Source organism: Anticarsia gemmatalis, chromosome 11, assembly GCF_050436995.1.
Source record: "Anticarsia gemmatalis isolate Benzon Research Colony breed Stoneville strain chromosome 11, ilAntGemm2 primary, whole genome shotgun sequence".
NCBI lineage: Eukaryota > Metazoa > Arthropoda > Insecta > Lepidoptera > Erebidae > Anticarsia > Anticarsia gemmatalis.
In genome coordinates, this window is record NC_134755.1 from 7,927,357 (window position 1) to 8,070,108 (window position 142,752).

General features: G+C 34.2%; 2 protein-coding genes across 7 annotated transcripts; one reads left to right on the forward strand and one right to left on the reverse strand.

The window, feature by feature from the left end:
• Window positions 1-6,626: 6,626 nt before the first annotated feature.
• On the forward strand, window positions 6,627-95,081 carry Abd-B (Homeobox protein abdominal B). Of its 6 annotated transcripts, none has more exons than XM_076119977.1 (7): window positions 6,627-6,763; window positions 32,171-32,214; window positions 59,792-59,856; window positions 78,742-78,832; window positions 83,426-83,472; window positions 87,674-88,282; window positions 92,551-95,081. In XM_076119977.1, the coding sequence occupies exons 4-7, from the start codon at window positions 78,822-78,824 to the stop codon at window positions 92,943-92,945; spliced, it is 1,062 nt and encodes a 353-aa protein (XP_075976092.1). In that variant the 5' UTR covers window positions 6,627-6,763; window positions 32,171-32,214; window positions 59,792-59,856; window positions 78,742-78,821; the 3' UTR covers window positions 92,946-95,081. The 6 variants fall into 6 exon arrangements, with proteins under 6 accessions (XP_075976092.1, XP_075976094.1, XP_075976093.1 ...); XM_076119979.1 differs by lacking the exon at window positions 6,627-6,763 and adding an exon at window positions 7,045-7,103; XM_076119978.1 differs by lacking the exons at window positions 6,627-6,763; window positions 32,171-32,214 and adding an exon at window positions 43,764-44,075.
• LOC142976815 (uncharacterized) lies at window positions 23,107-25,977 on the reverse strand. The gene is made up of 5 exons (XM_076120383.1): window positions 25,885-25,977; window positions 25,454-25,573; window positions 24,820-25,042; window positions 24,198-24,344; window positions 23,107-23,294 (listed from the first exon to the last, which is right to left on the reverse strand). Exons 1-5 carry the CDS (start codon window positions 25,975-25,977, stop codon window positions 23,107-23,109), a joined length of 771 nt encoding a protein of 256 aa, XP_075976498.1.
• Window positions 95,082-142,752: the final 47,671 nt, after the last annotated feature.

The following is a 142,752-nucleotide window of genomic DNA, read 5'->3' on the forward strand; positions in this document are numbered from 1 at the left end:
ATTTGATGTTTTAAATAAATAAACAAAATGCTGATGTGCTTTATTACTTTGGTGGTCTGACGTCACAGCTGATAGTATCTGTATAGTTTTATTCCCAGATCTAATAAAATTTTCCTACATTCGTAGAAGAATCTTCTTTCTACTGAGTAAAATAAATGATCGTAACTTTAAAATAGCTAGGTATACTAACGTGGGATTACAACACCTGTTTTAATTTACTTATTTTTTGATATCGGTAACAAATTTACTTTAATCAATCTACTATTATTAGTAAGTATATTATTGTCTCATGCTAGGTGAGGTCGGCTCAACATGTTTTTTTATATCACTCTGTATGTACTGCTCCTAGTCTATGTCTACTGTTTCAGCCGTCAATTCTGTCTTCACTCCTTTTTAGTTCATCTCCTCTATCAAACTAACTATTAATCTCCTTTTCGGCCTTATTCTATTCACACGTCTACTTTTGTACATTCATACTAATTATCACTCGCCTTTTTCAGTGTGTTTTTTAATCTTCATGTGTTTAAAAATCTAGTTACTATTGAATACAAATTACTAAACTATTATAGCATTAATTTTAACACGATAAGCACAAAAAAGAAGATTAAATTCAAAGCATGTGACAGAAAAGCAAGATATTATCATAAGATATAGGTATTGTTGTAGAGTTGGTAGCCAACCGGTATTAAACTTTACGACGGGGATGCGAGACGTAATAAAACTCGAGATAAATCCAATCGGGGACCCAAGAAAAACAATCCACTTCGCTCCGAAATTACTTCACATAGGGAACAACGTTCTGCATCACGTTTAATATTAAAAAACTTTTGTTATTCTCTTTGTTCTGTTTTATTAAAATTCTACGCTGTCATTTGTTTTTTGTTGTTCGCTGTTTTGTGAAGCGTTATTCTGAAACGTGATAGATATGTTTTATTGTATTATTTAAAGCTGAAAATATCACAATAGTAAATAAATGGCACATAGTCCTCCCACAACGTCACTTGAACCAAAAGACTGAATCCAGAGAAGTAGTGATAAGTATTAATTTAAATCAAAATTCGTATGGTACCGTAATGAGATCTTCAAAACAGCAGCAAGTTATTTATGCAAATTAAAACTAATTGAAAAACATATAGCATACAAATCTGAACATATTCTAAAGAGAATATCTCTGAATCAGACAGATATTTGTTGCTGTTGCTACCAAAAATGATTTAAACGGGCTTTATAGCACTTACCAATTAGGCAGTAAGTAAAGTTGCATTAGTAATGCAAGTTGTACACGATCGTCTTAACAGCTAACTTCACCCTGTAGGTACTGTAAATTAAACAGCAAAGTTTGGTCAGACTTACTCTTACGCATCTTCCTGGTTATTGCAGTATATATCTATCTCTTTCTACATCATATAAATCAGCTGTGAGGTGCGACGTCTGCTCGGCAATTAGCGGCGCACTTTGCAAACAGCCGCTCGATCCTTACTTAGATAGGTACATGTACTGACTACAGAAAAACATTAATATGATGCGGTATTGCGTGATTTATTTCCAAAGGTGACACTTATATGACACGTTATATTTTCTTATGATTATGGAAACAAGTTTCATGTCCACAAAACTGTAAATGACATAATATAAAAATTTATTAGGTACAATAGATACTTCTTTACATAAACAAAGAGTAGGAATGACTTTGATTAATCCAGATTTTACAAAAATTACAGATCATGAGAACACCTTGAATTAAAGCTCCTTTGCCTTCTTTAAAGGAAGTAAGAAGATGTCAAAGTTTTCAATAAAATATCGGGTTAAAATCAATTTCATTTCAATATGTTCATTATAGAGTATCAAATAATGAGCAAATATATCTACTTTCCGATCCAAACGAGACAAATCGTCACGCATCAACAAGATTTCCCATTACAGTCTATATGAATTATGTAAAGTTAAAATCTATTGATCTAAATGAAATACGACTGCACCTCGTCAGCGAAACGTTAGAAAATAAGATATATGATCCACGCAACGTACGATGCTACCTACGAGATGATTTATTACACCGCCCGTAATGATAGGTTTTAGACATGTACCTGTTTGTTTCAGAATATCTTGAAAGTATTAACTTTCACGATGCAATTATCTAATATTACTAGGACTACGATATACTATTATTTAACTTAATTTGTTAGAATTTTCGGTTAGTCGTTGGCCTCTTGGTAGCAATTAATATTATAATATAAATCCCTTAGTTAATAAATGCATGATGCCTAATGAGAGAGACTTTCCGTGTAACAGAGATTTGATAGTATTTTATTAAGTTTCTGATTTCCAAAAAATTATACAACAAGCCAGTTAGTTTTTCAGCCATTAAAACCGGAAAAATCCAGCACATAAGATGCAGAAAAAAATACATAAGTAGGTTCTAACATCAGTTTTCCCAACCGTATTTTTAAAGCAACATTTCCATACAATGTCTGCATAAAAAAAACTCAATTAAAATTAGAAATGATAGGGGTTTGTAGTATTCTATCGGTATTATGTAGAGGTAAGTTACTTTGTGTCGGGCCGAGTCAATACACGTAGGAATGTGGCACGCGCTCGCCTCACTGACGACCCGCACGCATGCCTACAAATACACCTCGCGTTTAAATACATCTGATGTTTAAATATTGCAAGGCTGCCAAGACATGCATCTAACGAAGCTATGATTGTAACATCAAATTGCGTAATAATAATTACAATTTTGAGTTTGGTTGGTGAATAATCTGAGGGCTGATCTGATATTATTGTCATGGTAGAACCGTTCATCGATATGAGTTCGACACGCGCAAAATAGATAAGAAAATTGTTTTTGAACTCTTAGAAATAAGTTCTAGCTCACAACTGTAGGGAAATAATATTTTTGATGTTCTTGATAAAAAGAATTGGCCCTCAGAACTTTTGTAAAGACGCTTCTGACAAAAATGATGTATGAACGCTATAGATTGTGTAGAAAGCTGTAATTTCGATAGAAACAGTGCCAATTTTGCAGTGGGTGCCTTATCACCGTGAAAATGATCGTGCCCATGACAAATATTAATATCTATTAATAGGTAAGTACATACCTACATAAAGCTGAATATCTACCCATGTTGTATTACATTGTTTTAAAATAAATTTTCAAACCTTTTAGCAATTAGTTTCCTGTTAATGGGTGGGATCTTAGCTCTCACACTTATAACAGTTTTCAACGAATAAGGAGAAGAACTCAGTTAAGTCCAGCCTGACCGTATTTTAGTTATATACTACTTTTGGTGTAATATGATATCTGATATTGTATCAAAAGTTATTTTATAATAAGTATCCACTTTGTTATTTTCAGAAATGATACAAGACCTAGTTTACTGAATGAAACAGGCCCTTAGCTGTTTCACGGCATACACCTAAGTTAGTGTTGGAAAACGTGACCGATATAGTATGACAGCAACTGTCAAAATTCCACCTAAAAAGCGTTGAAAGTACATAGAATTAAATATTTAATACTCAGCTTTTTATCAAGTATTTCTCTCATCGTTGTTTTAAAACTATCTTAAACGAAAACTAAGAAAAAAAGCCTCGAACTAAATTTACAAGAAACGGTAAGTTTCCTTTCCAAGCGCCCTTTGGTCATAAAACAGGTAGAATTGTTCAGTTACGATTATTTCCACACATTAATTAGATGGTATTCACACAGCTATAGTGAGTCATACAAACTTTATTATTATTAGTGCTTGAGCATATAATTATGCTTTAATTATAAACATTTACATCTGTGTATGTTTATTCATTTAGTTTTTTGCGTATTGTATTATATTATTTTACTGGGGGTATTTAACGTTGAATATTTTTTGTTATAAGTATTCTTAAGCTGAACGTTTCAGTTAGGATCAGCATATTGGATTCGTAAATTGTATTTAGTGAATTGTTTGTAGAGTATACGTATTTACCTAAGTTTTTTTGAAAAACAATGTGTGTGTGTGATAATATTCAATTACCCATATGCTTGTTGTACTTATAGTATTGTGCTGTTCTTTTAAGTTCAGTAATATGTAGAAAGTAGGTTACTATCTGAGTATACATATAGCAAGATGTAGAGCCTTTGCCTACATAATATGGAAGTGAAGGATACATCGGTAACTGACACAAAACTGAGACTATTAAAGGCTTATTCTTGAAGTCCTACTTTTGATATCAAGCAGCTGTAGACTCTACTTCTACTCGACCTACAAAAGTTTCTCTACCTATGCCCACCTAAGTATACATCCATTTGTTACTGGATTTTCCTTCCTATTTACGTAGTCTTTTGATGTGGGTAAATACCGTATTATAATTACCTAATTAATATATTTTTTGTGTCCAAAACAGTTAAAATATTTGCATGTTTCCTTAGGCATGAAATCAAGATTAGTTTCAAATATATTTTACCGAAAGAATTCCCACAGCACATTATAATTCCAAGTTAATATATTCATATAGGCAATTAAAAGAAATAAAACCAACAGCCAGTTATTAAAGGGCGAAAATGTGTGGCTTCGTGTACCCGGGGGTTTATTAGCGGCACTTTATAAAACAAACAGTATTGCTCGCTTACTACAAAGCCCGTAGTGGCACGTATTATGGACCACTAAAGCGATTTTGTTACCTTGCAACACATCTATAAAATAATTAACCGAACGGTGGCTCCATCATTAAGCCATTATAACAAAAGTTCACAATTAAAAGCGAGTAAACACCATCTAAGAAGACTCGCCGCCTCGCGATAACAATCTCATTTTAATTTGAACCTCAATTACACATCATAAAATTACGTACGATGTTCCCAAAATCTCAGTCATAGTTCCGTTTTCGTTGTATAGAAACAATTGAATTTATTTCACAACATAATTCTGATACTAATTTGCAGTAACCTACAATGGTGTTTAAGTATATATTGTCGCTATATTACGATTTCTCCTGAGTCGGCGTGGAACACGCACGCAAAATGATGTATTCGGTGAACACAAGAGCCGACATTCCGGGTCTCGATTGGACTTTGTCGGTACATTTTCTATGCCTGTACTAGGTCGTCAGCTCCGCGAGGAAGGGGCATGTCTCAGCATAATTTAACATTAGCGCGTTCTTATTTTAATATGGCCTGTTGCCGTTCTTAAAACAACCGGTATGAAATATTGTTGTATAGTTGAACGACACAGTTAAATGCGTTTTATGTAGATTATTGTAAATTACCAGATTCGTTATGAAATGATACAAAAAAGTTGTTTGGGAAAAACCTTTTTAATATTTACTCAACGTCCTGAGTATAAATCTGTCATAACTAGGTACACTACCTATCAATTACAATCACAGACTGAAAGCATATTAATATGAATATCAGTATAACTGCACCCGCGCTTTTGCTATTTAAATTGCCTTTATAACAGCGTAAAAGGGCATCAAGCAGTATCGTACGAAGCTTGTTGATTGTAAAGTCACAGTAACCCACATCCATTACGTGTCGTCATAACAACATTCATAACCATAGTACCTCGGAACTGTCAATGTAATGCGTCTATATCGTAAAGTTTGATGGTACCATTACCCGCCTACCGGATAGGTACAGTTTTGTCTTTTAAAATGTTAATGCGTTCGATAGGATGTAGCTTCTGGTATTTAAAGACTAATTAGTAGTTTACTAGATTGATAGCTGGGTATTTGCGAGTTAGAATATACCTACATATGTGGGTCAGATTTGTTCAGTTACAGGTTTGTTTAATTAATCGGAAACTGAGAAAGCTTGTTTACGGCATCATGGGTTAAGTATCTCTACGGAATTGCATACAAAATGTATGGCATTCGAAAGAGTTCGGTCCACAGCGTCGCGTAATGAGATACTTAATTAAAAAGAAACTTAAGATTCAAAATCGGCATAATATAAACGAGATCTTTGATTGACTGTACTTGCTGGTCGGTACACCCTTATTTTTTTATCACACATAAAATTAATTTGAATAATTAAGAGTGCGTTAAGTGTACAGCCTTATTTATATAACGGCATCGCGAATGCAAGTTAATTGCGATGTTACTAAGAGAAGCGGAACTGATTTTATTACTTTAATTTGACTGAATAACAGACTGCAACAATATTTATTTGATCAATTAAATTGGTAGCCATATATAATGGATGCAAATAAATTAATAAGATCGGCAATCATTCATGAAGATAACATTCTGACAGATTTTATTCGATGTCAATTGATTTATTTAAATGGGTGCTCTCATTGTTATTAAATAGACAATGGCTGATATACCTACTTATTTACCTACCTAACAAAACTCGCTTTGCTTAATTTAATTTTAACAACACAATTCCTAAAACTAAATTTTGAGTGGACTTTTAAAAACAGGTTGATTTTAAAAGTGTCATCAAAAAAATCCCTCCGAGAAATCAAAATCAAGTGTAGAGTGAACAGCATGGGGGACGGGGGTCGATAATTTTCCCGGGCTCCGATTACCTAATGTAAGTGGATAACTCAGAGGCAAGACAAGGGATGTATCGGCGCGCGCTTCCCAGCCGCTCGCGGCAGAATGGCGGCAAGCCCCGCCCGCCCAGAGCACACTACGTCGCTCACCGTCGACGCGAAAGGCCGCGTCTACAACCGCGTACGCGCGTAACCATAAATAGTGCACATAATTAATTTACAACACCAGTAAAAGTGATGATACAAGTTTATTGACTATAAATCTGTGCAGTGCTGTGATCGTGTCACAGGTAAGTGATAATTGTTCAGTCGTTGCCGCGCTGTTTGTCGCGCAAACACACCGCCGCGCGACAAAACAAACCGTCGGAAACCCTTTGGGTGTCGGGTTCTTGTTGGTCTGTCACAATTCGACACTTTTCGTTGAATGTTCGGACCGTTAAGAATTTCTGGTTATGAGTAAACGTTTCTTTGTTTTAGTGTGTGTTTAACCTTCGTGGATAGACTAAGACTAGGTAGTCGGCGGTGTTACGTAGTCACTGTGAAGCGTCGTACTGAATTAGCGTTCATGGATCTGCTACTGATGTGTGCGAGTGTGTGTCTATTGTGCGGAGCTACAACGATTTCACTAAAGTAATTCGGATTTCAGATAATTATTTCATTAGTTCATTTTCTGATTGAATTCTCTTTTAACTCATTCGGAAATCGTGCTTGATTTTTAAGCTTGATCTTAGTTTAATAGTCATAAATGTATGTGAAACTTTTAATAGAATTGGCAATATCATTTTACATTTAACTAAGGATTTTTTGCATCTACTTGGCTAGGATTACATTTTTTTAAGACGTGATTGGATAAAATAATTTTCCTTTATGAATACGTGTGAGCTATACCACTTACCTAAGGTCAAACTTTTGCTTTCAAGGTACAAATACTGACGTACCGAAGTAATAAGACTTTTACAAAAATACGGAATTGATATTATTTTCTTTATCGCTTTAATCTTTCTAACAGATCTATTACAACCAAAACATTACTTGATAAAAATATGTCAACAAACTAATATTATTTAGGTAACTACTTATGATAGTTAAAACACTATTTACGGATAGTTTTCTCTGCAAGAAAAACTCTTATCGAAATAAAATGTTCTCTAGAAATGTTCCTAATAAATTAGATTTAGTTGGATGATATTAAGTATCTAATGATATTGTTGAATAATAATGCTAACATATTTGAATATGAAAATATTATTTTTATATATGTACTTACATTTTTTTAATCCTCTTTAAAACAGAGTACTTATACCAATCATTTTGGTTAACCTTCTTATTTTGTTAAATCTCTTTTTAAGGATAACTCAACACTGTAGGTACTTCCTAATAAACCAAATGAATATGTTTGGGCAACTCACACACGTTTATCTGCGGCAAACTAAGCAGAGTTAGGTACATTATTGAAACAAAAGGTAGATAGATATTCTTGAAAATCACTCCTTATTTTGCTTGCTGCTTTACTCCTCATTAAATGCTGCAGTAGTAGTGAGTATCGCAAGGTACTCTACATTATCTCTGCTTGGTGTTTTTAAAAACTGATTTACTTTGTGTCACCTGTAACTTGTCTATTATTATTCGATCAAATTAGCTTAGTAGATGTAAAATAATGGTTCTATATAAACCAAACGTTATTTAGGTTACATAAACATTTAGGTAATACTTACGTACAGTTCCCGACGCCTCGACGCTAACACCTAATCTATAAGTTTAACTACTTACTTACACCAAGATTCTTTGGTCCCTGCCTACACCTACAGGAAAAAGGCGTGATAATATGCATGTATTAAACCATGGTATTAGCATCCCTAAAAAAATCTAATTTTGCATATGAAATAATAAACACCTAAATAAATGTCTAACTCTATTTTTCTCTTATCTCTTTATCATAATTGTTAATTCTATCAGAGCCAATCATAAAGAGCATCCACATAAATATTATTCCAATTAGATAACTATCAAAACTTTAGTTGATATTCAAAATGTAGCTAAATTAATTATCAATGAGCTTAAGGCCTTTACATCACTCACAGATAAACAGCTATACCAGTTACAGTTTTATAAAGTAGAGAAGCCTGGCTTACTTAAAACATCCTACTCATAATTTGTTTCAAGTTTCAAGCATAAACGACTTAAAAGATTTGGATGATATACTGTGAGTGGAAAGGTTTCCCGGGATAAAAAAAGTGAATAGATACATACCTGTAACCGTCAACTTCACTAGCTACAAAATGCTTTATCACCGGGACTGTTATCTGCTTGAATGTAGCCGCGTACAACCACTAATAACGTAGTTTCTTCATACCTTACCTTAAGAAACATTTATTTTAATGCTGTCCAAAAAGTTTGTAATTAATATATATCTGGGTACACTTAAGTACCTACATACAAATATTGGTGAATATGGTCATAAGTTAAACTATAACGACCAAACACCGATGCACTATTAGCATTAACTGTTCTAAAGTTCTAGATCAGGTCGTAACGTCTATGATTTTATTGTAAGACAGACCAATAAGCAAAAAGTAGGTAACTTATAACATTAGATTGTTTGAAACTAACCTAAGTTAGAGCAACACAACTTCTTAATAAATAACTTTCCATGACAAAACAAACAAAGACATATTAGGACATTGTACAAATAACTTTCATTTTTGTTGCTTACGGCTTAAGTTTTACTATTCAATACGATTATGATTATTAAATAAATACAATCATCATAAAATTTAAATTAAGTATTAGTAAATACATTTATATTTTATTGCGGCCAGTTATATTTGTCTATACAAACAAGTTTATCGGATTGATTACATAAATATATCATGGAGCAAACGTTACCTAAACGGGTTATTTGGGCACTGTGATGTAAATAACTTACAACCAGCCATCAAGAACGATTCGCTAAATGAATGACACTAGCCGTAAACTCATAATAGCCTCACGTCGATTCACCCACGTGCCTCGCATACAATGCATCCAACAAACCACTTCCTCGACCTTATTTTTACAATCATAAGAGTCATATTTCCTTAAAAGCTTAGATTTTTTCAACAGACATATAGTTTATTACAGTTTATGCTGTTAGACATAAAACTAGACACCCAAGTAGTGGATTAGAACGAGAAATCCGTACAGTTGCGCAACATTGAAGCCAGTAAAGCAATTTTGATGCCCGTAAAGTCATTTTGAAGGCGGAGGTCAATAAGCGTCGTACGAGTAGCTTTTACGATTTGTTATTATTGTTACAGTTTTACATTTGAATGTTCCACGCTTCATAAATATAAAGGGTATCTTTTTAATTCATTGGTCCGTTTGATGAATGTATGGCGTTGTTAATTATAAACGATGCGTTTATTAAACTGTCTGATTTACAACGTTACGATATAAAACTATTAGAATGAAATAGCTTTTTAATGTAAAGATAAATATGCAAGTTAGTGAGTGAGTATTATCTTTTGTTTTTTATCGATAAATGGACTGTCTGACTGATAATGTAGATAAATCAGAGTTGTTCATAGATATAGGGCACACAGGCAAAACGTGTCTAGCCTCTTAGATAAGTAGATTCTCTATCAACATTATTAATCCCCGGTTTCCGAGGTACATTTAGCGGTAGTATATCTATTCAATAGCGTTTAAACTCATATAAAAAGCGCTATTTAATAGATAAACTACCGCTAAATGTAAGTACTCAGAAACCGGGGTTAAGTCATTGTCGTAGGACAAAGATGAATCTGCACAATATCTTCTTTATAGAAAAGCTGTCTATAGGCTTCCAAAGGGTTTTCTGAAAAATGTTCTTGTTCTTATTTTTAAATAATTATCTCAAGAACTAACGTAAATGAGTCACGTTATCTTTCATGTACTGTTATCGATACATTATTTGTTATAGATCACTGAAACTGATCGTGTACCGATTTCGTTGTATTTTCATATCGTGTATGTCATACAACAATGTTTTTTGTAGTTTTATCACCATTACGAGGCATAAACCTTTGTACAACCAAACAACTCGACCGTTAGTAATTTGCCGTAGTAGAAAGTGAACAGAACGTAGACACAGTATAGACAGCACTCCGTAGAATTGATCTAGCAATCGTGCGACCGAAGCGCAGTAGCCATCGCCGTCGCGTGCCGATCCTTTTTCCAAGCGGATTTAGAAATCGTTTACTATGATCTAGCATCATTGCTCAAGTTAATACAAAGACTCTTGTCTCGGACTCACTCCACCCGCAAGCAATATGGATGTGAATGAAGGATGTTGTACCTATTTACCAACTGGCTTTGCATGTGTGTGTGTGTGATTTTTGTCCGAAATCTTAAATTATATTTTCTTTAAATTTTTTTCTTTTAACTTCCATATTTTCACCGCATTTATAACTCGTTTTGCGCATTTGTAGGTAAGTATTAGATATCTGTACAAATTTAGTTTACGAAAAAATTGTTCGACGACACCTAGGTAGAGAAATCGGATCTAGTGATCAATATTCATATTATACCTAGAGATATTGGTATTAGGTAAGTTGTACCTACATTATCTCTTTCATAAGATTCGAAAACACCATTTTATGGTATGTATTATTTAATCAAGAGACGTAATAAACTTCACAAAGGTAATTACAAACGGGTAGTGAGTGTAAATTTGAGTTGGTACGATGTTATTTGATGAAAAAACGCTTTTTAAACCGTTGGAACGGTGGATTCTAATCAATATCCAATCAGTGCTGGCTAGTAAAGTTAACTAAGCGAGAAATTAACTGCGTCTGGAGAACTGTCTACTTATAGCGTATATATGTACCTATGTATGTGTGTTGTTACTTGTACCTAGGTGTAGTCTTTCATGTTTATTATTGTTTAATTTCTTTGATGTAGGTGTATGAGAAATGCAGTAGAAAGTCTGAATTTATTTTGAGGTCAGGGACAATCTTCGTTTATTACCTAGATTAAAAAAAAACTGAACTGCAAAGGCTTTTTTCATTTGTATTGATATCTTCTTATGGTTCTCCGGAGTTCGGTCACGTACTCGACAGGAAGGTACCTACTTGGCTACATCGAACTATCATATAATTATGGTCTCTGCAAGTTCGCGACTGTTTCAAATCTTCTTCACCCTCTATAGGAACCTACTTTCTTTCTATAAGTACCTACTTAGGTACTTAAGTAGTAAGTTCTTTCTTCAGCTTAGTTGTGGTTTTTTGTGTGATATTTTTGTATCGGTGTATCTTAGTGACGCCGCTAGGTTGGTTCTGCCTATGTACCTATTTTTTATTTGCACCTAAGTAAGTAGGTAATCGTGATTTGCTTATTCAAATATTTTTATTAGGTAGTTATCTAATTGGGTTGCAAGGCTTTTCTTATATATACTTAAATATCTAATTATCTACATAGTTATAATTAAGAACACGTGACATTTCTTAGCCAAATACTCAGTATTACTCAGAGTGATATTCACAAACCGGTACTTGCCCTTAATGAGCCCTACCGAAGTAGATACAACTTAGTATTAAATTTACCTACAAGACGCAAAAGGAACACCTCATTTACCTACACGAATACGAATACGGATAAATAAATCACTGAGTAATCATTTAAATCCGCTCAACCGGCAACCACACTCCCACAAAAATATGGAAGACCACCAAAAACGGCGGGAACTATCGTATCAATTTAACCGAACAAATTCAAGAACCAACCAAATCGAACAAATGACTCAAAGGTGTGGTGTATCAAATTTAGACGGATTATCTTTTAAGCTCCACCCCTAAAGGAAATGTGACAGTAGCCAAAGATGGCAGTGTGTAGAGGCGGCGCGTTTCGGACGGTCCTTGGGGGGCGGGGCTTAAAGTCGGCCGGCCCTTTGCAAATGGCGCCGAATTCAACCAATTACGTTTGCCGGTGGATCTTCCATTTTTAATATTTTGGCGGTTGCCCGGCAACTGAGTCACCGGTGGGGGAATATTTTGCAACTTATTTTATTGTGTTACTTTTTGTTATGGTCGCCTTTTTATCAAGGTTTACCTGATAATGTGAACAGAATACCTACTAAAATTAATTAACGTTGGTGGTCTTACTTTACAAAAGTTTTAATTCAATTTTGACTGTTTTTTACTTTTATGTGGACAGGTAACTAAGTAAATAGGTACTTACTTAATGTTGGTAACTACATATAAAATTTTTAAAACTTAGGTCATTGTTTTAGTACTTACCTGTGCTACCTAGGTAGATATCAAAATCAGGTAAGTAAACCTCAGTTATTTACCTACCTGTAGCAATCAACGAAACGATAGCTCACAGTAATGTTATAATTAGGTATTATAATTATCTTGTAACTACATATTTTAACAAAAAAAACCTTACCATATAAGTACTTAGGTGTAACAAAATTTGCAAGACTGCATATTTTTTTAAGTGACATCTATTTTTTAAAGCTACATATCATTTTCTACAGAAGAGCACGACTTTTGAACTTCCAAAACACAGTGGGTATCGAATATGAAAGCTAAGGTACCTGCCACACAACGTAGTTCAAATACAAAGGGAGAGATGTCGCTAGTAGACCTTTCTCTTCTCCCTGGTAGAAAAGTACTTAATGTCAACCGTGACCAATAGATGGCGCTTAAACAAATTTGGATCGTTTTGGTCGGAATGTGAGGGTTTTTTTCTCGTGGAGCTATGCCTGTTTTTATATGGGGATTAATTTGAATAAAAATTTTGCCGTGGTGCTTGTGAATTTTAAATTATATACGAGCTTGTAAGGTCTTGCCCACTAACTTATTAAAGTATTCTACAGTATCTTAGTAGATATCTAGATTATTTAGGTATCTTATATACGGTCGACCAGTTTTAGTTTAACAAATACAATAAATACACGTGGAAATGGTAAATTAAATAGATTAGTACTTACCTAGTGGCAAAATAAGAACGTACTAGGCAGCCCATTCCTATGTATTTTTGTAATAAGTACTTACTAACTTATTTTTTTTGATATTTACTTATTAGAACTACCCGGGAACAAACTTGACCGAAAAAGAGCATTAGGTAGTTAAAAGAGTGGTTGCGATAGATGACCCTTACGCCGCGATTGTCCCGTTCTCAGGCTAACCAGATATACTTTAGCAAACATTTTTGCTTCAGAACCATGTACCTAGTACCTAAGTACCTACCTACCTACTGCTTTACTGAAATTAAGAAAACTTTGTATTACGACACTTTTTGATTGAAATTTTGCATTTGATATCGTTTTATGGAATGTTGGTGGACTTTCTCAGTTATCCATGTTGGTGCCTTAAAGTAGGTACCTACCTACATAACTACCTAACTATTTAGTCATTCGCAGTTTAAGAAATCCCCCTCGCAGGTACTCTAATAAAACTTAGTCACATTAGGTACTTACCTGACTCGATGACTCAGTGGACTGTAATTGCTAAGTTTATGGTAACTTAGTTTTGAACTCGTGAATGTAGGTTGTGAATGTAGGAAACCTTAGTCAGATTCCTTACCTATTGTATGCCGCGTTACAACTTGATGATGTTACAGTCATAGGTAAAAATGTATTCTCACTGGTACCCTCAGTGTCATTACTGTTTTCGTAAATAAAATCTTACCGTGAAACCACAGTAGTAGTACAACAATTCATTATCCTTTGTAACTTAAATTGAAAACACATAGGTATATAATATTTTTAAGTAGGTACTGTACTGTATTTTCTAACTTAGTTACTCGTGTAATAGGTACTTAATTTCTTTATATTTTTTTTTGTTATTATTTCACTTGGTTTCTTTCTGAGAGGTTATCAAAAACAATGCTTACAACAATCACCTAGATTTAAGTTAAATAATAATAATACTTACCTAACCATCTACCTACTTTATAAGAATTCAATTTCAGTCAGACGCACAAAACTCAGTTATTGTAGGTACTTCCTGTCACTCTTTTCATATTTATTTATTTTATTTTTTCTATCATTGTTTAATCTAAGTAAAGAATTCTGCATATTTTGTTTAAGTGGAATAAGAGACATTAAGCTAAAGATACTAGGTAGGTACCTTATTTCTATAGTTATCTATTTTGAACTGTCCAGAGATTTTACTCTGACTTCACTACATGAATTAAAAGCCCATTAGATAGGTACTATTCTACCGCTAAGTTCTTTTTCTAAAGACGAGCCTTATTTCTCTTGTCAGCTAAAAAAACCAAAAAGAACTGTGATTCTAATTAAATTCATAATATCGCTGCTCTAAATTAAATCTTCAAGCCGTAGAGATATAATACTTACTCTACAACCTAAATAGATCGCTATTAAAACCAAAACCGTAACTTATCTGAGCTCAGCTTTGTTTGATTCAACAAAAAGACTCACTAAAGCATGCTATAGATATACACAAACACACAAACGCAAAGCAAATAGGTATCTATTTGGACTCCTACCTATCTACTAAAACAAACAAAAGACACATTCAAGATTCGTCATTAATTTACTAGAACTCTATTTCGTAGTCATAAGGACTATTTTGCTTTGTTTTTGCCAGTTTTGCAGAATTTTGTAGAGGGTGAGTTGGGGTGGTAACCCCGTATTGATCGGCCGCCATGTTTGTTCGCACAAGCGCATTGCTCCTTTATATTTTATCACGATGTTGACACAGATGGCGTTGTTAAAATAATGCAACCTACATTGGGTAGGTATATACCGGTATTATGTAGAGGAAAATTTGAGTAGGTACTGATTTTAGGATCGAAATTTAATATGTCTACGCTTTTTAGTCTATTTGTAGGTGTAAAAATCGAGTTAGACATGTGCTCGAGTAGATAATACCTAAAAGACAATAGGTACCTACCTGTGAAGAAATACTTAGGTACTATTAAGTACCTAATTATGCAAATTTTAGGAATTCTTGCATGAAAATATCAAAATCCAAGTATTATCAAAACTTTCTAGCTTACCTTAAATTCTTTAATTAAATGGAGACTGATAGATGTGCATAGGTAGAATTATATTCTCCTTATTTGCTTGTTAAGTATCTTAATGTGTTTTAAAACGTTGATATGCTCAATATTGGTATTATTTTTCATTAACGCATGTTAGCATTCTACTGCAGAATTCTAAACTAAGTTCTATTTGTCGTAGGTAAGTTAGTATTAATTCCCATTAGATACCTGTAGATATCTATTGAAACGTTCTCTTATTTATGAAAACGAAATGTATCTAATAATTTAACTGTTTTAATTTTTTTATAAAGCGATATCTATTCTGCTATATTTTCATTGATAGATATTCCATTGAAAGTATGACAATGTGAAGGTATATTTGATTATCTTTGGTCGAGACTGTAGGTACCTAAACTAACCTACAGGTATATTATTTTGTCATTTAATTTAAATTCTTGCCTTGTTTGAATATTTGTTGATATCACAAAGTAGCGACGATATAAAATATCGTTGAGCGGCTCCGACGGAAAAGTGCCGTCGGCAGTTTTTCATCAACACCTATGTACAAGGTTCTCATTATTCTTCTTCATAAAATTTCTTTAGGTACCTATAATAAGATAAAAATATTTTATATACTTTAAGTTACTATTATTTATGTTAATCTGGTCTTAAGAACATAGAGAAAATCTTAATTAGATCTTTTCACGAAAGTTAATTTTTCCCGATTTTGTACGATCGAAAAGACAATTTGTTGTACTTACCAGTTATTTAGGAACACAACTATTCAATAAATACATATCTATTTAGATATTACACCAATTGACATTGTGGCAAATCTTAAAGTTTTTTGTTTATAGTCAACGATTCCTATTGCCTAATTTACTTAGGTATCTAAACATTTAACCGTCTTATACCTCCTTTAAAAGCTAACGTTTTTTACAGCAAGGGAAAATTTTACTATAGCTGGGTAATACTCTTTTTTTACCTATTAAATAACTAAGTAGTTTAAGACACATAGTCATCTGGTTTCTAACTAACCGAGCTTGTACCTAGGCACTTTGGTAACTAAAAATTTAATAGAGATACTTAGGTATAATATAGGTACTTCTAAATGCATACATATTATGCAGTCAATATTTACATCAGACCAGATAGGTACCTACTCCAGCTCATTACTCAAACTAAAACTGACTTGCCTCTCAAAGATATCTAGTCAACCATAGGACAATGTCGTGAAATTCCTTCGAGTCAAATGTTTTCTTATATCAAAAGGGTCGGGTTTATGTCGGTTATGAATACGAAGGGCGGCCTCCTCAGGGCCTGTCCCCGCTTTGTTATGCATAATATTACCTTCTTGGACCCTACACTAAATTCTAACAATGTGTCCACACGGACTTTGAATTTTATGTTGAGATAGTTTGTATAAATATTGGGAATGCTGATTATGGGATTCGTAAATAGGTGATCTGAACTTTCGTATTACCTATATCAAGAATAAAACAAAGTATAAAATATTAGAAAACGTATTTCTGCAATAAAACTTCTAATAACTTCGATAACTTTATTAGAACATTTCAGATTTTTACTCAAATACGATTTCTGAACTAGGTTTGTACCTGTCTTGCCAATTTAAACTTTCTGCACAGGATATTTGGTTTTTTTTCAGATACAATCTTATTTTATGCAGTGAGACAGCCGAAACAGTCGTTAGGTGGCGTCTGTGGCATCAACAAACAAAATAGAAATAAGAACAGAGCGGTTCGACGTCCCCACTGTAAAAATATCTCCCATTTACATATACACGACGCTCCTGATTGTGCACTGGCTATGCATTTCACTTATACATAGGTATCTTGTATAGTGTCTACCCACTGTTACCTGTACATACTTAGGTACTGGATAAGGTCCCCCCTTCTCCTTAATTATTTTAAATCTATGGATGTACTTGTAGCTGAAAATCAATCAAACCTAGCTTTATTTAAATGTGATGGAGTGACCGTGTGAGTTTGTACACTTGAATACGAAATATTAAAGGAAACTCAATAACGAAATCGACAGCTTGCTGTAAATTAAATAGTTTCGCAAGTAACCCAAGTAAGTATTTTTAAAGGAAAAAATTGCAATCTATTCCGATCATTACGCTTCATTTAATTAAATTGCGAATCGAGATACTCATCTTCACATTTCACACGAACAAACCCAACATATTCCGTACACAGCACGGTACATTGCGACACTCTGAATATAGGTTGCTTAATACCTAAGAGAATTCAAAGACGCTATCGTTGTTCCTGTCACGTGCTTGACGTAATAAAAGCTGTAGACTCGGCCCACGAGAGAAACGGCCTATCTCAGGGAAGCGAGCTTCTTTTATACATTTATGTACTTTTCTTTTTACGCCTCCGTCGGGGACCGTGACGTGAGGGAGATATTTTCTTTTGAAATTTCCAAATGTTTCACGTAGGTAGGTATGTTGTGTCTTTTTAGATATTTAACACGTAAAATGTAATTTATTGTGATGCCTTTTATTGTTTTGTTTTGACAGTTTATTTTTGTACTTTTTTGCTTTTGTTTTGTTAATGTATTTAGCTACCCAAGAGCACTTTGAGTGTACAGAAGTCTACAGAGAAAACTTTTTCAGGAAGGCGAAAATATTATTGGTAGGAACAGTTTTCCCGAAAAGCAAATTACTAAGCTGCTAAGAATAATACAGAAAAATATTTTATTTTCGAATTGCATTGCATTGCAAGTATTTTACGTGCAATTATTCGTACCTGACGTTGCTAAAATATAACTACAAAAGCAAAAGGAATATAAAACTAATCTATGTATATACCCACTTCAGGTAAACACCAGTATATACTCAACTAACCCTTTTACCGCGACGTTGTGGGTCGATGGAACCAACTGATAATTAAAACCTCGACGCGGCTGACATTTATGCTGATGCTCCATATCGCGTCTAATGAGAAGCGGTCCCTTTGTCCTTAATTAACATTTCCGAGATTCTGGCCAGTTATAGACGACTAATATATGAGCTTGGGAGCTTCGTGTGAACTACTTATTTAGGGCGAAGGGATATGCTAGAAGCAAAATAATGTCCGTTGACATGACAAGTGAAGCTAGGCGATTTTGCTTGACTTACTTAAGTATATAGACGACATCCCGCGATCATCATGTCACGCAAGACGAGCAAGGTCCGGCAACGTTGTACCAGTAACTCGATTTTCTACTACTATCGACTACTGACAACCGGCTAGCTATCGAAAAATTTTACATGAAAATCTGTTTAGCGCCTCTTCTGAGCTCCGTGAGAATTTTTTTGGCAGTACATTTTAATTGTCAAATTCTCGATACTCGACAGTATAGACTATACATAATTACGCTACAAATCACTCTATGTCTCTGGTGACGCATGTGGCATGATATTTGTGTCGCAGTGTATCAAAGACTTTAGCTATTGTTCGATATGGCAATGATAATAAGTTTTACGGAAAGGTTTGTGATGTTGAATGATACAACAGTTTATAGATTTTTATATATTTAAATATAAAAACAATTACACTAAAAATATTTTACACCAAACAAAGATTACAAGAATTTAGTAACAATAAAACAGTCTAGTTTTAGTTTTATACAGAATCTGTAACGTCCTAACTCAAACTTTATAAAGAGAAATAGATCACCGTGCTAAGTTTGTATTCTTAATGCCAGTTTCAATAATACATTATTCTATCTTCAGTAGTCAATTGGCTTGAATTTGTTTCAAAATAACAACCGTCGCCAATAACGAAGCTTTAAATTCCTATCTGTAGATAGGCTATTGAAACCGGCCGTTGATGTTACAACACGATTCATAACAGTTATTAGAAAAGAAAAAAAAACTAACGGAAAACAATGCCTTAGATTAATATTATTCTTCAGACTAGAAAGCTAAATTCCTATAATGTCGTATCTCGAAATGTTGAATGAAGAAATCTCAAATTATTTTTTCTTCCGTCAACCTACCACTTCAATGCAATTATTACCTCAGCTCTTAATTCACCAAACATTCATAAGTTTCTAGAATATTTTAAAAGCTTATGCTATGGATCACTATTTTACAAGCTGTGTTAACAAAAAACAGGCATTTAACAACGCGTGTGAAAACAACGCTACAAAAATTGAACATCACAGAAATTAATCTCTTTCTGCCTGAAGGCCTTATTAACCTGCTTCTGCACTGAATTGGTTCACGACTCTGACGAAATAGATCCAAACTGCAAACAATACAAGTATAAAAAATTTATAATTTAATTAAAAAATCCTTCTATAACAAAGAACAAACACTACGTAAGTACGTATAATGTTAGGTCGAGGAAAAAGTCTTTTCGCATTATAGATTGTATGAACTTGTAATAAAATATTTTCTCTACACAAATAAGCAAGATATTTGGGTAATACCTCACAAGCTCACTGAAAGAAACCTAATGAACCGTGTACTTATTTGTGATTCTTGAAGCCAAAAAGATTTTATTATAAGTTCATACATACTATTATGCGAAAAGACCTTTTCTCCGACCTAATATTTAATAAAAAACCTTCTATAATAAAGAACACACACTACGTAAGTACGTATAATATTGTATACTTACAGCCAGCTAAAATTATATGAATGATTCCGTCTGCAGGATTGTCACATTCACCCAATGCAACGTATACAATATTTGTAACTCCAAAAGTTAACATAGCAAGCGCGTGAAGACAACCAACTATCATAAATATGTCTGCTATTAAAGCGGGTACTAGGCTCTGAAACAAAGTATTAAGAAATGTAATTTATTGTTAGGAGAATTAAAACTCTTACATACATATACATAATCACGCCTTTTTCCCATAGTGGTGGGCGAAGAGCGAAGACCAAAGAACGCCACTTGGTACGATTGTTACCAAAATTCTCTAAAAACTCTTATACCTATCTCTGATATAATTTTGATATACAGGTGACCGCAGACATTTAGCATAGACGATTGGCACACGTTAAAACACTATTTGAGGAGATTAAGTAGAGTCCAGACTTTTTTAGATATCTGTATGGATAGCTCTACTGGGGAACTCAAATAGCGCATTTCTCGGGGAGACTCAGTTTCGCCGCGTACGCAACCAGAGAAGTAAGACAGTTTGCTAGTGTGGATGCAGCATGACTGGTTTAGTTATGTCATGTCTTACTGTATATTTACGAAAACTCAACATAAGGCAGATTGGTACACTCAGTACTCATTTAGGTAGATTCTTATTGCGATTATCATCACCGAAACATGCTTTACGATGCGCTGTTTCTATTCCGCACTCGAATTTAAGAAGTTGGCGAAAGAAGAGGCAGCTTCGTAGCGTCTTTGCTATGTCCTTAGCAGTAGCTCGAACCAAATTGTCCTACTGCACAATGGTAAACAAAGCAAATATATAAATGTATAGGTTGGTACGTACGCAGATGATTGCTATCAAGAAAATGATGCTCGCCAAGATGACAAGTCCGTTCAACCCCGTCATCACATACTTCATAACTTCTAGGACTTCACTTATCTCCGACCCTGAGGAGTACTGCTCATCGCAAGACGGTGCAAAACATATTCTGAGACTGTCTCCTGCTGCTATGAACTGTAAGGAAATATGGTTTAACAATACAATCTTTTGTCAAAGAATGCACTTCTTAGAGATTTGGGTCCACCTTCCATGATTTTATATTTGATTAATTATAGGATTTGGACCTCGACGCCAAAGTAACTTTAATTTAGAGCACTAATATACCAATACAATAAAGTAGGTACCAGGTACCTCGATGAAGGTGGGACCAAAGTAAGCAATCTCGTTTTAATAAGTACATCTACTAACAAAATTATGGTGTTAAGTATAAAAACTTAACTAAATTTTATGTTATACTAGATTTGTCCTGTGAAGTAGTTTCTCTCGTGCCCTGCCAATTATCTGTTTGGCTTTGATCAAATATCAGTCTAGTACCCAACATTTATTTGGTGCTACAGTAACAGACTAGTTTGAGTCATTATACTATGGGTCATTAAACTATATTAAACGTAAACGCGAATTTATGTGCGAATATCTATTCCATCTTACCCATGTCCAAAGGGCGATTAAAATACATCCAAGTTTGAAATTTTCTATACAACAGCAACAATCTGTAGCTCTTGGTATACAACCCAGCACCATTTTAACAAAACTATATATTACAATATATTAAAAAACTGAATATGTGTAGATGTGTATTGAATTACAAATAATTTTTAAGTATTTTCATATTATTTAAAAAATTACAAACAAATAATTTAACTTGACGAAAATGACATTTTAGATTCTTTTTCAAATGCTTTTTTATTCTGACTTTTCTATGAGCTCGACAATGGTATTTTGTGCAATAAACCAAAATAATTACATATGTCTATGGGCAGCATTGTTTTTGAAGAAGTTTTCAGTTATTAATAAGAAAATGAATTACCTATGAATTACAACTATGATTAAATAAAATAGTGAAAAATAAATTAGATTCAGCGTTAAGCTTAGGGTTGAAGATTTTGCAATGATTCAATAACTGTTTAAATATTCATGCAGAGTTTTATCACAAAATTTTCGTTTTCCCGATTATATTATGAACAAGAATGATTACGAATAGTCATTTGTGCTGTTTGGCAAGCAAAGGAGATAGATGCTTAGGCCATTACACTGCTCGTATAAAATTAGCATGTGGAGATTTACACACATAATTTTTCTAATAATCATGAGAAGTTTTTCCGTATAAATGTACGCTAACAGTACCAAAATAGCACTTTCGTATATACAAATAATACCTACCTATTTGCACGTTTAAATAAAAATGTACTATCCTGCACTTTGGTATTATTTTACATCATTGAAATAGGTCAAGCAAAGAGGTAGTATAGCTCTTCTTTTTCTACATCCAGTCGCTACAGCACTACTTACACTTAAGTTAATAACTTTTATAATTTTCAGTAACTTTCAATATTATTATATTTTTAAAAATAATTTCAATTATGGTAGACAGAATTATATTTTCAAGAAATGGACAACAGTGACAGCAAGTCACTGCAAAATGAAATCGATGGAAAGTCTTGTTCAAAGAGGATGTATATTATGTCTGGTAGAGGTAGGATAATAGATAAAAAGCTGGTGCAAGAATCAATCTTGTTGTGTGTAGGTAACTACTCTGAAACCAACCTATTCTTTGCAACTAAATAATAATGTTTTTATCTTGATTCCTTGTTATTTGAACTTTTATCTTCTTAATATAAATAGAAGTCAATGTTATATCTATGAATTTATATATGTTGCGTCCCCTAATTGTTATTAAAAAAGAACATGATAAAAATAAATATTTTATTAAAAGTATATAATAAGTAAACATACAAAAAGTAAACAGACTTATCGTATCCAGCACTATAAAGGTTCATTGGGCATTCTTGTTATTAATGATTTATAAATTGGTACAGCATCCATTGTTAGCTTAACATACACATGTGTTGTGTGTTCGTACATTACACAGTTAATGGACGCGCTGCTGCTTGTGAGGGGTCAGATCCACGTGTACTTCTGTAGGAATTAACTACTATTAAAAAGTAGGTCCATACTGAAAACCAAAAGAAATTATTTATTAATAAAAATAGTACCCAAATATCCATGGGATGTATTGGTAGAGAATTTTCCCGAGTCCAATCAAAGCTCCTGCGATACATAGGTAATGCAACATTGATAGATTGTGTCTAGGTTTTATATCGGCAATTGTTTCTTGTATTATGAATGAGCGGATTACTAATATAAAGTATATCCACATCAACCATACTGGAAATTAAGCAAATAGATAATTTCTTAAGAAGACAAAGAAGAAGTATTTATTTTATGAATGAAGCTGGGGATATAGAAGCTGGACATGCAGAAGTATAAAAATATCAAGTATGTACTGTTAGTATTGACGGTTTAGGATTTATCTTTTGCAATATTGTTAATATTTTTATATCAGTCCATTTTTGTGTCAACTTATTGCAAAAATACGTCTAAAATAATAAGTTTAGGTGCGGCCTGAGGAACTTAATGAATATACTTTCCACAATAATTTATGCTCAAGATATACGCACTATGCGTATATCTTTTTATGCATGTATTTATAATACGCCTTACATGGTTAAGGCTACCACCGGTCAAGCAGAGTGAGTATTTCTGTTTCTGAAGTAGGTACGTACTTTGCCGTGAGTTACAGTTAGATTTCAGTAGAAGTACCAACTACTTCATGACGGTTTATTACGTACCTGCACGTGGCTTTTAGCCAGGAACATGTACATAGTGCAGGCAACTTAGTGTCTTAACAGCGACTCTAACAGCTAGGGACTTTGCGCATAGGTGTTTATTCACTTTAATTTATGACAGACATCTTTAGCCATTTTTTTTAAAAGACAACTCCCTCACTTTGAACTGCTCTTGTGTCGCGGGACTTTTACAAACATACAAACAACGGACACAAAGTACAACCAGACCCGAAATGTGGGAATCGAACCCACGACCTCCCGACGCAATGATAGCGGCGTGGCGGCCTAAACCACTGGGCCACGGAGGCAAACTGTCTTTAAATCATACTATCTTGGACATTCATCAATTTATTTTTGAAGTATCAGAGTGATTTTCCATAATTTAAAATTGACTATTCAGTATTAAAGAGTGTATTAAGAAGGAAGATTGATTTCAACTTACAAAGCACGTCTAATATTGAGAACAAAAACTCGTAGACAGGAAAGGATCCCCCTATGTATAGACACGAGGCCACAAACAACATGCCGTATACAAACGACAGCAGTATCGCTATCGCACACGACCACATGAATTTTGTCGCTACTTTCACTTGATGCTGCGCTGAAATTGGCTGAAAATAAAAATATTTTGTTAGTTATGCGCCATATACGCGTATGTCATTTTCTATTCTAAAAATTAAATAATACGTTTCTTACTATTTGAATGATAAGTATCGTGATTTCCTACAGTCGGTACTGTCAAATATTGAGAGATTGACACTTAAAATAAGCTCAAAAATTAGTTCCTGCGGCACCTGCTAGAGGCGCTGACTACATTTTCGTACAAAATTTGTCAATAGGTTTCTAATAGTCGGTAGAGGTGCAAAATTGCGCTACAGACTATCATCTAACTTCTTGCAAGTTATAGTTATAATCAAAGATAATATTTTGCTTTCTTTTACCTATCTATTTTATAGTGAAAGTAAATTCATCGGAGCAGTGATCTCGAATTATCGAAGATTTTAAAATATTTTCCGTAACAGTCTTGATTCTGGCAAGATGAGGGGGAGATAATATACAAATACGGTAATTTACCTTAAAAAGCCTGACCAGTAAATTAACGCTGAATGCAAAAAATATCAGGTCAGCGAGTAGCACAACCCACCCGACCCATCTGACGGAGAAGACGAATGCTGACTTATCAGCTGAATCTGATCTCAGAAGAGGCAACGGGGGTGAAGTCGTCTTGCCGTGAGTAGAGAGACACGATGGCCCCAAACCGGCGTTCGCTCCGAAACCAAAACTTAGCTGTAAAAAAATAATATGTTAATGTATACAGGCAAATGAATAAATCTGCGTCTATTCTATCAATAACGAGCATGTGCTGTCTATAAATAAGTGAATTAGGGTTTGGCTTATGGATAAGCTAACCGAGACCTATTCAGAAGTGGTGAAACCGGGGCTTAAAATATTTTTCTTCGGACCGGTTAGAACCAGTATTCATTTTTTTTGTAAAGCTGGGTCCAGAGTAGTGTAACGTGAAATCTACGTGTGGACGGCACTGCAAGCGTTACATGTAAAGTTCACAAGCCTTCCACACGTAGTTAATATTACCCAATTTTCTAACGTCAGCTCTAATCACCATTAATACTGTCATTATAATTTCACCGTTTTTGAAACCTTGTTCGCATTATTCTGGTTTCTAAAATGTATTCTCACCATATGATTGAGGTTGATATCTATTACGTCTTGTCGTTCGTCGTTGGTGGTTATGAAACATGACACCCGTATAACATAGGCGTGCCTTACTACCGCCCATGATACGGCTGGGCTTGTCACCTGGGGAAAGAATCAATATCCAATTGCATTATCTATTCTAATTTAATAAATGTAAGAGTTTGGATGTTATTAAATAAGGTCAAAACTACTGAATAGTGGTACTACCTGACTTAACACATAACATAATCTACTTTATTGGTACCAGAAAACAAACAAACATACATAAAAACGTTAAAATAAATGCTAATAAAGGTAAATTTACATCAAGCTTATAACAACTACTCGTGTCCATCACAGAAATATTTATTTAGTGTGGTTCCAATAGTATTGTCGTTGTTCGTACGTCGTGTGTTGTCGTGGTTCATACTTACAATGCCAAGTACAGCAATAATTGCAGCCGCGGCTCTTAGATCAGTGACACAACCGCAGCATCCCTTCACAGGTTTGAGCTTCTTAAACAACATGATTTAATGATTGTATATATTGTAATGTACAACAATATGTATAAAATAATATAATAAATTCAAAATATAATAAAGTCATAGACATAAAATGACGTTTGTTTGAAGCACAGATATAAGTCAAAGATGCAGAGACTAAAAAGAGTATTGCATCAATTGTCTTCTCTACAAAATAATTAAACAAATAAGTATATTAAACTGTGATTGAAATAGGAAATCCACAAAATCTTATGTAGATACTAAAAGATATACATAATATATAACATAATTGTTTTTGAAATGCTAGTTTATTATTAGCTACAACTTTACTATAAATAGCCAGCTAGGTGTAAACAAACACTAATTTTGTTAGGGAATCCACGGTAATGCTGGGCTTAGTTTAAGCGCCGAAAACCGGGGATTTCAGCATTATTGCTTCCCTGCCAGAGGGCCGAGGGTGCGAGGGGCGCGGGGCCTCTTAACAAGATTACATTGAAGATAAAACGGCTCAGATAATAGCACCCCTGTAAGCCCGGATCGAAGCCAGGCTCTAAAACAAAATTAAAATTTTGCGCAATGCTAAAATTATCTTGAATTTCACGAAATGAACGAAATTGAGCACATACTTCGATTTAACGTTTGGTGTACTTACCGTTCTTAATGTAATCCTTAATCTATCAATCTATTTAGGCAGTCTTTTACACTTTTATTTTTTTTATTGATAAAATCGATTGAAAGGCATGGCCGTGAGTTTTTAGCTAGCTGTGTAATTGTGTATAGTGGTAGATTCAGTTATTGTCATGACTATCATAAGTGTCAACATTTGATCTAAATGAATAAATGATTTGATGCTGATATTATAATTTATTTTAATTTAAACTTACTTTTTTGTATTTTTTAATCAGGTAGAGTAAAGTTAAAAGAAAATTAGTCCCTCAGGGTCAATTTCTTTTGCTTCCTCACTAAAATACGCTGAAAATAATTCTCATTATAAACATAAAATTTGTGACAAGGTTACCATTGTCCAGCGTTTAACCGAGGTAGGCAAATAACGGTAATGTGCCACACCACGGTCTAGTATTGATCGCAGCACTCTCTTGTTTCAAATTCAATTCGCAGAGTGGGAATAACAATAAAACTTGGACCGGGTATCTCACGGTATCACCTGCGCCCCGATACGTGTACTGAATATACGAACACTTCGTGACGGAATTTTAAACAATCCTTTTATGTATATCTTATGTATTCTCTTGCTTATGTACTCATGGACTGCGATATACCAACGTATAGGTACATGTATGTATAGTAAATTACACAATCTTTATACTTACTTAGCTACTACGTAGCATACAAAAGTAAAGTTCGAGCCTCGAGTGTATAAAATACGTTTGGCTCACCCAACATTTTCATGTCATGCTTCAATAAAGATTCAAATATACGGACTCATTGCATTTTTTTCCATACACTTGAAACATCGCGTTATTTAGGTCAATTTATCAAGGCAATTCAACGGGAAATATGTTTTTGCTTCATGATAATTCCCCATAAAAATTCATGCCACCAGTAACGATATTTCAAATACTTTTTAAGAGTTTACTGTGCGTGCTCGTAACTATAATCCCAAAATATGGTTCGTGTGCTCGCCGACGATTGTATTCGTATATCTACCTAGCATGTGTAGATCCCATACGATAAATAACAAGATTGCTTCCACGAAGGAACACCCGCGCGACGCTCCCGCCCTATGTGCCTTTTACCCAGAACTGTCAAAATATTTCAAACAACTTTAGTAAATATGAGAAGCCGACCGCGTCTATGACATTATCTACAGTTTTTTTACAACCGCAGTTCTTATCCTCGACGTAGATACGCGGCAAAGACACGCCTCGGGCTCAAGTCACGAATCGCAATATGGGCCTCGTGATAAATCTTCACGAATTCCAGTTTTATTTATTAAGTTGTATGGTGTTTTTACGATGTAACGCCGCGGGGGCGCTCATTACAGCACTGCCTCCGCGAAACATGATGAAAAAACTTTTCCCGGCAATATCTTCTTGCAACATTAATTACGAAACTCGGAAAGTTCCCTGTCGAACAACGTCGCTCATTTATATTTCTTTTTACACTTTCTGTCGGAGACGGCAACAATATAATATTTTTTACGATTTTTCTTTTCTAGAGTGAAAAGGAACGGGCCTAGTTCCCTCGTCGGGCTGATAAGAATATATCGAGCAATATAGGCAGTAAAAATACTAAAGACATCACGTAGCAAAACAGGTCTCGGAGTTTTATGTGCGCAATTCGGAGCGTTCACAAAAGAAATGCTAACGTTGATGTGAACGTGACGCAGCCGGAGCCGACCCCCGAGCCAAATGTCTCCGCTGAACCATGTGCCACATGTATTGTAGTTTTACTATCCTGGCTTATGTGTTTAAATTTGGCTTTTTTTATTTGGTAGTATTTACGTAGCGCTCACATACATATTGCTTTCTTAAGTACAAAGATTCAGCGATATTTTTACAAAACTGGCATCGAGGTTTATAATCTTAAGTAACTTATTTGCGTGGGTAGTTTTTTAAGTAGTAAGTGTAAATTATATCGAATACATTTTTCATCGGTGCAGTGGTTATTACCGGTCAATAAAACCTACTCAGTAATGCACGTAAACTGAACATCGAAGTTTCAATAAAATGTACAACAGAATGACCTGCCACGACGACGCAGTCGCCGCCCAAAACCGGTAATGAAACGACCCGAGAGATACCATAATCGAATATTTTCGAGGGTAATGGCTTTTATAAGAGTTAATTGAAGTTTTGACCGAGCAAGCAAGGGTTCCGTAGACCAATAACTGCGGAGGGCGTATCTCTGTGTAATTTATGTTACTATAACTCAGTCAGACAGGTTGTGTTCAATAGGTAATTTAGATGTTCTTGGCAACATTGTCGTAATGAGAACGGAACTCTGGCAGGGAGTTTATTAGTACGTTGAGTGATGCACTCCGGCTTGATGGAGGCGATGAGCGAACTTTTTACTTACTATAAGAGCTAGTTTAAAAATATCTTCTAACAGTTTTAGTTTCTATGTAAAGGAACTTCTAAACACATTATAGTTAAGGGAGGATTTACATTGCTTAACACAAAGCATGTACTAACTGGCACTGGAGAAAGAGCTCCTTAAGTATGTAAAAAAATATCCGTTGGAATCTTTGCTTGGTTTTTTATTTCGTAAATGATGTCACGCAAACCCCAAAGCAGCTTTCATTGCATACAACCTTATAAGGTATTAATGATATAAAAAGTGCACTAAAATGTTTTTTCTTAAAATATTACGTTAATATCCAAGTAAGTCCGTTTTATATCTACACCTCTGCGTTATTAACAGTTAAGTAAAACATCTAAAGGGCGTTCCTACTCCATACTTTTGATAACGTACACGTTAATGAGCACAATGAAAAGTAGACTTTATTGCTTACAGTAGAAGGTTGAATTTGAAAATTTTGTAATGTTTCTTATGATATTTTGGTCGTGTAATGCTAGAGCTTTGACTTAAACGAAAAAGCTCATAATATACACAAGATATGGCCTCGTGTCGCAGTTTGTTATGAAGTTTATAGTGAAGGCAACACGGTTCTAGTTACATGCTTATTGGAAGACGAAAAAAGGCGGTGATTTTGAACATTATGTGTAATAATTTAGAAGATCCAATCGCATTGGATTAAAATTAAAGATTATGAGAGAAAACCTTTATGCGGAGTAATTGGAGAGTTAGTATGGCTACATATATTATATTTTATGACGGTTTCGTATAGGTGGTGTTATGATAAACGCCAGGGATAATGTGGAACATGATGTAGGAATGTTATTAGAGATTTTTATTAAAACTAGAGTCGTAAAGCGCGTAGAGCAGATCATAGGGGAACCGCTCGACGTTAAACGCTCTCTTTGACATTATTTTAATTTGTGATGTGGTGAAAGAGTAAATGTCCCTTTGACTGCGCGTGTACCATTCAGGCAAATGGATGTTATAATCTGCCGTCATGCTCCTGACTGTAATTGTATTAAAATAAAAATAATTGCACTTCTTGTTATAGAAGCTAGTTGAAGATTACTCAACTAAATTAGAAAATTGTTAGGTCCGATCTGTTTCTTCCGATTTACTATCTTTAGATCTTTATATAAATATAATGCGATTAATATAATGAAATAAATATTTAGGTTCTCTTCTATCGCATGTAACTGAGCAATTTGCTAGCAATACAAAAACTAGATTTAAAAATGCTTGGAATATGAGAGAGTAGTCGCCTTTTAAATACTTATTTTGTTATCAACAAACATTACACTACAACTAGAAACATCGTGTAGATAATTATGTAATTAAATATTGTATCAACTAAAAGCTTTGACATTACCAGAGTAATGGCTTTAGTTTAAAGTTCTTCTATCCACTCACGTTACCAAAATGTCGGTTCTACGGCATTCGAGGCAAGCTGGCATTTTCGTTGGCATTTCAAACTGACTAGGTACTTAGAACGAGACTAGTACCTATAGAAGTTGGTATCTTTAGTATTTCTTAACATTTGATTCTAAATTGAAGGGATATCTTGCAATAGACTTCGGAATTTTTAATTGCTTACTTCTATTTACGAAAATAACAAATTGATGAATATTTAATTGATAACAGAATATTGGCATTATGTCATCGCTTTATGAAATTGATATTAAGTTTTAGTTAACAAGATAGTTAGCAAAATTTATATTGAAATCATGATTTCTAACCATTATTTAAAAACCGTTTTGTAAATTTAACGGTAGTTTATCTCAATTTCAATAGCGTTGAAACTCATATAAAAAAACGCTATTGAATAGATAAACTACCGCTAATTGTAGCTCAGAAACCGGGGGTTAGCATTTATAATAACCCTTATATCCCTTAAGTATAAAGTTTCACAAACTATATTCTCACATAAAGTAGGTACGCACGTATGTACTTAAATTTTTGGTCATTGTAGGAAGTGGAAGGTTTGAGCGGGGGTGTAGGTGTGCTCGTAAAATGTACGTTTTATGGAAATATAAGATCCTTGTCGGGCGACACGGCGCGCCTTGCCCTCGCCTCGAGAATGTAATCTCGTGTACCTGACTACATATCTCTACATAAATATGGATTTTATCTTAGGTACTGTACGACGTTAACGTTGTATAATACATACCTACGCTCATTGGAGGCTAAGCTTATTTGCGAATAAAATCTTGACATAGGTGCTAATGTAAGTATAGAGAATTCTGATGATTCAGGATTATAATAATTAATTCTTAATCCTTACTAATCTAAGACAGTTTGAACGAGTATCGTTTATAGTTGGTAAATAGCGGCCCTTAAATGTAAAAGATTTGTACACGATATCATCAGGATGTAGACTTGAAGGTAGTTTACGTTTATACAGGTATAATATGATTGAAACCGTTGTTGGCAGCAACTCATAAAACTTACCGATTCCAAACATTTGATTGATATTTTATGTTCACTTGTCATGTCAGAAACAATATCTATAGCTAATACATGCCAATATTTACGTGTGGAAGTCCAATGAAGTCAAATTTGAAATATGGATGCTCCCCACATAATTTATGGAATATATTTACCTACTTGGCTTTGTGACGATTTGAATAAATTTTAGCAACAACTGCATATAAATGGAACCTTTATCCGAGGCAATCAAAATTTGATAGCGATCGGATAGGCACGACTAGCAGTCGAAATACTCGAAATAGCGGGCATTACTTCCGAATTCTCGACAGCGGACGAGTCGAATCGATAGTCGATACCAATAAAACAGCGTCGATTCGCGAATACATAAAACGTCGGATTCGAGACTTGCGCTCTTTATATAAACCTAGAGAGAAGGGTTCCCACTTTTATAGCGAGGAATTTGCATATAAAGTAACCATTGAAGAAAAGCGATCTCCGTTTGCTCCGTGTATTTTTTTCGTATTCATTGTAGCGAAGGCCGCGGCTCACATTCCGTTTTATGGATCGTGATGCTTTCTTAGCGTTTAAATAAATAATGGTATCAACAGTTTTTTTTTATCCTGATTTATTTGAGAAAGCCTTTTATGCTTTGATGTTGAGATAGATAATTACATTTATTTGGAACGTAAACTAGAATTAAGATTATCTTCGCTATCTATAAGTCTAAACTCATATTTTATCTTTTCAGATTTATGGATTGGCAGTCGCAGTGATTATGGATTCATAAAATAGGTAAATACAACTTTTCTTATCCAAAATGAATACAACACATAATTATGCTTTGCCTGACTTCGATTAAGTAGTCAGTAGTAAACTGAAAAACTAACGTTGGTTAAACTTAAAGAACCTAAAAGAATGAATACACAAACCTGCCTACAAAATAATTACCTAATTATGTATGTTTTAAATATTATAATAACGTTGGTTAATAATTTATTAGGTTGTCCTGTTACACGACTAAGGGATTCATTTCCACAGGAAGATAATAAATCTAACAAAAATATGATAGCAAACAACCAATTTAATTTACAAAACATCCGATTAAGTATATATTTAACAATGTTGAAGTCACATAAAAACGCATGCGGCGTTTAAAAGTTATGATAAAAAACAAACTAAAGTAGTGAATTGACCGCGGGGCGTTACCGGGGATTCCTAATAAAAATGATATTTAATTGGAGCCGATAAGCGTCGTGGCGAGAGGCCTAATAAACTGCCTTTATTATTATTGTGTTAGGTCGGCCCTCGATAAACATTACGTATCTATACGACGCTCTGTTCACGGTAAATGCTTGTTGGGATTTGCCTGTCTTCACATAAGTAGGCCTCTATCTTATCGCGCCGACTTTAAATATATCTCGTGTTTTACCGCTCTAAGTAACTTGGCGTAGAGCGTGTGTTACGAAGCTTGAGAGAATAGTGACGCAATAAATTGAGTTTAGTAATAGAATACCGATCTATAATTTTCATTAGCAAAAAATCTATGTACCTATGTATTGGCTGCTTTTGTATCCAATACGAAGAGACTGTGATCTATAGTATGCGCAATACTAAAATAAAAAGTAATTACGTCATCTTTCTGAACTCTGGTGACCTAAGTCTATTATTCGAGTAGGTACTGGTATATTGTGCGCATATATTAAATCCATAACATTGATAAATCCATGATGTCAATGGAAGATTTATTTAATGAATATTCATGAAGTTTATTCAGGCGAAGATCGGTCCTAGTCCTCGCCCGGCCAGTGTCAACCGGTCTATAAATTGTGTTAAACGACTTTAATATCATCTCGCTACATGTTCGACGTTCAGATAATTTTTGCGTCACATTGTAAAGGCACACACACATTGTTGCTCATGCATTTCGTCAGCATTGAAATAAAAGACGTTGCCCAGCACAATGGCGTTTAAGTGATAGTTATGGCACTTTTTATAGGCAGTTAGATTTATTTTTACTGCACTGTTTGTTTTAATACGCATTTTGCGAGTGAAGAGGTCGCGACAACTGCTTTTTCATTCATTTAACGTTGCGTTTAGTTTGTAGACGATGGAAATTTAGTGTAAGCTATATATTTATTTTAGTGACATGAATGATCTATATTGTGTTTTGATGGGCTATTATAGTCGGAGTTGAGTCTAGCGTGGATAGTGTCTGTCTTACGAGTGGTGTGGGCGTGTAAGCCTCGGGCAGTAGTTGCGGCAACAAATCACTGTTTGTTTTTTCTACTGATTCATTCGAGTACCGATTGGTTGATGGCCTTTGTGAAATATGTTGTATGTTTTCGATATCAGGATACGACTTTGAATATTGTTTAACCATTATTTATAATGGTAACATTGAAGCCCGGAACTCTGATATGGTATAATACTGACTACATATTTACATGCCTATTTGTAAGCCAAAATGTATAAATAATATATTTTTGCGTACCAATAAGCCTACGATTTACGATTTAATCCGAACTTAATGTAAATATCGTCACAATTTTTTCAGTAAAACATATAATTTCAACAAGATAAAACTCTTTTCGCACAACTAAAATTATTGTTTAGATCGGATTTCTTTATATTCAAATCTTTAGATTAACAAACTCAAGTTGAATTGCCACGTCTTATAACTATAGAATTAGTGGTATTTAGGCTCGTTCTCATTAGGGCACTGTCAGTCGAGCCCCGGTGGTGCTAATAAGGAAATATAGAGTAATAAAACCGCCCGGTGGCGATCCGACTTAATCAAATTGCCCGAATGACCGATGGGAGTTGCTTCATGTTGCCGACATTATCATAATTACGTTTCTTTTTAAGGTGAAATTTATTAACTAGAAGTTTTATAGACTGCTCGATATTAACCTATAATAAGGTATATTACGTGAAAAGATGGATATTATTGAGGTCCTAAAAGTATGAAGAAGATCACCTAGTATGTATAAAATGCGCTAGGTTCAAAGCACTTTGAAAGTGGAAAGCTCTTAAAATTAATGTCTAATTTGAGGCAAACAATTGAATCACTGTGTAACAAACATGCTTAGCTTAAGATACATTAAAAATGTATTTTAATCGGTCTTATTTGTTGGTATAGTTTGTTGTATAGCGCTAAATTCAGAATAAGGATATTTGAATATGCTTAAAAATGTTATTATTTTGGTTCTCTATCTCGTTTGAGAATATGGAAAGCTGTATGGCACACGACATGCCGTCATAACCTTGCCCCGTTATCTAAAAACAAAGATCTCATCAAAAATTCAACATGTGACTCTCGGGATGTATCCAATAAATCAGTTTTACAGCATTCCCGTGTCATTTCAGTCGTCGAACGGCATAAAATGATAATTTTACTGCGCTCCCCTTCCGTCTCCAGGAGTTTACGACAATTGTGAAATGTATCGACAGTTCGGGTGTCACCTAGATCGTGGACCAACGCGCCGTACACCAAACTCCACTTTAAAATCCAACTTTTGCTAAGAAATAAAGCTTAATTTCGCTTGGACTAACGCAAATAGCTTAGACCATCAGAGGCATATGGTACCTGTCCCCTCTCGTACTGCTCTTCTCTAACTGATATTTTGAGCTCCGAGTCATCAATCTTTCAGGTGACTCTACTGTTTAAATATAATGCAGAAAGATCTTTATTACGGAACAGATATTTATAGAACAACATTCACTCATCGAGTGGGATTTTTATTTGTTTTGAGCCGACAATTTGAATTTGAAGAGCAGACATGACTGTGTATACTAAAAATAAGCTAACATTAGTCAATTGAAATAAAAATAAAGATGTATACCTGATAAAAACACATCTATAGAACAAAACTATTTGGGAACTCGGGTTTCTCGTTCTAAACTAAGAATATTTTAGAATTAAGTTTCTATAGTTGCCTTGTAGTGTCGCCTCTAATATATGCAGCGCAACCTTTTTCATTGTGTTGCCATCAGCGGGCAAGTAATTTACAACTATTGGTATTCATGTAACCATACAACCCTTTTCGGCGTAAACATTCATTATAAGAACACGCAATAAAACACGAACAATACTTAATTACCATTTATTTATTGGTCCAAATTAACAAAGGCGTAATGATTGAGAAACTTCAACAGAACAAATTATGTTTGTATATTTTATGTAAATTTCTTTTGTAGTCACCGTATTCGTGTAATTAGTTTCGTTACGTCTTTTGTGAACTATTTCGGCTCGAAAATTTGTTCAAAATGTTGTATATTATCGATGGTGATTATGCAAATTAGACTGACTAGGATTTGATTTGTGATGTACAAAACATCACATCGAATTCGAATGAAATCGAATGTTACCTAAGGCACCTTTTCATTTTTATTTATGATTGAAAATTATAGACTAAGATGAATAATAGGTAATAAATAATAATATTTCATTCCTTGAGAAATAAGAAAAATATTGAAAAAGAAATTACGAAGGTTGTTTTTTATAGATAATAAATAATATCAATTAAACATTGATCAACAGTAAGAAAAATTATAATTGTCCATTGTTATAATGACAATGAAATTAATCATTGAATGGAAAACGAATAACTGACCAGGAAAAAAATACTTACGATCATTTTTCTGAACAATTGTCTGCAAAGAAATGAGCTTTCCTACTAAAATATTCGTACTTACTCATAATAAAAATTCTAGAGTCGGTTAGTTTTGCTTACACGGTTAATCGGGTAAACGGACATATCTTGTCATTTTTTTGTCTTGTCACTTTTATCATTCATATGAATTTTGGCATCGTTGAGAACTCTAAAGTAATGAAAGAACCACTCGTGGCTGCTTGTAATAAATAATAGGTAACTGGGTAGAGTAGTAACTGTAAACCTATGTATTTTATTCAGGCTTTTATCTATAGATCAAAAATATATAGAAAGCTTTTGTTTTTTTATCTAAAAACTATTTAGTTTTTTTTGTTTAGTTTATTAAGCTCAACTAAGATCCCGCTAAGAACGTTATTTTTTATAGCTAAAAGAATTGGTACCACACGCTGTGTACTCCTAAAACTATGCAATTCGTAATTTTTGCCGGTCTATTTAGAATTTCGGAGTACAAACCTGAAACGATACAATTTGGCTTATGATCACGCAAATATTTGACTTCATGAGAGAAATAGAGTCGCGACTCTGTACCACGGTGGACATGCGGTAATAGCAAGAGCTCTTTAACAAAAACACGATACGCACCATCAATTTGCAAACCACACATCAACTTTGTAACCGAACAATACCTAAGTAGAAAATAATTAAGCAACGTTCCTTACATTGTACGAGAACACTAGGTTGCCTAAGCAAAGTCCCATGTTCTTACGGTTTTATCGCCTTGCAGTCACCTCAATGTTGACCCAGCAGATACGTAGGTGAAGTGCGACAATGCCGGGACTTTACTATCTCGTTTCACTTTTAACGCTATAAAGTACACTATAAAATGGTCGCAACGCTGCATCATCGAACGTTTAACTACTTACTGATGTTCGATTATTGCTTTTTTGTTTTTACGTTTGGTTTTTTTAGTTTTTGTTTTCTTCAATTTGGTTTTAATTAACTTTGGGGTGATATAGTTCGTTGATCTGTGAATAAATAATGTTCAGTTACTATACAGGGTGTCCCAAAACTCAACGATAATCCGAGACAGGATGAAAAGCCAAGTCATACCGGTTCTAGGAAAAATAAAAAAAAAATTCCATATCACTTAGTTCAGCAATAATAGACACTTTTCAAAAAAGTTGAAATTCCACACCCTTGGTCGCATTTTCAAGTCCTGTGATCACCAATGTCACAATTTCGCTGTGATTTTTTGAATTTCGTAATCTTCATTAAATATGCTATTACTCGTAAAACAAATAAATGCACAAAACATTGTAAATTTAATAAAAAAAGTTAAGTTTTAGTGAGTCATAATTCTCAAAAATATCGTTAGTTAACTTTGACGCTTCATATTGAAAAAAAGATGTACTACACTACCCTTGGCAAGTTATTCCAAAAGTTGGCGCATTTAATCAAGATTTCGAAATGGTATAACACTTGCCACTTTTCTTGCCATTAAAAATGTTATTTTTATTTGAACGAAGAGTATTCTCGCAAATGAATCGGACGCAGTGGTACAATTTTATGGCAAACTCGTTCTCCCGATCTAAATCCAGTAGATATTTTTTACTGGGAATGCATAAAAGAAAAAGTCTATTCAAAATCAATACAAAATCTATCAGAACTTCGCCAGAAAATTGACACAGCGTCAGAGGAAATAAATGCAAGGAATTTTGATTGACTGGTGCAAAGGTCTTTTGTAAGGCGTTGCAGAGTCTGTATTCGTGCCAGAGGAAAACAATTTGGAATTACTTTAGTTTAAGGAGAATAATTAAATAAGAGCGATGGTTCGTTCATTGTTTTTTTTTTAAATATTATTACCTATTATGTTTATTACATTAAATATTTGTTATGGACTGACTCAATTACGTCTTTACTAAAAATAATTGCTTTCCTCTGGTACGAATACAGGCTCTGCAACGGCGTACAAAAGATTTTTTCACCAGTCAAGCAAAATTCTCTGCATTAATTTCTTCTGACGCTGTGTCAATTTTCTGGCGAAGTTCTGATAGATTTTGTATTGATTTTGAATAGACTTTTTCTTTTATGCATTCCCAGTAAAAAATATCTACTAGATTTAGATCGGGGGAACGAGGATGCCATAAAATTAACCACTGCTTCCGATCCATCTGCGAGAATACTCTTCGTTCAAATAAAAATAATATTTTTAATGGCAAGAAAAGTGGCAAGTGTTATACCATTTTGAAATCTTGATTAATTGCGCCAACTTTTGGAATAACTTGCCAATGGTAGTGTAGTACATTTTTTTTTCAATATGAAGCGTCAAAGTTAACTAACTATATTTTTGAGAATTATGACTCACTAAAACTTAACTTTTTTTATTAAATTAACAATTTTTTAGGCATTAATTTGTTTTACGAGTAATAGCATATTTAATGAAGATCACGAAATTCAAAAAAACACAGTGAAATTGTAACATTGGTGATCACAGGACTTGAAAATGCGACCAAGGGTGTAGAATTTTAACTTTTTTGAAAAGTGTCTATTATTGCTGAACTAAGTGATATGGATTTTTTTTTTAATTTTTCCTAGAACCGGTATGACTTGGCCTTTCATCCTGTCTCGGATTATCGTTGAGTTTTGGGACACCCTGTATATTTTTTATGCCCAGTTGATAGAGTTTCGTTGTGTTGTTAAACAATGATAATTGATAAACATACATAATATCGTCTGAAATACATGAATAATATAGAGAAATTATGTATAGTCTATTTACTTGCATGCATACACATCTAAACAAAATTACGCCTTCCTCCCATAGGGGTAGACCGAATTCTAAACTCTCTGGTCTATTTACTTATCTCATGTTATTATGCTCTACAATACTTCAATGCCAGAAATAGCTCTCTACCCTCTACCCTCATAACACTTCTTACCCTCCAAATTTCAATTTAGCTCCAAACATAAACCAGCACCGACTTCGAACTCCAAGTGCAATTAAACCTTTCCAAAGATAGTTAACAAGAGTAGGTTCGTCCTAATGACAGGGATTAAGACGTAAAGATAGGGCTGATCCGCCATTACAGGGCCCCAGCATCATGCATCTATGGATGTTGCCGCTCATTAGGGAAATACGCCCCACGGCTCCGTTAATGATGCGACCCTAATGGAACCAGATATTGGCCCCAATGTAATAAGGAGATACGTGACTACGTTCTGTTGCAGATGCGGCTTGTGTTTTGTTTTGTTGTTGCTCGAAAAAGAAAAAAAAAATTGAGTAAGTATAGAATTGGAAGCCAACATTGAATATTTTATGCAGCGAAACATATTTTTCATTTATATGGAATTAATAGGAGTTCAGACAAGTTCCAAGATATCTAATATTACTTTGATACCTAACTATTAAACTAATAAATAGGTATGTTCTTGACATTTTTCTGTCTTATAATAGAACAATATTTAATAAGTATCTTGGCAAGAAGACATATTTTACCTAAATATGAATCACTGTAGACATTAATTACCTGTATTATCAAGAAATTAAATTATAAAATTATGTAATTTTCATTTTAATCTTGCAGATTTTATTACATGTAATAAATTGTCAAGTTTATTTCGAAGCAGACATTGTGTTTTGACTAAGCTATAATTATACAAATAAGATAAAAGTACGTTAACTTAGTAACCCATTTAGTGGCATTCAAAAATGTAAACAATAGTGTGGGAATTATAATCACTATGCGAGAAGCATTACGCTATTGTATGTGTGTCTGAGTGGAGGTCACGCACACAGAGAGATGCGGGTGTTCGTGAGCGAGTATGGATTAGCGCGGCCTGCCGCGCGGGCGAACGTCACAAAATGGCGGCCGTAAAAACAAGTGAAGAGTGAGTTACGGTCGGACGCGCGGGTCGGAGGGGCCGCGGGGAGACGAGCCGACCAATGGCGGAGCGCTGAGCGAGCACCGCGCAATTCGCCCGCCAACTCCGCTCTTTCTTTTATGGTCGACGTTGTTTTTCTCTGGCGCGCTTTTTCCTGATTTTTTTTGCGGGAAATTGTTTTGTTTGCTTTGTAAGAACGGCTACAATGTACATTAAAGTGTTTTCCCCGTGTTCCTCGTCCAAATGGACTCCCTTTTCTTTGATGCGGAACACAGTTTTCGTGTTAAAATGTAAGACTTTTTGAAAGGATGAGAAAAAGTTTTGCCATAATTTTTCCTATGAAAAATGTTATCTACTGGTAATGGATGAAAGAAACATACTTTTTAGTGTCTCTCTTTAATAATATTCTGTCACGTTCAAAACCGTTATAGTTAGGAAGATGTTAGTACCTCATGTGAGAATGGTAGAGCGCCGACGGCAAAACGAATTCTAATTTTTGATTAAGCGCCTTTGAGAGTTACATAGTATTAAATTAATAACTCAAAAACTAGAATTAGACTTCATTAGTCTCTTAAAACAAGTATTGATAATTGATAAGCACTGTCAATAATTGTGGAAAAACTAGGGAAGTTGGCGTTTTTTGGGATTGACTTTAAAATATACTGGTAGCTTTATATATACCTATATACCTACTTATATCTACCTATCTAATTTAAGTATCGAAATAAAAAAGTATCAACATCAGAGATCTTCCGGCTTAAGTATTAAGTTCATTGGAATTTAAACGTTCTCAAACAACAACAAAATCCTGCCCAAAAATAAAATGAGACATCTCGTTTTAATCCCGCAGGGCAATAAAAAGTAAAAAGTTATTAGTTTGAGCGGGGAACTCATCGGGAAAACTTGCAGCGTAATAATTTACTTAAGACACGCTGCGTCTTAACATCGCATAATATCTTACACTGACATATTTATTGTTTTGAAGGGGCGGGGGCCATTTCTTCGAAGGGGAGCGGTGAGCGATGCGTACCCTGCGTTCTACCTTACCAGGGGATGCTACAAAACACGATGTAGATAAAATATTGTGATACCCGCTCCAAGATAAATGTCTGACAAAAAATAAACAAGCTCCGGAATTACGAACGTTTGTTCAAATTAAAAAACTAACAAGCTTGTATTTATAACGTTTCTTCCTACCTGTTTTTAGATAGAGACGTAAGATTTTCACGAATATTTTGTACGTCAATAATTATTTCATAGAAACGTTTTACGCTTATAGATAAAATCGCGATTGTGTTTACTAAACTTTTTAATTCGTTTCTGAGCAAATATTTAAGGTTTTGATACAGAGATAACTATTATAGGCAATTCTAGATCGGTGATAATTGCAGGTGTGTTTAATTTATGGCTTGCGATGTTGTAAATAACTTCTTTCAAGACGGTTGTATATTTAAAAATAATTAAGATTTAGCCAGGTTTTGTCACTTCTGGATAACTATCAAACCTTGTCATTTAAAAATTTGGCAGCTGTTTGCATAGATTTGTTCTTTTTATCCAGCAGATAAATTACCTGACATCAGTTCAAAAGTTGTTGTTCTGGCCGATATTTTTCGATCAACAAAAAAATAATGAATAGACGCAAAGGAAGAAAATTATGAATGCTTTTCATTCGATTGTACTTACGTTAATCTTTAGAATCTGTTTTATAACAGTATGTGTAAAATAAATTAGGTAATTTATTTTACTATCATGTTTCTATAAATTTCTTTTAAAAAATTAAATCGTAACATCACATAAATTTGCAAAGTGTATTACATTCATTCTACAAAATGATCACAATTATATTCCCCGGTTTATTTATACAAATTACCATATAACTGACGAATGGAAATAAAAATCGAAGAAAAAGTTGGCCAGACGATTCAAATATAAATTAAAATACTTAGATCTCAATTAAAACATGCACGATCTTTATTTAAAATCATACAATTACATGCAATAAAACATGTCAATTATGATCAAAATTGCGTTCAATTTTCCTTTTTTTTCTCTTGTAATTATTCAAGAGTAATTAGGCCAGTACACACGTACGCAGGTTGCTTGTCTTACAAGATGTTATGGTAAAAGGTACCGTGGCTGACGCGTGACTGTATGTTTAAGGGTGTGTTTATACAGGCGTGTGTCAGCTGCAAAGTAAAATTAAAAACGGCTGAGTCGGTTCAGGGATGGCAGGTTGGAACAGTTGGTTAATTAGTTTTTTTTCTAAATGTATTATAGTTATTTATCTAGTATTGATTTATGTAGTTATGATGAGACTGGTTGTTCTTTGTGGTTTTAAAACTAGTTTTAGGGTCTACGGGCTACGGAATGTGCTACGAATTTCGTAGCAATTAGTAATTTAGCAACGTAAGATTGAATTTTTATTGTTTTATCGACTTAGTTTAAACTTCGATTGTCATGATTGTGTCTTGAACTGATAAATGCTACATATACTTTCATATCATTTTATATTTTCATCTCATCACTATCTTTCCGAGCGTGATTTATGTACACCAGTAGGCATAACTTTCTTTAAGATGAGACAAATAATATGTGGAGCATATAAAGCTAATGTAAGTACATCTGGCAGCCCTGGGTTGTACGTCGTGGGGCGTCGAGGTCGTCGACCGGCCGCCCGCGCCGCTCTGAAATATCGCTTGCAATATCTCGCTCGGCTTAATCCGACGCGCCGCGCGTCTGGCCTAACCTTTATAAATGCTTATAATAACCATTTAAGGTATCAGATTATATTAAAGTTTAGTATAAATGAAAATATATGTAGCGCTTAAACTGCGGTTTTAGCCGCCAATGATTTTAACTTCTGCAATTGAAACTTGAAAATACCGAAACCTTACCTAGCAAAATATATTTTCGGTTTTACAGCGTAGTTGTGTAGGGCCTAACACGTTCACGACAGATGACGTCACTTGTCATCATGATTCATGCAATGAGAATTTATCTAACTGAGTAGTAAATAACGGATACAGGTCCATTGCTAATGTCAACTGGTATCGTAAATAAGATATATCTCAGCATATTCTATTTAGCTTTTGATATTTGTTTCTACCTAATTAGCTAGAATGAAAGGTTTCAAATACTCTAGCGTTTGTCAAGAGAAGAGGTAACGTGGCTAAACGTTAAAAGACAAACCTAAACGGAGTGGTAGTCGTAGGTATGATTTGTAAGCTAGTTGGAAGATGACAGCAGTATTTCCTAGCGAATGTACTTATGATTATCTGCGTGTAAGTGATTAACATTTAAATAGCATTTTAAAAAGCCATTTCCATGATGAATGGCTTGAAGTGGCTGTGTATAAATAACAGAATTATAAGCTTTCATTATGTGAGTAATATTCAATTGCAAAAATATTCAATGTTAATGAGCTGTATTCTGTGCTTTACAGTCAGATTTTTAACAAATTAGAGGATGCTTCGATCAAGTAATCCATTTAAACTGACTCAAAGTTTCAAACCTCTAGAGCCTGTCATGTTGGAGTTTGATTAAGATTTTAGTTGCGGTTGCAAGCTAGCTATGAGTAGTCGTAAGAATAATAAGGCGGCGCGTCATCGGGCCACTGCGGGCCTCAGCACAGGAACAAAGTAGGTTGCGGGAATTGCTACGAACACGTTCGAATTAAGACGTTTTGCAAACCACAAGAAATGCTGAACCGGACTCGGTCGTTCGTTATATTTACATAGCTACTAGCCTATAAATAAATACCGGCCCTCTCTCACACACGTGCACAAAGTGACGTTGTTTTAACTTTATTTTATTTTTAAACGCGCGAGCGGTCGAGCGCGCGCCGCCTGTAATTTCGCGGTGGTCGCGGCGCGCAGGCGTTTACGCACGCCACACCAATATGGCGGCGGACTCGGCCTTAGTTTAAATTTTTTAAATTTTCGAATACCGTGCTTCATCGATAAGCGTACAAACTGTTTTTCATGGGAAATCATCATTGTTTCCTATAAGCCGTCGTTTGATCCGTTATCGCAAGTTCTGCTCGGACATTGATTCTCGCATAGTGCTACAAGAGTAAAGTTGCATGTTTATAACTTCATTACACAGTTATGACTCACAGTCATTATGTGCCAGAAGAATTAGGAGATTTATGGATTACTAGTGAGTAATTTTTATGATTATGATGTTACACTTTTTAAAATCAAGGCGAACATTGATTGCTTTGATGTTTCAGATTTTAAAACGACTTGCAACATTTTTATGTCTTATTTTATTATTTATTTACATGTCTGAAATTCTTATGTAAATATTTTAATCGAAATAACGTAACTATGTACATAAGAACACAATTATTTAGAAGATTTTCTTGGGACTCTTCTTTTAGTACTTACCTAAATAAATTCTATATAACTACCCATAAAATAATTAAAGTTTTTCATGACACAGACGACAAAAATGTTTTATCCTTAATTTTTTAGTAAGAAAATTAAAATTATTTATGCATTTCTAGTTACGAGAGTTTAATTTTGTACAGATTTCTATTTTAATCCAACTTCAAAACAGAAATTCTTAAAATGATTCTGTAAATAAATTTATTCGAAGCAAAGTATTAACATAATCATTATTAAATGCAAATTAATTCAAATATAATTTGTATAAAACTCAGTCTCCTTGAATTTTAAGATTATCTTATTACAAAAACATCAATCCTGTTTTAAGACAAATCTGGTAGTTGGTTATATACTTCTTCGTTCATCTATACTAATATTATAAAGCTGAAGGGTTTGTTTGTTTGTTTGAACGCGCTAATCTCAGGAACTACTGGTCCGATTTGAAAAAATCTTTCAGTGTTAGATAGCCCATTTATCGAGGAAGGCTATAGGCTATATAACATCACGCTACGGTCATTAGGAGCGGAGTAGCAACGAAAAATGTTACAAAAACGGGGAAAATTTTGATCCATTCTCTTAGGTGACGCAAGCGAAGTTGCGCGGGTCAGCTAGTATTTCATAGTAGTAGTACCTATGTAAATTCTTAACGACAAGAATGCTAATGTTTTATTTAATTAATTAGTGAAGCTATTCCTTTTAGGCAAATACAGGCAATTACTTAGAAACGATGAAGTGATGTATATTAAAAAAAGCCTAATAAACCCACATAATGCAGTGAGAACGCCCAATATTATTTTCAGTTTATTAAAATTCCGAGGAGATAATTAAGTTTTTATTTAACTGTAGATACAAGCAATTCATATATCGGTTACTCGATTTAACTGAATCAAGAGTTTCCACCATTTTGATATGGTTTCAATTACCACCATTATGGAATTATTTAACGTTTTTTTGTAAGTACAACAGCAAAATCAACTTTATAAAGTATCGGATTTTGTATTTTTGTTGGGCTGTAACCGTTAAATAAATACATTTAAAGTACTACAGGTTCGTAATCCCTGCACTAAAAAGACCAAAAGTTGAGAGCCCCTGAACTAAAACCAAAAGCTATAGCTCTATAGGCGCAGGCGCAAAATCGCACGGAGGTCGCCGGCGTCGATTCATCTCTTTGTTTTATAGTTTCTTGTTACAAAAGCACTTGTACTCTGATACGTGTCTTCCTAGTTATAACCTGAAATGTAGCGCAATTCTCTATAGTCTATACCGTCGAGTATCAAGAGTTTGACATTTAAAATGTATTGCCAAAATGGTTCTCACGGAGTCCGGTAGAGGCGCTAAACTTTCTTGTAAAATTTCTCGATAGCTAGCCGATTGTCGGTAGTCAATAGTGGTAGAGAATCGAGCTACGAGTTTGCAATTATAGATAACGATGCCGGTATTGTTTAAAGGATTTCATTTGAATAGCTGCATTCAATTTACTTCAAGTGTAGAATAGAAGTCGCTTCTGAGAATAGGTTGCGTTTAATTACTTAGGCGAAGGCCTAATATGTATGTTAAACGCATCGATTTCGTGTATAACTATGTTAATACGTATTTAATTTGGAATGTTAATGCGATCTTAGCTGAGATAACCCCTTAAACGTAAGCTATTTAAAATAGTCATTTCTATATGCGAATATTATTATAAATAATGGAAATTTCGATATTTTTATATTCTTATAAATATGTCTATTAATTATTAAACTATTTCCGTATCAATGTTTTTACCAGCATCCAGCAACTTATTTCCTATAGCTTATATCTACTGCTGAAACAGGAATTATCCCTAAAATTATATCATCTTAGTACCGTGAGATAACTAGGTACGATAATATATATAATTTGCTGTAATTATTTTACTTATAATTAGTTACTTATAATTTTAAATTATTCATATTTATTCCAACAACTTTCAAAGCTACCTAGTTAAACAATGATTTAAAAATCAGTAAAATGGAAACTTATCTAATCGCATCGTGACTGTTGCTGTCATGTAACCAGTATTTAATTGTTTAATGACCACGACTGTTCGTGAGTAAGAACTGATTCATCGTGTCGCACGTTTGTTACCTACCAAAACCCTTTTCAATACCTAGAAGAAAAACAGTTAAGAATATCAAAGGCAACGGAAATAATGTCACGAGAAATATTGCTTGACATTTCTTTAGTGAAATTACTAAGTACTTATATTTCTACAAAGGTCCTTTCAACCAAGTTTTTTTCTATTTTACGTATATTACAGTATTGTATTTTATTAGAATATGTCTGGCTAAAATCTCTTTGTTTATACTAAGGTATGAAATTCACTGATTTGCCAATTAATGATGATCTTAGGCAGAATACAAATCTAGATGACCTTTATAATAGCATACATCTTATACTTGATTAAAACGTAGTTCTAAATGTGTCTGCGAGCGGTGCAACCTACGTGCTCCTTGGTATGGTAAAATTTTTATCGCAAGCCCGTTATCGTGCCGATCATAAATCTGTTTTCGAATCGTGAGTCGCCATTGCTGGCGTAGCGTTGCAAGCCCGTATTGAATGCTGACACAGAAAATTGGACCGTTTCATGCGAGCCATAAAGTATAATTTAGTGTCGACGGTGACCTTTATTTAGCGCATTTGGGATTCCATAAGGTTTATTGTCGCATTGTACGTAAGTATTTGCCAATGCACGTAAAATGCTAGGCGAGGTTCTCAAAACGCCAGACTTATTTACGGTCTAAGAGCGTTGTCGGCGTTCAGTGCGCCCGTATCCGTAACTTGGAAAGATAATGGCTACTCCTGAATTATGTCTCTGAATCTTTTAGAGACTCAGCGTAAAATGTACGTGGGTAGATATATGTGAGAAATGCGACTGGAAACTCTGCAAGGCATGTATGAAGTAAGTATATACAATTATGTGGACGTATACAGGAAAGTGGATTCATTTCATTATATGTATTCTTCGTGCGGAAAATTACAGACATCGACGTTGTCTTGATTTTCCGGATACCCAATTAGTCGGTTTTACTGCCTCATGTTTGAAGTAAAATATACTCTAATATACTTACTTAAAACGTTACACAATTGCTCCACTAGTTTTCGTCTGATTTAAAAAATATTCACAGAGTAGTATTTCGATGCACTATAAATGCGTGATGTAGATATATTTGACTAGATGAAACTACTACATAAACAATCAATTTCACAATCCCCTTCAAACGATTCGGTGTTGAGGCGTTATTTTCCTGAGCAGGCATGCGTAGATATGTTCATATATGAGTAAAAACCAAACGATAAATAAAAATCTCATACGTATTTTTTTTAATCTCACGAATATGTTATGATGTCTGAGTCGAATAAACTTTCACATCTAGTGAAATGAAAATGTAAAAAGCAACTGACTACTGAAGATAATTGCGAAGCTAATATGTAATTAAATTCTTAGCTAATAGAATATTAGTTGAATAAATTGCAGAAAATTTCTGACGGGAAAAGGTGTATTTCTATTAGCCAGATCTTCGTATATAGAGATTTATTCGAGAGCCTGCTGGGGTATTAATTGTGAGAGTTTATTGGCACAGTCAATAAGCATTTATTGCCTTCTCAGCGAGAGTCAATTACGTTGGATTAACTCCACGATGGGTTTTTGTAGGTGCGAAATAACCACTACACAATTTACGTAGATATATCTACCTGTAGCTATATGTATGTGTGTATACACCCCGACCCGACTAGGTTTGTTCAAGTGTTTGTTTAGTAGAATGGTTACAGTAATTAAACAACGAAATTGGATTGATAGCGAGCTCGTAGTACGTGTTACAACACATTGTGTCCCATAATGAAATGTAATCAAGCGTTAAATTAAAATCTTTTGGTTTATCAAAGTTTTGTTCGGAGGTACCGTGTAACCGGTATTATATCGCGTTTAAAAGGTTGTTTGTTACGTGAAATAATCGTTAAAATTATACATTAGAGTGTACAAATACTTCTTATACGAAGTGGTAATATTTCAGCGTATAAAAATTATTCTATTGTGATTGAAAGTCTGAAAAATTCACGTAAGTTTAAGAATACATTTATTTTTTGTTTGTCTTCCTAGAATCAACCACGTCCCAAAACACCGAGGTCAGAATTTATTAGTTACGTAAACGAAAATAGCTAGGTATCGAGTTACAGAGGACCGACCAGCGAAAAATTCCTTTAAGAACCGCGTCGTTAATCTGCCAGAAAGTTTCAGTGGTTTACGACATCCAAAACCGAAGAACCGACCTATAAAAAAATTGTGCCCGCACACACCCGAAATATTTGATTTATTATAGAGATGTAGTACAATTAGCTAGCTGCGGGCCACTGAGGGACTGATTTATGATGATTCGTAGTAATCATGGGCGAGACAGCCTGTGATCCGTCCAGTAATTCTATTTTATGACAAGTCCCCTGATGAATGGCTCTGTGCGGTTTCTCGCGCCATTTTAGATTGAGTCGCTTGTGTTGCGGTTGGTGACATTCTTTGTTTTGTTCAGAACATGTATAAAACATGATTAAAAACTGTTTTTTTACGTAAAATTTGAGCTCTATGTTAGGTATGATGGCGTAGGAGCTAACAAGAGGTCATCTATCCAAGAAAATTATTTTCTGTTTACCACTTATCCCTATAAATAAATATAGGTAAGCGGCTATATTATTATGACACGATATTAATCATGCATTGTTACAAAGTTTAAAGCTTTAAAATAAACGGATAGAAGTACATAGGATTTATATTTAACGACATTTATATTGTAACTTAGACATCAACTTTTTCTCAATTACACGCATCATAAAAATAAATACAGAATTTTCTCACGGGCGGGCTTACGAGTTTCTAAACGCACCTACTTGCTGCGATATGAGTACCTCGACACAACCAAAAAGCTATAAATGGGGCACTAAACTTAACACTATACATAAAGAGATCGGGAGTACATACAGGTCTGATACCGCGTCGTCGGCTGTCGTCGCCTCCCCGTACCGATAAACAAATCGTGGAGTACACTCACCGGGCCCTCTATCGTGACAGTAAAAACTTAACTATCCGGTAACACGAACACACCTGAATATAAATCACAACAACCGGTAACGGACTTATCGAAATATGTACGACACGATCGCTCCTCATGAAACCGCTCGGCGAGGGCGCTGCACCGCTCTACCGCTATCTAAATTATCGAAAATCACGCACAACCTTTTCCAACCAAACCAAAACTCTTACTATAATAACGCTAAGTTAAGTCAAAAACGAAAGTAAGAATTACCACAAAAGCCAAAATATTTCACCAGAAAGAGTTATTTCAATATTATGCAAATTTCACCCTTTTCGTTTAACGACTTTAAGAAAAGATAATGCAGTCGATAATTTGGTTATTTTTTGCTGATTCCTAACTCGTTTTGTCTGGTTTTTCACAAAGAATAAAGGCACAAGTAATTTGGTTAATGCGTATCGAGGATTTATGTAAAGGTTACGCAAGAGCCGGCCTTTTGTTAGGCTGTAGCTACACTTTCGGTTTCAGTGTAGTCATTTGCATAACAGGGTGCGTTCACAATGCTCGGACACCCTTTTGCACAATACTTTTTAGTTTCACTTTTAACGTTGCATTGTTGACATTTTGTACGAGTAATAAATAAATCAGACGAAAATTTATAAGGTCCGGTGCATGTGAGACTACAATGTTGCGTTATGTGAGACCCCGTGATCCTGACCAGTTTATGTAACAGTACATAGGTACGGTGATAAAGCTACTAAATGCGTTAAAGCGGTTTCAAACTCGTGAGAAAATTTTGTTCGGCAACACTTACCTAATTTACAACTACATTACTCAATATCATTTTTCAGTCATTAAGGCATTAATAATATTATTCAGTGCGTGGTGGATGAAAACGTTCGCTTAAAGGTTCTCATGCTTATATATGAGTTAAATCTTCGGATCTTCGTATTTTGTGTTAAACACTTTTAAAATACACTGTGTTGAATAAATATTATTATGTGCAAATAAGTAAATACTACTTTAAATATTGTTGTACATAACAGCGTGAGTATTGGTTAGGTTACGGTCAGCGATAATCTGTGATATTACAAAATGTGTGGAGAATTATGATCAAGTTTAACATTTTCGATAACAATAAAATAAACGCGAGATATATAAATGTTATTCTTAAAGATAAAGCCAGTTACTTTCAAACCTCTATATCTAGTACATACCTATTTATGATAATCTAAACCCTTTGAAGACATACCAGTCAAGAAAATACATATTTTTTCGCATTGATCAGCGCCAGCATTCCGCAGGTTAAAACTTCTATTACGATGAAAACAGTTTTCGTTAATTGCTATCTCTGAAAATACTGCCGTGTCTGTAGTGTGACCGCCGTATAACGGTCCAATAAATAGCTTTTCCTCTCCAACTAGCGAAAAAATATTCTTTCAGAATTTCTAACAATATGAAAGTCACTTAGCTAGCACATTATCGCTGATTTGTTTGCTAACTTGTAGCAATATACGTTCAACACTAGCCCACTAACTCATGAGTTTCCAACGTTTGTTTATGTGTAACTAATTTGTTTTTAATTAAACAATAAACATAAAGTTTGAATAAGTGGTCATTGATGGTAAAATGGTTGAAATAAATGCCAATAACACACGTCATTATACCGTGTAATATCGTTTTACAACTTTAAGGCAATAAATAAATTGACTGCCGTTTGTACATTTTATTACGATTTAAAAGTCGATGACTGCTTGAGACGAATAATTGATTTATGCCGGTTATTAATGTTAATTTGATATTATCGTGTTAAGTAATGCTTATAACAGTATAGTTGTTAGATTTTTTACAGTTTACGAAACTGTGTGAGTATATAAAACAATTAGTGGTGGTTTAAATGACTGATGTTTGTCGTAATTGTTACAAGTTTGGTTGATGTTTCGTAATATTTTATTTGATTGCTTCATGTATCCTTTCTTAGTACAACCTTGTACGTAATTGGTAATCTGTCTGTAATGAAGTTTATGATTAACTTCGTACCTTACAAGTAATAATGATTGGAACATAAAGTTATACATAAAGGTACAAGTCGTGAACTGTGAAGAAAAATAGTTTTATATAGCTTGAAATTTGTCTCCTTAGCGTTGAATTTAAGATATTAAATATATTAAAATAACAATTACCTACCTAATTATTTGAAAAAAAATAAAAATCTTGGAGTAGAAAATATTGCTTTAAAAGTGACCGGCAGAACGTCAAAATTATTCCTTATCTATCAAACAGTTGACTCAAAGACTTCAACAAAGCTTCGTTGCAAGTTAAAGTTAATACTTAAGTACTGTAACATACCTCACCCTTTTAAGAAGATAGGTACCAACGTAAATTACGTACCATTTTATGATATCTCACTTCACCGCGGTCAGAAAGATATATAAATCCTAATATTTACAACCGAGGATTATTTTAAGAGCGTCTCCTAACCGATCATAATTAGGAGAGCTTACGACAGTAGTTCACAACTGTATGATACATATGTTAATGATCGGACTTTTCTACAAATGTTTTAGCCTTTTAACACGTGTTAATAACTAATAAAACGTTTTAATGGTACATAAAAAGTCGAGATTTATAACGTATAGGTACCTTTATGCATTATGATTTTCTCGGCGCGTGCTTGTTTTACAGCGTTATTTAATTCAACGTTTTCATAGCCTTTCACTGAAACGATAGCAGACGCAGTGAAATCTAATAATCTGTGTTATTGCGATAAATACTTGCTAGTTAGTGTAGCGATATTGTTCGTTTGCTTTGATCTTATTGTTGTAGATTGTTAATTAATGTGATAGATGTAACATTGAAATTCGGGAAGATAATATGATGATAGTTACAAAGGTGTTTTGATAAGCTACTATTGTGATGACACCGCCAACACTATCATAAAATTTCATAGTAAAAATAACGACCAAAAACCCAAAGATAAGCATTATACATACTCTAAGCATTCATTAACTTAGCTCATCAGATCCCGCTCCAAATAAACTAAAAACAAAAATTTCTTATACGAAAAACGGAAATCTTTCAAATTAATTCAGATATCGGTACAAGCATAACCACTTAAGTATCTATATCGTGTATCGGTAGGCCGTGTTTAAACCCAATCACAATGTCCCCAAACATTTCGTTAGTGGGCAGTATAATATCGATAAATTATTCGGCTTCGACCATAATATTCCAAACACTATAAGGTGTAGGAGGGTCTTGATACGGGTAAAGACCTTTCACATGGACAATGACTCCGAACAAAAAGTTTCCATCAAACCATTATTTTGATAATATTGTTTTAATTAGAATATTTTTTTTAATAGGCAAAAAATATTTCAATGATAATAAGAACAAAAAATAATTTACGAAGTGTGGAAGTCATTCATTAATGTTACTGTGAATGTTTTATAACTGCTTTTTGTATATAAAAAATATTATTATGATGAATTAGAGACTCCTCATTAGTTACAAAAAGAAAACTGCTATTAAAATATGTATAAGTTTGACCGATTTTGTCAACCACCGCAATTTCAGTAGCTTCTTTAGAGTTGGATCCCTCGAATGTCGTTAAGTTTGACATTTAAAATGTACTGCAAAAATAGTTTCTACGACGCTATAGGTGCTGATCAGATTATATTGATTTTATTTGGATAGCTATTCGGTTGTCGGTAGTCGATAGTGATAGGGAATCGCGGTACCGCGAACCAATTCGCAAAAGAAGATACTAAAAGATGTTGAAAATTGCGTCACCAACAAAAAATTGCAATAACACGATCATTTACTTGGAAATCGTACTCATTATATACGTTTTAGTTCCCCAATCGCATACAAGTTCGTCGCACCGGCTCGCCCACGATCGTATGAAGGGACATTGTTGTAGCGTGGGAGAAGGCATCTGGAGCGGCTGATGTGGCCGATCGTAAACGAACAGAATTAGTGCCCCGCGGCCCGCCGGCCCCGACAACTAGGGAAACAAAAACCAAATTTAAATATAGACCCGTCGTTATATCCGTATCCTCTCTTGTAACATACGCCTATCTCAAACTGCCCAGTTTGTGTTTTCATTTTCGTAGGCGTACCGATTATTTTCTTGCAAGTTTGACAAATAACTGTATAGATAAAATACAAAATAGTGTATTTTTATAAGTAGAAGTATCTAATTCAACGATCAGTGCATGTTTTAGGACTTTTCCCTTTTCCACATCTTGCTATATCTATTTTTACAATACAACTTTTAGAAATACACAAAATTATATTATTACGAATGGAATATATCAACATAACTTTTTGGTCTAAGTACATTGCACACAGGTATTGATCGCAAACTCTATTTCGTGTTGAAAGTAAATAAATGCTCACTGAAAGCTTCACTGAATTTCATCCAGTTAGTCATTTCCTAAATGTGTTCTAGATTTATTTTCAGGTTTTTTATTTCAATTTTATTGGCAGCACTCAATTCTAATTTTGTATATTTAATAATAAACATACTTAAATACTCTTAAATATTTTAATAACTTTCATTCAACGTTGAAAAAAGAAAAAAGTTTGGTTTTGTGGGAAATTACGACGAGCTATTAACAGGTTTTTATTATATTTTTATTGAGGTGTTCATTTCATAATGTCCCACTTGTACTAATTCTGTTTTGTTACTCATATAATTTTGAAATTATGAGTATTTCATCGGTAGACACGTCATATTTAAAAGAACTTCGCATATTTTCGTATTATATACCAACAAACTATTATTTTTCTAGTGATGATTAAAAATGAAAAAAAAATTCGTTGTATCACCCTGAGGCTATTACAAACAGAGTTTACGACACTAATTGGAGGAGTGTAATCTCAATAACTGTAAAAACTAATAGCTTTTTCTCACTTATTCTCAAGCGTCTAATTAAATTGACGATTATTATATACCCACACACGCACAATTCAACTTTTCCCATCAAATATAACACTAAATTAAAACATAGGACACCCCTATTCGTTACGTCATGGTTTGATTTTTTAATGGCCCCGGCATTTTAAGGGTTAACTCAAAATTGTATGGGAAAGGGTGTCGCTGTGAATTCAGTGCGGGCTATTATTATGTTCATAAAGGGAAAATGTTTTCCGGGCGGATTATTTGATGTTGGTACCTTATGTGTGACCATTGTGTGTATTGTGACTCACGAATAAACAGTTATTCTCCGGCTTAGAAATTGGGTCATTCCCCGCTTAGAGCCAGAAGAAAGTTCAGGAAATATCGAATATAAATCATAATTTATACTGAGAGAAGTGTCGTGCTTTGTAGCCTTTATAACTTGAAAGTTATAGAGCAATTTCTCCACAAACATCGTCTGATCTAATTTATATCTACCATTTGATATTACAATGAATTTTCCCAATATGACATTAATAGCTCCCAGATAGATATTTAAAGATTAAACTGAGTCATCTATAAAGTTAAAAAAATATTTTATGTGAGACGTTGGTTTATGTGGGATGAATAATGTATGAAACAAATTTAAATCTCAAAGAGCTTCCAGACCATTTCCCCGGAACTATGAGTTAGCCAAAATTACATCTTTGGAGAGATAGCGAGCGACATCACGGGGGGATCCTTTTTATTATTTATGTAATATTTTGCAATTTTTTTAAATGAGAAGGGTGGATCCCCTCGCTAAAGGGTGGGCCTTGAATGAATTTATTGTCCTTTGTAGATAAACATATCAATTTGTTAGTGTTTTGTTAGCGACATAAATATGTGATACAATTGGAGTCTACATAGAGTCAGTTGAGTTGATGACTTCGCTGGTCGCACTCGGGAATTAAGAGTGATTTTATTTCTTCTGACGTTCCATTTTAAATAGACTCTGATTAGTGAAAAGTGGGTGTTGTAGTTAATTGTGAAATCACGCTTTAAAATAGACTTCTTCTGTGGTGAGTTGTCTCGTAAATCATAATAGTAATTACACTGGTTTTAGTATCATGGCAGATAATTGATGCTTGCATATCATAATAATGCCAGTTTTCTTGTTGTAATTATTTTCAACGTCAATGCGAGTGACTCGGGCTATGTATCTTTCATATGTAGGTAAGTAATAAATAGCTGGCTTGTTAAACTGACGCAACTCTTTTTTTGTCTTAGGAGTTACAGATAGAATCAAAATGCACTATTAAACTGTTTGTAATTAAGTACTTATTCAACGTTAGGTGTAAAATAAATGCCATCAAAAACATTCTGTAAAAACCTCAAGTCTCGCCGTAAAAAGTTGTGAGATCGATATAATACCAAGTCGATTAATCTATTTAGTCTCTACTTAAAGGACCTTCTGTCTTAAGTTATTACGTATGTTATTATCATGCCAATTTAAAAAAAAAACCTTTAAAACAAATAGACCTTTTTGTAGAGCGAACATAAGTCAAATTTGTATGGAAAGACGTTTTTTTTTCATAATTCAACATATTTTCCTATGGGAATGTTGTTCAGTTTCATGGGCTAAACACCCTTATCCACCCTATACCCCCTCCCCCGTTATGTCTCATATAGTAGGTACCTATTTACACCTATTTATTTTATTTTCTACTGTAATAATAATTCATTAACTGCAAATGTAACCTTGTAATCTTATACATTTATATGGGATTACAAAGTTATTGTTGCAGTTAGTGTATTTAGAAAACTGGACCGAAATTAGAAAATCTTAAATTTTTCCCATGATTAAGACACTAAACCCTATTTGTATTCTAAATTTTAAGCTTCTAAGTCTGCTAGAAGTACCTTAGACTTTTGATGATCGGTGAGTCAGTGAGTCAGTGAATCAGTGAGTGACAAAATTCAAAATTTTAACAAGTTGTCATTCCTAAACTACTGATTCAAATTGACTGAAATTTTAAATATACCGTGTTTATACAATGACTAATTAGTTGCTGAAAATCCAGGCTTCTTGTTTTATCCACAACGAAATTATAGGGGTGTCAAAAATAGCCCGAATTGCTTCGAGAAAAGGATGTTACGGCCGTGCCGCTTTTTTTTTGCTCGACTTGCGGGGGCACTTCCGTGCCCCCAGATTACGCGTTCACTACTTCAAAACCTCGGTTTTAACACTTTTGAAAACCTGAGTGTCGGTAATTTGTTTCAACTTTGACTCTTTATATATCGCATAGGCTATCCGACAGTATCAATCTATAAGCCGCGAAAGTGGATTTAAGACTGAATCACATCCTTCATCTTCAAAACAATAAACCAACTAATCTGATACGACCAATCCGTTTTATGATATTTTTCTTCCAGTTCACACTACAGCCCTTCCCATCTAATTACGTCTCAAATTGATGTATAGAATAGTCTTAAGTAAATAAACGTTGTTTTACAACCCCGTTGTTTACCTCAAGCACGCATCTCTTCCGCGTCGGAGCTGTATCCGCCAACCACTTCCTAACTACGGTAAAAAAATCGTATAATCCAAACACTAGTCGTAATCTCGAGCGACTTTACCCATGTATCGATTGAAAAGCAAGCGAATAAAATCGATTTTCCCCCAAATTGAATAGTCGTAAAAGGTAGGTAGCAGCAGTTTTAATGTTCAGATTGTTTACACGGCGGCGTCACGAGTGTAAACGCTTGTCGATAATTGATGATTTGATTTACAACATCACTAAACAACCGGTGTTTGGGCGATCGCGATACGTTCCATTGGAACGCCTTTGAATGGAACGATATTACGTATCTAATAGCCGTAATGTGCGTATTCGTATGCATTTATAGCGCAATGGATATACATCGGTTATATTTTATAGTAGAGAGTGGACTTGTATTGTTAGATTTGAAATTACGACTTTCTTAGATGACGAGTAATGTACGTATCATGTTCGTGTCCCAACGATACAAAGATTCGGTGTATAGTTTACATAACTTTAAGTCGAAATAAATAGCCTAGCTTTATAATCATCAAACTTTTGACGACGTCTTACGGCCTTACTGCTTTCATTCTTATCCTTTATGCAGCGAGACGGTTCTCGTATAGCCAAGGCCTGTCTTTACAAATTCACTGAAGAAGCGTATAATAATATGCTAACTTTATACCAGCCTTACCTATCTTTTCAGAACGAGTTATGCAAATCAATACGTAACATAAATTGCTCTGTCCTTGGAAACTACAAGTTAGAAATAATTTGCAGCATTTTTTGCTGACAGAAGAAGTTGATATAGAAAGGTTATACGTTATTCCAGTCATTTGTTTTATGGCTTTGAGCGGCTAAAGGATAATAAATCCGGTCACGTATGAAAATTGTTCATTATCTTTGTTTGTCTTTACGTTTTACATCATGTCAGTAGCAAAACAAAGGTCACTAGAAAGATTTTCTTAGAAGTTGGTATTGAACTTATTTTAGGAATATTATTCCTTGACAGTTATTAAATAGGTTGGTAAATTGGATCAATTGTTTGGTATCAATTCAATTTCGAGAACGTGTCACAAGTGAAAAATACCACAGGGGTCATTTTACACATAGTTCATTTCAATGCCCTTATTAGGTAAAGGGTTTCACATTCAACTTTAATGGGAACAAACTTACTAGCGATCTGAAATTACAGTAAAAGGGTAGGTATGTTGATCGAATGCTCGCAAAGCAGGTGTAGATTACATTAGGCAGGCAAGCACGCCTACAGCCTTCGAATACAATGCATCAACCAACAATGAAATATTAACGAATATTCGCACTCAACCATTAAAAAACCGTAATCAAGCGATTCAAAGTTCAACGTCCATAGCCGTGCTCTCGTAAACGGTAAGCGGCACCTATAAATTTTATACGATAAACAAAGAAACAATCGCGTTGTAATGTCAAACTTTTGCGGTAGGTTATGGAGCATTGTGAGTCCTTCCGTGTGGTTTTATGCATTTTTTATAGTGTCGCCTTACACGGCCGCGATTGGAGCAAATTAAGGCGGCGCCTATTCGTCGCTAGAGCGTCGGCGACGCATCGCACACACCGCGTTTCGTCACGAGTGCGCAATAAACTTTTATCGCTTGTTCTTTCAAGTATTATTTGACAGTGTTGATGCGTTAAATTGCGATTAATAGATGATTAGCCATTCGGGCGTGCGTTTATAGCGGTCTCGTAATAAATTCACTTTATTGCGTATCAATCACGCGATAGTGGAGCCGCCGTGAACGAGAGTCAACTCCCAGCTTCGCTTTCGCCTCTGCGGCCTTTGCAGCCCGTAGTAAATATTTTTTTTATAGAGGCTATAATTCTTTTGTAACTGGTAGCTTTTCTCCTGCGAATGCTCTATGCTAAATAGGTTTGCCGATAGATAATAAAACTTCTTATAGACACACGCGTAAACTATCAACAGTCAAGGAAAAACCTAAACAACTATCTACAGGATGCATTCAAAGCATATTTTATAATGCGTTTAGTAGAATAAAAGTTATATATCAACGGAGAGCTGCGATTTTAGTCCTGAATCTTATTTACCAACAACTAATAAATTAAGAGCATCTTCTGACTATTGTCAAAAATAATATAAGTAAGAACCCTTCTCCCTTATATTATGGTTGATGGCCCTGCCTGGTCATCATAATTTTACTCTAAACAAGAAAATATGTAAGTACTTAATATACTAAACTTTGCATAAGCAACAACAATATACACACTCAGCATACACCTAAGTACACACATAGCCTACACTACGAGTCACATGTTTAACAAAGTACAGTCGCGAGCGAAAGAGGCTGACGATCACGGCACCTTTAGTTTAGAGTGTCATAAATCCACCGTCATTAATATTTGCTTAACTTACCATAAAGTGAAGTGGCAAACCGCTTCGAACCTCGGCCAGTAAATGTGCACTTAGTAAAGATTATCTTAAAGGTATGTGGCAGTAAATAATCGATGTTACTGCACTGTACGCTTAATTTATGGAAGATCTGCGTTTAGTTTAAAAACTGTTTAAAATGCGAGTGTCTTTGTTAAGTAGGGTGACTGTACTTATAATAATAAGTTATCGGAGAATAGGTTATAAAGAATAATAATGTAGTTTTTGTTTTTAAACAACACTTACCTATGTGTCAATGTTCTTTTATTATTTACTTATTGTGACGAAAGTTTATGCGATGTCTAGTACTAAGTTGACGAGAAGTGTAGTAAGTACTAGGTAGGTAATTCGTTTTGTATCCGTAGGTACCTAAGTAGGTACATATAGTGCTGTTGAAAAGTTAGTATTTGTGCCTAACATTCATTTAAGTTTCCGATTAGTATCTTAGAATAAAATAACAAATTGAAAGTAACTAAGTTAAAAAGTTTTCATGTAGGTGATCGATATTTTTTTTCAATGTTTTAAGATTAACGTAAACTTAATTTAGTAAGTAAGTAGAATACTAAATTAATAATTAAAATTTATTTGTTTCAGATCTCATCAAAATGGTTTGAAGCAGGAAAATATTGTATCATTATTTCCGAGACGTTGCCTAAAAGGTAAAAAGAAACAAGATCACTAATAAATTCCACCTAAATAATTTGTACACCTATCAAAACCTGATACAAAATAAAACTACCAATCGAAGCGAACGTTAAGAACGTAGGTATTAATATCGATGACATCCAATCTCGTTCGAAATAAAAACCAAATGCATAAAAAGAGACTTATGAACCGTATTTTTTGTCCGCCATCATCGAAATATCTCAGAAATATCCGCCCGGTCACAGACCGTCCTACCAACGCATCGAACGGTATCGCCATACTTCTTTCTTTTTAATTTTTCATTCCCCTTCTCAAATCGAAAGAACTCACACTGCGATCGCGGAGCTCTCCCGTCTCTGCGCGAAAGAGATAGAGCTATCGTTTTTTTTTCTCATTTAACTCAAGACGTATCTCGTGCGTGGGAAAGAGACAACAAATAAAGTAAAATGGCGTCGATAGCACGGCATGGCAATGGCCCTGCAGCTGAAATTCTTAAGCACACATACACAGATTGTCTGTGTGTGCGTTTTAATCGTATTGACGATTGGGAGGGCTCGAAGATCAGTTGCGTTCAACCCTGGCTGGAAGCTAAATATCTTATTAGAAAAACACTGACGTATTTTTAATAATTCATGTTTTCTACGTGTACCTACGTCATTTTATTTGAAAAATAAACTTATGAATTATCATTATGCTAAAAGGTAGGTAGAAGAATATTTTTAAGGCATAAATAATATTTTGAGTTTTGAACTTAAAAAGTCGTGAATTATTAAAATCGATAAAGGCACTATCATTTATTTTGTCATTATGAACAAATTTTGCACGTATGACAGCACTTACCTACCTATACATAATCAAAATGATATGCACAAACAATGTTTTCAACTTCGCTTTTTTATTGACCGATGTAATTTTTGAATATGAAGAACAAATACTTAAAAAAAAAATGTGATTTATGCCCATCTCACAAACTTATATCTGATACAAAATGTTTACAGTCCCTGGCTGGATAGAAGTTAATTCAATCAGTTTAGAAGAGATGGCGCTGTTCTCAAAGCACGCATAGTTTTGATCAAGCTTCGGGTTTCCAAAGCTTATATTGTATGGAGGACTCCTGTATCGAACATTCACATAATAATTCGATGTTTACGGAATCTACTTATAAATGTACCAAAACAAATGCAGTAGATTCTGTTTCACTTAATTATATATTAGTACTTTTGTACAAAAAAATTAAACCACTTACCAATTTGCATAATAAAAGCAAGCTCTTAAAATAAATAAATTTAGTGGCAACTGAAATTAAAATTTATGAAATAAAATATTATATTTTTTAGCAAAATAGGTATTTTACTATATTTTAAGTTGATTTTTATTAAATTAAGATAAGGTAATCTAAATTCTTGACACACCAAGTAACTTACTATATTGAACCCTATTTAATCGTCACATTACGCACTTAGTACCCACCTACCTAACTAATAGGTAACTTAATATATTTTTTGTATTTTTCAATATGGCTTTTGCTGTTTCGTTATTTAAATAAAGTACTACGGCCATGTCAACTTTAACTTGCACTGGGCTTAAAGCTCCAAAAAGTTCCTACGCTTTCAAACAGATGGCGCTAAAATAAATGTGGTTATGGTAGAGTATTTTATTTTGAACAGCACGTGAGCACTCTTGTGGTATGAATTCGTTATATTTTATAATTATTAACAAAAATAAAGTTGTAATAAGGTTAGAGCTAAGTATGTTAAGAAATATTACTAAGCATACTGATTTCTTAAAGTAAAGTTGAGAAATTTTTGGGTAGAGATATTTTTCATATTATATAAGCAAGTAATTGTAAAACTATGCCTAATCTAAGTAATTAATTAAATTAAGATTACTTTCTAATTATATTTTAATTAAGTGTTGTGCCTTAGGTAATAAGTGCTTGGTAATATGTAAAGTTTACCTAGAGCTCTATCGTCTAAGGTAGAGCTTCACTACAGAATTTAGACAAGTGTTTCCACTAAGGTCTAATTAAAATTCCAATAAAAACTTGTTTATCATAAAGGGTATTTGTTTACACAGAGACAATGCAAGCGTAGGATCGCAAGCGCTTCCTAGAAAGCAAGCTGACCCAATTTTCTATTAAAATTCAAATTAGTTTTTTTGCGAGCAAAGAGAAAGCTCAAACAGTCAGTATAGTTCCAGATTTTATGCGTTGAAGTAGTGTTGTGTTAAAAATGTTGAAATTATATTTTATTTTTGTTCCAAAAGATAATTTTGATGTAAACATAGGGTGTAAACGAATGCGCGGTGTTTGGCAACGATCCAAACATATCTCGACGGGCGTCAAACACAGATGGCGACGGCGAATCGCTGCTAGGTATGTCGTTTGTAAGAATTTTCCTTGTAACTAATTAAAAACTGTCTCTGGTTTAAATAACACGGAGGAAATTAAATAACCTCAAAGAAAATTAACACTGAGTCATTTTACTTTTAAGTTTTAATCAATATGTTTGATCAAAAAGTTTTTGGTAATTTTCCTAACCTCAATTCACGTTTCTTCTGTCTCTACATTTGTAACAGGCTTAAACAGAACTCGTTCTAAAGGCATATTAAAATAAATTAAATTATAAAACTAAGAAGTCGTTTTTGAAATTCGTCGTGGTGTGTGGTCCTTATTATATTTTGTCTTGATACGCTCGCCCGGTCAGCGGTTTAATGATCTTAAGATGCAACTTAATTTACTGCGGATAATTATCTCTACATAATGTATCTGTGGATTATTTATATTCTTTGTAATCTAAAATGACGTAATTTCTATTCTTCTAAATGTTTTATAAAAGTAAAAATTCAAGAAGCTTCCATGGTTAGAATTATTGTATGTACTTATTATGTATACTTATTTGAAAGTTGTTCTTGTTTTTTATCTCTAAAGACTACTTAGTATTTTCTTCACATAATAGACACTTCGTATTTTTGACTTTATCCATCGAGAACTTGTGAACCTTCATCACAGTTTAGATACTATTCTGTTTGTTAGACAAAAATACGACTTGGTACCTAATCGGATACTTCGCGTCCCAGTCGATGAATTTGGGCCTAAGAACGAATCTAAAGCAGAAATAGTCCTACGAACACTACTTTATTATTTTAACAGTCTTTTAATCTCGCAACTATTTATATTGATTCTATTCTTAACATTTTGACTCGTTCACCTTTGACTAACCGTCAACTTATCTAAGTGACCCCCTAGTTGGTTAGGAGTGGCTCTTTATCAATAACGATAAGACCATTCGGAGTTCAATCTGAAGGTTTATCTTTACTTCTGATAACAGAATAGGTGAACCGCCATACTTTCAAATGGAGTATTGTGTCAAAATAAGCGTGTAACTGTTTATAGTGGTTTGATTAGAAAATATTCTGTGTGAAAGTATTTATAGAAATATAATATATGACTCATATTTGTATATCTTATGTACTAATATTATAGATGTGAAAATTTGTAAATTTAAAATTTACGCTTAAACTATGTTTGATAGAATCTATATTATACTGTCTAAAATATAATAAAAATGTATATTATACCATGTCTAAAATTACCATAAACTTACTTTCAGTTATGTACCCAATAGTCTTCATATAGCTAAGAAAATAGTTCTTCATTCGTTGAGAAGTAAATTTAGAATAGCCTATCAATAAAAAAAAAGACATCTATTTTCTTTATATTCCTGAAAAGTTGACGATTCGTCCACGCAGCGCACACGACTTAAGCCTTAACAATAATTTATACTGCAGTTTAAATGTATCAACACTTCAACACTGCAATCATAACTTACCTCTTTACACAACATTCACTAAGGCTCTGTTCGGTAGCGAACAACTTGGGTGTTCGGACATCGGCTGTAAGTTATGTGTCCGTCTGTTAGCCTCCGCTAACGAACATACTCAGGTACTTTATGACCTCGTTACTGCTAATAAGTCCTGGTACCGTTCCTCGCTTCGTACTTGGACTCCCACTGACTGATTAGAGATCTTTTAGATATTAAAATGTTCTTTTGACTGGAGGAGTCTGATTGATTTACTGTTTTATGTACATGACATGTTTAATGTGATGCTTATATTGTTATGCCTGCAAATTGTCTATTATTATTTGACGTACAGTCAACTTGGGTAACTTTGAATCATTGTAACATTGAACGTGGGAATTTGAACTGATTTCGATTATTTATTCATATGAAACAAACAATTGATAAAGATTCATTTTAGTTTTGCAAACTTTTATCAATTGTGTTGGTTTCATATGAAAAAATAATCCAAACTACTTAGTTCAAATTCCCACGTATCCAAATGATTCAAAGTTACCCAAATTGACTGTAGCTTTAATCCTAATACTCATGAAAACATCGGATATATGCATGGATTAAAATAAACGTAAGGTATGTTCGTGAACAGCTCTACGTCTACGTCTCTAAATCATTATGTTCGATTCAGCGAACACATTTTGAATACGAGACTGTTTTAGTCGAATTGCTGGATCCTGGATAATACCGAACATAACAAAAAAGCTAAGTAGGGATATAAAAATCTCGGCGCGTACCGACTACGAAACGTCTGAATAAATTCCTTTAGACCTCTTAGAATATTTTGCGGCGACATGTTTTGAAAACACAATCAATTTAATAAAATATTTCGGCCAGATTTTTACGACGCTTACAAGTGGGGTGTAAGTGAAAACATGTTCGGAAGCGGGGAAATCCATGCAATAACAATAACTCATATAGTTCCACACACCCCCCGCTAGATGGAGCGCCACGGACACAAGTAATCCATTTATTCTCGGGGCGAGCTTTATGTAGCGAACTCTTAAGAGCCACTGCTATATTGTTTTATGTTATTATTTATAAATATTGGCGGTGCGTGTTTCGAGAACCGCTTTGGGAATTATGAGAAAGTTTCACCGCTCCCACACTAATGCAACACCTACACTTATCTTAATTATATTTAATTCGGCAATTTACTTACCGGGAAATTTGGAATATCAGTTACTTACTTTGTAACTTCGGGTTATTGGAAACATAAAAATAACAAGTTCTAATCGAAGTCAATGATAACAAGTTTTACAGTGTTGAGAAATTGGAATAAATTATTCGATTAGACTTTACCTATCGTACAAAGTTTATGTGGCTAACACTTAATTATCTTTTCTTTACTGCGCCCGTGGCTTTTTCTAATTAGCACTTAGATAAATAGCTACGATTGTGAGGTGCAATCAAAACTTGTGTTAAGCCTGCTACTCACTGGAGTGTTTTATAAAAAGACACAGAAAAGGAAACTAGAAGTAGTATATCAAAATAAATGTGGCGGCGAGTATGTAATGTCACGCATGGATACACATCAGTGGACGAGAGCGTTAAATAATAATTGTTCTAACGTAGTGACATTCCGCCCGAAGTGGGAACAAGAACTCGCCTGTAAGACATTCCGGGAATGTGAGGAGCAATTACCCGCCCCGGAGGGGGCAAGGGGAGGAATCTTGGAAGTTTCCGACCCCGTGGAATTTTGCGGATGGAACGCCTTAATTGGAATCTCGCGAGAATATTTTGTAATTGCAGCCAACGGCTTACGGCCAAGGAATTCGTCTGATATACATCTACGTTTGAATTTCAAGATTAAGATCACATGGCTTTCAAGTTTTTGTTTGTCTTTGTTTTGTGTTTTTGATTTCGCACCAGCATCACGTAGGATTGCGCACGTGGCTAAACGTTTGATATATTTTCCTGGCTTTAAAATTTCAACGGTTCGTGTTCTAGGCACAACTGTTTTAAATAATATCACTTTTGTAAACGGCAATCTGTATATTTCAACGAGTAAAAAAACCTATAGAGTAACAGAGAATTCGTCTTTATGACCTCTTGTTAAAAAGTGTAATTTGAGTACAAATACCGGCTTATCAGTAGCTCCCTTATTTTCAAAGCATAAAAGCGTTGAATTCTTATCTGGAGGAATTTAAAAAGTTTTAATAACTTTCTTAAAGCCAACATAACCAATGTAAAAGTCATTTGAAGCCATAGAATGTGCAGTCATTCCCCTCGAAATAGAAGGAACGTTAGGAGTCGAATGAAAGAGTTTAGTCGATAGTATCTGGGTAACAAAGAAAGTTTTTATTGGCCAAGTTGCCGTTTCGACAAGATTTGATCCGTCTCAGCTTTTCCAATTTAAGAAAAGTAGTAGTAAAAAGCACCGGCTTATTTAGATAGATTAGTTTTGTTCAAGTGAATATAACTAAAGGGTTACTTTATTTATATGTGTTACTACGAAATCAACGTTTAATTTTAAAAAATGGACTGATATATATTTCTATTAAAAAGATAAATGGAATAAGAATAGTAACATTATAATTTGTAATATCCAATTTTATTTGTGCACCATCTGATATAGTAAATCTACTCGGCAGACCGCATTTATGTTCGAATTTAAATTGGTACATTTTTATAATAATGTCTTTGAACGACGCCGCTCGAAAGACCCCTCCGGTTTCTCTCTATTCTTTTTATAATGTAATTTTCTTAAATCACCTTTCTACTCAGCCAGCCCTCCTCACTATGTATGTATATTTAGGTAGATATTATCGGTAAATTGAGATGAAGTAAGTAAGTACTCAAATGTGTTTTAAGTTATGTTTTTATTTTTCTTTATGTTTGAAGTTTAAATAGGTAACTAATTTATATTTATGAAAATAAATGGCAGAAAATTGTGCTCAGTTACTTGAGTCTGTAATAGTACTAAATGCAACATTTCTATGTAACTTAAACGATATTATATTTATGGTGCAAAGCAATGCAGATATTATTGTTGTTCTTTAGACAATTACTATGAAACCTAAAATAATTCTAATAATTCAAATAAATTGGCAATCTGCAATTCTCTGTACTCAATATTCGTAGTACAAACTGAATTTATAAGTGTTAAAATGTATGTATGTCACGCTAAATAATTGGAACATTAAAATATTAACATTATTCAGTACTAAACGTTGTTAATTACAGTGAATTGCGTTACAATTAAACACTAAACGCATAATATACTTACATTGATAATAAAGATCCTTATCAAATAAACTTTGCTATGCAATTTAAATCTGTTTTTATGGCGGCAAAGGTAGCGAGATAATGTCATTAATACATTGTCAAAGGTAATAAAATAATTAAAAGTATTTTTAAATAAATTGTCAGGTTAATGTGGGCACATACTTATTTAGTAAATAAATCGTCGGCTCGGGGCGCGGCGCGGGCGCATCGCTCTAGGTTCATTCACCCCGAACATCTGTTCTTATATTTCAGTCGGACTTTATCAACATACGTACTTGACCGTAAATACTAACAGGGGTTGTTATCTTCAGATTGTATAATAATTTTGTTTGTAAAATATAGTAACAAGGTATGTTTATTTCAAAATACATAAAATTTTATTGTGTCTATGCCTAGGTCAGGTACAAAGGCTATCTTGCAACGTCGTAAAGAGAAGAATATTGACGTAAACATATATTCACTAATAGTTTATTATCAATATAAATTATTAAAATTGAATAAATAACATCGTTTCAAATTGATAAAGAAGTAAAATATACAACAAACTCATAATAAATATATTATTATTCTTATCTTGATATCGACTCTTCTTCTTGATAGATAACCTTACGCAATGACTTCATTCTTCCTAGCAAAATAAAAACGTCATTGATTTGAAATTATTTTTAATAAACTGCTATTCATCGAAACGTCAGACCACCATTCACTTCAACTTCACAATAAAGAATAGCGTCACGTGATAGGTGGATACCAGTCGGCCATCTTTAAATTCGACGCGTTTCGCGCTGTGATTGGCCCGCGACACAATATGGCCGCCGCTACATTTATAAAAACAAGTTATTTGTAGGAAACCCATTTAAGATTCAGGTATTCTTTGCTATAGGTTGTGCTTTATTTTTAGTTATTTAAGATTATTTTGAAATATAAATTTCATCGAGATATTTTAAGAAATCGTTATTTTCACAAGCATTGAAGAGAACTTCTTAACATTTAGTTTTATTAACCGAGAAAGAAAATATGAGGCCAGAAATATTTTCAAAGAAATAAAACCGATAGCTGTCTGAAAATTGTTTCAGCAGTTTGTGAGTGAGAGGTGGCCTTTGAAAAAGTTAGTACGGAATAAATTACAAAAACATCGAAGTAGCTACTCGTAGAATACAGTAAAATATTCAGAGTATATTTGTGCTAGTATTTTAAACGGTAACATTTTGTTATTCTACGTGAGTTAGTCTGTGCGCGACTGTCGCTTATTTTCATCCGGAGAGAATTCATGAGATTTACGACCGTCTTCGACGCTCGTCGATTCAGCACATTCGCTCTCAGCGACCATAACTGACAATCTTCTGTCTCGTAATTTTAATGAATTAAGTAGATTTTTTCAGTTTTAAATGTGAAGCAGAATAATTTGGCCTGCATTAACCTCATTTTTTATGTTTTCACGTCTCAATGTGCCCTTTCTGTTGACAGAGATTTGTGGTCCGTGATTGCAGTTTTGACAGATTTATCAAAACGTTTACAATGTTGTTTACTGTGTGTGAAACGAACTACAAAATTATACCGTACCAAAACATGTTCCAAATTAAAGTTCTATGTATAAATGTATATGTATATGCTCGGGTTCCAAACGTAGAAGTTATTTGAATAGTTTCAGCTCTGCGGTAACTGGTTAACTCGTCTGAGAGAGGTTTACTGAGGCAGCATTGCTTTTGTCTCATGTTCCGTAATATTCTGCTTACTTATTGCATTCAATTTACAACCCTTTATTCTAGGAGATAGGATACAATTCTCAATGCTGTGAAAAACCATTTAAGGCGTTTAAGCCGGTTAAGGATATCGTACATTTGGAGTGAGTTGTTTAGTTGAACCAAGATAACGCTTCCGGACCGTTTTCAACTACGGCTATGGCTGTACCCTTAGTAGTGCGCTCAACATTACGAATGTGTTTAATTAAAATATCGAAGCTTTGTTTACGCATAGTACTCTTCTTGTAGTTATTAAAAATCTTCTTTCTTTAATCTTTAAATATAATTAGGTACAAACAGAAGCGAAATTAAAGCAACAAATTAACCTGAAAAAAATATTTTAATACTTCTTAATGAATGTAACTAAATTAACTCAAAACAAAGAAAAAAGAAACGTCGGCGGCATTAAAAAGATAATAAAACGGCTAGGTTTACCGAAAATAAAAACAAAACAAACACATGCGCGTTATTGTGCCCACATACAATATTAAGCTAGGGCTTTATTAAGAGCACGACCGGGCTTAGCCGACAGACCGACAGTTTCGCCCTTGCCCGGGTAATTTAATAAATACCGACCGAAACAATTGAGGAAACTCGTTGGGAAAACTGAGGATGCTGCCCGCTTAATAGACGCACACTGACAGAAAGTTTTGTACTCCCATCTGGTGTATTTCTCGTTTATTTATCCGAGGTACTTACCAACATAAATGCCGGCTTAATAAAAGGTAAAATTAATTAAACGTTTCATATTCATTTGCCTAAACAATTGTTTTCGTAAGAAATTTAAAATATTTATACTTTGAGAAAAGTCACTCAGAATTTCGATTACAAATACACAGATAGAGAAAATGTGACCCAACTCGGTAAATCGATATAAAAAGCACATTTCCGTCTTGATAAAACGTTGAGCGAGAGGCACCGAATAATATTTTTGGCGTAAAACAAAATTTCTCCAAGGCTACTGTTTCGCGTTGAATCGTTTGTAGTCACGAGAAAAAAAAATAGACAAAGAAATTGTTGGCTGGGTCGTTGTTTTCGGCCCAATTTCACCAAACAACCCATTCATATTCATACCGGGCTACCCTTTGTAAGGCTTTGTACGATGTTACGCAACTGTGTTTTGTTGCCCTGTTTTCTTTTGTTAATTTATCTTTAGACGTTCGTATTGAAAGAGTTCGTCTATTGTCGCCTTGACGGCCATAATAAAATTATCAATGTTCATCTACATCACAATACTTTGAGCGAAATTATGCAAATATGGAAAGTCCGTTGTGTTAAAAGCTTTTTCTTGTGCAATTCCTATTACGTGTTTGCTACATGACGTCATATGGGTCACATTTGTATAATATGGTTATTATATTAATCATATTTCTTATAAGTTATGACTATAAATTGTTATTTAGATATATACATAATTTCCTATTGCATACATTCGTGTACCATATATACGCTTACGTAATACTATACACGTGGCGACACTCTCACACATACAGACCCATATAAAACCAACAAGGTTATATATTTATATATAGGTACAGCTAAATTTAATTTGCATACTTAATTGTGAGGGTTCTCTGAATATTTTATTAAAAATATTCAACTGAGAGGTCTTTTTAAGTAAAAAAGAGATCCACTTTACTTATCATACTTAACGAGATGATAAAGGCTGTGCTGAGTTGAGGCTGTGCCTGATTTACATACGAATGTTAATAACTTGGTCGACGGCCCTCGCCCTTAAACCGGTTCCTGAGACCTACTTAGTTATACCTACCTATAATAAGCATAACTGAGTGTCTATAGTATAAGATATAGAGTTGAATTAGGTATATACAAATCCTAATCCTTTTTTATAAAAACACCGACATGTTTTAAAATTTTAAATTAGGTAGAGACATTTCTTTTTCAAAATATCTTTTATTATAGCAGGTTATGTTTGCGACATATGCTGAATTAATTGTATCATTTCGTTTCATTAAAATTACAAATAATTAAAGCAGCGATCTCCATATTAAGTAAATTAAAATTATTTTACATTATCCTTCAGTTCATTTACAGTTAAGTCTCAGTAAACTATTGAAATTACGCTGATACTTTAATAAGTTTATAGTATTGCAAATAGAGCGACTTATTTTAATCCCCTGATAAATGCAGGAAATAATATTATTATCGAACCACCTTTATAATTAATAGTACAAGTACATGTCTACATTAAACTGCTATCAGGCAACATACCTTACTTAAAGTACTCAGTATCGTAAGTAGCAATTCTTATTATAATTTTATTCAAAGCCCTCTTCAACGCAACAAAATAAACTCGATACAATATTATTTGAAGCAAAATTTACATTTCTTTGCATCACAATTACGTACAAAGATGGAGGATGAACTCGAAAGGGCTTTAAACACCCCCGCATAAGGGAGCACTTAATATTTTAGATGCATAATTATGAGATTCTATTTGAATTTTATGAGAAAATTCATACAATTCTGTTAGAACAAACTTGGCGAGGATTTCAAATGTAAATTTGATACCACTGTGGATCTGAATTTTATTTAACAACCGTGGAAATATGTCATGCGTATTAGATAGTATTTTTTATATTCGATGGAAAAAATGGCGGAGATGCTTTCGAGCCAGTCTTCTTTGAAATAAAATTGGTTTCATCACCTGTACACACATCACACCTACACGTCTATTTGAAAGTATCAACTAACAAATCTGATTGGTAGCACGTCGTCTGTGTAACGTGTTCTGTTTAAAAAATGTGATCCTTACGTTTTTAGGATTATTCTTAAGAACATATGCTAGTCGTGTTGAGATTTAGATAAAGATTTCGTGTCTTCTACCGTCAATAAACAGATTAAGGAGTAGTGTTATCGACGTATCCTTGTAGTATAAAAATAGATCTTTTATTTTACACCAAAAATGAAAACAGTCACGTTTTGCTTTTTACATTATTACAAAATCTTCAGTGAATAGCTATGTAAAACAAATTCAATTTCTATTTCATCTGAATAAATTCTCCTAAGAAGAGAGAACTAAGTAAATTGAATTTTTTACGCTCCGAAATAACGAAGTCAGCGCATCTCTGCTTACTCGGAGGGCAACTTAGCAGAAATGTTATAAAGAAAACGCTGTCGAGTACATAATGTAACGTAGTATAGTATATTTATGTATTGTCTAAACTTATTTTCGCAGGCAGGTCGTATAAAAGTTCCTATTTCTGAAGAATCATATCGTCAGGGCCCACAAACTTCATGAATCCCAATGTCCCGGAAAATATAACAAGGCGATTTATATTCGGGGGCGGTTCGGGCCTCGTTTTTCTATCACAAAAATCTGGGCCTGTGTGTGCCTCGTATTATACAAAGGTAACCCTCCGCTATTCAAGTTATTTGTACCATCTGGAATGGAATTTATGGAAACGTATAATGTGTTAGCTCAATTATTTTAAGGCGATACGCTTTTATACTGCTCTACATACTTATTACGTAGCCACTTAAAATTCCATAGATGAAAAATTACTATTTAGAAATCCCCCAGTTGTATGTATTACTTAATCACTTCCAGATAATATTGAATCTAAGGGGACAACTAATTAGAAGGGAAAGATTCGGATATGGAGTGTTACCTGACTTTACACATTAATAAGGTTCAAAGTATGTTCGCCGAAACCTTTTAATTTCTATATTGATAATTCAATCACGCGTTACGGTTGCATCCTGCCAACTGCAAGCCACGAATGTCAACTAAGAGAGGGTGGCAACGAAATAATATCTATTATGGTAGCGGGTGCCGCCCCGAGACAAAAGGTTCGCGTTAAGGGACGCGTTATTTTTATACGAAACGACTCTAGAATAACAAAACGACGGCTTTTCTTCGTAAAAATATCTTAATAAAAGCCGGAATTAGGCGATTACATTCTGATCATGTGCCATCTTGCTTCCTCCGCACCTAAGCGATGCCTCCGAACCATTGTTTTTGTACGTTTTGATTTATGTTTACTTTACACAAGATTTATTGTTATTTAAAAGGATACTTTTCGGTTTTATTATATACTTAATAAGTAATATCCTACATACTTGTGTTTGATTAATTACTGAAGTTATAAGGGAGCCGTCGGCAGTTAGAATGCGTGCCCTCATTATAATTAAATCACTGCGATGAAACCACGCGATAGGGCCCAAGAAAATAAGTAGTAAACATTTTTGATACTAAATAAATTTTCATACAAAAGCACTCTAAAATAAATTCTCATTTCTTACAGACATTTTTATATTTCCTTACATTTGTGCATTCACTTCAAACTTAATTAGACTTTATAGAGCGTTCCTTCCCAATTTCGTTTTACTCTCGTCTGACGCACGCTGAGACTTATTCATTGGAGTGAGGGCGCCGGAGGGGTGTGAGGAATGCAGGGGGAGAGGGAGGGCTTGGCCCGAAATAGCAAATAAATGAGACGAAAATGTAAATGTTGCGCTTCAAAGATGAAAAGCGCGCCGCTCGCTCGTTCTTGTTAAGCTCATCGCAAATGTACCAAAATTAGGAGCTCGGCTAAAATAATTTTCAGGCCAGATGTAACGAACACCGACACTGAAACAGGGTGTAAATGAAAATACAAAATGCTTTACGTCTACTAATTAAAATGAATAAAGTTTGTTGTGTTTGTGTTGATCATTATGAATTTTCTCGCACGTGTTGCTAACGTTCGATGTAATGTGTGACTGTTGCTCTTATTGGCGGTGTATTTTGTTACCTACAGCGAAGCTGGTTATAAATAACCACGTATCGGCCTTATATCGAAAATAAACCGAAAAGAGCGCTCAAAGGCTACTTGCAAATGTCGCGGCGGAAAGCAAAACAAATACGTTACATACATAAGAGTGTCTCGAAGGAATTTAAATTAAGTTAATGAAACGGTTTGGGTGGTATGTCTCAATTTGGTACAATGTCCACCATATTGTTTTTCCAAATAAGCGGGTTTAATAAAAGTCCGCATAAGTCTCCGGTCGACATGTGTCCGGGTGGATTATATTGAATCATTGTGAACCACCCTCGTATAGCTTTATCTCTGTTATTGCTATAAGTAATTGAATTTATACGTTTTATTTGTACATATATTGTCTATGTAGGTACTCTGTGATGTTTATAATAAAGAAGATGGACTCGTGTTAGTAGATAGCGAAACTTGATAAATATAAACATGAATAATGAAGTAAGTCAATTGATTGCATTCTGGTGTAGTCACGTTATTCACTTACAGAGTTATAAAGCAACTAACAAGTATGACTAACGATAAATTGATAATGCTTTGCTAATTGAAATAATAAAATGGGAACATATATCTAAGTAATTCAAGTGGACGAATATTACACGTAAAATAAAATAAATAACAATTCTGAAAATCGTGACTGACATTCACGAGTTATCGTGCAAATCGCATACTTGTTCATATAAAGTATAATACATGCCTAATGATCCTTTGAGTACATGCAATAAGTAGGTACGTATATCTCACGTTGCGTAGCGACCTCGTCATAAACCAAAACATAAACTGGACGAGACAAAAGCGCGCATTCATCAGTCTGCCCTCTCTAAAATATCATAAGGACATAAACGTAGATGCACTTGCATGCGCTAGGATGTACCGGTATGTTTTTATTTGCGTTGAATTATTTATTATAAGGCCTAAGACCACCATCTTGTGAGCAACGGGATCAGATATGGTCCTGAGTGTCAATAAACATTAAGTGATCATCAATGGCCTAACAAGCGTTGTTATGGTCATTCTATTGTATCGACATTGACTATGGGAATAGTTCTGGAATTTCACATTGAGTGTGGTCTGTTGCATTTGTTAAAGGAATTTCGTTTCATGACGTCATTTGTGGCTGTATTTAGAAACATAGAACTTGTAAAAATCTGGCATATAACATAGGAAATAAGACAGTACAGTACCTATTTATAATGCTAGGGTGCATTTATTGATTTGCCAAAATAAAAATGTTATTATTTAAAAATTTATATTTATCCTTCAGAAATATTAGTAGCTTATTCTATTCTTTTGCAAAAAGTGTGTACAGCCTAGTAGAGAATTAAATATAACTTTAATATACCACTATCAATAAGCTTTCTTTACCCGCCCAACGGCGCCTCCAATCCTGATATCCGAAGGCCAACCTATATTATCATACATTCCAATCAAATCTATTCTAGATTTTATAATAGCGTGCCGCAGTACTGGCGTGACAAAACTCACTCCATCTAAATAAGTTTTTCATTCGTTTCCATATAATTAGCTGTTGACATGAAATCGATGGGACAAACAAATGAGTCTGGGGTGGACATAGGTACATTTATTTAAACATTTTTATGTTCTAGGTATAAAGTAGGATAAATAAGAAGAAATGACTTTTAGAAGTCGTAAGATAGGTAAAATGTTTTTTTTTTTAAATAATATATTATAAGGTTAGAAACAGGGAATTAATGCATTTTACCCGAGTTTCTTAGGATGTACGCACAAACGCAGTGTTTGCAAGTTGCTTTATAGAGTGCCATGTTTTTTATTTACAGTTACACGAAAAACATTATATATTAAGAAGAATTCTAATGGAAAGCGACTTCTCTTACGACAGTTCTTTACAAAATTTCTTTGAGCGACGAAAAATTATACCTATGTATTTATTCCTTTTGTTTTCAAGACAAATATAGTAAAGGGTATACTATAATGTAACCATGAGACAATACTTATAACGTGTAGTCGGAAAGCGTGAGTGTTCACTGATTACGCCTACACTGGTTGTTAGAACAATTGGACAAATCGTTGTCATGCCCATGAGATAGTATTACCTGAGTATTAATGTTTCCTTTATAACATAGTCATGTCATATAATCTATTACCTTAGCATTAATGAGACATTATATTTCAATAAATTAGATTACCTCACGCTATTTGCATTTTTGATCTTTTGATTTTTATCTTGGTATCATGTTTCATTTATAATCTGTCAAAACTTGTCATACATATTATTAAACCAAAACAATTAAAAAGAAACGAAAATACAGAGGGATACCTCAAATTTATATGCAACTTCATGCAAAAGCGGGCTAAATTCTCCTCTAAAATTACGTCTTCAAACATACAAAGTCACTGTACATAAAGTAATCTAAATCGCAGTATCTCATTACAAGTATACGAGTCATATTACGAGTATGTACCAAGTATATGCACGTTATCGGCAAGTGCATCGTTGCATCCGCGACGAAACGACCGCCGGCAGAAAGATCCCAGATATTGCACTTCTTAGAACCGCACAGTGCAATGCACTCGATTTTTTGCATCGCTATGTATTCGTATATGTCGCGGTTTTTATATGTAAACATTAAAGTATGAATATTTCATGAGTGACGGTAAACGGGCGTGAAATGTTCGTTTTGCTAAGTCGACTATCAGTATGGCGTATGAATATCGATTAAGACTATTTGGTTTTCGAATGCCATTATACGTATGTCCGAGGCAGACCATCGATCGAATAAAAATGCTTATTTATCGCGGATATAAATGAAGAAAAATATTAGTGACATTAGGCATGAGAGTCCCATCACTTCGCTTTTGATTAAATAAAGAGATAATAAATAAACATCTTAAATAAAATGACGAAGATTCCCCTAAAAAACCTGCTCTCATAATTTCGTTTGACAGCAAAAAAATATTTGCGCGATGAATAACGTTGAATATTAATAATGTTTGTTCATGAAAATGAATTAATTTGTCCAAGTGGAGGATCGGGGACGCTCAGATCCACTCATGAATTCATCCCGCCCCGTAAATATTTTATTGCCGCGTAGAAAAAACAGCTGAGAAAATTACTGGGAAATATCGCAGCACTTTTCAATCATACCTTAAGTGGTACAAACGATAAATATAAATTCAGCGCTTGTGGGCATTTATTGCTGAGATTTCTAGAACATTCGAGGGTTGATTCAGTGGCATTTTCTTGCTCCGCTAATGGAGTTTTCTTGGGGAGAAAATAGTCTTACCCAATTTCAATAAAAGCAGTTCATAATGGGGCTATTTATTTTAGCATTTGTTTCTTCGTTACTAAAATAGATTGTATTCAAGTTTGTCGAACTACCGGAATTTCGATAGAGCTATAACATTGCCCGTATGAAAATAAGCCTAATTTAAAAATATTATCATACAAATGGTCGGTAATTTTAAATGGCATCTAAGAATTATATTCAAACAAGTTTTTGTAATCGTTTTATCTTATATCATTTGTATCACATTACTTGATACCGTGTGAGCTTAAAGGCACGCCCAAATTTGTGCATAATTTGGATGTTATAAACAAAAAAATCATTTGAAGCTATTAGCAATTCAATATGGAAAGTTAATGAATAATTTGTATGCCTCTAAACAAAATCTATATAAATTTAAAGATAACTTAGCAACGTATTCTATTAGATAACAAACTTTTGTATACCGTTACTGAGATAAAAAGTTGTCTTAAAATATATTTTAGTAGAAATAAATGAAAAATTTGAAGAAAATTTATAATGGTTGGCACATTAACGGGGTCTGTTGACAGCACTATTCCTGCTAATTTATAATCCTAATTTACCTAAATAGAGAAGTTTAAAACGATAAAAATCTATATCAAAGTGTTCTCAACTTTACTAAGGCAAGTGTATTAGGAATAAATGGTAAAAAATTAAGTACTGGTGTATCTAATTATTCGTTTTATGTTATTATACATACCTCGGCAGTTTAATTAAGAAGATGCGTTAATCTATCGCATTACAATTTCAAACGTTATAAAATTAAGATACGAGTGTAATCGCCTTATGAAGCTTATATTATTTTTACGTATTTCGCTTAATATTCTTACCTACCAACGTATTTCTCACTTATTTCTGTCTGCGACTCCGCTCGCGCGCAATAATTTCAGGATTAAAATATATTTTGTGTTAATCCAGGTTAAATACTTTATACCAAATTTCATCAAAATCCGTTCAACTATTTTGGCGTCAGTAAAAAACATCTATACAAAAATCTAAACTTTCCCACCAATAATAAATAAATAGTATAGATAGACAAAGCGGTAGTTTATCTATTCGGTAGCGTCTAACTCATTTAAAAAACGCTATTGAATAGATTAACTACCGCTAAATGTACATAAGAAACCGGAGATATGTAACAAAAATACCTATAAATATATATCCTATATTTATTTGAAAGTAGTTTGGGTTCGTACAAAGAAAACTGTTCAACGTATTCTCTCCTTCACTCAGGAAATTATGTTGTAAACATTCTGTACGCTATTAATTACAGCAATTGGTCATGCTCTTTATTATAGTCTAGAGCTTTTCCTACAAAGTAAAGAACAAAGAAAATGTTTGTCACGATTGTATCTCTATATGAAACATGTTACAGTAAATAAACTCACTTAACGAGTAACATATAGGTATCTTGTTAAGACTCAAGGGAATATGTTCCTTCAACAGTTTTACTGCGTAGTAAAAATTCTATAAATGTTTTTTAAGTAAATTATTGTGGTAATATCTGCAAGTTTGTTGCATACAATGAATGCCTATCTGTGGGCGTAAATGGGCATGTTGTTTTACGCCTATCATATCTGATATCCGCTTCGAAAAGGTGTATTTACTTCAAAAGGTACTATTGAGACGACTTACCCGTCTTTGAAAAAGTGTTTTTTTTTCTTATAAATTACCCTACTGAATTTTTTAAACACAGTTTATACTAAACTTTATTCCAAAGAACCATGAATATCGATCAATGATTACGTACTATACGTAATCATTGACTACGTACTACGTACCAACCTAGAGTAAATAACTACCTACCTCAATAATAAGAAAAACAATGGGAAGTCATTTCAATTTCAAATCAAGTAGAATCTTTCCTACATCCTCTAAAATTATAGTTCGCTAGTCTATAATTTTACCCTAGAACAAAAGACACTCAAGAGTTTTTTGTTACTCGTATGTATGTAACATTGCAAGTTTCCTTGTGTGTAATTATTTTAATCAAAGGTTTTCTGTTTGTTGCAGGCGTGTTGCGGATAAGGTTCGGGCGCGGCAAACACGCGGTCGGCCTTACTAACAGGTGAGGCGGCGACGCCACACAGAACATGATACTAAGGTTTGAATTACAACTTTATTTTATACATCATAAGGCTTATTTTCATCTACCACCACCCACCTTATTCTTTACTGCAATTAACGCTGAGCTTTCATTACTGACTGCTAGGCTGTTTTTATGAAAATAGGGCTTCATTTTCGGTGTGTGGCGGCATTTAATTTTCTAAATTATGTTCTAGGAATTGTTTTAATGTTGCGCCTTAATAAAGTAAATGCTGCCTTTTATGCGAAAACCTTACCGGGTTTATAGTTGCAGCTTTACTTTATAAGGAACCGAAAAGGTCTTGTACATTACGCAGCTTTTGTAAGTTGACATTTTGTTAATTGTGTAGGTAATAAATAGACACTATGATCAGATCTTTCAATAATGGATATTTAAAAGTAAAAACTAATGGTAATCATAGAATGACGAGTAAAAAAGGAAAGCAAAACTTTATGCTTAAACCACTCATTAAGAATGTGAATAGTTACATGGGTACTTAGGTATATTCACGTTGAATTTTGAAGCCTCTAAAAGCCCGAGTAGGTATCCAAATATAAGGAATATTCATGGCGAGTCGTGGTCGTTCTCACGCATACAAAATGGCGAGGCATGCAGGTAGCGAGGGTCAGATTGCACTGTTATGTGCACCGAGACGTGATCGCTCCCTTCAAATGTCGAGGCATCCGCCCGCGCGCCTTTACTTTTATATCTCATGCTCTATGTAATGTATTATGAAATAGTGTCTTTGTATATATTTGTGTGTAGAAAAGGTACCTTCATCATGTTGTTTGTATCATTAATTTGATAGGGAAATCATAATTTTGTCGTCTTAGTAGGTATGTTCAGAGCTTAACTTAGGAATATTTTTCTAGCACATGAGTGCCCCGTGTGTTTAACGGAAATAATATGAATAAAATAATCATCAAGAACGTTCTTGAATGATTTGTGTTTTCCATTTGTGGATTAACGCGACAATCTTGTGAGAAAAGCATCCGTATAAACGATATACAAAATTAAATAAGATTAAATAGTCGAACATGACAGGTTCGTTAAAATACAAGGCGTTGTACCGCCCGCCGCCCAGTCATTCTGTCTGATATAATTTATAACCCGGCTAATATTAAATGTGCCTACATTGTTGCAATTGTGACATCCACGGCGACGATTTAATCTGGTTTGGTTATAGACTAAGTGCAAAGGTATGTTTCTGATAAGTTCAGGTATGGATGACATTTAGATTCTAGTGCGTGGTTGGACTGGATATGAACAAAGTTATGTGTTTCAGATTGTATGAAAGTGGCTCTATATAGCATACATTGACTGTTATTGTAGGCAATAATCGTAGTCTGTAATGACCGTGGTAAGATGGAGTAATGTTCACTTGAAAGGAAGATATTTTCGTAAAAGTAATTTCTATGTAGGAATATCTACCAATATTATCAAAGACGTTATTGGACAGTATTTCAGGATTTCCCTAATGCTGTGCAATAAACATATGAAATGAAGTTCCAATATAAGACTCTGTTAAATAATGCACCTACTTAGTTAAGCTTCAGATAATTTCAAAGAAGACGAAACTTGACTTACCAAAACCAATACATGGAACTTATACAAAAATATAAAATTACTGATACACTATACTTATTGCCAGTGTAATTTTGTTGCATTAGATATTGTTAAATGGAGGTTAGGTTTGTTTTAATAAGGCTCTTAAGGTTTGGGTATAATAAGTTAGGCTTCCATAAATGTTATTATAGAATCGCTGAGCTTTCTGTTCATACCCAAATAATCGGTACTTTAAGCCTTCTCGAAAGCCTGTAGGTACATTTTATTCCAAAGTTTATACAAAGTTTATTTTTGTTCGTAACATTTACTTGCCACGATGTAGGTACCAGCCGATAAATTTACATAGGTATTGCAAACAGTAAAGTTCCCGACAAAATTTGTTCGACGCATGAAAATCGTTTCACGCAAACGCAACATAGGGACCTCATAGACATTCTAATTCATCGATTGGGTGTAATCGGGCGGGCGATCTATTCCGGCCTGGCTTACGATTACGAATCACAATATGTGTCCTTGACGATAACATCGGCCTGCGAGCGTGATTAGAATTCTAACTCACATGGACCACCGGCTTTTCGACTCGATATGTATGTACCCTAATAGTAAGGAATCCGGCGTGGAAAATTGTATTGTTCCGAGAACGATGACGAATGCCATACTCGTTTAAGGACGTACATTACGTACGTGTTTGTCGTTAATTGTATTACACAATTTCAACGTTTCATTACTTATATACCTACTCGAACTGGAAACAACAAACCTTTGATTCCAGCAGAGTGTATAATCTTAACTCGCAATAAACGTCGTACATATCTGTATACGTAGCAAAATTTATTGTAATAATACAATAACATTCATAATACCGAATCAGAGACAAGACAGGCGTGTTTTGACGTCGGCGAGGCAACTGCCGGCTCGTATCTAAGTCGCAGTTAGAATTGCAAATGAATCGCCGTTTACTCTCGAGTCGTAAAGCCAGGGATATGATCCAGTCAGTTTTCGCACCATTAACTGCTCGGACCTCCTCCCACACCCTCGCGATCTTGTTATTGTAAATATGTTATGGCTTAGATACAAAATATATCTATAAACACAACAGTATTATATAATACTACATTGTTTACCTCCTGACAACATAAATTAGTTATTCGAGACTATAATCATACGGGTAATTAGGATTTGTCTAAAATATTTATTCAAGGTACATAGGTACCATGGTGATGTTATTTGTCTAAAACAAAAACGTAAATCAAAACAACATGTCCATCATCGAGTTCGTTCTGTCGGTCTTATTGAGATTTCAGTTGACGACAGTTTTATTATAAAACGCCAGAGCATAAACAGCTCTGTTCTGTAGCGTCGCTCGGCCAGCCAACCGTGGGACAGACACACCGATAACATATACTTGTGGCGCAGATAACGTGAACTGACAGCTTGTAATACGCGACCAAACTCGTCCTGACACTCCGGCCATTGAAATACTCTACCCACCAGTGTAGAAAGACCTCTAAACTCACATCCGGGTGTCATTCCTACCGTTGCGTTAGCTTGCGGCGCGGGGAGCGTGGAAGCTCTGGCTAAATCAGGAAAATTACACCCCGTTTGGCCAGCCGGCGGCCTATGTTTTGGGATTGAGTCGTAAATGTCAAGTCGAGTGCCCTCCGCCATAGTTCTGCTGCTCTATTTACCCGTACTTGATGAAAAAAATAAAAAAGACTCGGTTAACTAAACCCTCGTCCGGATTACGGATACCAAAGTTTAGTCCGGCCCGGAATGAGTATAAACTTTGATGAACATCGACCAAGTTTCGACGCAGATGGGTCTTAAGTTTTCCAATTAGTATTGGACTTAACCACTAATCTCTGGTAGCTATTTTATGCGTGTAATACGAGTGAATGTCAAACAGCTGCACGAATTAATTACACCCATAAAATGATCTACACGAACACCGACAACTTACAATACTAAGTATTTAGTAATAAAATTATATCGAAAACTCATTATCGGAGTTGAAAATTACATATACGAACATGAGAATAGTTATAAAAGGAAAACTGTAAAGAATCAATCATCACCACGACCGCTTAATCGTTAGGTAACACAAAACAGTTTACGATCCCCACACGTTATTCGAGGACTTTACCTAAAAAAGGCTTGTAAACATGTTTTTTTCACCCATAAATATAGGGTAGCACCCCCAACGAAAATCCAAAAAAATAACCGTGGCATTCGGCGCAAATCACCTATTTTATGTAAACTTCGTGACTTACCGCCGTATCGAATGACTTAGAAAAGGATTTATTTATATTCGTACCGGCTTCGAATGGAGCTAGGAAATAAAATTGTAACCGTAGAAGTTGTCAATGGGATGTTTGTGGGTGGAGGAGTGCGGCGACTTAAAAATAAACTGAGTAATGTTCGCGGGCGACGCGTAATGTGCAACGATGATTTAATGCGCAGTTCCACACTCGGAGGCTCGTTAGTCACGTCGTAATGAAACCTCGTGATACAAACTTTCTTCGTAATTGGCCCTTATGCCGCATATAAATTTCCTTTCACATCACTGTAGCAACTGACATGAAAGACCAGATATTTTCACTGAATTCGTTTGAGCGAAGGTTATATATTTTATCAATTTTCAAATAGTGACTCAAATCCATAAATTATATCCTCACCATTTTGGAATAATCGACTCACCTGTCTAAATATCATCCATTCACGCAGTTATAAACTTTTTAACAGTTTTTTGGAAACAAAAAAGTTCCTTCGACTTTCAGTGATGCCGATACCGCCTTCGTGCACGATATAGAAGCGTTAATAATATAGTACGTAATAAATGTCAGAATCATTATATTTCTTTGTTGGGCTCTAGTAATTAAGGATTAATTGACACCAGTCCGTATTAGCCAATAAACGTTCTACAATTTACCGATTGGATACACCGAAGAAGTAGTTTCATGTACATTAATTATGCAGCTGTATATATACATTAATATTCTTGTACATAATTTTACACATAAACATAATTGTATAATTTGTTCGCAGGTTACCGTGTCCTTTTACGCAAACGTCGCTAGCGAGTTTACGACAAGGTGAATATAATATTTTTGTATTTCATACATTTGTATGTAAATTGTGTGTGTATTTCACGGTTAATCTGACATATTATTGTATGTTACCTGTCATTTGGTTTATTTAACTTTGGGTTATTCATAATGAGATTATAAGGATTCCGTTTAGACCTTGATAATTCAATATTAAACGTAATTTTACCTTCTGTAGAGGAAATAATCAAAATGTTGACGTCGCAAACAAATGATTATTCAATGCACTTAAAAAATACTTAGTTCCCAAGGTAACCTAGGTGATTTTATTTATAAAATCATTCATAAATGTCTGTTTTTATAAATGTGTATATAAATTTCCAAAATGTATTTGTATTTTTGTAAAATTATAAACTTAATTTTTGAAAGAATAAAGCTTGTCTGCAATTTGGTGAGCATTCAATTAAAACTATCATAATTATAAGATGAATGTAATGTGTGTATGTGTGGTATCTGTCATATAGATACATACTGTACACAAGATTACATAATTGAATTAAGTAAAACATCGAACGGTCACTGACTATATAAGAAATAAGTAACATGTGGAATGTAAGTAAGTAATAAGAAAGGAATTCCCCAGAGTACTGGAATTCCTTACTTATTCGTATAAGTAAGTTATTTAATCCGCTCGAAACCGTTAAATCTCTTAAATTCCTACATATATCTGTCTCTCCTATTTCCTATAATATATTTATATTCACTGATAACACGAAAAAAAATTAACGTCCATTTTAAATTACTTAAGCTTAACAAGCTGATCTTTAATGAGTTTAATTTGCGCTGAACGGTATCGGTACAGGCTAAAGGCAATTTACAACTGTTGTCGAGAGAAAGTTGAGAGCAGACGAGTTTTTCAATTGGGCCAGGTATTAAAGTCTTCTTTACAATCTATTTAATGTCCCACCGATGGGAACACGCCATTCGCGAACCGTTACCCGAGCTGTGTTCGACTTGTTATGGATATTAACCAATATTTATGTATAGGTTTGAGAGGTTCTTGATTGGGAAATTGCTGTGGAAAACTAGATTTATTCTCATGTCTGCTTTCAACGACGTTCATAATTTAGAAGCTTATTTAATATATCAACAAAATTATCGCTATGATTTCTATCTTTCGTAGAAATTATACGATAATTTATAAATAAATTGTAAAGCCACGATTACATTTAACAGTTTGAACATACAGTAGATATCAAACATTACGAAACACAAATAAATATTCCATTTCTTATCAAAATAACTTTGAATTGAATAAACGACAAATATGAAAAATCAACTTCGCGTGAGTCTACAAACATGATTTATACATAGCCCCAATTGAAATAGGTTTGCGCAACTCCAGCGCACACATGTGCCGAGATAAGAAAGCCGTACTTTTATTTACGTACTCGGTGTATGGCCGACCATTGGCCTGGAGAGTTTCCTAACGTAAATATTTATAGACGGGCTCGAGCAAGGCGCACACTTGTTCCTATGTTTGTTTCTGTCATTCAACGCGAGCCTGTTTGTGCTTCGAGCTACTGAAAGATAATGTTACTTTCGTTTTGTTGCTACATAAAGATCCTCTGTTATAAACCATAATCTTTGTTTATCTAGTTTTAGTTTTATTTGCGTGGATACGTCTCTGGAATATCTGCTTTAATTACATTCGTTAACGTGCGCGTATAATAAGCACATACGTACGAATACGAAATACAAATCTTGAAAGTAAATAGTGCCAAATATCGGAACTCTACATACTAGTTCTACGTACCTATTGAAGTATAAATCATCGCTAAAAATAGTACGTACCTATTTACTCAGTACCGTTTCACAAGGCACCTTTGTGTAGGTCACATTAACAGAATTTACACAATGTAAATACACCAAATACAAGTCATGTAGAGTTGCAATTATAAATCTTTTTTGTATGGAATTTTTCATACGAATAATCCGTGTTATTAGTTTTGTTGACACGTCCACAAAGTGTCGCGAATTTATCGTTCGTACTTTCATTGTGCCTTACCTATTGTAATTATTCGGTTGACGCTAAGTGTGGGAAATTAATGTGTTACTCGAACTTGGCCGGTGGTGACAGTGACGGCGAGGAGCGAGTTTAAGGATTAAGGGTGTTAATACGGATGATAGTTTGGCGAAAAGAATATGAAATTGAGTTTAAAATTTAATTGTAAAAGTATATTGAATCAAGTAAATAATATAATTAATTATTACAACATTATTCGCGAGTATTAAAAAAATAATTTAATAACCGAAGAAAACATTTGCAAAATTAATTTAAAAAAAAAATCACAGTTAATAATAAAAAATAACAATGAAATTAAAATGTTTTCACACTGACTCTACCTCAAAAATCAATAAAGCCCTAAAATCGCTAATCGCTACAACTTTAAACACCGCTCACTACAATATTATATTTTGACAATTCGGTTAGTATTAACATACGCATGTAGAGTCAGGTTAACAAGAGAGAACATTACTTGGTGTATGTTTTAGCATTGTTCGGCTGATATATTTTATAGCCGTGTCTTGTGTAAACATAACGTGTAGCGTGTAGAGAAATATTGTGAGCGGATTTATTGGCTCTACAACGTATTGTTCGTATAAAGGGTGGCAAGGGGGTGTGTCTTTAAGACGATGCAATATTGCTTTTGTAGTTTGTAATTACTTTCGATTTTTGCAATGTAGAGTCAGACAGTATTTAGTACTTTTAATCAAAATAAATGATTTAAAAATTCTACTTGCTTAATTAATTTATATGCAACAGAATATATTAATGTAGAGTTCATAAATCAACAAGAATGTAGAGTTGTAAAGTAGGTATGATAATAAAATAGTTCATCAATCTAAACAGACGACTGCATAAGACATAAAATGACTTACAACAAGTCACTGAACTCTACCAAGCTACTGAATATAAGGCATTAGTCCGCGGCCTTGCCATTGACAATAGCAATAAAATAAAATTATATAATTTAATCTAGTAGGTGCCTAACATTATTTGTGGTGAAATTAACAGACGATAAAATTAAGTTTATACTCACAATAAAATGTGAGTGAGTTGCCGTCATAAAGTCTCGCGTTTTTTATTGGTGGCAACTCGGCGATGGTCGAGTGACGCTTGCAGTTTGGTTAAACGGCAGTTTATGGCTATTTTGCCTCCATTAATCGCTTTACTACGCACCCGCGCCTCCGCTCTCGACAACCCTTTGACATCCACGTTGGTGGTATACTTACATGACGGACATGTAACAGGATAGATATTTGATCAAATTCAAAATTATATAATTTAAATAAATTGCCAATGGGTTATACAAATAATTAAAGTGCTTAAAGTTATCTAATTTATCATAAAAAATATTTTTGTAGTAAGAAGTTTTTTTTCTCAATTACCTAGATGAGATTTGAGAAAATCCAAATTTGAAAGATAGCAAACTTGTATAAGGGCACAGACTGGGCGCCTCGCCAGGCCGCCCGCCTACGGGCGCGTATGTAGAGCGTTGTGTAGAGTCAACGTTTAGTTCCGCTGCCCGACACGAGATGGCGGCAGGCGAGTGCGCGCCTGTGTGCGCCGTCACACTGGCACACGCCGCCGCCACTCCGCGCTCGACCGCGCCGCAGATCGCGCGCCTCGCGTATTCGCCGCTCAGAGCGCTACAAACACGACACGCTCGCGACAACAACGTATTCGACCTCACGTCCACTCAACTAAATAAGAAAACTGTTGCGTCACCGATTAACTTTAAACACCGAAACAACCCCTGCTGAAGAACTGTGAATTGTTTACAATAGACTGCATCGCAAAAACTTCATTAAAGACAGTTTCTTAATTCATAAATGGACTTAAAAATTTTCGAGGTTACCGAAGGCTTATCATATCAGTGACTGTTCGATGTACCATCGAAATAGTTTCTAAAACTTCTACCGAAGCGGACTTTATAGTTTTTTGGACAGTTAACGTTGCGGTCAAGACTCATCCGGTGGCTGGCTAAATCGGGATCGCGTTTTGATTTTCATGTGCTGCTGGTGTGTGTGGGACGCGTGTGTGCGCGGTGCGATGTGCCCGCGGCGCGCGTGAACCGGCTGTGACCATCCCGATCCCCCGTGGCTTGCCCGGCCGCCACCCTGTACCCTGACAACCATGTCGGGGGCCTCGGCGCGCCCTGCGACGCGGCCGCCGTGTCGCCAGCGCCCGCATCCGGCCACTCCACCGGGCCGGCCTGGTGGACCATGATGAACGGGGTCGGCGGCGCGCTGTATGAAGAAGCGCACGCGTCGCCGCCCGGCGGATCCCCGCCGGCTGCGCCTGCTGCCGCGCCGCCCTCCGCCTCCAGCGCTTCGCCAGCGTCCGTGGGCTCCAACCCTCCGCAGCCACCCCTGCACATACCGGCGAAGCGCTACGAGCCCGAGCCCGGCGTCATCCGGCACGCGCAGCAGCCCTGGGGCTACCCGCCAGACGCACCCGGATCCTTCGAGCACCAGTACCCCACCGCGCCGACCTACTACAACCTGCCCGTTGAGAGGGAGCGCAAGTCCACGCTGCCCTTCTGGCCGGCGAGTAGTGGCGAGTACAAGCCATACGCTGATGGTGGTTGCCACCAAGGTTTCTCCCAGCCCTGCTGGAACTACCCGTACGGGGCGCCGCGTGGCGACCAGCCCCTGCCCTACGTCGGAGGTGAGGAGCGTCGAACGGCTGTCTCCGAGGCGTCCAGCTTCTCCCACGACGCGTATGGTCTACGGAATTACGCGCCTGAGTCGGTGTCCAGCGCGCCCTACCCGCCTCCAGGCTCTCTGCCAGGTCAGTATCATCATGTTACTCATTTATATTTATGTTCATTACAAACTCAGAGCTCACGTTTTTTAACGTCCGGTCGCGGCATCGCTGTTTGTAATCTTTGGAACTTATCGGCCGCTCGAGACTACAACCAAACATAGTTCAGCAAAACATTTTACAGAATTTATAAACAAATACTAATATAAGTTCAAGATACTTAAACGTGAGTTGTGGGGTTTTAAATGACATACAGAAGTTTTAAAGAATATTTTTATTTAAAGTTTCTAATAATTCTCAAGTAAGTGAAGCTGATAAGTTGATTTGTAAATAATTTATTATGAGTTTGTCAACCTTGACCCGCGGGTTAGGTCCGCTGAGCGCTAGGTGGCGCTGAGCGCGGCGCACACAGCGAGAGGGCGCGAGCATGTGTGCGTGGCGCACACACCGCCAGTGCCCAACGTCGCTGTGAGGGTGTTTGTATGTAGCGAGCACACTCAACACACTCGCCGAGCCCGCGTCTCATACCGCATTCTTTTCTCTAATCGAAGACAGCTGATTGGCACGACTGCACGATACTTTACATTGATGGATTTATGTATGTAATTGAATGTATAATGTAAAATGTGTGTACCAGCTATTTGGTACGCTCACAAACATCTTCTAATGAAATTATTGTTCTAGTATGTTTGTCCTCTAAATACGTATTTAGATAAATTTCTCTTTTAAAGTCACTAAATGTCGTACCTCTATCTTGATGATCATGAAGAAATTATCAAGACAAATTTTGTGCAATAAAAGTTAGAGTTGAAAGTCAGCAACAGGTAAACCTTACGCAGATATAAAATTCCCTCCAGTATTCCTAATGAAGCACTAAAAACGGCGATAACATCGACTGTAAGGCAAATATACATCTGAGCGTTCGCTTTGGAATCCCTTAAATCTGCCTTCCTACAACCATCGATCGTCCAAACCAAAACATTTTCCCACAGACCACCATAAATTTGATGAATGAACGAAACACGTGCTACAAATGTTTAAAAATGAACCGTAAGCACCTTTTTATAGGCAATGTAAAACGGCGCTACACAACCGACAATAAATTAAAGTTTACGTAAAATAAAGCGCCAATAAAAATGTATAACTAATAAATAAACACGATACCTGAGCGTTAAGACAATAAACCGATCTTTGAGTAGTGGCAATAAACCAAATATTGCTACAATAAACACATTACAGGTTGATGAGACGATAAAAAACTAGGCGACTCTCGGCTCCCGCGACCGGCCCGCTCGTCGTCGGTGCATACGCGCTCTCGTAGATACATATCACTTTTATGAATCGTAAAACCACGGCCACGTCACACACATGCAATAATACTGGTTTCTTCCCCAAATCGCGCTAGTAAGTAGTAATTACTAAACTGCAAGCGCCATGTCAATATGAGAGCAATAAAAAGACTCCATTCATAAACGCTCGCCGCTAGTTCGCTTTCGATCGCCGCCTAACCATAAAGATGGGTTTATCGCGGCTCTGTTACGGCAGAGGTGTAACTTGACATAATTTTGCGTAAAACGCGCATATAATGGGCCATTAAAAGGAAACAATTGTTGAAAAAGTTATACGAGTGTTCACGTCACTTTATGATTGTGTGTTTACGGCCCACCTGAGGTTGACATTGACTTTGATTTGTGCATTTACGGCTTAGTAAACGGTTTGTGGACCGGCTCCGTTAGTAAGCTCAGTACGTACCGTTTTCTCAACTAACTGATAGCGGACGCGTCAATCAATCGTTTCCTTTCAATATTTCCAGTTATAACATTTATAACAAGTCGATTTCGATTAATAAAGAATGTGGAGAAATTCATTTTTGGTAATATTTCACCCGTCAAAAGAAACATCTTAACCGTCTCAGAAATTCCTTTCAATCATACGTCGTGCGGTATCTCGGCTTGAAACAAAACACGTGTCATTTTGGACTTTATTCCGTGGGTGTAAGGTTTGGTCTCCGTGGCGAATTGGCAAAGTAACGTTGGTACACGAAATAGACAAAGCCCGCGGTCGGGTAGGTAAACTTTTATGGGCGAAGAGAACCCGCACTTTTATTGCTACTGATCGCTACCTATTCCCTCATAATTGACAACTCGTCTTGTCATTATGTTCTCTTTAAACAATTGCCGTTTGTTCCACGGAGTAAGGAGTAGGCTGGAATGGAAGGTTCTTACGCCCACCCACTTATTATTGTTCCTTTGATTGTTATTCACGTTGACTATTCATTTCCTATAGAAACTGTCTTGGACATTGTAAAGTCATTATTTTTATATTGCTGGAATTGTTGTCTTGAGAACATTTAAAAATCTTATTCACTTCTGTTTTTCAAGCACGATTTAAATTATTCCTCTCATTATAATGACAAGATTGATAAAAATCTTTTTTCATTATGTTAATCTTTTTGAGTATGATTCTCAGATGCAAAAGGCCCCTTCTTTATCATTTTTATAAAAGAATATTAAAATATTTTATACTAAACATTTCAGTTCATTTTGTTTTAAAAAGCATTTCTAAGTTTCTAAAAATATTGCAGAAAGCTTTCAAACATTAAATTAAAATTATAAAACAGCTCTACAAACCATTAGCACATTCAGTATGTCTCTACATCTTCGTTGTCGTTTCTATTGAAAGTGGTCAGTACAAAACTTAGTCTCATATAAATCAGTTTTATTGCTCTACACTGAATACAATAATTGATTGGTTACCTTTTGTAGTTCTCTACCACCTGTTAAGTCGTTAGTCTTTATTGCTGCCCAATAAAACGATTTGTTGGACTCTTAGTTGCTTCTTTACAACTGATTAGAGTTCATTAGCAGTTTTATTATTTTATTTTAATGATATATCACTATTAAAAAGTCGTAAATATCGGGTGTAAGTCATAAAATTACATAAAATTCTTAACACTTTTTAAATGACTCTATGTAAAGTCACAAAGTTATACGGCGCTGTTTTACAATACATTTGTTATTTAATCAATATTCAAGCAGTAGGTCGAGAGATATAAATCACTTACGGTAACGGAACTGAACTATGGTTGCGGTAGGGCAGTTTTATGAATAGTTATTCGAATTTATGGTAGAGATAAACTAATGTAAAGTCCAATGGTTCATGTTTTGTATGAACAATAGTTTTGTTGATTCACAATAACATGACTTAAGTAGAAACTGCTGACAATAGCAATTAAACGGATTATTTACACTAACTCATTTTCATAATTAGGTGTACCTACCTAAGAGCGAAAATGTCGACAGCATTTTCTTCAATAGTACATCATATTTCAAATATAATGTTGTACTACAAAGTCAACAACTATGTTTGTAATTTAAATATACATACAATCATACAACGTCCGATAACACGGAATTGTTTCAACCTATATCAGTGATTATTTCAACATGAACTATTTCTAGGAACACGTGTTCAAATCGGTTATTTCCTTAAATTACATCGCAACTACAATAAAACAGAAAATAAATTTGCATGTAAAACACAATGCGACATTTCTATTACACTTTATTCCTTTGAACAAGATAGTTTTCTATTTCAAACATAATTGAGAGAAAAGTTACCGTGGCATACGGACGAGGCAAAACGATGCAGTGTTCGCTTCGAGATACGAATGAGGTGTTACGACAGCTGGCTCACTCATATCCATCCGCTAGACAATGAGGCATCTATTTCGAAACGTTCATACGTGTACCGTTTTGAATAATAGGAAATGGTGCAGTGTGTTGCACGCATCGAATATCGAGAAGGTCGCAGATCGCATACAAAGTTTATTGCGGGTGATCTCATCAAAAGGACCGGTCGCATAAATCGCGCTGTGTGTTAACTTCTAACGTGCCGTGCCGGCCCACAATTGTTTCTATGAACGCGGCATGGAAATAGCTAGTTAAAAGCGAAACGCTCAGCCGGTGCACTTGTAATGCATTCTGCCGAGACAATTAACGAATAGCCCAGCGAATAAGAATGCCCTACGCTCAAGGAAGTCATTTAAATAGTTTAGTCCTAGTAATGCACTCTGTTCTCAGAAGAAAGTTATTGATTTACGACGTAAACTTGAGCACTAAATCCTATCCTGATCTTATTTATAATCGAATGCAGTCGTGCCAACAGATATTTACGCGTCCGACACCATTCTGATTAGGTTACAGCGACTGTACGAACTAGAACGTGTGTACTTGCTGATGTCTAATTTCGTTCCTCCAACCGTTCCAAGTAAAACACGCCGCTTGTTTGTGCAGGTTCCCTATCGATGTCGGTCGGAGTGGGAGTGGGCTGCGGCTCCTCTAACCCGCTCGATTGGACCGGCCAAGTGACGGTGCGCAAAAAACGCAAACCATACTCCAAGTTCCAGACTCTCGAACTAGAGAAAGAGTTTCTCTTCAACGCTTACGTGTCCAAGCAGAAGAGGTGGGAGCTGGCGCGAAACCTCAACCTGACGGAGAGGCAGGTGAAGATATGGTTCCAAAACAGACGAATGAAGAACAAGAAGAATTCGCAGCGGCAGGCGGCGCAGGCGGCGCAGAACAACAACAACAACTCGAATGCGAACAACCACAACCACCACGGCGGGCACCACCACGCGCCGCACCACGTGGCGCTGCACCACGCGCCGCCGCCCAAACACCATCAGTGACCCGCGCCCTTCTCTGGGACTTACCCCCTTCACCACGGTATAGCCAGCTAAGCACCATTCGGGAAGGAAAAGTTCCATAGGACTAGTGTGTGGAATGTGGTCGTACTTAAGGTTGGGACAGGACTATGCCACGTCTGTTCGTTACCCGAAGGACTCAGGGACGCATGTTCGCTATGCCGTGTAGTACGTAATGTGGACGCTCCGCGGTGCCGGCCGCGCTCGGTCCCAGAGAATCTCGCACTAAGATAAAATATTGTGTTGTCGATTTGTGTATAGTATTAATTACGAAATTATGTTCTGTAATTTTAACGAGACTAAGGATATACATGAGTAGATAACGATTCCTGATATTAATAATGTCTAGTAATAGTGCTGATTATGTATTTGAAAATTTATTTAAGTACGAATTACGAAATATTAAAGACGTCACCGATGAATTATAGTTTCTAGATAGTTTATTGAAAATAAATTTTGTAAAATATTTTTGTGAGACTGCTTATTGTTGTATTCGTATTGCTGTTCGGAGGGTGGATTAGTCTTAATCAGTTAACTTTTATTTTCGTTACCAAATTGTTGATCGACTCGGGTTGCTTTGGTGGCAGTTATAGATATATGTCGGCGAGGCGACGTATCGCTCGTATCGCTCCCAGTGTGCCACAGCCTCTACCGGCTCTCACTCGAGACAGAGTCAGCGCTGTACCAGTGTACAACTGTACCACCACCATCGACGCATCGCAAACATATACATAAGCAAATGTAGAAATCGCATTATGATCAAATATTTATTACTGTTTAATTTCTTATCTCATTATTCGTAAATTTTGTTATTTAAATTATGGATTTCTGACAAAGCTTTAACTCGGTTCCAGTAGAATTATACATTAAGTTACTGTTATAACTTCTTTAAATATTGAAGTTGATGTTATAATCAATTAATTAGGTAAATATGGGCAAGTGCATTAATATTGTCCTCTATTGATCATTGTACTGTTCGCTTTAGCCTGTCTATTACTTTTTATTTTTGTTTTAGTTGAATATTTTATTATTTATTTATACAAGTATAACTGCAATCTATTGTGAACGTATCTTGCTCTACATCGAACCAAGTGTGTACTCTAGGTACTGGTTTATTTGAAATTGTTTACTGTGTCATCTAGTGGTCGAATGAAATCATCCAAGTCTTAGGATATCATCTTTGTACTATGTAGCTACCTATTTTATATCTATGTACCTAATAAATGTTTTATTGTAAACTTAGTAGTTTACTCCTCGGATCTAATTCATTAAATCTGTATTGTCCCGTAATTATATAGTGAAATAAAATTAGGTGTTTTTGTACAAAATGGCGACCTCGTCTAGGGAACCGAATTTCTATATAAATGAGCAGCGAGGCATTTGATGAACCTCCGCAAGAACTTAGACGAATGGAAGACTAATTTAAGCGAATGACATTTTAAAACATTATCTATCTTATAGTATATTGGAATATGGATCATATTTGTTTTACCTAGTTTATCTGAAAAGCAATATAAAGTGCGCTCAAATGTTCCGTACCCAGATTTTACATCAATTCGGCGAAGTACTTAGTACCATTGTTTAATTGATCATTAAACGTTTTCGATCGACAGTGGTGCCGTTTCTATTCAAAAACAAAAATAATTATAATCTCATATTAAATACAATTTCAAACTCAATTTTGTTTCTTTCTAGTCATTGATGTAAAATTATTATATTATTAAGGCTACTATGTCGAATAATTTAACATCAGCGATTTAAATCTCCTGTCTCTTTTCTACGACCGATATTAGAAAGAGAGGTCATAATAATGTCACTCGATAACATTAGAATCGTCACCAGAGCTTTGCTTTTCAGATAAAAACAGCAGCTTTTCTGACTGTATTCAACAATTTCAGTAGATATAACGATTAGAACCATACTTACCTAAAATATATAATTGTAATAATTAAAGGTCTCGTAATTATTATTGTACAGATAAATTAATGTAGTTAATCACGCCAGAAATGTGAGGTTTTGTTAAGTATAATGTATAATTAAACATGAATGTGCTCTCCACAATTTTATGACGAATTTAGAAGAGAATGTATGAAAGGGGAAAAAATTAAATACTTCGTCGTGTCTGCGTTATTTTTTCTTTTTTAAACCTGTTTAAGTTATCCCTTTTTTCATTAATCATATAAATCATCTTCAGAAATACCATCAAATATGTACTCACAAAACATTTACCTATATGAATAGCCGAAAAAATTAAATATGTAGTTACTAAAAACCTGATCTCAAAAAATATTTACTAAACATAGGTACCTACATTTATAAAATGACGCCCTTTTCCCATAAGGGTAGGCAGAGATCAAAGAACGAGACTTGCTGCGTAATTATTATTGATTTCATAATTCGTTAATAGGGGTACATAGACCAGTTTGCATGATCATGTACTATTATCCTCATTTCAACAAATAGATTAGGACAACTAGTCGTAACTATGAGGAAACTGATACAGGAGATAAAACATAAAATATATTATTAATAACTAGTTAATTATAGACTCAGTGACTATTAACGCTAAATTTATTTATGACTCATATCATACTTAACTGGACTGGAAATCTAGGGGAGAGCCCAGCAGTGGGACACAGAAAGAGGCTAGATAAAATAAATCCTACTGTATGTCATTCAGAGCCAGTTTCAGAGTTTAAAAATAAGTGACAAATAGGTTTGTTTCAACATGGGTGCCTAGGGAAAAAAATGAGACTAAAATATTTTTAAGTTTTTTTTAAAGTACTGTTTTACTGGCGGAATGAAACATAGAGCCAGGATGGCCAGGAAGTTAAAAAAAATAGTGCTAGATAAAATGACAGCAAATAACTGAAAATCGCTGACTAGCTATCTGATAGTTATCCAGAAGCAGAACAGGGCCTCAGTCTCTTATAAACTTCCGTGTGGGCAGATAACTGGGTAGACCCAAATATCCAGACCTAGCAATATTAACGAAATAAATTAAAGAAAGATATATTTCAACATAATATGAATTGTATTTCAACCTAATACTAATAAAATACCTAAATGAGCACTACAGAACTCAGCATCGAGTTTATAAACGACCCAAGTCTAATTTCATCAAATCTAATTTAACAGACAGTGATTCGCTCGCGTCTCTAAAGTTAACTTAGAAATCAATGACGTTAACATTAAAGTACTTATTGGTAGACTAATTACAAGATAACGACTTAGTACAAACATAGAAATTGCCACCTAATTTGCCGTTAAGTCACCAAAGATATGGGTAGCGTAGAGTCATAGGAATGTAGGATTAATCAACTTCAATTACGTATATTTCAGTACTGTACCTCAAAATAATAAACTTCGAAGTAAGCTAATTACTATGCACTAGATAACTGAATCCTGTTACTAGCTCAAAGTATGTCCCTATCATAAAGTTAGGAACACGTGTCCGCTGAATCACACCGACTGAGCAAATAGAGCCCTAGCTATCATTACCTCTCACTCATTTCCCATAAGCTAAAACGAGACACAATACAAACTCGTGTGTATAAAATCTCGGAGTTTTGAATTTAAATTCACTTATTAGCTAACCAGATACTTGTAATGAGTTAGCATGCTCATTACTAACACAAATGAGAAGAGATCAATAAGAAGCTATCGATAACTGTCGCATTAGAAAACAGACCTTGACGGCTATGATATAAAGTTGTAATTTCTCTGATTAGTCTCGTTGGATCAAGTTCAGAACTTGACTTCAGTAAACCTCATATTCATCTCAATCTTATTAGACACTGAATATTGAACTATTTAGATAAGTAGGTGTGTAATATTTCGTTTTATTAAGAAGTGTTACTTACTCTTTAAGCCTGTTTGAAGCATCAGAGGCCAGAGGTGAGTCATGGAAATAGAATAGCACAGGTAACTCAAGGCTTTAGCTTCTGCTGACACCGAGAAAAATATTTTCTGAAGTCTTGATGATAGGTATATAGTCAGTCTGTTCTGAGTATATTATACTCTTGAATCTTCTCAAAGGTTAATGATGATGTTATTTCACTATACTTACGCTAAGTATCTGGTGGGCTGATAGTGCGTGGTCAGATAGTTTCCACAGTTTCAAACTAAAGCTATTATCTTTAATTAATGAAGCCTTATAAGGAGGTTGCATCGAACCTAGCTTACTAAATAAGTGTGAAGGTATGCCTTGTAACTTTACAAAACCTGAATCTTCTGCTAAGACGACTGCACCTATTAGGATGAAACGCTGCATGGTGATAAATGATTAAAAATAAAGGATATAAGGTTCTTTCAGCAGGTAGAGTCGCAGGCGTAACCTAGTGATATGGTAAGTATATATTTCATCGATTTATAGTTTATTTGCCTACAGGATGGCTTAATTGAATTAAATTAATTGCATCCTGTCGGTCGTTTGAACAATCGAATATCGATGCACGTTTCTAATTACATAATAAAGGATTTCAATTATTGCTCAATGAACCCACTTACCTGCGTTTATATTGAAAACAAAAATAATTAACTCCAGCTTTTGTTTTGTACGCAAGGAAAATATGAATGCATAATCTAGATATTTAAAACCGTAATGTGTTGGTATAGGGTTTATTTTCCTTTAATCTGATATAGAACAACAAGTAGCGCCCTCATGGACTTCAATCAATTCGAGTCGACAAACATATTTTGATTTTATTTCCGGACAAACTAATTAAAGAACGACTCATGTATTTATTTGAATATTTATAAATAATGTAAATATACAAACATAAAGTAAAGTTAAACTTACATGGGAAAAAAATCAAAGGTTTTTTTTTAAGGGATGAAAAAATTAAGTAGAGCGCCATCTATTGGCGCATAGTCACTAAGGTTTTCCTTACTTGAAAAACTTAGTCCGCAGAGTTTCCATTTGTTTTCCTGTTACTTTCTTAGAGCATATTTGTTGAAGAAAATGTTTATACATTCTTAGGTAGATTACTTTGATAAGTAAATAATATTTTTTAAAGTACCCGATGGATAAATTTTGTGGAAGCTGATTTTGCTTTCTATGCCCATGTAATGTAGGTAAGTTAAGTAATAATCAAGTGATCACTAAAATCTGAATATTACAAAATGTAAAAATAAAGAGGTTCATTAGCTTAACATTTCTACGTCTTAACGTCTCTTGAAATAAGAAAAGCCAAGGGAAAATAAAATAACGATTCCAATATTTCAATCAGATTTTATTTTGTTTCTTTCATTAAATGGTATTGAACAATTTGTCAAAAACGTTTGAGTTTTTATAATAGGTTGTAAGTTGTTAATATGACTGTGACTTACTGATCTAAAATAATATTTTATTTTAATGTTGTAATTATTAAAACAGTCATGTCTTATCCTGTTGAATAAACCTGCAGCAAATGAAAGGGTAAGTAATAATTAATATCTAGTTAATAATATTTATACATAAAGGTGGTTTATGACTCTACAGAAATTGATTAAATTGCGAGTTTCCTTTAACTTCTTAAAAAACCTTGATGATGGAAATGTTACCATAGTCTCAAAATCGTAAAAATAATATTGAAAAGGACATAAATCTGTCTTTACGTATTCGTCTATCAAGTAATATCAACATCAGCTCTCAAGTAAATTTTATAAAAATCCCAATATTTGTATGAAGTTTTCAATCTCTGCCTGTTTCTCAAGAGCACCGACAGAGTAACCATAGTGGCATGCACCTACACTGCGCCAGTGGTCCTACCGGTTATAGTGTCACGCCGCCTCCTCGCTCATTAGCATATAAATGAACCGAACCGAGACAACTTCATATTACACCAACCAACATAACATGACCTTCCCCTCACCACATTCTATACGACACAACCATCAATAAACAAAAATATCACGGCTCTTTATCACTGGACGCTTTACAGGTTAAATGTGGAACTCGCTGCCATTGGTCGATGGAAACCCTGACTCCTCTCGTACCCTGTAAATCGGCGCGCGCGCACCACTGGAACGATAATTACGAATAAAATATCGACTATATTTTACACACAGATTTGCATTTTTATTCCACTCTGATATCTTAAGCAGTGATATTAAGGCAACAATGTTCGCAAGTACAAAGTAAATACGCGCTTGTAATGAAATCAGTGGTTTAGTGTTATTGAAAATTCTCGTTATGGGTATGTTATAGCTTTGGAATTATCCAGTCGTCTGTTCTTTTAATATTCAATACGCATGTTGCACATAGCACTGTTATTATATTACCTACAACATGGCATTTATTTACAAAAGGTAGTTAGTATTCAGCTATGTGTTATTTTGTTGTCATGTATTGATTTGCATTCAGCATGTCCTTAAATGGCTATAAAACGCTGATGGCTGTTGCAGGATAGAGCTAATTTATGATATTAATACTACCCACCTTGTCCGTTAAGGACATGTTTGTAGATACAGTCAGGAACACAAGCAAGTAAACATATAAGAATATGTTTAAGATTACTTGTATCATTTTGAATGAGAATTTTGCCGTTGTAAAGGTACTTTTTTCATTACACAAGACTTTTAAACGTCATTGATGGTGTTAGTAAACAATTTTCACTAAAGGTGTCTGTTTCTTTTGAAAGACAAAGGTAGCTCTAATAGCAATAAAGTAGGATCTTATTAGTAGATTCATTGTCAAAATTATTCGCTGTTCGCCACCATCACTGGAAGCTAAATAGTATAATCTGTGAGATTAAACCAATCTCATAGATTGAAGAGATATGAGATATATAAATATTATTATGCTCGAGAAAGGCAAATATAATGTTCTTTAATGTGATAAAAAATAACACAAGCCACTTATAACTAAGTCGCAGGTTACTGAAAAATTTCAATGTCGAGGGCGGTCATCTCAATCCGGTTTGATACACAACATCTTTACAACTTAAAGCCGGTGGCATACACATCACTTTTTTATGCTCACACTTTCGTAATTACCACAAAAATGTCGCAAAACCTGGCCTGAATAACCTTAAAATGCGAAAAACGTGCATTGAACATTCTCACAGCCATTCTGAAATAAAGTACCTAACATTATGTTTTTTGAAGTCAAAAAGGTTGGAAAAAAATCTTGTAAGGCTGAAGTTTTCTCTTAATTGTGTTTTTATGCGAAGATGGTGTAAATTGCGGCAAAGTACGAAGCACTGGGTACCGTTATTTTGAACAAAGTTTTGAGCTGTTGACACTTTGAGCCCCGACGGGAATACGTCGCGAAACTCTGCTCGTTTTAAACTGTATGAAGTTTATTCTTGGTACTGATCAAGTCTGGTTGAAGTAAGTTATTGTGAAGATTACCATAAAATCTAGGGTTACGAATGAAAAGACTTTTACTTAATAAAAAGGATTTTTTTTTAAATGTGGACAGTACCTGTATCTTAAGTAGCGATAGAAGACTGAATGTACTTGTGATTTAATTGTATTACTACTTCTACTATCAGGTTAATACTTTATACTCACAATACGGGTATGTATACTCATTAAGATGAAACTTTAATGTAAACCTGGCCTCGGAGAACCAATAAATTACAGTAACAACTAGACATGCGTGCTCACTAACATTCAAATCTACGCATTTAAAAATCAATACCACGTATCAACGTAAATTCCATTTTATTAGAGCGCTAAAAAAGAAAATTTACACATGTGGGAAATTGGGGTGCTAACCGTTTATCAGATAATGTAATTATGTTCGGAGCGGTACGGGACACCTCCACTCTGGGTAATTGAGTGAGCCCTCCGTACCTCGCGCCTGCTATTAGGCAAATCGAATCTCGTCCCTCCTACCTCCCCCTCCCTGAGCCGGGATGAATATGTGAACGAGCTTCCTCTTGGCGTCGAACCAAGGATTCAATTTGTGCAAATGTAAATAAAACGCTTGGTGCGACTGCTCTGATACCTACTCACTTCGTGGTAGATATAGTCTTATCACATAATTCGTTTAGACGTTAAAACGCTAATAAATGGCTCCACCTAATTTTTTGTTTGTATTAGTCTCACAATTTAATTTAAAAAAGTAATTTAACACATGTCTTCAAATTGTTAAACAGACAGTGGTTCGACTCTTGACTTGTTTCAATTTTTCAAAATACTTTATTCCTACATAATTACATGATTACGTTCTAAAACATTCGTTGGGTCACGAGGATTTCCTCTAAAATAAACTATATTGCTTTCAACCATATTCTGCAGGTATAGGTATGCAATTTAAAGTGGCAATATTTATACAAACAAACCGATAACAATAAAACGATTTTAAAAAACAACATTCAGTGTTGAAAAATGTAAATAAAAATTCAATAAATAAGCTATAACTTTATTAAGAGAATTCCGACGCTGAGTGTGAAACGTCGATGGACGCCCACGTTCGAAAAGTTGCCTCTAAAGTTTGATCTCAGCGAAAAACTTGATCTCATTCGTAGCGTTATATTCGATCCGAATGTTTGTTTGTGTTGCGAATAATAAAAGTATTGAAACTGCAAAAATATTCGCTATCCCTCCCTCTCGTATAAATCCATCCCTGTCGAGCAGGCTGAGCGGCCGGCACGTCCGGGGGCCATAACGTCGTTTGATGTTCTGCTCTCCAATACTGGTTGAGGCGATATAAAGCAAGATGTACGACTGCGCTCTCGGCGACGCCTATATTTCCTAAACATCTTTCGGCGTTATAATTCTGTACGACGTAACCTTGTGAAGGCGATATAACAGTTATTTTTTCTGTTCTGAAGAATTATTTGCTTGTTTATTTTAGTTTTGTTGTTCGTAGCGCGTCTACGGTTGGCGTAGACGTTGTTTAGTAAGTGTTAGTGAGGTACTACTTTAAGTGAAGTGTGTTTAGGTGAGTTATTTTATGGCTTTCTATTTTGAAACGTATCTACTTTGGAATTGTGGGAGCGTGGATGTCTATGTTCAAGGAAAAAATAAAAATATCTTGGACTGTCGGGTTGTATAGGCCCTACTAAAATTATTTTGACTAACTAACTATGGTTACATTTTTGTGTTATTGTAACAATAGGTATGACATGGGATATATGGATAGTGTAGATATGTAATAAGGTTTTGTAAGTGTAGTAACTTCATAGTGTTACCTAAACTTGTCATTGCATAGTTACTGTACTTACCTCCAGATCAAAAAATATGTTTTAGTTACATATCTACTAGCATAAATATAAAGGTAAATAGTTAATGTATCTGTAGGTAATGTTATTAATGTGTAGTGTCATGTCAGTCTTTAGTTAGGGTTAAATTGAAAGTACCAACATAATTAGGGATCTCTACAACTTTGCATTGTATGTTAAATATTTTTTATTTGGGCTTAAGGAGAAAAGTTAACTTCTTCCGCGGGCGCCTGTACAAGGTTACATCTTATAAAAATATGCAACACGGCGGCGGTACGTTACCGAGCGGATACCAATTCTATCAACAACCCATAAACCGCAACCTTTCTTTGTCTCGCCTCTTAATGCTATCGTGGCATCGAGTGAGATAGAAATCTACAAGTTTAATGGGCCGTTACGCGAGAAAAAATCAGTCCGCATTCGCGAGCGTAGATACGCGAGTGATAGTGTCAAGTCGGAAGGACACTGGTGGACTGGTGCAGTGTGCAGTGATACTGGGGTACCGGCTTCCACGACGCGACTTGTTGCTACGCGACGTGAAACCACGTGAGTATACCTACCATGTAGACTATAGCACCAGGTACTCGACGCGTCAACGCGCCGTGCCCAACATACTTACACTGACTCCAGCCTAACAAACGTCAACCGATTAAGATGACCTCTTTTCTGTTGCATGTTTGTGTTCTTTCTCTACGTCACTGACTCGCATTATGTAAAATGGTGCTGTCAATTAATATTGGCAATGTGTTCGAACAACAAATAGAGTTCAGTCACCTCAAAATTGTGTAGATACCTACATTTCACGAGTGTTTAGCGCCTAATTGACACAATAATACATACCAATGACAGTTCAAATTTACATAATACGAATGCGCGTTGCTTTTAAATTTAAAGGATTTTGAATACACTTGAATGACAACATGAGGGCGCCTTAATTTACGCCTTTGGTTAATGTACACTTAATTAGTGTGACAAAATGGATGCAAGTGCATGCGTTGGCATGAATAAATATTGTTTACAAATACCGATTGCCTAGGCAGGCGTTTAGACGTGACATTTGAAGATAATAAACAAAGCTTACGTATGTCTAGGCACAGATAAACTCAGGCACGGCTCTGCTGCATACCGACAGCAAATAGTTTGTAGCTTCCAATATATCACGGCCCACGCTAACGGATACAGCATTCAAATGCAAACTCAACCCGTCAATGCACATTTGTTTCAAATTATTCAAACATTTTTTCAATCCGAAACTTTCACAAAATTATCATAACAACGAGCATCGGAAACTGTTTGAAAACAATTTCTTTAAACCGATTCGAGAGGGTTATTGTGGACCTTTCCGTGTATTGACGGTGATTTGCATAAAAATCTCATCAGCGTCCAGCTTTCGACTCGATAATGATCTTAAAAGTTTCGATAAAGATTTTCGAGTTTGTACATTTAATCCGAGGATTATTTTTCTGGTATTGTAAGTGGTTAATAACATTTACTTATTTATTAATACAGGTGTGTTTGAGACTCGTTGTCGAGTAATTGGTATGGACAGGTTGGTGGGGATGAATGTTAACAGGTTTGAGAGATGTTTCCATTGGTATTTCGTTTTATATGGATACTGTGCCCTTGGTGTAGAAATGAGTATGTGAAGCTCAGACTCCATTACTTGTATCATTAAACGATGGGATCCTGATGCTAATTGACCGATCCCGTCTAGATCGAGAGTAATCTTAATAAGTTATAAAACTTTAAAATCTAATATAAGGTAGGTAGGTAGTATATATTATTATGTCAAATTTATGTATCCGTCTGTGTAACCATTATCTATGCGGCATGCGGCACTCATATATAAAATATCTTTTGTGGTCCGAGAATACAAATTTTAAAATTTTCTATAGAAACTAAAATCGCCCACCATTATTCATAGGAAAAAAATGTATTTCAACACATAGTTATCCTAACACATTCTTATTGTTTTAGCTAAATGATATTATAATTCGGCCAGCTTTGTAGAAAAATAGACTGACTATCGGAAATATCCTTATGCATTTCACGTCACCTATTTTCAAACAAAACACTGCCTTATATTATCTCCAGTCCAACAATAGTCCACCCTCAAGATGATAGTTTCTCCTTATTAACATAACAACGGTTTGTTCCATTCCCATAGACCGTGGGTACTGCGTCCAAGTACAGCAAAGTGGCCAAGTGTCTTGGGACATTTGCCTTGGAGATTACACGAGTGAGCTGAATCCAATAGTTGCTGGGAGTTATGGCTTTGTGATTGTTAGATATATAGATATGTTATAGTATTGCATAGTCATGGGATATATATTTTCTTCGTAGATATAGAGGCGTTGCGAGTGTTGTGTGAAACGACCGCAGGAACCAAGATATTTTTACTTTATACGCGTAGATTTATAACAAACTAATTTTGCATACGATTTTCTTAATGGAAAAGTCTGTCTGTGTCTTTCACGACTTGAGCAATGAACTAGTTCCGATCAAATAAATAAAGAACCGGAATAAAATATAAGTAATTTGTTTCAAACATGTAACCTAAAGATCTGAAAATATTTGTAAGAGGCATGCAGTTTAAATAGTATCTAGATATAGTACGTAGGTAACTATATACCTCAGGAGTAGGATATTTTTTATTAACAAAAAAGTTACTACAGATTTGATTAGAAGTAAATTATTATAACTTTCCCATGATCCTCAGATACTATTGATTCAAAATTCGTTTTCTGTGAAAGTTTAGTTTTATACACACATCACATACATATAAATTATAGTTATGTTTTCACTGAAGTAAAAACGGTAATAAATGCATTTCTATTCTAATTGTTTTGATTTAAAACCTGGTTGTATCAGATGTTATCTAATTAATTGAGATTACTAATTACTACAACTATTCCCACGCTCATAAAACAATTGTCTTGGCAAACATTAATTACTAAGAGAAAAGGAAAAGCTGTAGCTGTATGATATATAGCGTTTTTCTTAGATAAATATTACCAAAGAATTATTACCGATGTTACTCAATTAATCAGTAAAATTATTTACATTATATACCTACTTATTAAATTTTAGACTAGACAGTCAGGGAACGTATCTACATGTTTACCTATATCTCCATAAATTATATAGGTCTACGTTTTCAGAAGCTTAGCAGAGCTGTCTGGTAATATATATCAATATATATCAATATATAATAGATTTATAATATATCAATACGTAGCCTACCTAAGTCTCGCGTTGCCTTTATTATGTGTATTGTATCGTCACAAATACTTAAGGTTACTTTTTAGTTCCACTTATTAATATAATTTAAGTGTGCCACCGTAAGAAAAAGAACTGGTTTATAAAATAAAATGAAACCTTGCAACCTTTGACAAACAATTTAAAATTAAAAATAAAGTCCAAGGCTTATTACAAAACGTTGCGACAAAAATTTCGCACCGACTTTTTATATATTATGCAAATTACCACCAATTCTCGTGCAATAAAAAAATGTTAGCTAGAAAGTGTCGTTCGGCCGCTCGACGGGGGCGGGCATTTGTATGCAAATCGAGGCATAGATAGCCAAAGTTGAGACTGTAACTTGAGTAACACAAACAAAGTGATATTGTCGTCCTGTGCTAGTGGAGGTCCTTTAAGTGTATTTGAAATTGTCCAACAATACAAGTATCTATAGAACGCTAGCTCTCAGATTTCAAAGTACTTACGCAGTGTTCTGAGCATGTGTAATTAAATTGTGTTCGTGCACTTGTGTGATGTCTTTACAGTATAAATACGTGTGTGCAGTTATGTGTGTGTTACTGCTTATGTGTTTGTGATTGGATGACAATGTAGCGGTAGGTATGCTAAAACTGGTAACTATTTATTGATTGGTTTATCTTATTAGGTATCTGTATATATGTTAATGATTCTAAAGAAATACATTCGAATAATTAAATTGTCTTATCGAGTATTTAATTAACTCATTAGAAACCCATCTGCATACATTTTAGTGTGTTGATAAAACGTTGCTTTTAAGTTTAATTTAGCTCATTCCGTAAATTCTGTTTTGAGCAAAATTTAAATTAAAAGTAACAAAATTAAAGCCCATCTTTGTCGACTTAATTAACATTTTCTAAATTAAGACGTCAATTAATATTCACGATATTCCTCGTTGATTAAAATTTGCTAAGCTTTATAATAATTATGATCAAAGTTGTTTCAAAACAAGCTATTTTCGTTCCACTAAACCCATTAGCATTGGAAGCCGGTATAATAATTTACATATAAAATATGATACGAGGAAGACATGGTAGTTTATCTGATCATATATTGCATTATTTTATAATACACTTTGCATGCTACTTAATTGGTTTAATTTTCAACTTTGTTGTATTAAGATGGTCACTCACTGTGAGCACGTGTAATACCAATGCTAGATTGCAATAAGAACATTTAAGTAATTTTCACATGCATATCTCAAGCGTATTAGATTAAGAAACCTCTTTTCGTGCAGGACACTTTTCCCAGTACAATTAGTAATGCTAAGTTACATGACATGTGTATCATTTACGCCCGGTTATAAACATACGAAAAAAAACGCTATTGAATTGATAAACTACCGTTAAATTTACTCAGAAACCGGGGGTTATTAGTTTATAGATAGGACTAATGCAGCCTTCAAATAAGAACTGATGTCTAGAATAGACTGTAATGGAGCCTTAAAATACTACTAATGTACCTACAGTTACCAATACATGCGAATACCGGTGAGTATAAACCTTCTAAAGTCAATTGAACTAATATTCAAAGTTGCTATATTTATTGATAATTTGCGATAATGATTACCTCATCATTGCTGAATATTTATCAATTTTATAGCGAAATAGTCGCAAGACACACTTGCGATATAAGCTTTTAGTGATAGAAACATGCAATATATTTTATTTACGGGTGGTTAGACATGATAATATATGTAGTGTGGATGCCTTATCTGATTGCGTTAGTCTAAAATTTGTAAATTAAACATTTGTAAGAAGATTTATGTCTAATATACTCATTTATTTAGGTATTTATTTACTCAATTTATTAAGTATTCATATGTAAATTGAAAACCAAAAAGTCTTTAAATAAAAATAAAGAAACACAAACTTAAAAATTTGAAAACACCAACATTAATTAAGATACATTGTACAAACAAAAAAATATCAAACGTCGCGATCAGTATATAAAACTTATCTACAAAAATACCGGCATTTAAGTTTCGCAAACAAAGAAAAAGGCTTAAAAGGGCAGTGTACCTTCAATATAAAGTAGTATGTAAATGTTTTTGATATCAGCAGTAACATAAAACGTAGTGGGCGAATGCAGCTACAACGTTGCGTCAACTCTCGTATCGCTGACAATGTCTGGCTTGTCTCCTAAATTGTCGGATAAAACCAAGCTTTGGATCCAATGTCCTTTATGCATACCAAGTTTAACTTGTCTGTCCTATAGTTAGAACACATTTATACCGAATACACGCTTGGATACTTTGTTGTTATGTTTTTATTTTATTTGTCTCGCTGAGAGATATAGATAGGCTTATGTGTGTTTCTTTTTATAGAAGTACTGACAGGGTCGTCAAGTAAATAAATTTGTGTTTATGTAATGACGGTGTAAGGATAAAAGACACTATGTATTATATCTAAGTAGGTATGTTTTAAACGATTGTACTTACCATATATAATTATATTATACAAAGCAAGTAGCTCGATAAATATGCTATAATTATGTTTCGTTTTTCTGCGTTAAAATTGTTTAAGAAGTGTTACTAAGTCATTTCTTAAATAAATAGATTTATAGACGTATATTAGACAATATAAATTGACGGACTAAAATAGCAATTATGAGTCAACAATAGTTTTTCATTAAGTAATAGATAGTCTAAAGTATGCAATATACACATGCACGCCGTTTCGTTATTGAACGTTTGAAACGCCCACTACTACTTACTGAAACAATAATAGCTATAGTTTATTCGCTATTATACTTTCTCTTAATTATCTATCGTATCGCTAACAAAATAATTAACCTCTAGTCCCTCCCCTCCAATTATGATTGTCACCAACAGCGGTATGAGACAATTGAAACGCGACGCTCTCCTGTCTACGGCAATTGAATAAATTGTGAAATATAGAGATGTAATCAAATGATAGTTATGGATGTGTAAGTTCGTTGACCTTAATCAATAGTTCAATAGATGAGGAAGTTATGTATTAGATTGTATATACTTACAACGTCAATGAAGTAGGTACCTACTAACACTGAACTTTGGAACTTTAGGTAGCAAGATTTTATATCCTATTCCTAAAAGAGCACTCTCATATCTTGGCAATGTAATGTCTGCTCTTGAATGACACAGTAAGATTATTATTCCAGAGAGCATGTATTTAAAATTATACATAAGTATGTTTATCGGTTGTGTGGTTACTTTAGTATATGCTCTTTGTTGTGTGGAAGAGACGGTGAGCTGAATAACTATCTAAATTCTAAAGTTATTCTCTCTCTGTTCTATGTACCTAAGTATTATAAATATTATCGCCGATTAGCATTTCTTTTTATCACAACTAAATCTGTAAGTTATAAAGAGAATAATCACCTTTAGAATAGATTTTCTGAATAGGTATACAACCTATTCTTTATGATTTGCAATCATTTTAGAATTAAATATTTTTTATCTAATTTCTGTGAGGAAAGCTTATATTTTCATGCTAGTAGGTTGTAAGAATAGCTATAAAAGTTGCTAATAATCAGAATTTTGGCTAATCTAAGTCTGTATTTATTATACAATATCTCCGCAATTATTTTATAAGAAGAAAAACGACACGTTGTGGGAATGAGAAATTGAAAATATTATATAATACATGAACAGTATCTAGAGTGAGGCTTTTTATTGGCTATGAAATATGTGCGAACTAAATACGTCTTCATTAATCTTCATTAGTTTTCTTAGCAGTGCAACAGTGAATTATTGCTAATAAACAAGTACCGACTATTCCTGCAGAATTCATGTAACCTGGCCCTTATTCTGAATTATAATTTAAGTATTAATACTTTATGTAAAGTAAAAAGTTTATTTTTAAAACTTACGTCTATATTTAGAACTTAAAAGAACAATATTTGTATTCATTCTTGCTATTTCCAAATAGACGAAAATTTTAATCAATCAATAGTCTGTAGTTATTTCAGAACTTTTAAAGAACTTAAGTGCTAAGCATAATCTTTTAGGATATAAATATACTTTAACGGTTTCTGCTGAGAAGATATAGATTATATATTTTACATCTCTTCACATAGGCACTTAATTACTTTTAGACATTCCCACCCAACAATTATTGTGCGGAGAGAGATTACAAACACTCTCTAGAGCAGTTTTTATTTTTCATATTCATACAAACACATCCCACAACAAATCATCTCACTAGAAGCACCTGTATAAAGTTACAAACAAGATCGTAGCAGAGTCAGTATTAAATTAGTTACGTTATGTCTAAGCCGTGGTCCCCCGACGAGAGTCGATGACCGAGACGCGTCATTTTTATATGACGGTGCAACGTTGCGTCATGTATGAGACGTCTGATTGAATTTGATACTTGATACTCTTGGCTATTGGGAGGTTCGGATGTGTTTTCTTGATGCTATGTTTGGTGTGTAATTGCTTGAGTAAGAATAAATGCTTTCGACGAATTAAGAACCTACTCCTTTCAAGTCGGTTAGAAAAATAAGTAAACTAAGTTTGTTGGTTGGTAAATGCTTTCTTGAGAGAATTATACTGAAAGTTAGTATTTTATGTTTACATAAGTATTTTTTGGGTCTAGGTGTTATAAAGTAAATATGAACGTGTGAAAGTCAAGCCAGTTAATTATTTTTGCAGGTAACTAAACCATAATAAATTATTTTCACTGTAGGTATTAGGCAGTGAGAGTTGTATATGAGCGAGTTTGTATTGAAACTAGAATAGGTATGATAAAGTACATAGTTTTCAAAATTGGTTAGAAAAGTGGTTATCTAAGATAAAAAATCCTTTATAATACGTTTTTTTCGTTGAAAGTAAAAAAGACTTAAACTAAAAGCTTAATTAGCCGGCTAATTAACAAAGAGCTACCCATGCGAACGGGCTTAATAAAGGCACCCATCAACTGGACATCCGTCGATAATCTGATGCAAATACGAGACGTGAGGTGGCTGCAGCGCGCATGAGCACTTCGCATATCCGATCGTAAAACTGTTACAGCCGCGGAGGCACCTACCCTACCCCCATAACACCTACCCCTCTCTGCACCCTCTTACCCTCTCCGCATTGCCTCCTTCTTACCCCTCCACCCGTCTGCAAACCTCTTTGTTTTTGGCAATACCTCCGAGGGAACTAAACCGGGACTAGACTTAAGACCCTTTAATAGCTCTCTCTGTGGCAGGAAATTTCCTCTTTTGTTTTGCCAAAGGGTTGGAATATTCCAGCCAGTGTTGTGCCGATGAATTTTAATGGTACGATAATGTTGGTGATGAGCATATTGCGCGATGGGAGCATTGTGGGGAAGAAGTTAAGTAAAATTAAACCTTATAATCCACTGAAAAAAAAAACAGCTACCGAAAAATAAGAAAAAAATCAAACCAAATTAACTAAATAATTTAAAACCGTATCTCTAAAGTAAATACTTATTTTTAGGTACAAAAATACTTGTATTAAGATATACCTGCATCTCATTGATAAAACGGTCATATCCCGAGGCGCATGTATTTAATATAGACCGTGTATATATCACGTTTTTAAACGTGCAAATAAACATGTCCCTTTTAACTCCATTTTGTTATTCAGAAGTCGTAGGTAGGACGGACAGGTAGCCGTGCGAGAAGGCTGTATGTGTGATGACGTAGGTAACGCCGAATTCGCAGGATCAGGACGGTCGAGGACATAGCGTACAGTTCGGGCCAGAAAATTACGCTACCTTTTTATGCATATTATTATAGAATTATTTTTGATGTTGATAACACTGATTACACACATTAGGTATACTAATATTTGTTATAGGTCATTATAGTTTAAATAGGATTATCATAGACGTATATAATGTTTTTATTTGCGTATACTATTAGCTATTTAGATGCAAAAACTTGAAGTCTATCGTGTTTTAAGTGACGATAAATCTTCAATGAATTTCAAGTGAAAAAAAGCTTTTTTTACCGTATTAAATTCGAATCTTCAACTATTTTACAGATAATTAAGTTAGATTTAAAATCCAAAGAAACTCGTTTTTGCTAAGAAGTAATTTGTTTTTTTTAAATTGAGGTTCATATCTTCAAAGCGTGTATCATTTAAACGTGCAATTACCAGTTTCTCTGCAATAATTGACGCTACAACAGGACGATAAATAGTTGGCAGTAAATTACACATTTGCAGTGCATAATTCATGTAGTACTATCAGAAACAACTATGAACACACGATAAAACCCATTAACAGTATTTAACTTTACGCTTAGGTAGTTTGCAACCTATGATATATTATAATATGTAAATATATCTGCGCTATGATTCTTGAAATAGGAGTTGTTTCATTGGGTTTAGAAACTGTTTACAATTCATTTATTTTTGTTGTCCATGAAGTAAACTATAATAAATACATATTATTTAACGTTCTTTAAAGGACTGCCCTAAATAAATGTTTAATAAAGCTTAGTTAAATTATAATAATTAATTAAACATATCAACACATTTATATACTTCTAAATTCATACATTATGTTTACATACAGTTGGTTATAGTATATAAAATATAAAACAGCTACAAAATATTCTTCAATATTTTTCCGTCTTACAAAATACATTTTCAAGTTCGGTCAATTATCGTGGCAGGCAGTGCATTGACTCGTGTGATACGAATACAAATGGTGTCAGGTTGATTGTCAGGCTAAGGTTGCGTGTGGATCGATCTGATATGAGACGTGTCGACTGTCGATGTGTAGCTACACTTGCTACATGTACGCTTGCTACATCTATACTTGCTATATGTATAAATAGAGTTAGTGCTTTAGTGCTGCCATACTTCTAGTCTTTTGTTTTTCGTTTTTTGAGGTGAGTTTTGCACTGCGAATTTTATTGTACTTTTTTAAACGTTAATATAAGTGCTTGGTTTTTTTGTACATATGTTGTTGATGTTTTAATTACTGTGCTTATTTTTCTTGCTAATAATAGTTACCTATACCAGTGTCATTATTTTTGCTTAATCTTTGTTTAGATCTAGATCTTTATCTACATTTCAATCATTGCGTTCTCCGTTTAAAAAAAAGTCACAAAAAGTTTAACGTTTATATATTTTATATATCTAGTAAATAAACATAGCTAAGCTTATGAAAACAGTTTCCATGAAAGAAGGTTTGAAACACTCCTTTTAAGTAGTATTTGTCTGAGTCTTAGTCATCTAAACTAAATTTAAATACAAATTCTACCTACTCTCCATTTTAATTAACTTCTACATATCACTTTAAAAAGATTTCCATAAGATAAATTCAAAGTTAATCTTGATATTCACCGAACGTATGTGAGTTATTCTGAAGATAATATCTGATATTGAGCTCCCACGTAGCGATCAGGTATCGGTGAATACATCAAACTGGCCGTCTATGTACGCCTCGGAACTTGAATATTCATATTTATGTAGAGCCGTAGGTAGTGTTGGCTTTTATACAAGCTTTAGGTTGAAGTGTTTAGAACATTTTTCTATTAAATGTAAGTTTCATCTTTGTAATACTTCACTCTCGTTTTAGTTCACTTCATATAATTTGTGAAGCTGTAGATTTCATTTAGCAGTCAGTATTTAAGTAATATTAGTTTTGTTAATCCGTATTGTGATGTGCAAAGCATAAGTTAAAAATTTAGGTAAAATGCGTCACAAACTAATTCTATGAATTTAAAAGCCTACCTAAGAACAATAACCGGATAATCGAACCCAAAAACTCTACCAAAAAGTAAATTTAAAACGACATTCTTACTCCCCATACGACTCTACCGAGTCTATAGTATACCCAATCTAAAGAGATAAACTCCGTCTCTTGTCTAACCAGGGATTTGAGAGTGGCCGTCGTTTCGGCTCTACCTAAGACGTCCCGATTTTCAAGTATTTTGGGACGCGTTGCATGTGGGGAAGCGAAAATTGGTTTGGGATTTGTTAAATGTAGAGACGCTATTATTGTTTCTTAATTGTTTTGTTATGTAGTTTCTTAGACTAACTATTTTTAGTTAAGCTTAGAAATAGTTTTGAAGAGAATTAAAAGTCATACGTTTTACTTGCAAAGAAAATTGCACTGTAAAAATCTTTATGAATTAAAATGTGTCATTTGGTCTCACTGCTAGAAAAAATATTGCCAAATCTAAAAAGGGTATCTCAAAAGGATTTTTTCCGTTTGTAGGTAGGTATTAAATAAAACGGAAAGTAAAGAAGCTATAGAAGTTTATACTCAGTGTTAAAACCGGTCTCTACATTACATTTTTTGTGGTAACATTAGCTCCACCCGTCTATCGTGAGTGGACTCTATCAAGAGCGTAGTGGGACATTGTCGTGCATTCCGAGAATGACTCTACCTTGTAGGCGTATCTCTACATCTATAATACCTATTCTCGTTCGTAGATAGCGTCGTGACTCAACCTCTTATGTCATATTTACTACATGTGTGCTTTAATGACTCTACATACTTGTCTTATAGGTATAGAAACTGTTTGTGTGTTATTTTGATTTACTTCTTGATATAAAAGAGCATGATTTGATACTCTACCATCCTATAATGTTTAAGAATGATTGTCCTTAGTGGTATTAGCAGAAATGTGTACAAATTAGTTTACTAAAAGAGACAACACACTGCATGTTATAAATGAAGGGTTTGTTTATTTCATGAATGATTTTGAGGTTTTGTGCTTTAGGTTCATGTCAGCCTAAGCTTAACATTTTTGTTTTTTAAATAGTGTATATGTAGGCGGACAAATAGAGACATCCTTAAACGTGTTTAAGATATTCCAAAAGCACACGCTCAAGCCAGACCTTGTAGGTATGTATTTTAATTCACTCGATCCATTCATTCTACTATTTTACGATCTCGTATATACCTACTGTATAAATAGGTAGGTATACATGACTTCGGTTGTAGAACAAAATCAACAGATCTACCACCCCGAGCGACGACGCCAATTACGTCGCCCAACACCCAATTGTTGATCATTAGCCACTAATCCGTCTCATATTCAATCAATACCCAAAACTTTACTCGCACACCTTCCCCCGCCGCTCCCCTCGTCGCGCGACATTTAATGACACCCGTGCAACGCCAAACACACGCCATTATAGCCTCTCCTCACTCCACGTAAGGGCCACACTCCCCTGAACCCGCCCACCGCGTTATATAGCACCGAGGATCTATAAAAGTTACGTCTGTAATCTAACATAAAACTCGGGCCGTTTAGATGCGAACGCGGCCACGGACGACACATCTCGGCTCGCTCCGTACTTTTACCGAAATATGAAGGTGTTTTTTGTGTGAATACTCGGGTTTTTTCGTGTAAAAACAAGGTTAAATCGTTTGTCGTCGGTGTGTCGGCGCGGACGTGGACGCGCGTCGCCGCCCCGCGCTCACGCGATGTGTTACAACCCAACTTTGACGTTTGTGCCGCGAACAAAAACTATTTGTAAGTACCTATTTGAATATTTCCACGCGGAACCACGTTCCGAGACTGTTTAAAAAATTATCTATGCCAGAGGTCGCTTGGATGTGTTTATTTGTGCTCAATTTTGTCGATTCTCCGTAAAGAAAAGCGGCGTTTTTTGTGGCTATGACGTGAAATCAAAGAGAAAAAATATATTTTTGGCATTAAACTGTGACACAAAATAGAAATAATCTAAATATCGTAATAGCTATAACGATTTCGTAGCGGGTTTAATACATGAAAGTGAAAATAAAGCTCAATTTTGTGTTTTCAGAGAAGATTTGGAAAGTAGGTAAAACCGCCCGCTTTTTATCAGACAATGCTAGATAATAATTTTATTTTCTAGAATTTTGCAACACGTCATTCCTGCAAATTATCGCTAAAATCTGATTGATGATATCGAAAATAATTTATGATTATTTTCCTATTTTTGTGTTTTTCTAAATTATGTTTGAGATATTTTACACAGTTGATAGAAGTATTTTTAGAAGCTTAAGCATGTTATTTTAAATATAATTAAATGCATATTATTGATATTATTGCATGATAATATTATATACCTACTAAAGCGCACTTATTGGCATGTATGTTGAATGGAAGTATTGGGTTATTAAGCTGCTTTAAGTATTATTTTATGATTGTAAAAAATCCGTGCATGCTTACCAATTTTACGTGAAAAATATAAGATTTTCATTCAGAATTGTTTTTGAAAATGTGCGTGGCGCCATCTTTTACTCGCACTGAAAACTACATAACTGAGAATTGAATGTAACTTTATTGCAACATGGCCAGTGAATTCCATATATTTCCCATCCCCCTCTAACTTACGTATCAATACTATAGCTCCACTCTTCACGCCGCTCTCCATTCGAATGATCCAGTCGGTGCATTGGCGCGATCTAAATACAACCCTCTCACTCAAATGATAAGGTTGCACTTGCAATGCAAATGATTCTTATTTAGTTTCTGTTAAAGATGTTACCTTACCGCTGCGGTGTGCACCTTGAAATATAGTTATCTCGCTCGCACGTTAGTTGTCATCTCTCTTTGTCGCGTGTAGTATTATATGTAGATATCTCGTTCGGTGGGAGATAAACAGATGTCTGTTAGTTGTGACAGTTAGTATGGGATGTTAAGGAGGTAGAAGTACCACCATCATGAAATAGGCGGAGCGTGTGGTTTAGTTCCACGTTTAGTACGATCGCAGTGTTAAAGTAAGATTATGACGGTATAGATGGAAACTGTCGTATTCTATAGGTTTTATTTGAATAAACTCTGGGGTTTAGTGGATGGAGCAGCCGAATTGTCGAATTATACCAACTGGCGTTGTAAAATTTGTATGGTAATTCTGGTTGATATTCTGCTTCAGTATCATATTTTATAGCTGTTTTTATGTATAAAGTATATAAGAGATATACCTACCTAAAGAATAAGAAACAATTTTTCTTTAAAGCTATAGTTCGTCAAAAATATTTTTTTTTGCGTACCTACTGACACTACAAACTTAATTCCTGTAAAATTATAGGAAACGTTTTAAACGTCCGTCTATTTTGCCGTAGATATTGTTTTAACGAGTTATCTAAATTCCTAGTTGTAATTATACTTACCTATATTTTAACTATATAAGGAGATTTTTATATACCTACCATTTCAATTGAATATCTTCACAGTTTTCATAGTTTACTATTATCTAGAGACTTTATAATATCTACTTAGGTACTTTATTTTCTTGAACGTGTACTCGGTTAATTAATAAATAGGAACTTAAATAAATGAGCATTGAGCATACTTATATTAATATTATTGGACAACTTAAACACGGTCATTTGATTCCAAACTAAGCGGAGCTTGTACTATGGTAACAAAATAACTGATAACCATACTTATATACTTCTAAATACATAGGTACCTACTTATTTAGACAAATTGACAACCAGGCTTAGAACAAGTACTCGTGCTTATGACACGTTAGATCATAATCTCTTAAATACCTTCAACATTCTTGTGAAAAACTATCAGACACCTAAATATAATGACAGCAAAGACCTGAAAGAGAAAAACTATGTAAAGATTCTACGCCCTTATTCTCAACCGTATTATTCATTGCCTTATCCTTAAGTACTACCTAAATCAAATTGAAAAAAATATTTTATAAGATTCTACGTTGCTTGAAATGAAAATTATAGACCAGCTTTTTGTTTAATATAAGTATAGATAATAATAGACAGATGTATAAAGTTTTATAATTAATTTACAGAGTTTTATTATTAAGGAACGATATTGACATAGTACTTATTATATTATCAAGTATCAACATAGTACCTGAGAAATCTGCCACTAACAATAGTTAATATGGAAGAAAGACTGTATTTTTTTTCAGGGGAAAAATCCTTTACGCACCTGATTTTCCTAGGTGGCAGTTATTATAGCTATTAGTGTGTACGTATTGGCTACTAAAAACTACCCCGAAGTCGACTTTTGGGTTAATTGTAGGAAAGGTACTGCGTTCTAATAGGTTTTTTTCCTTTTTTTTTAAATACAACTTCCACACTAGGAATTGCAGTTACAAACATACAAACAACGGACACAAAGCACAGACAGCCCCAAAACCACTATTTGTGGATCGCACAAATAATTGCTCCGTGTGGGAATCAAACCCAGCTCCCGACGCATTGGTATTGGCATGGAGACCTAAATCCATCTTACCTAGGCATGGCATCAAATTTTAAGCAAACTAACTAACAAAAATCGCTAAATTACTCATTTACAGTCTAGTCGGATATATTAATCAGTGTGCAATTTGTGTGCGTACATAAACATCGACAAAGAGGCCGTGATTGGTCACCACTGAATATTTATGAGCTAATTAGTAAAGTGGAATGGTTCTGGCCACCTATTAGACACAATGGAGTACGCACCTAAATAAGTGTCTACTACTGTTAGCTGGCATTTGTTTTCAGTTATTTTTAGGACACATTATGAAAGTCCTGGTTTTGATTTGTAATCGTAGCTTTTGAGACAATTAACAAATAAAAAAACACACTGAATGTTACAGGACAGATAGTACTCATAAAAGATTGATCATGAAAATATTACGGTTCAAACCAAGGTTTTAAGGACAAGATTAAAAATATACCTAGTTACTTAGAAAATATATAGAATTTAGGAATTAAAATGAAATAAATAATTATTGAACATATCTGTGTCACTGAAGCTGAACTAAGGAGGTGCTTCATTTATTACAAAAGAAACTGGGTTATTTCATACACTATTTCATTTTAAACTTATTATTATTGATATAACAAAAGTCTTAACGCACATAATAATTTATTTTATATTTTGTAGTCACGCATGTCTGCCGTTTAAATTACTTAAATGTGTAATCATTCAAGAGCTATATATTTGTGATATAGGGCCTCAATAATAGATTCATTATAATTAATATTGACGATCATTCTTCCTGTACAAAATGAAATATTACAGCTGTCTAAAAAAGCTAAAAAAAAGTAATTTGCAAGGTTCCTTTTAGCAAAAAATAGTTTAGTATAATTAAATAGGTATCAAGTTACTAAGAACTTTTAACATAGCATGTGACGTGACAATTAGTAAGTATGTACTAAATTAAGTGCACGTGATACTTCACGTTTTTTTTCAGTCTTTACACCTGCTTTTTTCAATTCCTTTTATAACCATTGATAGGTTTTAATTAGCAGCTGCATTTAGTTAATGTACAAACTCATTTTGTGTTCTGCAATTTTTTATATGGCATACGTTGATAGATACTTCATGAAAGGTGTATATATTGCTCGTGTATGTTATGTGTTATTGAGGGCAACTTAATACGGGTAATACATATACGGGTTCGAATCCCACCCGGGATAAATATTTGTGTGATGAGCACGAGTATCTGTTCTGAGCCTGATTGTTAATCTATCTATATTAATATGTCTTTGTATGTAATCTAACTTAGTATGTATATAGAAATAGATAAGTATGTTTATCAGTTATTTGGCACTAAATAAACTACCACTGGCATTTTTTGCACAAAGGAGAAACTATATCCTGAAAACTAATTAAGATGTGATAAAAATGAAAAGTGAAATTATTATATTAAAATTACTTGCTTGCAAGAAATAATTTTCTTTTATCACAAATTTAGAAATACACAATTATGTGTTAATTAATTTTCTCTTACCTTATCACTAGCTCTACTTAGTTTATATCTGATAACCGAGTATGACTGTGCTATGATATCTTAAACAATTATACGCAGAGGTAACAATGTCTTTTTAAGGTACTTATACACCTTTTGAAACTACAATTCAAGAACTCTACAAATCTCTAAGTATTTTTATTGCACGTCCTACTGGCTCATTATTTTGGGGTAACAATATAATTTCTGAAATATAACGTTATATAATAAAGTACAACAAAAAAATGGTTTTTATACTCTCACTAAAACTGGAGAACAGTCAGACCGAATTTGCCCTCCTTGATTGAAATATTTATGGAAATTAGGCAAAAAGTTGAAATGGTAGCAAAATGTAGGAAAATGTGTTTCCGCATTTTGCTACTATTTATGCTATATAATGCACATACGAGAATAAAAGGAAAAACAGTAATCAATAAATTAATTTCAATGCCACGTTACCGGTCGCCAACAAACCATAATAATAATTTTCATCGGAAAACAGTAATTTTTCAACTCGTATTTTGAACTGACAAACAATCTTAAATACGCTCTATTTACTTATCAACAACATCATAAAATCAAAGCAACATCTCCTTCAGTACCGACAGTTATGTGCCTAATACATGCAACAGCAATTTTCATGTCAAACAAATATTTCACCACTCCTTTTATTCACCCTTAACCCTATGTATTCACATACAAAGTTCGAACAATGGCTGATAATGATCCAAGCACACGGAACCTACCAACGAATAGAAATGTCGAATGATTTTATGCTGCAGTTAGTTTGATAGGGGTTTTGTGGTTTGATAAAGAATTTTTGTTTATTTTGGGTTCCATGTGAGGTATTGGTTTAGTTTACAGTCCTGTATGTCAAATTTATAAGACCTACGACGATTGTAAATCATTTAATTCTGATTTAATTTTAAAACTAGAGGTAGATAATCAGAGCTCGTTCTGTGCTGTTTCTTACAATAAGATGATGGCACATAAGAAAATGCTTGACACCTAACTATTCTTCAATGAAAATCAAAGACTCAGTCAGTCAGTTATTACCTACATCAAAAATATAGGTATTCTTCTCTTAAAATATCTGTTGTAAATTAAATAGTAGGTATATGAAGTTTTAAATATTTGGTTTAGTTTTGCTAAAAATAAACTGTTATCGCTGGCAATGCTGGGAACAAAACCTGAGAATTATAAATTACGATCAACTTTCTTGAAGAAATGCGAAGTCATTAACTCGCACTAGGCCAGTGTGGTGGTCTAGCTATCCCTCATTATGAGAAGAGACCCTTCAACAGATAGACCAGTTGTGCTATAATTTTATTTTTCATAAAATTATTTTAATTTATAACTTACTTTTACGGAGCGTTAACAGCCCATAGTATTATGTGTGAAAATTGAAGTAATTTTGTCAATTTTATTTACAACCTACGATAGCCTAGCTGTCTATCTGAAAGGTCATTGTTTACGTCAGTCTGAAGGTTGTTACCTTAGTATTGGCCTTTTGAATATCTAGCTTTTAAAGCTTGCATCATTATCTCAGGTAAATGTCATTGCTTGTTTATATTTGTGACTGTCTTACATAAACGTCCTGCTATTTCTTACCTATACCTTATTTAAATTATAAAACTATGTATCTGTAAGTGAAAAACTGATTTTTTTTTATAAATAATCAGACCTTACACAACATTTGTCTATCTTACAAGAAAATGTTAATAACTACTACTACTAAATACTATGATTAGTTATCCAGTGCTTTGTCACTTTCAATCAATTGTAAAACTGTATATGAGTGAAAAAGAAAAATTCTATAAGTTTGAAACTAACCAAAGCTTACATAACGTTTAGTAGACAATATGTGAAAGAGATCCTCAACTTATATGGTTATCTGACATAAATATATTTTATGAAACTGGCATTAAGTTTGAAACTCTTAAACATTAGCGTTGCAGCGTGCACAGATGCATTGAAACGTTTTGCAAAAATCTATGAAACCAAGTTTGGCAGCATTCATTCTTCTGCCACAATAGTAATTTCTTCATGATTGTTTCGGAAAGAAACAAATTAGCATAGGGACTTCGTACTTAGCTAATATCTAAACATTTACGTAAACTTGTTAAGTATTACTTTTTAATTACTGGATTCAGGTTAGATTCCACGGTTATGAAAGCAGGTGTCGTTTCAGCTTTAGTTACAACGTCATTCGTATCGTAGAAATATAACTAATGACGACTAATGATAATGATAATATACACCATAGGTGTAGAATTGTAGATAGATATTTCTTACTTTGTTTTTCCTGTGATATTATTTTTTCACTGCTCATATTTTAACTAATATAATCCGTATTCTACTTGTAGTCATCAACGTACCTACTTTGTATTTAGTGAGTTGGTTTTTCTTAAAAATATTTTTTCTATGTCTTAAACCAAAATCTTAATTGATGTGTTATGTGTTTAATTTTTCATGACAAAGTAGAAAAGAAACTGTGTTTTAAATCCAAAATACGTGTATTGGTACACTCATTTCTCTAGAATATAGCTGGCCACAGCTTCGACTGCGTGTAATTTTTGCCTATTGTAAAAGAGTATCCCATATTAGTCCAGGTTATAATCTATCTGTGTACCAAATTTCGTAAGAATCTATTCAGTAGTTTTGTCGTAATTGAGTAGCAAATATCCATCCAAACGTCCACAATTTCACATTCATAAAAATTGTAATGAAATTGTGCTTTTGTGGATTAAAAGTATACCTACAAAATATTATACGAAAACCTGCAATTTATGACGTATATTTTTTTTACTTATCCAGCAGTCAAATAAGGCCTGACAAAGATCTAGTATCTAAAAATTCAATTCAATTACAATTAATGTGTGTCAGTTGATACATGCGTCGTCTGGAAAATGCAGACAGTCATAAACTTTACAAGAGTGAAAGTGACTAGGCTATGCTTTCAGAATATAAAAGATCAATCACTAATCAATAATGACTCATTCCGATGCACTGCAAGTCTAGAAAGCTCTACGCTAGGACTGCATTATGCATACCTTAATAATAATTGAGATCCGTTTACTAATGAAATCTTCAAAACGCATATTCCTTAAATATCAGATAGGTACTGATATGTCACAAAGCAAAAAACATTTGGACAGTGGTAAACTTGTTTATATTTATATTAAAAATAATTATAGCATTCTTTGCTTCTTCTGTCGCATACTAAATATACATTAAGCTGCACTGATCTTTAGTAAGGTCATAATGAACGATGCATGTCTTGAATTTCAATTTAAAACTAAGACTGTCTAGTTAGCCCCTCTTTGTATCGATCACATAGAAAAAATCACCTTGTTGTCTAAATACATCCTACATTTAAGAGAACCTGGCAAGATGCCAATCAAAACCAGAAAAATGAGGGAAGAGTTAGGCCTTGAGTCCACCACGCTGGCTAAGTGCGGGTTTGGGACTTTTCATGCCTTCAAGAACTGTTCTAAAGAACTTTTAGGCATGCAAGGTTGCATCACGATGTTTTTGGCCACCGTTAGAACAAGTGATAATTATTTCTAGCACTCACATAATTTCGAAAAGCATTGTTGTGTTGCCTCGGGTTCGATCTACTGATACTTTTATATAAAATTTCATCTTTTCTAATTCTTAAGTATTTTATAGTTACACATTATGACTTAGGAAGTCTACATAATTAACTTCAATAATTCATTAATATTTTAACTTAAAATCCAACATCTAAACTTTTCCCGCCAGAATAACTTTTCTGAAGGCTTGAACGCACTCCATTAAAACGTTTATCTCCAACCAGAAAGGCGTAAGCAACGGTTGCTAGTTAAAGCAAAAAGGTCTTTAACGTTGACAACTTACGTTTTATAGCCTTGTGAACGACCTCGCCGTTTATACGATGTCAATCGAAGGGGAACGCTCGATAGTTCCGGCCCTTTCCGCATTGTTTGCGGCAGCACTGTAGCGAAAATACGTATTAAAATTAAGATTTAAGTATTAGAGTTCGTAATTCTCAGTGTTATAAATAAAAAAAAACTATTACACGCGTTTTTACAGTTTTTGTAGAAATTACCAATGTCCCAAATTTAACTCAGAACTTTGTTCGAAGTCGATGAAATGTGGTGAAAATATACAATTTTAATTTATTAATTTTTATTTTACCTTAACACTAACATTTTTAATAATAAATCCTTTTAAAATAACATGACGGAAGCCCTGTTGAGCGGATTTTGCTTACAGCGCCATCTCGTATCGAGTAGCAGCACCTCTACAAAACTCACGCACACTTTTACATTCGGGCCCTCTCGTGTCTCCATTTAGAATGACGCACACATACAAACCGGAGAAAAACCGTAGCGAAGGGCCATGAGGTAAATCGGGATATCTTATGTAAAAGATCACGTTAAAATACCTAAACTCAGTAATGTACCTTCCTTACAATTGAATTTCTCTTAGTAGACTTGTTTTCCTACCGTTATTATCTGCTCAAGAAAAGTTTCATGAAAAATATGAATATTTTTGTGGTTGGTTGAGGCGAATCATAAAATGGTCGAATAAAAAAAATATTTAACTTAAAAAATAAATTATTAGGTATATCTACGCAAATATTATTGAACTCTTATTACGAAATCATTCAAAATTAAACATGACAGAACAACATAGGAACTAAAAAGCAATCACGCTCAAAAGAGGACAATAAAAGCATTACGGCTACATGACAATAGATTGTCAATGACACAAAAGGAAGCCTCTCATCGGCTATAATTACTTATTGTTCAAAAATGATGTAGAGAAGGCTTGATTGCTATGGCTTCAGTTGTTCAGGACAATTTATTGCATACATAATGATGATTACAATTCCTATTATATTATCTAACTGACTGTATTTACCTAGAGTTTTTGTTGTTGTAGTAACAATTGTACCAATGACAAGAGCTACGCTAGAATCAAAGCGACAACAAAAGCTGTCTCTATGATTATTTTTTTTATTTAAATTCGGTTTTGAAATGTCTTCGAAGCTTACTTTTAAATTTACATAATTTTTTTTTTGGCCGTACCTTTGCACGTATTTTTGACACAAATATGAAAAATAACTTCTAAAATCTATTCGAAATATTTAATTTACCCAAGACACCCGTAAGGTAGGTATGTATCATCTTATATTCTTTATATTATCCAACCTTGATCTAAAAATACGAAAAACAGAATGATTTTAATAAACATTTTCAATTCAGAATGGACGTGTATACGCCAACAACTTTTCAATTTAAGTTTCAAGTTACCATATATGTAAAATGTCTCAATCAACGAGCGGCGATCCAAATATGTGACTCTATAAATTCAATGTTAAATGGACTTTGAGAAAACAACAAGAATTGTGACAAAATAGGCCTATCTTTGTTTAAAAATTCTACCACATATTCAGTGACCTTAACACACTAGCTAGCTTTTATCAGAACATACTTACTTAAATAATAATTATAACACATAATTGAGCAGATAAGACAACCAAAAATACAAAGGTCTTTTCGGCATCAACACTTTGTGTACGGAAGTTTTTTACCAACCATCGATGAATACCGTTAATTTTTTATAATCTCATCTTTACAGAGCAATAATGACGGTCACTTTGTTTCGTAACTGCGGTAACCCGTAAAAAACTAGAGCAAAAACCTATTGTAAAACATTACCTTTTTATGCGAAAAGGGTTATTACAATACTAGGGACGAAGTATTAGGGCCGCATAAATATACAATGGTCGTGTGACATTGGTTTTTACTAATGCTCTCTATAAAAATAACCAAACGGCATTTCTACGTTATGCGTCTCAGTACGATTATTTGTCTTGCACAGACGGGACAGTCGCATGTTCGTGAAATTTTAATTGTGATCAGTATGTGTGAAACGTTGAATGAGTGTCTGTCGTATTAATCGTTGTCTGCAGGATTCAGTACAAAGTGGTCGTAATTGATATCCCGCGAGTGGCAGTCATGTGTTCAAGTGTGTTAAGTGATAAGTGTCAAGTAAAATGTGGCATTGGTAGAAGCACTATTTATTGCTTAGGTAATACTTTATTTATATACATACGTGTAATCCCTCCTTTTCCTACGCTAGCAGGCAAAGACCAAAGAACGCCACTTGCTATGATCATTGCAAACTATCCTTTAATAACTATATAAATAAAATAAAACTACAAAGATTGTTATTAATACGTTTATTCTGAAAACAAATGATTAATGAAATTTGTCTGTTCTATACATTTCCATACCATTTTGTAAACTTATAGCATTATCTACACGAATTGATAAGAATCATACATATTATGTACATAATAGTAATATTAAATAACAACCGTACAATTCATAATCTTATTTACAACTCATTCGGTTGCCATGTGATTGATTTATAACTATTTAAACTCGAATTCCTGATCATATCTCGAGTTTTAATCTAACATGTCTTTTACAAATCGTTCGATTTAATTTCTATTCTTAGATAAATGATTTACAACACTATTCAATAACAGTTAAAATATATGTGATTTTAAACTTCATAGGTCTTAATTTACATGAATTAATTGAAAGTTAACATAAATAAATAGTAATATAAGCGAAGATAATTAAGTGAGCTTGGTAATTTGAATAATTGAATTCAATCTGATTTAAATAAGTCCGCTTTAATTATTCGTATGCGGTACAACGTATCCTGCATAATAAAATCATATTACTTATAAATATGACATATACGTTGACCATTTATTTATTTATTGTTTAATTTATACACTAGATACTTACATGAAATTATACTAGGTATATTATAATACCAGGTATATGGATTAGTTTAGGTCTATTTTATTTGCTTGTTATTGAATTTTATGTAAATTATAACTGTTGTATAAATAAAAAGCTAAAGGGTTTGTTTGTTGAGTTGAAACGATGGTTTTGTGCTAAATAGTCCATCAATTAAGTGAAGCAATAGGCTATCTTTAACTATGCTTTGGCCAAAAGGAATGGAGCGACAATACAAAATATTGCGAAAACGGGAAAACTTAAGTCCACGCGGACAATATTGCGGGCTAATAAATAATCATATAAATATCCTAAAAAACGTAGGTATATACAATTGTTCTATCAATCAAATTACAAAACAATTTACAGGCTCAAATGAAACTAAAGGATGTTCAAATTAACCCCGGATACATAACACTTATTTATATCCAAAAGTACCCTTACCTGTTATATTTTTAGCTAGGTATATAATTATGTTATAAAAATGCAGATTTATTCAATTAACGTAAGTTTAATCGAAGGAAACGTCAGTCTGTCAGACTGTAGTAATATTTTACCATCCGGCTTATAATAGACTTAGAATTAACTAGTAATTATTATTATTGTATACCTAGATATGTATGATCGGATATTTTTTTATGTATTTTTTATTGTTTTAAACGGCGAAACGGTAAATAAATCATAAGAATAATATGCCTAATGATTAATTTGCAACGTTTATTAATAAATTAATAAGCTTTTCTGTTTGTAGAAAAAAAAATCTAACATTTATATTATTTTCGAAATTAAAATAGTAAGAAATTATCAACAGTTATTGTCATTGAATTTCCATTTGATTCATCTCTAACGAAATTATAAAGATACATGTAAATAATCTTCATAAATTGGTTCAAATCGTTATCAAAATAATATATACAAGTTAAATAAGAATAACCTAATTAGCTAAAAATAGTTTAACTTAAGTTACGGGTAATACATATGCATATTTAATTTAAATATTTTATTCTTAGCTACCTATAACACTTTTTTGCGCCAACTGACTTAAAATAGCGCCTTCTAACAGCGCGCATTAGCTTACTAATTATATACTTAATTCACTGTAATTAGTACTTCAGTTTTAGTAATAAAGAAGCCGCCTCACAATAATATAATTAAAATAATCTAAAGTGTTTTGAAAAAATCCTATTGTTTACTTGACTCATGAAAATTTCACTGATTTCTCCTCCAAACAATGCTTATATTATTAAAGAGGTTATGTAAAAGAATACTGATTCAGCCTGCGACCACGGGCAGTGTAACCTGCGCCGAAACGTCAGGCAAGACGTAAAATGTGTGTTAGCGCTAATGTCCGTATTTTTTTATTAATTAAATATGCAATGCGATATCAAAGTTTTAAATACTTACTTAAGATGCTACACAAATGAAACTGTATATTTAAAAATCTACGTCATAGATTCCCAAATCGTGACAGGATACACAACAATTAATATTAATCTTTGTATTCATAATATACAGCGGCAATCATCGTCGAACAATTTGAATTCTGTTACCGATTGTAGGCCTTTATTTGGCAAACAAATTCCGTGACAATGTCCCGTGCATTTACTTTGATCTAGGTGGCCGGCGCCTAGACTAGCCTTGTGTGTTAGTATTCAAGCCCCATTGCTTTGCATTTGCATGGCTGTACCTTGTATAGTAGGGTAACTGTGAAAAGAATACGTTATATAGTTGTTGAATTGCAAAAGGTTATTTTGCGTTGGAATACGGGAAAGTGATTTTGTTTTTAGGCATTAACGGCTGATTTGATTATATGAAAATACAGGATTATGCCGCTGAATAAATGCTTCATATTATGTTAAGAAAATTAATAGTATATTACATGAACTCAGTTAGGTACATATTAGATTATGGCTCTTACATACGTGTCCAAGGAGACTTCAAAGTTATCAGATACAAAATGTAGTTAAAATGGAGTTTGATTCCTTTATTTCTTTTTTTTTCTAGCTTTATAATTGTATAAGTATCATCCAATGTTTATGTTTGATTATTTCATTGATATTAAGTACTTATTTTTCAATTCAGATCAAACACAGAAATACTTATTGTCTCAATGACACACATTGATTCAAACCTAAAAAAATGTGGAGCATCCACGCAACAAACAACAATTTGTATTCAATTAACATTTTTACATAGAATACTACAAAGTATGATGCCTGTTCATGTAACTATGGAACAGAAACCACAGGTAGGAACTGTAGAAGTAATTTGGGCGGGCTTCGAGCATACACGCAACCTTGCGTGCCGACGGCCACTCACAACCGACGCAAAACTTGCCTACACAACGCAAACGCACCATCTGAAAAAACAATAATCGCTCTTAATAAAACCTCATACCACATACAATAAAGCTCAAAGTCCCATGATAACACATTTTCCCAGTAGAACAACTATTTTGGTAGCCGACTAGGCTTTGTCAGCGTAAGGAAAACGTAAATGAAAAACGGAATGGACTCGGCAATTGGTCGATTCAGTAGTTTATTGTATTTTGAATTATTTATTTTGATTATGCACGCATGACTTGTTGCAATTTTAGCTAGCCTAGATATCGCATAAAAGATTTCATGACTTACATACAGGTAAAAATATACAATGAGAAACATTCAAATAAACTGGTCGCATGTCTCAAGCGTTTATTCTTGACATTGACTGTACTTTGACATAATAAGAGACTGAAATTAACATACAAATTCGCAATTATCCAGAATAGAATTTGATAAAGTCTCGAAGAGGTATAAAGTAGAATGTTTGGAGTACATTCCCTCCTTCCAAGTTTTCATTATTTCATGTGGAGTTGTCAAAACTGTGATACAAACAACAATTGACACGATAACAGTACCGGGAAACTCTGAAAACAAGTTTTATTAAAGAAACAATGACCTTTTCGTGTGTAATACGCATGATGTAACCCTTGTAGGTAAGTATTTGGGAATAAAAAACTATGTTTCTTATACATTTTGTTTACCTCCGTTATTTCCTTGTTTTGTGTTTAGAAAGAGGGCTGGTTAGTGGTTGCCATGTTTAACATACTTTTTACGTGTTAGATTGTTCAGATATGATATTATTAGTAAATATTGTTTCCCTAATTGATTAGGCCTTGGGGTCCGCTAGTAATTAGTCTCTACATTATTAATTCACAATTGTACAATATAAGATTGTCATTTAAAATATTTAAATTTTATATAACCAAAACAGTTAATTTTAAGATTGCATCTTTATTTTCCCATCTTATTTTTACAATCGTCTCGAAAAAGAAAATATAGTCACTTAGATAAAATCAAACAGTCTCACGATATTATATTTATTTTCTGAATACCAGGTTAATTTAACAATCAAAATGTAAACTGAACTTCTACATTCATTAAGATATTCATCCGAACCTCTCGTACTTCTATGCTTTTAGTTATATCGACGGAAAGGGCATTAAGAACCTCCCACGTTTACTACACACCTGGTACTTTGGTACATAAACCAGTACCAACAACCAACCGTGTAGCGTACCAATTACCGTACTGCATCAATCCGATCTTATCTAGACCATCTATGGCATTCTGGTTTCCTGGTATTTCATTAAACGAACAGCGTAAAGGGCGGGCCTTTATAATAACCTATTGAATATGCATCAGTTCTAGGTATTCTAGATAATAATCTGAAAGTTCATTCTATAGCTTGCGTATTTAAAGGTTAAATATTTCATAGGAAATATAGTAATTATTTTTTTTATATTGTAACGGTATGACAACATCGTTATAAGAAAAATATAAAGACGAAAAGGTTATTTGGTCACGAAAAAGACATAAGTTAATGGGTTATAATATGTATTTGTGGCAATTAACTGGTGTGGTTATTTTAAAATTATGCAAAGAATTAAGAGTATTGCGAACATATTTTGAAATACATACTTATACAAAAGTATAAAAATAAAATATTATTTATTCATCGATGGAGGAAAACAGTTATAAAATAGTTTATTCCTCACATTGCCTACACAAAGGCAATCGAATTAAAATATCTACTATATTATGCCTATTTCCATAACTAATCAAGACGTAGATCCCACGCTGCGATCAAACGAGACGTGTTAATTTTTAAAAACTTATTGCCATTGCATTAACATTTTCATATTTAAAATACCTCATATTATATGTAAAATATTTTATAGGACGATCCAAGTATTCCGAGCACTCGACTTTACGATTTGAATTATCAAAATATGAAAATACACCTGTATATTGGGTAACGTAAGACTCTTGCATTTTTTAATTAAAAACAAGTGTATGACAATTCGTGGAACTAAACTTAGTTTAAATAAATTACTTCCACTTGTCATAAGGAGTGTTTACTAATAGCATCATTTCAACGAAAACCGTTCTCGAACAAAGAATTTAAATCGCTTCAGCCGCTTCGAGTGGTTTAGAAAGGCTAGCGTTTAAGGTGACCTTTAAATATTTTATCTGGAGTTCGCTTGATTGTCGACCCACGGGTCCCTTTCTCTAGTACCTTTATATTCGCCCAATATATCTTGATATCCCCCGCCTCTTCCCGAGATAAGAAAATAAAGCCGTAATGAGGAAGTGCGGCCCCCTTTTATGGGTCCTTCAAAACTGGATGGTATGTAGGATTGGATAGGTAGTACTTATCTTGAGAAGAAACTTGACGTACCTCGAAAATAAGTCGGTGCGTACTTGAGCGCCCAACGATTTATTGACGTTGGTAAAAAAATATCTAATTTGGTTACAAGTGGGCCTAATATTTCTTTATGTAACCTGACTGTCAGTAGAACAAAGAGATTTCATGTTTAGATAACGTAAGAGCCGTAGTGTACGTTTGATAAGGACTTTTGAATAGATAATTAATTATTCAATTTGTTAAATGTAATGGCTAGTTTTTATAGGTGTTGATGTTGTAAATGTTGGAAGCATGTTAAACGGTTTATCTGTGTAATTACAAGATGATTAAATCATTTGTGTTTTATGGCTCGTTATTTATTTGCGCGTGGCTATAAAAGATTGACCATAAATACGTCGAGCTATTAATATGACAAAATCTTACTATTGCATATCAAATTAGTTTGTTAGAGTAAAATATACTTACTAATAAATTAATAGGCCTTAGATGGGAACTAATTAAACAAATATTTTCACTGTTAATTATTGGTTCGTCAGGTTCTTTAATCAATATTTAAAGGTATCTTCGCTACAAGTTTCCAGGTCTTAACTTTTTTGATTAAGTAAAGTACAAATATAGGTAATACGTTTCTTGTTTATACCTTTCCTTTTATACGAAGAAGGTACAAGAGTAAATCCAATCTAATCACATCGTATCTTTGCTCCCCTATAATCTTATTATTCCAAACGAACCATTCACCCCGTGTACTATTTTCCTTTACTAAAATACACCTAAATATCATGGTATCTTGCTCGATCAAGTAAACATCCCCATTTGCATTGACCCGGAAAGAATTTTCTCAGTTTATTTTGCAAAAAATCCACACTCGCGGGGAGTAGTGTTTGTAAATTTTCCCTCTGACCTACTTGTATATCTGTGAGACCAGATAACATGGAGCTGCCTCGTCCCCCTGCATCACGAATAAACCCTTGAATAAGGGGATCAGGAATATATTTTGGGAGGTCAGGCTGCGCTGGTGCGGTGCGGTGGTATGGATCGATAGAACCCTGGCAGGTCGCCCAGCTCCGTTCCCGCATTATTGTTATTGCAAGCCGTCAGTATCTATCTGCTTCCGCTATTGGTTCGGAGCCTAGTACCTAATGTCTTGAGACAAAGATATGAGAGCGTAGGCATCCGAATACAGTAGTAATATTCTACTACCTGATACACGTAAACCGAACGGGACCAATTCCGTATTTTATGTATGATTGGAAAAACTACGGAATAGGTAAAACGTGGATGCAATATTTCATTTCAAGAGATGAGTATGCTTACCTATGTGGCTATGTATTTATTACGCTGCCAAGACTTCTGAACTGATTAGAGTAATCCCAAACAAACTGATTTGAACATAAAAAAGTTTTTAGTGCGCGGAGAGTTAGTCAAAATTTTGGGAATCCAATCACAATTTTCACTTTTACACCCATCGTAGATATAATACTAAAAGTGTTTGAATTCCGTGTTTGTGTAAGATTCGATCTTTGTTTTCATAATTATCTGTTGGTTGAGATAAAATATATAAAATGATTGGTTTAATTTCGGCAATGACGCCACAACATAACAAGGACAGTCACATGCCGCGGAAGAGTACATAAATACTATATTTTATTTATTGTTTTATTGAATACATTTTAGTAGAGTATTTTAACCTTAATTTTAACTTTTTAATGAACTGATAATGTATTATAATGTACGAGTTAGAAACAGCGTAACGACATTACTCAGGGGCATTTGGAGGTAAATCAAAATTTAATAACGTTTTAAAGCTTTTTTTTTGTAGAAATGTATATTCCTAAGGTTACTATTATAGTTTCTCTCAGAAACGAGTACTCAATTTTACAGATATAACTACGTAATTATAACTGTATATTTTCCATCAAAAATAAATTTTAAAATGCACATAGGTACAAAAATACCTTTAGGGTCATAGAACGACGATCGTTCTCAGTAGTAATATGTTTGAAAGGCTATAAATTTAATTTTATATAGGAAATTTGCTTACATATTGTCGTTGTATATCGTAGATTAGTGTCAAATAGTTTAGATTATATTCTTTACCCATCATGTAGTTTATTTCAATTGGGAATTTATTCAAATCAGCATAAGGTTCTATATTTATGTCTACTTCATGTTGCACACGGTTATAAACGTGAGAATAATATTGACACGACATCAAATGAATCCTATTTGTTATATACGACTTAGAAATTAACTACCGAAATACAAATTAATATAGAAGTTACGAATTAAGTAAGTTAAATATTTTATTTGCAGCTTGTTTTTTTTTGGACAATTGAAAGATATAAACTGCGATTATGAATCTGTCCAAAAGAGTCTTTGTCGAGAAAGCCGACAACAGGTTGAGTATCACCGACCTGATAGATGACTATCATTGTCGCTGACAACAAAAATATAAAACCTTAAAACCAGTCTCAAAACATAATAGATAAACAAAGAAAAACAGCATCTCTAATTTGGCTTTCAAGAAACAATAAATACATCTTTTAAATGGACGTTTTCCATATACAAATCTATCACATTTCAAACATTTAGCAGATATACGCGAAATCATAATTTATTGGTAGCATTTGGTACATAAACAAGAGTTAATTTGTGCGTTGTTCGAGGTCGTATCCATCCTAACATTAGCGGTGCGTTTATGTGTATAGAGATGTGTATATGTGTAGTACATTCGTTTGGTAACATAGTTATAACATACACGTAAATTAACCAAAGTATTTATCGCGGCAAAATCGCAACTGTGTCCGCAGCCCCACACCACGCCGTTTCTGCTTCATGAGATAGGTACCAATGCGGGGAATTATAAAAACATTTAACCGACAATTTACATTATCGACTGATATAAGACGTTTCCTAAACGAGCTCTATCTACAATGTTGTTCTCAAAGAAACGGTACACAAGTACATTTTTTCGTTTCCCAGCAGCTTTCATAAATGCCGTGTACGTAAATCGCTTCATTATAGAGCGGCAATCGTGAATATCGATGCTCGGCCTGCAGCTTTAATTGCGTATCGATAACGCGTACGGACTGTTCACGTGAAGTCGTAATATTGAACAAAATATGACCGCGGACCGGTCCGATAATCGTGGATGATAATAATTCGTTCGGATCGAAAGACTCGAAAATAGAACGGTAAGATACTCGGGCGGCTCGATTCCTCCCGCCAGGCGTTCGCCCAATCAATACATACTTTGTTGTTCGAGGCGGGACCGCGTAATCGGATAAAAAAGTATTATTTATAAATACTCCGCCGCTTTCGTCCACGAATACGTGGAATATTGGATTCCGTTGCGCAGTCGAGTGACAATTTTGAGTTGATTGGTCAACGAAATTATTAATATTCCTCGTTATGTTTTTAATTTTAATAATTCCGTGTGAGACCTGTGTTTATTGATAGTAGCCCGCTGAGTCGATTACTTGATCAACCATAATATTTTTATCTCAGCTATGCTGGTTTTACTTTATATTTTTGTAAAAATATCCTACAGTTTTCATAGTTTTCTTCGTCGAATTTTTATCTTACATTTCGCCAGGCTCGGCTCCATCAGCCGGGCAAAATACTACACGTTTTATTATTCTAGTAGGTACACCAAATGTACACAAGTTATGAGACCGAGCTTGTTCTCAGAAAGAATTTTGACGCAGATTTGCTATTTGCGACATGTTTTCATTACTTTCATCTCGCATGTATGAAACATTGTCTGGCTGAAATATTAAAGCACTCTATATTTTGTACCACTGAAATTTCTAGCCTTTGAAGTTATCTTAGCGTAAAATAAACAGGGCAAACAAATAAAATTGTCTACGATTTTACGATGAAGAATTTACAATATTCGTTGGTATAATTCGGAGTGTGAATAAGTATCTGAATTGTCCCGAATTTATTCCATCAGAGCGTTCAAAGTATATTTTTTATTGATTGACAGAATCTAAGGCCGTCAAATTATTTTTAGCGATGGGACTATTGCCAATGTGTCTTTGTGAATTAGACACATACTAGCGATTATATTCAAGGTTCTGCTATCAATGTAGCATTGAGACAGTGCAACTTTGATATCGCTACACACCTACCAAAACAATATTTCTCTACAGAAATTTCCATTGCGCTTCGAAATAGTACACCCAGATTTACCGCTACTATTATTTTCCCTCAAAATCGTTGTCGTACACGTTTTTTAAATTGCCACCCTCGCGTAGTCAGAGGGTGTATTAGGTATATTTTCCCATAAATTTTCCTATCATTTTTTAATAGCTAAACAATAACTGGGAGGCAATTGTCCCGCCACCGTTTTCAATTTGCGCTTGGTAATAAACTGGTGTACCTACATCTGGCGCCTTTATGAATTGTAATTTTATTACTACGATGACATTTTCCTGCAGTTCTATTAGTTTTTATTCGATTTCAACGAGAACGATGCGAATTAATTCAAGATAAATTATCTACTTGCTTGTCTCGGTAGATGTTCGCAATTTGTTAACCGAGCTCTATTAGTATATTGCAATATAGCATCTTATAAAGACGTACCTAATTAGCAAGAGTTTGTCCCTTGATTATTAAAGTGTATGAATGGTTTCTGCAAAAAAGAATATAATATAAAAGTGGAACCGCTTTTGTTATGAAGTTATAAAAATATAGGCAGGTGTTATTTTATTGACTTCTCCTAGGTATTAATTTATATTACAAAGAAAAAAATCTATCTAGTTATAACAAGAAATGTTACAGCATTTATTATTGCGTCTATTTGTAGTACTTTTACGGTATATCAGATGAGCTAATAGAAAAAAAAAATTAAATAACATCACTGTATTTCAGAAATCAATGTTTTTAAAATCAAAGTTACATCAAGACCAGTTGTCCAACATATTTTGGAGAACAACTTGAGTTCTATTTAGATTTAAATTCTATCACGTTTGGTATGCAATAGAAGCTTAACTTAGTGAAGTTTGTTTCTTCTCAACTGAACAGAATGTGTTGCTGTATTTATGTAGATAGTTCTTAAGGATTAGAATGTCGCTAGACACTTTGCTACTAATTAACACATGCCTTACTGAGAATGCTTTCATCCGATCTATAATATGTCTTCTGTTGTATTTAAATAAGGTAGAATTATATACGAAAGAATAAATAGTGTACACTTAGACACTTAACAACTTCATATTTTCAATCATTTCGTGACATAAATTGTCACGAACTTTTAATAATGTCCTGAGGAAAATTTGGTAAACTTAGTTGAAATTAAGCATGTAAATCAATTTCAAATGTTTAATTGATTAAATTGTATGTGTACTTCAGAATATATGGTTTTGAAGAATATTAAATGTTCAGCGATTTTTTGAACTGACATGTCGTCTTTTGGTAGGTAGGTACATGTACGCTTTACATTTTCTGATTCAGACTGAATAAAGAACTTCCTAATGGTGGCTATTATTCGCATGACACCTTTTTCTGATGCCAAACAGCGCCATTTGTATCCAAATTCAGACTTGTGAAATCATTTTTGTAAATATACGAGTAAAAAGTTAGTGGTACGGCATAAGGAACAATTTAATTTTTTTTTTGTTATTAAATTAATCATACTAAGTTTATTTGATATCTACCAACCGAACACAAGCTCTTACCAGACCCTAAGTGAATGTATCTTTTAAGAACCGTTATCTGGATATCTATTAGGATTATGGTGCTTCTAAATAGGAACGGCTAGTTAGGACGGTTAATGCTTCACGCAGAGTGAAGTAAAGTGACATTCACCATAAAACCGGTCGTATTCGACATAACTGCAATGTCTCATGAATATTGATTGTAGGCAGGTACCGACATATGTTTCAGCGGGTCATTGACACCCCACACAATGCATCCGCTGTCTTGATTGAATGAAACATGTCGTGTCTCCCGTCTTGCCTTGTCTGCTCACTCGATCAGCTCGCTCCCGCCCCACACACCGTCTCACATTTCTGTTTTGAAATCCCAATCGTGAGTTCATTGACCACTCATCAGATAACGGGCCCGTCGAAATGTCACCACGATCAAAAATGGAACGAGTTTCGGTGCGTGCTTTTGTGCGTCCCACTTTAATTTACACCGACATTGATTTTACATATTATTAAAATAGACATATATATAAAACGCTCGGTATGTTAATAGTCAACGTTTTGTTACAGATAGTGCCGTGTCGTGATGAAACTGCGCCCCGTGCAGGTTGGTCGCTCGTTAGAAACCTCTAAACTACGCATATTAATGTTTGTCATTATAATAACTATCGAGTAGAACGTATGTAGAGAAATCAAGTTTGTATCCCCGAAAAGGTCTTAATTAAGGCGGGAAAAGAGGTCGACGAGAAAAGTCCGAGACACCTCGCGTTTCATTACCGTGATCCCTCGGCCTCATTAAGCAGTCGGTGTTGTATAAAAAGCGACTTTATATAAGAAGTTAATTCGGCATCACACCTGTCGCGGTCGTAACTTCTCCCTTCAGATGGCTATACAATGAAGCTCGGCCCCATCCACCGCCAGTACTATTATTTTACCTTTACCTCATTCGTCTTGGCGGCATCGTCAAAGAAAACATAAAAATATATAAAGTCTTCATTACATTGACGTTTGACAGTTCGATTTTCTAAATAGTCCGCACCGATTGGAGAGAATATTAACTGCTTTGGAGCGTGGTAAAAAATGGATTCGATTTTTTGAAGCACGATTATGACGTAATGGGTCGAGGATAATTTGATTAGTTGTAGGACATGTTAATTTCACCTGTTCTCTCGTATGTTGGGAACCTGAATTATGATAGTTTTTGCCTTTGTACAAGGCTGACCGTTGAAAAATAATAACCCAATAGATTGTAGTACAATAGACATAAAGTTTTAACGTTCTCTCTGAAACAACCATTTCGAGTGGATTACATCCAACTTGAATGTTGATAAAGGTTAGAACTTTAGGGAAAGCGTCAAATTTTAGCGGTAGTTAAGCCGTAAGGTTTTTAATAGATATTATAATAGTATTTTTACGTCTCAGATGAATTTCAGCTAAGTTCTATGACTATTAAACGTAATGATAATTAATATTCATTGTAATCATTTTGATTTCCGCAAAATTAGTTAGCCTTTTTCACTTTAGAATAAAAGTATAGATCAAGATTTAAATCCATTATATATCCTACGATAGTTTTGTAATAGGTAAGGTATTTACTTAGTAACTAAAAATTAGAGCCTTTATTACATTTCTTCTGAAGCCAACCAAAAATATAAAATCTCGTCGTTTTCGTTTCAAATAAAATTGCAAAGACAATATACTTATTATATGGCAAGGCTTACAGACTTTATTTAATTCGAAGTTCGATTTTATGTTCAGCAGACGAAAATAGGTATCAAATAAAATATGTAGCAAAAATATTACATTCCCCGCAAGAAATTCTATTAAATTGTGTAGGTAAAAGTAGCGAAAGTATGATGGTTGCCCTCCGCTAAGTAAAGCGAAGTGAATATATTCTGGAATTTTCTACGAAATGTTCCAATTCCATTTCGGTAAGAGACTAATAATACACTTTTTTCCTCTTTTTACTTCTTACTTCCACCCTTTACTGTTATATACGAAAATGGAATGGCGTAGAGCCGGACTTAGCAACATTTTTTCATCGAACCTGAATATATCGAACAAAATTAACTCCAGTACTTTACGTAAAAGGATAGACTTCATTGTAGTAATATAATTTAACAAATATAAACACAAATTTTACAACTAGATTATTTAAACACGTGGGTGTTATACTAGTTACAATTGACATGATGTACTATAAATGTTTCAGCAACAGACATTCTCAACTGTAGTAATAAAAATGTTGAATAACTGATATTTAATTGCGTAGGCGTGTTTATGACAATTATTGGCATATGTATGAAGGTCGTCTCCATTCATTTGTTAGGCGCTAAGGAGTTGCACAGACGGACAGCAAACGGACGGACGGACCAATTATTTAGATTGGCGGCGGCGACGCTTCGCCCGGCGCGTAACTACTGCGTTACGACTACGTGCCGACTGCGTCACGACCCCGTGCAGTCTCGCCCTCCGTCATGCTAGGTTGCTTTGTTTTTATTATAGAACAAAACACAAAAGAACAGGGTGGAATGGCCTTTATTAGTTGTAATAACGTGGGCTGTGATATACCTACAAACTTCTGTATTGTAGTTTAGTTGTTTATGAAACTCTGTTACTGGTAAATATTGCTGCTACATTCAACGTTTCATTGTGTTCATTCACGGGTGAATTTGTTATAATAATCTTGTTTCTTTCCGAAAAGTTAGTATTTTCGAGTTGTTTGAATGTCATAAACGAGTTAATACACATTGTTATAAACGAATCAAACGTATGTAAGCATGAATACAAAGTCAGTGTACTTATCAAACCGAATCCCAAACTCAATATATTTTACTGTAGATACGTTTATATCGAGGTAACTCATCATACCGCTTCAATACCTGCCTTCGAAATAAATTTCCTTCGGCTAGAATAGCTTGGATTTTAGCTTACGTAAAAATTCCACGTATGAGGAGCTCTCACGGTATGGTCCAAGTAATAACATTTGTGAGATACTGGATTTGTAATTTCTTATTTAGTCGAACGTACTTGCATAATAAATGATTATGATTATGATTAATTTTTGCTTAATACCCTAATGGAATTGAAATATATTGTTCTTAAACACCTAAAATACCTTAGAACTTAGATCTATAGCTTAAGATTTCAGTTTTTTTTAAAGTAAATCTATGTTTTCGGTATTTTAGAAGTTGTAAAATTTTATTTTTATTAGTTTTATAAACCGGAACAATTTAATACCATTTTGTACTTTTTACCTTTGCTTCATCAATTGATAGTGCATGACGTTAGGCGGGCAAGATAGTTATCGAGTATTATTTTGAACAACCTACATCGCTGTCGCTACCTCTTATTCTCATATCATTAAGTTTTTAACTTGCACCAAGCTCTTATCGTACAAACCGATAGTTGTGAGTCAGCACGCGTTTGCCCGCCGTATATCAATAGCTGTCGACGCGCGCTTGCCTTTCAACTGTTGCCATAATACGATACTCGTATAAGCTTTACTCATATAACGTAACGCATTTTGATATATTAATACAGTAAAATAAGAAAAAATATACTATAAATTGTTATAAAACTTAAGTATTTATTCAAATGTATTAAGTAAGTAAATTTTGTAAAATCTACGCTTTCTAAATTGGTGATCAAAGTAGATTAATCTGATAAAAATCCATTCCAACAGTGGATCTCTGTAAAGATTCATATGCAGTGTTAGTTAAAGTAAAAAAAATGTAAGAGACGCAACATTCAATCCTATGTGTATCCCAATACGTACGAATGAGAGAGACGCCGCTATCTGAGATCAAGTATGCAAGAAAGGGAGACTACCGCCCGGCCCTTTGCCTGTCAATCTATTGAACTGATTAAGTCAGGGGTATACCGAGCGTAGGTAGATTTCTATGTAGAGCAGAAAATTGCAACATTGTATCGAAAGAGAACCATTTACTTAATGAAGTTTATTTGCAGATAGGAAATGTATTCAAAACAAGTAACTACAAAGTGAGCGCGCTCTGTGAGATAAGAGGAGTGCCCAACCTGAATGCATTTTAATTAAATTTACCGACTGTAGGTGATAGCTACATGTTGGTATTTGCACTTTATGTAACAGTACAGCATTACATAGACTTTACCTATAACACTTGTAAAAGGCTTATCGGATAGTTTTTAGATACTTCCTATACTCTTCTATGAAATGTCATTTTGTATTCTGGATGCGTATTACTTCCATTTATTATACGTTGAATTTAAATCGTGTGACTGACAGTCGTCAAATCAAAGACTACTGTTTGATGAATGTTAGATCACGTACAAATAATAAGTACATACAAACACCACCCACGTATCTATCACATATTACAAAATAAAAAATAACCATTGGGTTATTCCTGTCTTTGTCTTTCATTGCGTGATGGTATGTCTATATTATGTAGGTACCTATATGACAGTTTTGGAATATTAAATATGATCTCTAAACTGGTCTGATGACTTCTGCGGCAACTCTATTACGACATACGGATCTACTTGATTAGATACAGATAGGCTTTGAAGTGTTAATACAGGTTTTTCTAGTAATAATTTATATATTTTATGTTAACTGGTCTCAAGTATTATCAGTCTTGTAATCGAGTTAAGGAGTTACGCGGCGTCTTACTCTTTATTTCTACCGCTTCAAACTAGTATTTATTGTAAATCGATCAATTTGTCTGTGAAAGTTTCCAGGGTTTAAACTTAGAATGACAGTACTTCATCGGGATTCGATTTAATTTTATGATACATCGAAATCACGTAAAAAATAAACCTGAGAATTTTGCTTTAAAAAAATCTATTTAAAATAAATTTTACCCGTTGGTTTAAGCATCCAATCGGAGATGTAATAAAAGAAATTACAATACCCCTCTGGGAGTTCTTATAATTTAGCAGAACATTTCGGTCATATTTGCATCAAAACTGCGTTTGGATGGAGTCAATTTGATTATGCAAAATTTGCGGCGACCATTGCTGGCAATTTGCAGTAAGTTTTGCATTATTACGGCGTTAAGCGAAATGGGACGTGCCTAATGGGGTTTGAGGAACTACGGACAAAAGGCAGAGAGGCTGTAGGCGTCTCGGAAAAATACTCTTCTAAATTTTTGGGTATTTCTACCGGCCATCTACATGTAAATGCACTTATTTTGGAACGTTTACTCTGTATATTTTTTAACATAATATATATTTATTTTTAGTTTTTATACATACGTGTGGTATAAAGTATTAACCAAAGATACAAGTTAAATTGAATATCAAACGATGCTCTTGTTCAAATAAGGTCTTTACTCGAAGTTTGTGTGCCATTTACCTGTCTAAAAATAGATTTAAATAAACACAGTAGGCATTTCGTGTCACATGTACTAAAACAAACTTCGTTACGTAAAATTTTACCCCAAAATAACATACCTAATGAAACATAAGGCTACGTAACTAAAATATTTTACTTAGCTAATTAACTCTCTATTGTTATCATAAATGCCATCAACCCTATCATAATTAAAACAAAAGCTTAATTCGTTACAAATTGTTGTGTTCAGTCACACAGTTTATTGTCGAAACGTTTAATTTATGAACCTAATGAAATAGTAAAATTCTGTTTTGTAGGTAGCTACTTGTATTGTTTTTTATCAAATTTATACCTACATAGTTACATATTATTAAAAGCACGGTTTTTTGGTGTGCGTAGGTAGAGATCAAATAATTATAGCTACAACTGATTTGACTCGCCGTTGATATCCACATATTAGATGACTATATTCTTTAATCCAAATATAAAACTCTACCTAACAAAACAGAGTTTTTTTTACTCATTATTCAAGAGATCAAAAGATAGGATATCGCATCAAAAAATCAAACGTTTTATATTTTTGTAATCATTTGATCTTGCTACAATATTTAGGTAGTTTTTAGCTTAAATCAACGACGAAATTATTCAAACGGCGCATGGTACATACTAATCCTGTAGTAAAGCAGTATTAAATTAAGGTTACGGGACATTGACGATTTTCCGAACCCTCCCCTCACTTCCTTTTAGCTATAATAGAGCCACCTACCGACGCCTAATTAGAATTAATTAGAAGAAGCCGCTCTATTTTCGTGATTGCTTTTTTGTGACTGGCCGTTTACATGTTTTTATAGAAAATTTCTTCGTCTTTTTTAATTAGAAAGGTGCAAGTACTTGAGTTTATTTTTAAAGTATTTATGTTAAATAGGAAGCGTGAGAGAATTGGTTTTCGTTTCTATGAAGTCAAAGACACCACTTATGTTGAATGAATACATATAAAGTGTTACTATTCTAATAAATAGAACATTTAAAAGATCTAGGTTAAAAATAGTACTTCAGAGTTTTTTATTCCGAAAATGAAATCATGATTTATTCCCTATAGGTAAAAAAGGGATAAAAAAAACCTGTAACTCTTACGAAAACATGTTTTAAATATCTAAATCAATTATACTAACGTCTTTTCAAATGGTATCGATTTAGATAACCCTTGCTCTTCATTTAGTATTAATCTAAATATATTCAGTAAGCATTTACATTGT

Coding starts and splice junctions, on each gene's coding strand:
- LOC142976815 (XM_076120383.1), bottom strand. CDS start 25,977: ATGTTGTTTAAGAAGCTCAAACCTGTGAAGGGATGCTGCGGTTGTGTC. Junction 25,574..25,884: donor TTATTGCTGTACTTGGCATT/GTAAGTATGAAC, acceptor TTCTTTCCCCAG/GTGACAAGCCCAGCCGTATC. Junction 24,345..24,819: donor GCTTTTTAAGGTAAATTACC/GTATTTGTATAT, acceptor CGCAGCATCAAG/TGAAAGTAGCGACAAAATTC.
- Abd-B (XM_076119977.1), top strand. Junction 83,473..87,673: donor GCTAGCGAGTTTACGACAAG/GTGAATATAATA, acceptor CCGTGTCGCCAG/CGCCCGCATCCGGCCACTCC. Junction 88,283..92,550: donor GCCTCCAGGCTCTCTGCCAG/GTCAGTATCATC, acceptor TTGTTTGTGCAG/GTTCCCTATCGATGTCGGTC.